General features: G+C 35.9%; 3 protein-coding genes and 3 pseudogenes across 3 annotated transcripts in view; 3 read left to right on the plus strand and 3 right to left on the minus strand.

Annotated features, from left to right (window-relative positions):
* Nucleotides 1–17,677: 17,677 nt before the first annotated feature.
* Nucleotides 17,678–51,923, minus strand: LOC144374393 (protein N-lysine methyltransferase METTL21D-like; annotated as a pseudogene).
* LOC144374394 (sulfotransferase 1C3) lies at nt 20,682–22,571 on the plus strand. Its single transcript, XM_078037237.1, has 3 exons — nt 20,682–20,805; nt 21,926–22,106; nt 22,293–22,571. Exons 1-3 carry the CDS (start codon nt 20,797–20,799, stop codon nt 22,403–22,405), a joined length of 303 nt encoding a protein of 100 aa, XP_077893363.1. The 5' UTR covers nt 20,682–20,796; the 3' UTR covers nt 22,406–22,571.
* LOC144374401 (sorting nexin-5-like) lies at nt 27,426–31,969 on the plus strand (annotated as a pseudogene).
* Nucleotides 51,924–52,469: 546 nt separating the features above from the next.
* Nucleotides 52,470–93,861, minus strand: LOC144374388 (son of sevenless homolog 2-like; annotated as a pseudogene).
* Nucleotides 93,862–120,580: 26,719 nt separating this feature from the next.
* LOC144374389 (axin interactor, dorsalization-associated protein-like) lies at nt 120,581–139,082 on the plus strand. The gene is made up of 5 exons (XM_078037234.1): nt 120,581–120,669; nt 120,928–121,034; nt 136,263–136,385; nt 138,014–138,136; nt 138,946–139,082. The coding sequence occupies exons 1-5, from the start codon at nt 120,581–120,583 to the stop codon at nt 139,065–139,067; spliced, it is 564 nt and encodes a 187-aa protein (XP_077893360.1). The 3' UTR covers nt 139,068–139,082.
* A 4,499-nt stretch (nt 139,083–143,581) lies between these two features.
* LOC144374390 (transport and Golgi organization protein 1 homolog) overlaps nt 143,582–144,179 on the minus strand; it is a gene marked incomplete at its 5' end in the record, with an annotated part of 38,684 nt that continues 38,086 nt past the window's right edge. Inside the window, one exon of the mRNA XM_078037235.1 lies at nt 143,582–144,179. This exon is cut by the window's right edge and continues 215 nt beyond it. Within this exon, the coding sequence (XP_077893361.1) occupies nt 144,117–144,179 (63 nt within the window).

Raw genomic sequence — 144,179 nt, forward strand, 5'->3', positions numbered from 1 at the left:
TTTTATTGCTGCATAGTACTCCATTGTGTATAGATGCCACATTTTTTTTATCCATTCATCTATTGAAGGGCATCTGGGTTGGTTCCACAGTCTAGCTATTGTGAATTGTGCTGCTATGAACATCGATATGGCAGCATCCCTGTAGCATGCTCTTTTAAGGTCTTCAGGGAATAGTCCGAGAAGGGCAATAGCAGGGTCAAATGGTGGTTCCATTCCCAGCCTTCCCAGGAATCTCCAAACTGCTTTCCAAATTGGCCGCACCAATTTGCAGTCCCACCAGCAATGTACAAGAGTACACTTTTCTCCACATCCTCGCCAGCACTTGTTGTTGTTTGACTTCATAGTGGCTGCCAATCTTACTGGAGTGAGATGGTATCTTAGGGTGGTTTTGATTTGCATTTCTCTGACTGCTAGAGATGGTGAGCATTTTTTCATGTACTTGTTGATTGATTGTATGTCCTCCTCTGAGAAGTGTCTGTTCAGATCCTTGGCCCATTTGTTGATTGGGTTATTTGTTATCTTATTGTCTAATTTTTTGAGTTCTTTGTATACTCTGGATATTAGGGCTCTATCTGAAGTGTGAAGAGTAAAAATTTGTTCCCAGGATGTAGGCTCCCTATTTACCTCTCTTATTGTTTCTCTTGCTGAGAAAAAACTTTTTAGTTTAAGTAAGTCCCATTTGTTGATTCTTGTTATTAACTCTTGTGCTATGGGTGTCCTATTAAGGAATTTGGAGCCCGACCCCACAATATGTACATCGGAGCCAACTTTTTCTTCTATCAGACGCAGAGTCTCTGATTTGATATCAAGCTCCTTGATCCATTTAGAGTTAACTTTTGTGCATGGCAAGAGGAAGGGATTCAGTTTCATTTTGTTGCATATGGATTTCCAGTTTTCCCAACACCATTTGTTGAAGATGCTATCCTTCCTCCATTGCATGCTTTTAGCCCCTTTATCAAATATAAGATAGTTGTAACTTTGTGGATTAGTCTCTGTGTCCTCTATTCTATACCATTGGTCCACTCGCCTGTTTTGGTACCAGTACCATGCTGTTTTTGTCACTATTGCTCTGTAATATAGTTTGAAATCTGGTATCGCTATACTGCCTGATTCACACTTCCTGCTTAAAATTGCTTTTGCTATTCTGGGTCTTTTATTTTTCCATATGAACTTCATGATTGCTTTATCTATTTCTACAAGAAATGCCATTGGGATTTTGATTGGCATTGCATTAAACCTATAGAGAACTTTTGGTAATATCGCCATTTTGATAATGTTAGTTCTGCCTATCCATGAACAGGGTATATTTTTCCATCTTCTAAGATTTCCTTCTACTTCTCTTTTTAGGGTTCTGTAGTTTTCATTGTATAAATCTTTCACCTCTTTTGTTAGGTTGATTCCCAAGTATTTTATTTTTTTGGAGGATATTGTGAATGGAGTGTTTTTCCTCATTTCCGTTTCGGAAGTTTTGTCGCTGATATACAGAAATGCCTTTGATTTATGCGTGTTGATTTTATATCCTGCCACTTTGCTGAATTCATTTATTAGTTCTAGTAGTTTCTTTGTGGACCCTTTTGGGTCTTCTAAGTATACAATCATGTCATCTGCAACTAGTGATAATTTAAGTTCTTCTTTTCCTATTTTTATGCCTTTAATTTCTTTCGTCTGTCTAATTGCTCTGGCCAGTGTTTAGAGAACTATATTGAATAGAAGTGGTGATAGAGGGCATCCCTGTCTTGTTCCAGATTTTAGAGGGAATGCCTTCAACTTTTGTTCATTCAGAATGATGCTAGCCTGAGGCTTAGCATAGATAGCTTTTACAATATCAAGGTACGTTCCTGTTATCCCTAGTTTTTCAAGTGTTTTGAACATAAAAGGATGCTGTACTTTGTCGAATGCTTTCTCTGCGTCTATTGAGATGATAATATGGTTCTTATCTTTAAGTCTGTTGATGTGGTGAATAACATTTATTGATTTCCATATATTGAACCAGCCTTGCATACCAGGGATGAATCCTACTTGATCATGGTGCACAATTTTTTTGATGTGTTTTTGTATTCGATTCGCCAGAATTTTATTGAGGATTTTTGCATCTAGGTTCATTAGAGATATTGGTCTGTAGTTTTCTTTCTTTGAGGTGTCTTTGTCTGGTTTCGGAATCAGGGTGATGTTGGCCTCATAGAATGAATTTGGAAGAGCTCCCTCTTTTTCTATTTCCTGAAATAACTTGAAAAATATTGGTATTAATTCTTCTTTAAAGGTTTTGTAAAACTCTGCTGTATACCCATCCGGTCTTGGGCTTTTCTTGGTAGGTAGTCTTTTGATGGCTTCTTCAATTTCATCCATTGATATTGGTCTGTTCAAATTGTGTGTATCCTCCTGACTCAGTCTGGGCAAATTATATGACTTAAGAAATTTATCGATGTCTTCATTATCTTCTATTTTATTGGAATATAGGTTTTCAAAATAATTTCTAATTGTCTTCTGTATTTCTGTAGCATCTGTTGTGATATTGCCTTTTTCATCCCGTATGTTAGTAATTTGAGTTCTCTCTCTTCTTCTCTTTGTTGTTAGCATGGCTAAAGGTCTGTCAATCTTATTTATTTTTTCAAAGAACCAACTTTTAGTTTTGTTAATTTTTTCAAATTTTCTTTTGTTTCAATTTCATTAATTTCCGCTCTGATTTTAATTATTTCTTTCCTTCTGCTACATTTGTTGTTGTTTTGCTCTTCCTTTTCTAGGGCTTTGAGATGAAGTGTGAGCTCATTTATTTGTTGGTTTTTTCTTTTTTTGAGGAATGACACCAGGCGATGAATTTTCCTCTTAAAACTGCTTTCATTGTGTCCCATAGATTCCGATATGTTGTGTCTGTATTTTCATTTATCTCTAAGAATTTTTTTATTTCCTCCTTTATGTATTCTGTAACCCATTGATTATTCAGTAACATATTGTTCATTTTCCATGTGATGTAGGATTTTTCCTTCCTTCTTTTATCATTGATTTCCAGTTTCATTCCATTATGATCAGATAAAATGCATGGTATTATCTCCACCCCTTTATATTTACTGAGGGTTGCCCTGTGGCATAATATATGGTCTATTTTTGAGAAGGATCCATGTGCTGCTGAGAAAAAAGTATATCCATTTGATGATGGTTGATATATTCTATATATGTCAGTTAAGTCTAAGTTATTGATTGTGGTATTGAGTTCTATAGTTTCCTTATTCAACTTTTGTTTGGAGGATCTGTCCAATGGTGAGAGAGGTGTGTTGAAGTCACCCATAATTATTGTGTTGTGGTCTATTTGATTCTTGAACTTGAGGAGAATTTGTTTTATGAATGTCACAGCACCATTATTTGGTGCATAAATATTGATAATTGTTATGTCTTGTTGGTGAATGGTTCCTTTTAACAGTATATAATGTCCTTCTTTATCCCTTTTGATTAACTTAGTCTTGAAGTCGATTTTATTCGATATGAGGATGGCCACCCCTGCTTGCTTATGAGGACCGTGTGCGTGGTATATTTTTTCCCATCCTTTCACCTTCAGCCTATGTATGTCTTTTCCAATCAGATGTGTCTCCTGGATGTAGCATATTGTTGGATTTGTTTTTTTAATCCATGATATCAGTCTATGTCGCTTTATTGGAGAGTTTAAGCCATTAACATTCAGAGTTACTATTGATATATGGTTTGTACTTCCATCCATGTTTGATTATTTATCCTTTTTTTAAAAAAAAAATTTAGTTTCTTTCTCCATGATTATTTTTCCCCTCGCCCTCTGTCTTTACCGAGGCACTTCCCTCTGATGGTTTTGGTTATTGTTTTTCATTTCTTTCTCGTGTAGTGTTTTGCTCAAAATGCTTTGCAATGCTGGTTTTCTGGATGCAAATTCTTTTAACTTTTGTTTATCATGAAAGATTTTTATTTCGTTGTTATATCTGAAGCTTAATTTTGCTGGATACAGAATTCTTGGTTGGCATCCATTGTCTTTCAGTGTTTGAAATACATTGTTCCATGACCTTCTTGCTTTCAGTGTCTGTGATGAAAAATCCGTTGTTAACCTTATTGGTTTACCCCTGAATGTAATCTGTCTCCTTTCTCTTGTAGCTTTTAATATTTTCTCTTTGTTCTGTATATTGGATATCTTCATAACAATGTGTCTTGGGGTTGGTCTACTGTGATTTTGTGTGTTCGGTGTCCTGTATGCATCTTCAATTTGTATATCTGTTTCCTTTTTTATTTCTGGAAAGTTTTCTGTAATTATTTCATTCAGCAGGTTACTCATTCCCTTGGTTTGAATCTCTGTACCTTCTTCTATCCCGATGACTCGTAAGTTTGGTTTTTTTATGTTATCCCATAACTCTTGGATGTTTTTCTCGTGATTTTTTACCAGCCTTTCTGAGTTGTCTAGACTCTTTTCAAGATGAAATATTTTATCTTCATTATCTGACGTTCTGGCTTCTACTTGCTCCACTCTGTTAGTGATACTCTCAATTGAGTTTTTAATTTGGTTTGCAGTTTCCTTCATTTCTAAGATTATGGTTTGATTCTTTTTTATAATCTCTATCTCCTGATAAAGGTGCTTAACTTCTTTTTTTTTTCCTTTAATTCCTTTTCTTTTTTTTTTATTGGTTGTTCACAACATTACAAAGCTCTTGACATATCATATTTCATACATTAGATTGAAGTGGGTTATGAACTCCCAATTTTACCCCAAATGCAGATTGCAGAATCACATCGGTTATACATCCACATTTTTACATAATGCCCAATTAGTAATTGTTGTATTCTGCTACCTTTCCTATCCCGTACTATCCCCCCTCCCCTCCCTTCCCTTCTTCTCTCTCTACCCCATCTACTGTAATTCATTACTCTCCTTGTTTATTTTCCCATTCCCCTCACAACCTCTTATATGTAATTTTGTATAGCAATGAGGGTCTCCCTTCATTTCCATGCAATTTCCCTTTTCTCTCCCTTTCCCTCCCATCTCATGACTCTGTTTAATGTTAGTCTTTTCTTCCTGCTCTTCCTCCTTGCTCTGTTCATGGTTGCTCTCATTATATCAAAGAAGACATTTGGTATTTGTTATTTAGGGATTGACTAGCTTCACTAAGCATAATCTGCTCTAGTGCCATCCATTTCCCTGCAAATTCTATGATTTTATCATTCTTTATTGCTGCATAGTACTCCATTGTGTAAAGATGCCACATTTTTTTTATCCATTCATCTATTGAAGGGCATCTGGGTTGGTTCCACAGTCTAGCTATTGTGAATTGTGCTGCTATGAACATCGATATGGCAGCATCCCTGTAGCATGCTCTTTTAAGGTCTTCAGGGAATAGTCCGAGAAGGGCAATAGCAGGGTCAAATGATGGTTCCATTCCCAGCTTTCCCAGGAATCTCCAAACTGCTTTCCAAATTGGCCGCACCAATTTGCAGTCCCACCAGCAATGTACAAGAGTACCCTTTTCTCCACATCCTCGCCAGCACTTGTTGTTGTTTGACTTCATAGTGGCTGCCAATCTTACTGGGGTGAGATGGTATCTTAGGGTGGTTTTGATTTGCATTTCTCTGACTGCTAGAGATGGTGAGCATTTTTTCATGTACTTGTTGATTGATTGTATGTCCTCCTCTGAGAAGTGTCTGTTCAGATCCTTGGCCCATTTGTTGATTGGGTTATTTGTTATCTTATTGTCTAATTTTTTGAGTTCTTTGTATACTCTGGATATTAGGGCTCTATCTGAAGTGTGAGGATTAAAAATTTGTTCCCAGGATGTAGGCTCCCTATTTACCTCTCTTATTGTTTCTCTTGCTGAGAAAAAACTTTTTAGTTTAAGTAAGTCCCATTTGTTGATTCTTGTTATTAACTCTTGTGCTATGGGTGTCCTATTAAGGAATTTGGAGCCCGACCCCACAATATGTACATCGGAGCCAACTTTTTCTTCTATCAGACACAGAGTCTCTGATTTGATATCAAGCTCCTTGATCCATTTAGAGTTAACTTTTGTGCATGGCGAGAGGAAGGGATTCAGTTTCATTTTTTTGCATATGGATTTCCAGTTTTCCCAACACCATTTGTTGAAGATGCTATCCTTCCTCCATTGCATGCTTTTAGCCCCTTTATCAAATATAAGATTGTTGTAACTTTGTGGATTAGTCTCTGTGTCCTCTATTCTATACCATTGGTCCACTCGCCTGTTTTGGTACCAGTACCATGCTGTTTTTGTCACTATTGCTCTGTAATATAGTTTGAAATCTGGTATCGCTATACTGCCTGATTCACACTTCCTGCTTAAAATTGCTTTTGCTATTCTGGGTCTTTTATTTTTCCATATGAACTTCATGATTGCTTTATCTATTTCTACAAGAAATGCCATTGGGATTTTGATTGGCATTGCATTAAACCTATAGAGAACTTTTGGTAATATCGCCATTTTGATAATGTTAGTTCTGCCTATCCATGAACAGGGTATATTTTTCCATCTTCTAAGATCTTCTTCTACTTCTCTTTTTAGGGTTCTGTAGTTTTCATTGTATAAATCTTTCACCTCTTTTGTTAGGTTGATTCCCAAGTATTTTATTTTTTTGGAGGATATTGTGAATGGGGTAGTTTTCCTCATTTCCGTTTCAGAGGTTTTGTCGCTGATATACAGAAATGCCTTTGATTTATGCGTGTTGATTTTATATCCTGCCACTTTGCTGAATTCATTTATTAGTTCTAGTAGTTTCTTTGTAGACCCTTTTGGGTCTTCTAAGTATAGAATCATGTCATCTGCAAATAGTGATAATTTAAGTTCTTCTTTTCCTATTTTTATGCCTTTAATTTCTTTCGTTTGTCTAATTGCTCTGGCCAGTGTTTCGAGAACTATATTGAATAGAAGTGGTGATAGAGGTCATCCCTGTCTTGTTCCAGATTTTAGAGGGAATGCCTTCAACTTTTGTCCATTCAGAATGATGCTAGCCTGAGGCTTAGCATAGATAGCTTTTACAATGTCAAGGTACGTTCCTGTTATCCCTAGTTTTTCAAGTGTTTTGAACATAAAGGGATGCTGTACTTTGTCGAATGCTTTCTCTGCGTCTATTGAGATGATCATATGGTTCTTATCTTTAAGTCTGTTGATGTGGTGAATAACATTTTTTGATTTCCATATATTGAACCAGCCTTCCATACCAGGGATGAATCCTACTTGATCATGGTGCACAATTTTTTTGATGTGTTTTGTATTCGATTCGCCAGAATTTTATTGAGGATTTTTGCATCTAGGTTCATTAGAGATATTGGTCTGTAGTTTTCTTTCTTTGAGGTGTCTTTGTCTGGTTTCGGAATCAGGGTGATGTTGGCCTCATAGAATGAATTTGGAAGAGCTCCCTCTTTTTCTATTTCCTGAAATAACTTGAAAAGTATTGGTATTAATTCTTCTTTAAAGGTTTTGTAAAACTCCGCTGTATACCTATCCGGTCCTGGGCTTTTCTTGGTAGGTAGTCTTTTGATGGCTTCTTCAATTTCATCCATTGATATTGGTCTGTTCAAATTGTGTGTATCCTCCTGACTCAGTCTGGGCAAATTATATGACTTAAGAAATTTATCAATGTCTTCACTATCTTCTATTTTATTGGAATATAGGTTTTCAAAATAATTTCTAATTGTCTTCTGTATTTCTGTAGCATCTGTTGTGATATTGCCTTTTTCATCCCGTATGTTAGTAATTTGAGTTCTCTCTCTTCTCTTTGTTAGCATGGCTAAAGGTCTGTCCATCTTATTTATTTTTTCAAAGAACCAACTTTAGTTTTGTTAATTTTTTCAATAGTTTCTTTTGTTTCAATTTCATTAATTTCCGCTCTGATTTTAATTATTTCTTGCCTTCTGCTACATTTGCTGTTGTTTTGCTCTTCCTTTTCTAGGGCTTTGAGATGAAGTGTGAGCTCATTTATTTGTTGGTTTTTTCTTTTTTTGAGGAATGACACCAGGCGATGAATTTTCCTCTTAAAACTGCTTTCATTGTGTCCCATAGATTCCGATATGTTGTGTCTGTATTTTCATTTATCTCTAAGAATTTTTTTATTTCCTCCTTTATGTCTTCTGTAACCCATTGATCATTCAGTAACATATTGTTCATTTTCCATGCGATGTAGGATTTTTCCTTCCTTCTTTTATCATTGATTTCCAGTTTCATTCCATTATGATCAGATAAAATGCATGGTATTATCTCCACCCCTTTATATTTACTGAGGGTTGCCCTGTGGCATAATATATGGTCTATTTTTGAGAAGGATTCATGTGCTGCTGAGAAAAAAGTATATCCATTTGATGATGGTTGATATATTCTATATATGTCAGTTAAGTCTAGGTTATTGATTGTGGTATTGAGTTCTATAGTTTCCTTGTTCAACTTTTGTTTGGAGTATCTGTCCAATGGTGAGAGAGGTGTGTTGAAGTCACCCATAATTATTGTGTTGTGGTCTATTTGATTCTTGAACTTGAGGAGAATTTGTTTTATGAATGTCACAGCGCCATTATTTGGTGCATAAATATTGATAATTGTTATGTCTTGTTGGTGAATGGTTCCTTTTAACAGTATATAATGTCCTTCTTTATCCCTTTTGATTAACTTAGTCTTGAAGTCGATTTTATTCGATATGAGGGTGGCCACCCCTGCTTGCTTACGAGGACCGTGTGCGTGGTATATTTTTTCCCATCTTTTCACCTTCAGCCTGTGTATGTCTTTTCCAATCAGATGTGTCTCCTGGAGGCAGCATATTGTTGGATTTGTTTTTTTAATCCATGATATCAGTCTATGTCGCTTTATTGGAGAGTTTAAGCCATTAACATTCAGAGTTACTATTGATATATGGTTTGTACTTCCATCCATGTTTGATTATTTATCCTTTTTTTTAAAAAAAAATTTAGTTTGTTTCTCCATGATTATTTTTCCCCTCGCCCTCTGTCTTTACCGAGGCACTTCCCTCTGATGGTTTTGGTTATTGTTTTTCATTTCTTCCTCGTGTAGTGTTTTGCTCAAAATGCTTTGCAATGCTGGTTTTCTGGCTGCAAATTCTTTTAACTTTTGTTTATCATGAAAGATTTTTATTTTGTTGTCATACCTGAAGCTTAATTTTGCTGGATACAGAATTGTTGGTTGGCATCCATTGTCTTTCAGTGTTTGAAATACATTGTTCCATGACCTTCTTGCTTTCAGTGTCTGTGATGAAAAATCCGTTGTTAACTTTATTGTTTTACCCCTGAATGTAATCTGTCTCCTTTCTCTTGTAGCTTTTAATATTTTCTCTTTGTTCTGTATATTGGATATCTTCATAACAATGTGTCTTGGCGTTGTTCTACTGTGATTTTGTGTGCTCGGTGTCCTGTATGCATCTTCAATTTGTATATCTGTTTCCTTTTTTATTTCTGGAAAGTTTTCTGTAATTATTTCATTCAGCAGGTTACTCATTCCCTTGGTTTGAATCTCTGTACCTTCTTCTATCCCGATGACTCGTAAGTTTGGCTTTTTTATGTTATCCCATAACTCTTGGATGTTTTTCTCGTGATTTTTTACCAGCCTTTCTGAGTTGTCTAGACTCTTTTCAAGATGAAATAATTTGTCTTCATTATCTGATGTTCTGGTTTCTACTTGCTCCACTCTGTTAGTGATACTCTCAATTGAGTTTTTAATTTGGTTTATAGTTTCCTTCATTTCCAAGATTATGGTTTGATTCTTTTTTATAATCTCTATCTCCTGATAAAGGTGCTTAACTTCTTCTTTTATCTGTTTGTGTAATACATTCTCAATGTGTTCTTTCGCTGCTTGAATTTGCTGTCTCGTATCCTCTTTAAGGTTCCATTCCGTCTGTCTAAGGTGTTCCTTGAGTTCTTTATATGACCATTTTTCTGATGACTCTAGGTCCTCCTGAATATTTAAGCTGTCCTGCATTGTTTGTACTCCTTTTCTTCCTTGCTTTTTGAAGCTGCTCATGTTACTTCTTGTTCTGTTTGACTGCTGAGTTACTGTTTACTCCTATAAATTTATTTGATGCTTGGGAGGAAAGGTATTAGAAGGGAATGAAAAAAATCACTGTAGCCGCAGGTTTCAATGAAGTTATCTCCTCCGCCGCAGTCTGATGACGTCAGTTGTCTGCCATGGTGGTATCTCTTGCAAATGGCGACAGTTTGTTTCCCTTTGCCGGGTGACCAATGCAACGGGTGGGTCCTTACTGTCTCTCCCAAGCCCCGTTTCAAACCTGTGGCCACTACCTATAAAGGATCGGTTGGCATTTACCTCCGTAGGATCAGAAGGGCTGACCAGTTGTTTCAGCCGGATGGATTAGTGCTGAGTCACAGCTGTTTGTCTGTGGGAAGCAGGCGAACGGGAGCTTGAATTTAGCCAATCCAGGTTCAGTGTGTGTTCTGAGAGGCCCAGACTGCTCGTTACAGATCCACATCAGCTCAGCATTGCCTAGTGATCCTGAGCAAACAGAATTAGGCTGTTTATGACTCCCTATGCCTGCACAGCTGAAGAGGTCAGAGACTTGATCTCTCCGCGCCTGCCGCCATGTTCTAGTCTTAACTTCTTCTTTTATCTGTTTGTGTAATACATTCTCAATGTGTTCTTTCGCTGCTTGAATTTGCTGTCTCGTATCCTCTTTAAGGTTCCATTCCATCTGTCTAAGGTGTTCCTTGAGTTCTTTATATGACCATTTTTCTGATGACTCTAGGTCCTCCTGAATATTTAGGCTGTCCTGCATTGTTTGTACTCCTTTTCTTCCTTGCTTTTTGAAGCTGCTCATGTTACTTCTTGTTCTGTTTGACTGCTGAGTTACTGTTTACTCCTGTAGCCGCAGGTTTCAATGAAGTTATCTCCTCCGCCACAGTCTGATGACGTCAGTTGTCTGCCATGGTGGTATCTCTTGCAAATGGCGACAGTTTGTTTCCCTTTGCCGGGTGACCAATGCAACGGGTGGGTCCTTACTGTCTCTCCCAAGCCCCGTTTCAAACCTGTGGCCACTACCTATAAAGGATCGGTTGGCATTTACCTCCGTAGGATCAGAAGGGCTGACCAGTTGTTTCAGCCGGATGGATTAGTGCTGAGTCACAGCTGTTTGTCTGCGGGAAGCAGGCGAATGGGAGCTTGAATTCCAAAGCCCTAGTTTTCTAGCTCACTGTTCACATATCCAAAACTAGGGTTCTCTGTTCACAAAGAATAATTATATAAAATAAAATAGATAGTAGAATGACCTTGTAATGTGGATAATGGGCCTCACTCAACCACACATGGAGGCTAACTGGAAGGTATATTAATGAGCACCATTAAGGCCTATTTCAAATGTAAAAGACCTTGAAGACCACTTGTGAGAACACCTTCAACAAAGTCCTTTGTCCCAGGGGTGATTCCTGATTGAATTTGAAGAAAAAAGGATGGGTCACTCAAAGAATGAAAGTGAACACATATGGTAGTCTGGATGCCTTTTCCAAAGCCTATTCTGAATGCATTTTGCTCTGTGTCCTGTCTAAACCATTAGTAAACTTCTGAGATGGCACACCAAAATGAGTTTTTTTTTCTGATATCATTCCTCATACCACATGGTGGGAGTTCTATTTTTTAGATTTTTTTTCTTTAAAATTTATGAGACAAGCACCTAGATTCAATTGGCAAACTATGAAATTTTGGCTTATATCAAAACTTCACTTTCAGTATTATCAATCACTATTTTCCCATGTTTTATTTCAAGTAGATGCATCATTTATGTTTTTCTACAAGAACTGAAGGACATTTTTAAAAGATTTTAATTTATCATTCTGAGATTTTCACATGAGAAGAAAGTAGAATAAAATTAGGTGACATTAAAAGAATGAATCTCTCCTAAATGAGGTTTATGTGTCCCAATTAAGAAATTTTAAAAACTGCAATGGGAACTTAGTTCTAAGTTTTAGAATATCTGAAACAAGGCTCCCAAAGATTCCAAATTTTTTGGAGTATTTAGAAAACACCACTATCTGAGTCTTGCCTTCTAAGGACCAGTTTGAATTTTAAGTGTGTAGCTTGTGAAGGGATGGACTAATTGGTTGCTTTGCAACTGGAAGACATTTTCTGATATACTTTCTATCTAAAAGGTACTTCATTTGTTTCATTTTATTAGATACTGTGATTATACAATAAAAATAGACATGCGGCAATATATTTAGCAAAAGGATTCCATTTTCTTTACATATATACCAAGAGTTATTATTAGTGAATTGTATAACTGTTTTTTTTACCAAGAATTATTATTTATATCTTTTCCTTTATTTAAATACTGAAGATTAACCCCCAGGGCACTTTACCAGTGTGCTACATACCCAGTCTCCAACACTTTCATTTATTTATTTATTTTTGAGAGTGGGTTTTACTGAGTTTCTTATAACCTTGCCCAGTTCTTGAGGCTTGTCTTTACCTTGAGAAAAAATCCCTAGTTTTTTATCTCTTATCCTCCTAAACTGCTGGGAGTACAGGCGGCTACAACCTTGCACTGCTACCCCAAATTAATACTAGTGGATTATGTGGCATTTTTATTTGGGGCTTTTAAAGATTCTTAACACTTTTATAAAAAATATATTTATTAAATTTATATTGTCACCAATAATTTTACATATTTGTGTGCCCTGGAATCCCTATTAATTATGAGATATTTGCTTGGTTTTGTTTAGTTTGGTGCTGAGTATTGAATCCAGGGGTTCATACCACTGAGACATATCCACATTCTTTTTTATGTTATATTTTGAGACAGGCTATCACTAAATTGATTGTAGCCTTGTTATGTTAATGAGGCTGTCTTTGAACTAGCAATTCTCTTGCATCATTTTTCATAGCTTCTAGAATTTCAGGCATATGCCACCATACATGACAATTTTAGATTTTTATAATAGTCATTCCAACAGCACTGCATAGGCTGCAGAAAATCTATTTGATTAATATATTAAATTCCTGAGGCAATTTTATATGAAGTAGCCAGTGTAAGACTGTTGTGTAAAGATTAGATTAGCAAGGATTGTGGAATGTGATAGACATTATTATCTAAAGTACATATATAAAGACAGGAATTGATGTGAACATACTTTATATACAAACGGAGGTATGAAAAATTGTTGTATATTTGTAATAAGAATTGTGATGCAATATGCTTCATGTATTTAAAAAATAAAACCAAAAAAAAAATTTTTATATGTTTTGCTGAGAATAAAACTCAGTACTTTGCACATGCTAGCAAAGTTGTTTACCACTGAGACACAACTCCAGCCCATGTACCCAGCTTTTTATGCTCTCTTTGTAGTAATCAGAAAGAACTTTAAAAATTAAAATTACATTTGTATCAGTGTTCCTAGTACAGTAATGTATTGCTTACTTAACTTATTCTTAGTATTTTTAAAAAATAATCTAATGGATGATTGTTATTTTTTTTCAGAGATTATTTTATCACTTCTTTAGGGCTTGGTGAAGGGTCTTCTTTTTTTTTCAGAATGTGGATGTCTCCTATTATCAAATATGTCCATGCTAAGTGTGTTAAAAATAATGATTCTAAAAGTTCACACAATCCACACATTTCCAAGACTATAGGAAAAAGGGAAAGGACAATATTCACAACCAAGAAACCATTTCCCATGGAAGCATAGTATCAGTGTCCAACTTGGAGTGTAATCCAGATCTTTCAGTGATAAAGTTGTTTAAAAACCACAACCATAGGTTTTTGTGATCTTCTAAAGTACCCTGAATGGCTTTAAGTCATTTACTCTTCTTCAAAATAAAATTACTGCTACCTACTTAAAATATAAAGAACTATGAATGAGAAAGGTGAATGAGACTTAAGTTCTGTGAAGGTACTGAGGTTGACCTTTAATTATAGTTTATAAATAGTCAAACAAGAAGGGCCTTAGAGTAGTCTCATTTTTTTCAACACATGATAGGGAATACTTAGATGAACTGACATGAAATAATGAAAATGCATTTCAGGGAAGTGATATCACAGAATTTGTCAGGGTAAAATCTTGGAAATGTGGGAAAAATATATTCATATTCATATGCATTTCAATAGAAAAAATAAGTGATAAATACATGAATATGAGGGTAAATTCAGTGTGCCTCATGCATTGTAGGTTGAAGGTAATGATAAAATATTAACTGAGGAGATCCAGAACTCTGTAATTTGTGGGAGACTTTAATAGCAATTTAGAAAAAGAAAATATACTTAAATCCCTTTAGATTTGCCTCTGTCCTCTGTTCTTATGAATTTGATTCTGTCAAATGAGATTATGTGGGTATGATTCTCTCTGAATTTATGTTTTCTTTTGTTTTTAAGATTTTGTCAGCTATGTCATGTAAAGCCCTATCCTAAACTCACTGTGGGGACTCTTTTACCACCTGCTCTGGACTGCAGAGCAGAGACCCACCTCACTCATTCTGTGCAATGAATTGACTTTTGTCAATCCTTGCAAACAATGGTTGGAAGAACAAGCATATTGGAAGGTCTTTCATATCCTATAATATGGTTGTCAGACCCTGTGGGGTTAAAGGTTTCTACTTGCTGTGTTAGAAACATCTTCCCTATGAGAAGGGCTTATCTATCTATCTATCTATCTATATCTATCTATCTATCTATCTATATATTTTGTTTGTTTGTTTTTTTGTTTTGGAAGCCCCATGAACACAGAAGAGAAGCATTTATGGTCACAAACAAAGGAATGCCAGAAGCCATTAGATGTGAGAAAATACAAAAAAATAAAATATTCTCTTAGAGCTTTTAGAGGTAAAAAGTTTATTTCTGTTTTCTGTAAGAAAACTAAAATTTCTCTTTGACCTGACAATATTTTGATGTTTTAAACTTGCTTGGAATTTCTACCTGTGTTTTGAATTCACCTATGCCTGGCTATCCCTTACCGGATAGCAACCCTGTCTAAAACCTTACTGGTGCCTCATAAATTCTGGCTCCCACTGACCAAATAACAATTCTCTCTAAATCTTAGTGGCAGCTCATAAATTCTAATGTCTGGATATGAATTTATTTTATACCTTGAAATGTTAGCCATGTAGATCCTTAACCTGCTATCTGCCTTTGTATTATGATTGTCAAAATCTTGTTAGCTGTAAGTGCCTTAGACACCTACTTCCTTTGTAACTTTTTGTGCTGTAAAAACTTTTTTTCTGAAGATCAGGGGGATGATTTCTAGCATGGGATCTTGTAAGAGACAGTCCTGGCCAGCTTTTGTGTACACAATACAATCTTGATTTAATTTGATTTAAAATTTGAGTTGGTGGTCTTTTCTTTGTGTTTTGGTTCAACATTAACCTTTTGTTTAACTTCACTGTAAATAAAACCAAATAACACAATAAAACTCCTGTAAATGAGCCAGGTGCATAATAATAGTGATTCTTTACTGAAAGCAGAGTATTTATTATAGAAATGATATAAGATTAAAAATTAAAAGATATCTCAAATATCAAGGGAGTTTAGGAGTTAGAAATTTTTTTCTTTCAGAATATAGGTAGTAAAATAGGATAAATGAGAAAATGTGAAGCATAAATATTTTAAGTAATATGCAAAAAAAGTCACCAAAATATTTATTACAAAAAAAATCATATCTACAGAAATGGTTCAAAAGAAACAGTTTTTGTCAGGAATAAACATTTGGACAGGAATGTAAGATTTGGTTCTCTTTTTAAGTAGTTTTACTCATAGTGAATAATCTTTAAACTATTTCTTCATTTTACTGGTTGTAATTCATTATAATTCATATATCTGCAAAAAGGGTACTGAATGCAGAAAAATATTATCACTCATGTTTAAATCACCAACATTATTTGATCTTTCCCTTTTTAAACCAAAAATCTGCATAAAACCATCTCTTAATAAATATCTCTATCTCTGTATATTAGCAGCAACTGAGTTATAAAATTTGCTATGACAACTTGTCTCTTCATGTACTTAAAGACTATGAATTTGCTGCTTAGCATTTAGGTATAACTTTCTATGGTGTTCTCTAGTTATTTATGTCTCTATTCCAAGTTTTATACCAAGCTCTCATTATGTGCCTTAATTACTCTGTGTAGCAATGTAGGATCCATGTCTTATTTGTGACACTTTGTTCCCAGAACTGTGTCTAAAGAGAAATATGTACAAGATGATTATCCAGGAAAAAAATCTATTTAATATTATATTTTATTTTATATTTATTAATATATTTATGTATACATATTTTTATTATATAGAAACACATGTTGGTCTGAACCTACAGTGATACTAGTGTGTTTTAACTTGAATTGGTTGTGAGAAACAAACTAAAAAGACTTTCCTCTTTGTTTGTTGGTGATTTTTGCAACCTCAGGTACCTAGTGAATAATAGCAGAAATAAATAAGTAACTCTCTAATTTGAGGCAGAACCATCAAACTAGATGATGTTTTGCTTCTGCTTTCTATTTTGATTTTTAAAAACATACCTTTAAATTTACATGGAACCCTTTTGGAATTCTGTTCTGTTAGTTCTTTTAAAAAAATCCATGAAAGTGAAAAAGAATGCATTAAAGATAAATAATTATTTTCAAACAATTCATTTCTTAAAATAAATAATTTTTTTCAAATTACCAAAAATTCTGAAAAGTTAGAAAAGTTAAAATCCTTAGAAATAGCTTAAGAAAATTTCTCTTTTCTCAGGACAGTAGACTATATCTCCAACTCATTCCTCTCTAGAATTGGACTGTGTGCAAATATGAAAAAAAAAGTGCTAAGATGCCCCACATGGCTTATAAGTTTTAAAATCCAGACAGGAGCTCAAATCTGCCATTTTTCTACTTTACAAAATACAAAATCTTAAATTTGTATACTTAACAAACATTTGCAGAAGTGTAATTCAAAATGACCTAAAAAAATGAAAAAATGATTGAAGGACTGACCCACTGAACATGAGGACTTATAATATTGAAGCCCTTATGTTAAATGTTTTTTTATCATTGTCAAAATTCTCCATGTTTATATTATCAATATATTAATCAAAATTTTATGCATTTAATAACAAATATCTTAGTTCCTATTTTACTCAGTCTTTTAAAAAATTAGTAGTAATTTATATTAATAACTTAATTCTCATACTTGTTAAAGTATGAAACATATACTTTAAAAGCTATGGCTATAGCAAGTGAAAAATCCAGCCTAATTTTCTTTTAAGATTGGGAGCCATCTCATAACAAAGGCATGAAAAGTTAATTTCTGCTTCATTATAAATTACTGTGATTTGTAAACTTGCTTGAAATGCCTGCCAGTGCCTTGAACTCACTCATGTCTGTTTTTCCCTGATGAGATAACAACCCTCCCTGAAATTTTAGTGATGACTCATAAATTATGGCTTTCCCTGACCAAATAACACTCACTCTGAAATTTTAGTGGTGCATCATAAATTCTGATTTTGTGATCTAAACTTACTCCCTAAATGCTGAAACATTTCGACAATTAACCTACTACCTGCCTTTGTATTATCCTTGTCAAAATCCTGTTATCCATGTAAGTTCTCAAGACACCCCCCTTTTGCAACATTTTGTGCTATAAAACTACAGTCCTAGAGAACTGGAGTGCTGTCTGCTTTTCCCATGGGTTTCAGGAGAGACTGTTATGCTCAAATGTGGGACCCCCAAAAGAGCACCAGAGACAAAGACCAATGTAAGTAGCAAAGAGTGTTTATTTCAAGCTAGTTCAGTCCTACACACACAAAGCAACTTGTTGCTTAGAGGCCCTGGTCCCAGGGTTTGCAGCAGTTTTGTACACTCTTTGGGGAAGGCAGGTACCACACATACATTATAACATCTCTTAGCAAATAATCACACACCTTGGGGAAATCATAAACAACTCTAAAACATGATTAGCACATTTACTGGTGGGAACAAGTTGGGTAAGGGTGACTGGTTTGTACAAGATGGGGATTCCTTTGAACTGATTGGCTTAGGCCATGAGGGGAGTATCTGTGAATTACATGGTTTCCCAAAATGTTATCAACCACCATAAACTACTTGGAGGGTCATCTGACATCCTAGGTATTTTCCCTGTCACATGCTAATTGGTGGCTGCTAGGGGGTTGCTATGGTCTCCACCTAGCCTGACTGAGTAAGGGACACCAGGCACAGCAAATCTCTCCTGTTATTTGTAGGGAAAAAAACTTAGCAGGGTGGGTATGTGCCTAGGAGTGCTCTGTGGGTCTTTCCAAGGACAAGGGTCATGCCCCCTTCCTTGGACAGTCTTTGCTCTGAAGTAGAGGCTGGTTTCTCACCTTCTACCCTATGTTTTTTTAATGCATTTTTAGCTGTAGCTGAATACAATACCTTTGTTTCACTTCAGGGTCTTGTACAAGCAAGATGAGCACTCTACTTCTGAGCCAAAATTCCAGCCCCTTATGTGTTGTTTTTATTTGTCATTTTTACTTTAGGGAGTTTCTTTCCAGTTCAAATTTCAATCTGTCACCTAAAAAGAACAGAGATCAAAAAATTTTAAATAAAATTTGATAGTTATTTTAATTATTTTATATTAACTCCTTAATAATATACAAACATATATAATCCATAAACTAAAAAACTTTATCCCCTCTGAGAATACACCTTCAATGACCTAAGACCTCCCTTTCACAAGGCTCAGTCTCTTGAAAGTCCATAGCACCTTCCAGTAATTCTACCCTAAGTACCCATTCTTTACATATGGACCTTTGGGGGGAAAACTGCCCATCCTCACAGTGCTCTTCCTCCCCAACCCCACTGACAGCAGCAGAGGCTGGAACAGGAGCCGAGGTGGTTAGGGCAGGAGGGGGACAGCAAGACAAGAAGCTAAGAGTTCATTTTTTCCTTGCCAGGACATACCATTGCATTTCCTTTGAGAATCAGCATCACAAACATCACTAAAGGAAGAGTTGGCACTGTCCTTAGAGGTCCTCAATCTTATCCAGGAATAAAAACATAGCAATGATAATTTATCTATAAGCCTGGGATTCATCTTGTAGGAATGGGACGATAAGTGCATTGCTTTAGCTCCTTCCACTTTATGATTTAGATTTCTTGTTTATAAAGATCCAAGGAGAACCTTTCCTTCACATGTTATGACCCTCTCAAGTTCAAATATCAAAATTGTAATCCTCAAAGTAATGGTTTTAAGAATGGGGGTGCTTTCGTAGATGATTAAGTTCTTAGGTCCTGACATTAGAACCCTTATAAAACATGATCATCTATGAGGAAGCAAGACCTGACCAGAAAATCTAAACTCTAGAATAGTGAGAAATAACTTTCTAGTTTTTATGACATTCAGTCTGTGGTATTTCATTAGAGCACCCTGAATAGATGAACATACCTTATTCTCCAAGTTAAGTTAGGATGAGTACAGTATTTATGTGCAAACCAGGATAATTCTAGGATTTAAAAAAAGAGGTACTCAATAGTAATACAAAGACTACCAGCCACAAATCAGAACAATTTCTAGGCAGACTGGAAGAGATGATCACTTTGTAGAAAACATATGTATGTTCTATTACTCCAATAGCATCATCCAAGATTCTCCAAAACAACTTTCTAAAAACAACAATCTCAGTACTAAATGGTGATAATTTTCTATCTTGCTTACTCTCTGCCTCTCTCTCCCTTTTCTGGATGATTCCAGATTATCTATGTAGCTAGAAATGACAAGGACTGTCTGGTTTCCTACTATTATTTCTCAAGAATGAATTCAATGATGCCTGACCCTGGTACATGGGAGGAATACATTGAAACATTCAAAGATGGGAAAGGTAAGTGAAAGGAAACTGTGGGTTCCTATTTTCTCACTCACTTAGCTATTGACATCAAAAAAAAGAGTTTTTGCTGAATTGTATCTGTCAAAGTCCTGCAAGGAAGTAGATGTCAAGAATGAGGTCTCCCAGGAGACGTCAACAAATAGACTATTCACAATGCTGTGGGCAGAGTTTTGGGAAATCAGCAAGAACCAGTGAAGTATTCTTGAAGGAGCAACAGTTCCCTGGAGATAGGAGAGGTCCCCTTCACAGGAGCTGAGGCCTTCGGTGGAGGTAGCAATCAACAAAGTGAGCCAACTGGGAGGCATCAGTGAAATAAATATATTGTTCTTCCTCTTTTCCTGCTTGCAAAAGCCTTCCAACACTTCTTGAGGTAAAGTCCATCTATAATTCTGAGGGAAAAGGAGCCCCTGGTGACAGATTGTGCAGGTCAACTTCCAAAGTGCTTGGCAATGTAGACAAAGATGCAAGGTAAAGGAGGGTTCACAGGGACAACAAAAGACACCCAGCAATCTTCTCTCCCTCCCATTTACCATCACTGAAAACAAAGATGCCCAAAAAGTAGGTAATTAGAGACGCTTTAAAATAAAAGTCTTTTTTTTTTTCAAAATCAGCATGCTGGAAACAATATTTATTGATCTAGGCAACTTGTGGTGATGCAAGGAAAAGATTTCTATTCCCTGGCCATAGACAATGTTTTGTGGAACACTAAGTTCAACTAAGTTTCCTGGAAAATATAAGCCAGGAAATTCAGAATATTTTTCACAATCTTCCAAAATACTTTCAAAGGACAAGTTTTCTGTCTTATGCAATAAAAATCCTTCTGCGCAATATCTTTGTATTTTGGTTGTATTTAGTAACTGTCCTCTTTTATTTGATAAGTAAGGCTCATTTGGTAAGTTTCATATTGACATTCTCTCTCCTCCTCAGTGTTGTGGGGCTCCTGGTATGACCATGTAAAGGGATGGTGGGATGTGAAGGACCAGCATCGCATCCTCTACCTCTTCTATGAGGACATGAAGGAGGTGAGGGGCAATATGATCCCCATCATGTTCTCCCAGTGCCTGGGATGTGGGGGCACTGGAATGTGGACTTACCAACAGAAGAACCTCTCGATGACACTCTTCCCAGCTCCTCAGCTCTAAACACAATTTTTGTCTTCAGAATTATCTTGACTTTTGTTCACACTTTCCATAAGATCTTTCTTCCTCTGGAAATAGCTTGTGCCTTCTAGCCAGATCACCTTGTTGAATCCTTATACCTAGGAGCCATGTTTCTTTACCTACAAAATTATATCATCTCTATCTCATGAGATCATTGTAAAGATTTTTGCAATCTTAATTATCAAGTGTGCATAGTTCTGTTCAAGAAATCAACTTCCTTCTCTCTCTTCTATGCCCTGATCACTACTTGAGGTCTAGTCCGTAGGAAATTGGCAGGATTAGTATCACACATTAGGACATTGAACTGATCATTGTGGATGAGTGGATAGCAGATTCAACCCTTGTGAGTCTGGATTAATGTCCTTGAATTACAAAACTACCACCTATGACCATGCTAAGAAGTTCTCTAAAATTTAATCTAAAGCTACAACTCCTTTTTTTGCAACTTTTTTAATCAGAAAAAAGCAAGGTATAAACATGTTCATTTCTGGGTAAATTGGATATCCCTTTTACTCATCCTTTTATTAGCCTTCTATTAAACTCATAGACCATTTGCTGCCAATTCTTATAGCCCAGAGACTGGAGTTAATTATCATACTGACCAACACTATCTGTTGCTCACTATACCTTCTCTGATCTCCTCCAGAATATGTCATTTCTCCTTCTCTTGAGGTCTCCTGGTGCTCTCTCTTGGTGCAGGAAGCACATACTTTCTCCACCAGATACCTCAATTGGTCAATTTATACCCAATTTCCTTCTTGCAGGGTAATTTCCTTGATGATAGAAATAGTCCCAATCTTCTTGTTGCTGCACATCTGTGGTAGTACAGTGCCTTTCACTAGTAACACTTGAGAATATTTGCTGAATATGTTTGAATGAATCCCTTAACTCATCTCTTTAGAAATGCATTTAATTTAAACAGAATATCATCCCTAATGGAAGAGCCCAAAATATTTGTTTTGTGTAATTGTTCTACATACAGGACCCAAAGAGGGAAATTGAGAAGATACTGAAGTTCCTAGAGAAAGACATAACAGAAGAAGTTCTGAATAAAATCATCTATCATACCTCATTTGATGTAATGAAGCAAAACCCAATGACCAACTATACTACTCTACCTAGCAGCATCATGGACCACTCCATCTCCCCTTTTATGAGGAAAGGTAGTTGAGACATATATTCCACGCTGCCAATTGAAACCCTGTAATTCTCACGTCTACTTGGATTTTTCCATTAGTGTTTTATGCTGCATTGCTTATTCTTGCCAGCAATACCACTGTACAACTTGGGTGTACACTCAATTCTCCCTAGACTCCTGCAGCAATCACTGAGATTTTGCCTTATTTCAGGGATGCCTGGTGACTCGAAGAACTATTTTACTGTGGCCCAAAATGAAGAATTTGACAAGGACTACCAGAAGAAGATGGCAGGGAGCACTCTGGCTTTTCGCACAGAGATCTGAGAGTGCTGGTCGGGGAGGTGGGGTGCTGCCCCAGACGTTATTACTAGATTGTACCCATTTAAACCCCATGATACTTAAAAGCATTCTTCCTCCCATCCTAAGTCATTCCACACTATCTGTAGATCCTGTACTACTATAATAATACTTCATTAAAACATAATCAAATCCTGGGTAGAAAGTTTTAAATTAGTTACACGGTAATTGGTGTGGACTCCTGCCTCATGAAAATATACTCTGTACTAAGGCAAAATAAATACAACTTCAGTCCATCACTTGTCTACAGCTATCTGGTTTCTGAAAGACAAAACAAAAGAGATAAACAAATAAAAACAGAATTTCAGCGCAAGAGAAATTTAAAAATAAAGCAAAGGGAATGAGAAGTACCAGGGAGAATGTGAAGAACTATTTTTTAATTCTAAACATTTGTCTTGTTCCACTTTGTGATTCCATAACTGACATGGATGATTTATAAAGAACAGAGATTTGTTTCTGAAAATTCTGAAGCATAGGAATTTCAAAGTTGAAAGGTTCACATCTGGCAAGGACTTTTTGATGCATCATTCCATGGTGGAAAGTGTGATGGTAAGAAAGGATGAGGGGTGGGGGCTTACCCTTTCATTAGGAACTCACTCCCCCCACACACAAAATTCACTCCTATGGTAATGCCCTTAATGACCTAATCACCTCTTATGAGGATCTTTCTCTCATTAGTGTTGTGATGGAGATTGAGTATCTAACACAAGGTTGGGGGACATATTAAAAACAGTGATGGTCAAGAATGAGAAAAATGATGACACAACTCTAATATTAGACTATGAGATACAGAGGATAATATGAAGAATGGAATCCAGTGAGCTGATGTTGAAATGGTCTAAAGACCAAAGAGAAAGGCCACTGCTGGGCATTGGAGCAAATGCTAAAACACAGAGGATAATCAACAACTTGAGCCAACTTCTGTGACCAACTTCTAGAAAGCAGAAAGAGATTTTATATTTCAGATAAACTTCTTAGAAAAAAAACTATAAATTCACCTAAGGAAAAAATAAAATATCCAGTCCCTTGTACATTTTAAGAAAGATTTGAATCTTATATCTCTGGGGGAAAATGTCACTTTTCATACTTTTTGAATAGAAGGCTTCTAGCAAAATTGTCCTTACGGTAAAGTTAATCATAAAATCATGTTCAGTTTTCTCCTTTTCATTAAAACCTGCCTCACAAAAATGTCTGCCATCATTTGCACAAGGTATTCAAACATCTGCATTATTTTTATAGAATGTTAGCAAAATGCATTTTGTGTGAGGGGTGATTTCCTATTCCACTCAACAAATGATAAAGAAAATCATCTTCACCCAAGAACAAATTAAGCTCTACCTGTGTTCTTTCCTCTTTCCACTTTCTAAGGGAAGCAAATCATTAATCACACGACAAACAATCCAGTGCTGTGGTCGTTATGCAGTGTGGACCAGCGTGAACGCCTTCAGTTCACATACCAGGAACTTCCTGAAACTTCCCACAGAAAGCACATAATACTTCCCCTTCTCAATGTCATGTGGGCTGGTCATATAAGAGGTATTAAAATATGAGCAATATGTCTGGAGTTTTCAACTAGGCAAAACCTACCTTACTTTTTTGAAAATCGTAAAAATTTTTTTACTTTTATTTTTGTAAAAATGAATTCCACTCTCCTAGTTCTCAAAAATTTCAATTAAAGTATTTCTGAACTTCTTTCTTTAAAGCTCTGTTATGCCCTTCTAATAATATTCTAGGTACTACAAAGAATAATTATCTGGCTTCCATGTTGCACTCCTGTAATTCCAGTGATTTGGGAGCCTGAGGCATGAGGATTGAGAGTTCAAGTTCAGCTTCAGTATCTCAATAAGATTCTCAGCAATTTAGTAAACCCTGTATAAAAATACAAAAAAAGGGACTAGGTATGTAACTAAGTGGTCAAGCGTATCTTGGTTAATCTCTAGTAGCAACAAAAAAGAATAATTAATGGTTTAATTTAATTTTTAAATATCTGTGGTCCCAACCCTATAGAATAACGATGATAGAGGCAAGGAACATCCACATAGCCTTCCTAATCTAACATGCTCAATGTTCATGGGTACTTTCAAAAAACTTTTATTCTAATGAGACACTACATACACACACACACACACACACACACACACACACACACACACACCCCTAAATGAATCAGTCATGGAAGATCAAATTGTAAATAGTTATGGAAAAATTACTTGGTAACAATTCACTTAAAATAAGTTTGATCAAAAAATTAGAAATAGAATTAGGAGAGCCAGAAATATTTCACTATTCAACAATCTCACTTTTTAGATGAGAAAACCAAGAGAGAGAGAGAGAGAGAGAGAGAGAGAGAGAGAGAGACAGACAGACAGACAGACAGACAGACAGACAGACAGACTGAGAGACTGACTATGTTGGATGCAGTGGAATAAGGATTCCCCCAGTTTCTAGCTAGTGTTCCATCCCCTCCTCACTATAAAACCATAGATTTGGGCTGGGGATGTGGCTTAAGTAGTAATGCGCTCACCTGGCATGCGCTGGGTGCTGGGTTTGATCCTTGATCCTCAGCACCACATAAAAATAAAATAAAGATGCTGTGTTCACTGAAATCTAAAAAATAAATATTAAAAAATTCCCTCTCTCTCTCTTTCTCTTTCTCTCTCTCTCTCTCTCTCTCTCTCTCTCTCTCTCTCTCTCTCTCTTTTCTCTAAAAAAAAACACCATAGATTAAAAATGCCTTAAGCTTAGAAGGCTGAAGCAGAAAGATTGCAAGTTCAAAGACAGCGTCATCAACTTAGCAAGGCCTGGAACAACTTATTAATACCCTGTCTCAAAATAAAAATAAAATAAAATAAAAATGGCTGAAGATTTTTCTCAGTGGTTAAGTACCCCTGGATTTAATCCCTAGTACCAAAAGAAAAGTACCTTCTCCTCAGACAACATTTTTTAGTTCTTTGATTCTACTTAGCACTTAGAAGAGCACTACCACAATTTAACTGCTCTTTGGATCCTTCCTTATCACGTAACATATCCTGAAACCTAGCAAGCTGGCTTTATTCCATGATTAATCTTTGAATTTCCCTGACTCCCAAACCCACCTTGGCTTCCATTTAATTAACTATAAAATCTCTTTATTAAAATCATCAACCATTTCATATTTCATCTTCATCATAACCAAAGCAAAAAGAAGGGTCCTTGTTTTTTCTGAGTATCTTGGTATCCCTCTTGGAAACCTCTTCTTCCTGGGAAATCTACCTGTGCACTGGCCTGCATCTGGCCTTGTACCGGCATTGCCTCATGTTAGCCAACATTCTTGTTTTTTTTTCTTTATTTAAACAGCCATTTTATAAATTAATATGTATATAATGTAATTTCGTATGTATACATTACAATGCATGTTTTAAGAGGTATATACTTTATTGTTTCTATTGTTGTTAGATATACCTGATAGTAGAGAATATTTTGACATATTATACGTACATGGAGTACAACTCATTCCAACTAGGATCTCATTCTTGTGGTTATACATAATGTGGCATGAAAGTGGTAGTGTATTTGTTGAACTCATGGAAGTGTGTCTATACCAACCACCCACAAACCCTAAAAAGCAGAAGGCTTGGATTGCATAAATGCCCATCTGCCTTGAGTGAACATCACTGATTTGCCTCATCTGAGCCTTACATAAAGAGACAAAATGATAAAAATATATTCAGAACATGGTTCAAGTGAAGAATGTATATCCTATATTCCTTCTCCTGTGTCCCAGACAGGCAGTCTGGCTCAAGCTGAATTTCTGGTGCCATCTAACTGGAACTTTTCTGAGAGGGTGAACAGACATTCTCCAGATCATTTTTATGAAGATAGAAGTCCTGGTTTAGGATCACCTGGAAGTCCCCAAATCTAGATGCTATAAGAACTTTCCAATCTCTTTCCCAAAGAGCACTGAGGAGACCTTCTTCAAAATAGTAGACTATCACCAGAGAGGGGATTGCATCTGTGTGAGGCTGATGAGGGGGATACACCCAAGTGTCCAGGAAAAATGAGGGTCCAGGTTACCAGATCTCTTGAGCTCCTGAGGTGGGAACTCCTCTTCCACTCACCTCCCCAGTGGACAACCCCTTGGGAAATGGTCTACATGCCATGAGTTCTAGGAGTCAGGAGGTGGATGTAGAAGGGACCAATGGTAAATGTGGGTCATGCTGGCAAGAATTCTAAAGACAAGGTGTTATTTTCAAGTCATTAACAGGAAGGTGGCCTCCATCTAGAAGAGGAAGGGAATCAAGAAGAGTTTGGAGTACTTAGCTCTCCATGCATTAGGTTATCCCCAGTGAACCACTGAATTGTGAAATGTTGTGGGGAACAAGTTTCCAAGGAGAAGTCACGGAGGGCACCCCCCAGAGTGATCAGGCCTATATCCAGAGTTTCAGAGAAAAACTGAACTGACTAACTAGCGCTTGGCCTGCCAAGGCTGAAAATTCCAGAGTCCATCATGTCTTTAACCAGGGGCCACTGTCTGCCTCACTCAACTCTGAGGTGATGAAGAACATCCCCAACCACCAGGTGTGAGCAACAGGGAATAATGAACAGTGCAGGTGAGGGAACAACAGGCCAGTTTGCCTTCCTCCAGAGGGTCTGTGAAGAGGGCTGTGACAGCTGAATGTGAGTCCCTGTGGGAAGCCACCATGAGATGCATGAGGACCTTCATAGCATAGAAGCCAGCGAGGGGGACCAACTGGGAACTTAAAGCGGCAATCCCTGCTATCAAGATCGCCTTTTGCAAGTGGACTCCCCATCCATCTTCCAAAAGGTCCCCAAGCATCACCAGAGATGGCATGACCCTTTAGGAACTGAGAAACCTGCCTGCCCTTACCTTTATGCTGTTTTGGTGAAGAATTTTCTATCAAAAATCTTTGATGTTTTCTGATAAAAATAAATCAAGCGTAGGCTCCCTTCTTTGTTAGAAGCTAAACCTGTCTGGTCAGCTTGGCCTATGGCTGCCCTCACTCTCAAACTACTTTTCTGTGTCCTGTGGTCATCTCGAAGGAGTACTACTTAGCTTTGATTTCTCAGCCAGCCCATGCTTCTGGAGGGAACCTATTCCCGCGCCCTGGCAGGATGTGGGCGAAAAGTTCAGATGCCCTTCCCAGCAACCCAAATGTTTATAAGCCCAGGACTCTCTCCGGGCCTCAGGGAGGAGGAAGGTGGAATTGTTGGAACATTAGGTCACAGTCTGCTTGTAATCCTGGAGGAAACTGCAATTGGCCACAGGCTGTTTATGAGGCTGCCTTCTCACAGCTTCAGGAAGCCATGGCAAACTCTGTTTGGAGCTGGGCTCCCAGAAGCAGACTCTGGCAGTAAGATTTGGGTGCAAGTTCTTCAAGAGAGAATCATCAGGGAGTAGGGAGACCATATGGAAGCCAAGCAAGGATGTGGGCTCCATATGTGAGATTGACCTGCCAGCCCAGAGTTGTGAATTCCTCCCTGGCCTTTTGCCATCCAAGCTGGGAGAACAAGAGGTGATTTCCACTTGTTATTCAGGAAAGAAATTTTTCCTTGAGTGTTTTTGTTGTGGAGGTCCAATATTTTAAATACTATGGTATAAAGTTTAAAATGATTAAATACTATGGTACAAAGGCAAAATGTCTCATGTTAATAAATGGGAAGGAAGAGTATGAACACAATATATAGAGAGAGGGGAGAATACACAAACATACACAATTCCAGTCCTCAATTGTGTTAACTGATCGTGTATCTCAGGGGAATTGGTTCTAGGATTCCTCCATGGATACCTGAGTCCATGGATGTTCAATTCTCTTACATCAAATGCTGCAGTATTTGCCTATAAACTATATACTCCTGTATACTTTAAGTCGACTCTAGATTATGTGTAATATCTAACACTGTGACAGTGCACTGTAAACGATTAAAAAGCTATATGGTCTATGGAATAATGACAAAAAATAATCAGTACATATTCAGTATAGAAACAATTTTCAATCTAGGTTTGTTTAATCTGAAGATGCAGAGACTGTGGACATGGAGGGCCAACTGTACCTACTTTCACTACCCATTTCATATTTTTTTTGTCTCCATCAAAAACACAGCAGATCTTTACCTGGTGTGTGGAAAGGGACCTAAACATTCATCCCAAAGTGTCTTAAGTCTGAATTGAAGTGTTATAATTCCCATTGATGTCCACAGGTCATGACAATACTACGAGAATTCCATTCTAATTCATGTTTGCAGAGTATAATAATACTAAGAGAAAATCTAGGAGATCTCCTGTATCCTAGACTTGTTCTTCCTTGCCTCCATTATAGTCTGTGGGGCCATGGGCATTTAGGGCAATACATCATATACGGTACTTGCACCATCAGGGCCTGCCCAATCCAATCTCATATATACCTCTTCCATTCAATGACAGTGCTGCACTGCATATGCAACCTAATAACTTGGTGGGACAGATTATAGAAGCTTGTGAGGGCAGCTGAGGTCACATGGTAACATGGTGGCCCATAGTTAAATGTTCAATCTCTATGAAAGTCCGGTAGCAGGCTAAGACCTATCTTTAAAATTGAGATAGTTCTCTGAGGGTGATTACAGTGATTTGCTCAAAAATCCTGAAGACCTGAGTGATGATTCATCTAGAGCCTTGTCTAAGGCTCTTCACATCATCAATATTACAAGTACCATTCAAGCACCATTGTATCTGGTGGATCATGTGGCAAGGCAGACTATACATACTGTTCTGGTCCTCACTCTAACACAGAAACTTTTGTGGTCAACAATATATGGGCTGTGCTCTGTCAAAGTGTACCTCATTGGAAGAGCATCAGTGCTGCTCTCCATGTCACAGTTCTCTGGTCAATGGTCTCTGTGTGGTGCTGAGTAAGGCCCGGGACCCCCTGTTATAGAGTTGCATTGCCAAGACCATAGTTCCTGCAACAGCAGGAGGACCGTGCAACCTGAGGTCTGTGTCTGTGCACCTGAATGTTGACCCCTCACTTCAGATTGACACACCTGATGCACTCAGTGACAGAGATAAGGTTGACTAAACAGTCACACCAAGACTCCACAGCCCACATTTCAGAGCCCAGAGTTTTCTGTCACCAGGTGACATCAAAACTTTGAGTGGCTACATGATACTCTATTAAAGCCACAGACTAGGCTTATTATTTTCCTGCTTCTACAAAACCAAATTTCAAAGGTCCTCAAAAAAAAAAAAAGATGCAGAAACCGGCAGAGGGTGAAGGGTCTATGACCAAAGAAGAATTTGCAAAGATGAAGCAATTACTGGAAGCTGAGTATCTTGCTGTCTTTAAGAAGTCTATGTCCTCTCATGAAGTATTTCTTCAGCAGCTTTCTTCTCATTCTGTTCTCAGTAAATCGCAACTTTCATGTTTTCCTAGAATATGATCAGGATCTAAGTGTTAGGTGGAAAAAAAGAGATGTTTGGTGGCTTCTTTAAAAGTGTGGTGAAAAGTGCTGATGAAGTTCTTTTTCCTTCAGTTAAGGAGGTGGATGACTTCTTTGAGCAAGAGAACTTTCTTATTTACTATTCCCACAGGATCAAGGATTCCTGTACTAAAGCAGACAGAATGACCAGATCTCATACAAATATTGCTGATGACTATATTCACACTGCAGCCAGCTTGCAAAGCCTGGCTTTAGGTAAACCCATGATCATCAAAAATACCTATTGTGACCTCAGATGCCCTCACAAACTTCTATATTCTGTCCCACCAAGTTATTAGGTTGCATGTGCAGTGCAGCACTGTCATTGAATGGAAGAGGTATATATGAGATTGGATTGGAAAGTGAACCATCAACACAAATCCACCTAAGAAAGGAGGGAAGAGAATTATAAAAGTAAGAATAATACAGAGAGACAAAACTCATAAAAGGCCATTGTAGAGACTGCCTACCTCTTCACTTTCTTTTGAGAATTATTACTACAGATCAGTCCTCAACACATCGCAACCAAGACCACATTTTGAAAATTAGACTTAAAAGTCTTTATTCACTTATTTTTCCTGCTTTCATCCCTCCTCCTGATCTACCCTTTTGGTGATCTGAAGCAATAAAAATGGAAACTAAAAAGAAATAAAGAAGAAAAACAACTCAAAATGGCAATCTTAGTAGAATAGCTAAATGTTAAAAATGTTCACATATATTATTTGAATACAAATCTCATGCATATATAGCTCTGTTCTCCTAAAAATATCTAATTATTCAATGTGGTCTTTGGAGAATCTCCCATGAAATATTAGAAATATCTGAGCAGGCTGACCAATTAGGTGTTTGATCATCTTCATAAGAAGGAGTCAAAAAGAGATCATGTCAGGGTAAAGCATCTGCTTAGTGTGCATGAGACCCTGGCTTCAATTAACACTGCTGCTGCTGCAAAAAAATAAATAAATAAAATAAAAGAGATAACATTAGCTATTGTGCTCCTACCTGGAAACTGAGTGGATCCACTTTGTGATGCAGTGAAGAGGGCATGAGCTTTGAGCTGGAATCTAACCAATATGTGACTTTAGCTATCATCTCATTTAGAAAATAGGGACCATAAATCTGCTGTAGTGAAACTTAAATGTAATGATGCATATGGAAATGCCTTATAAACCAAGAAGTGTCACTCCTGGAATGAAAGGTGGAACCAAAAACATCACTGGCTTTGTACTTTCACAACCAAGTCTGACATTTGCTCTTTCAATGTTTTAAGTAGGCAGATTCCGATGACTTCCTGGAAAAGTGAACATAGCCCACAGAAGCCATATGACACATATCTAATTTCCTTTCTTCTTTCCTTGTGCCCCCCCATCTTCCTTCCTTCATATATTTTTTTGTTGTTGTGGTGTAGGGGATTGAACCTAGGGCCTCTTTTATGTGATAGGCAGTTTGTATACATCAGCAATACCACAAACACTTGAATAATATATTATGCTACAATGTGACAACAGTTGCAACAATTTTCAGCTTTATTCTAATCTGTGTGTGTGTGTGTGTGTGCGCGTGCGCGTGCACCCATGCACACACATGTAGGCTCACACTGGGGAAGTAACTTGTTATTGCTAAGCAAGCACCTTACCATTGAGATACATCCTAGCCCCTTAATGTTCATTTTAATTTGCAAACCCAAACGGATCTACGTTGTTCCCTAGAAAATGCTCAGCTCCCGAAAAGGACAGTCATCTTTATTGTATCCTCGGTGACAAGTTTTACAGGAAATCTGTGCAAAGTTCTGATGAGAAAGACATGATTCATTTTTCACAGTTCTGATGGTATGACTCCCTCCTCTATCAGAAAGAACTGAACCTTCCTAGCAGTGCTTCTTCCCTAACTCTCTTCCACTCCCATTCTTCAATGTTTGGGAGGCATTCTGTTGGGTAAAAAAAGGCAGTGATCTATAAATTGTTAAAAGTGTTCATCCCCTCTTTCTTTTTTCTTCCAGCTTTACCAATTCTAGTCAAGCCTGCCCAGTTATATAAACCCAAATTCATATTCAAAACCGACAATATTGTTTCGAACTGACTGCTTTTCTTTGAGGTGGTCAATTATCAAGAAGGGCTGTAATCTGCTTTTGGTCCTTCTGCCTCCTCCATTCACCCCTGTGCCCTGGCTGTGAGTCTGAGGCATCCTTCAAAGACACAGGACTGATTGTGATGCAAAGGAATGATGACCTGACTCTGTCTCTTCTGTTCCCTGCACAGATAAGTGATTTTGGACCTCTTTGTGTCTCAATAGGGAGAATGTTATCTGGCTATCCTATGGCATAGGGGTGGTGGTTTTAAAGATCAAATCAGATAGGATTAATATAAATAAAAGACCTTTTAAAATCTTAGCATGCTATATAAATATGAGGTGGTTAGTTTATTAGAATTCTACCTTTGATGTGCTTCAGATATCTGGCCAGCTGAGCACTTAAAGTATTTTTATTTGCATTGGTTACTAGATGAGAATTTCTACTCATTGATCTTAGAAAACTTACCCAATAATTATAATAATATCAATACTTACACATGTGTTGCCTCACACTCTCTGTTTTGTAGTTTCAACACCTAAGAGGTTGATTTTTGCCCTAGTTCTTAATTGGTGGTGATGTGCCACAGACTAGATTCTAAGGTGTGCCTTTCCTGAACATTAAAGACGGTAATATTTCCTCTTATAGAGAACTTACTTTTTGATTTTATATCATTTCTAGATATATTATTGCTAGATTTGACGTGTTTTTAAAATCTATTTTCAAAATGAGCAGTTTTACCTCAATGACATTGAGTTTTTTAAAAAATTAGTAGTACTTAACCTAACCTTAGACAAGTACAATTAAAGAGAAGATTATAAACACATTTTTCCTGATTTGCTAAGTTGAATGCAACTTGCAATTAATATATAACTAAAACATTAAAACCATGTCAAAAGAAATGACAAAAGACAAAAATGTTCACCTACAACCTTAGTAGTCTGATATCAACAAGTGAATAGACTGAAAATGAAACAAATTGTTTGGATATCAGCATTTTCCTTCTGAAGAAGAAAGGATGAAAGAGCTGTGTTCAAAGATTCAGCTTCATCCCACAGCTCTTTTCATCTTTCCAGGGCACTTAGGGATTAGTGGGTAGGGTCAGCACCTTGCATAAGATCTTGCAACAAATTCTTGATAAAGCTGAGCAAAAAACATGGTGGTGTTGAACCCAAGTGCCTACATATTTGTCAAACATTATTTTGGATGTTTCTGGGAGGATGTAAACTCATATAGACATACAACTTTTAGACTCAGACAGGATCCTTAATTATTTTAAGTACACTGGCTGGTGAAGTGACTGTAAGGAGAAGTTTGCGGTTCTGCCCTACCAGGAGCCAAAAGGCTGGGCTGAGTTCCCTTCCTACCAAGTACAGGCTGGGAGATGTGGAATGAGCCACTGAACTTTTCTCATCTGAAAAACTGAAAGCACTTTAAAAATACTACTGTGTAATGTTTGGTATTATTTTACTTACTGTATTTCCTAAGTTAATAGTAATAGCTAAAGCGGGTGTGGTGGCATCTCCCTGTAATCCCAGGGACTTGGGAGCCTGAGGCAGGAGGATCACAAATTTAAGGCCAGCCTCAGCAATTTAGGAAGGTCCTATCTCAAAATTAAAAAATAATAAAAAATGGCTGAGGATATAGTTCAGTAATAGATTGCCCCTGGGTTCAATACCACACACATACAAAATAAGAGCTAACATCTATCCAATTACTCCCATTAGGTGAGTAGTATGTCCTTATTATACAACTGAAGGAACTGGAGCATAGAAAAGTTAACCATTGGCTTAGGTCATGCGGCTAGGATGTAGCAGAGCCAGGCTCTACAACTAAGTCTATCAGAACAAAGAAATGATTAGCTCTGTGACCATGGGGAGTTATGTAACTGCTTTAAATGGTGATATTCTTATATGTACCATGGGATACCCATCTACCTCCTAGGCCTATCGTGAGAATTCAGGAATGACATTTGGGGCAGAATCTAGCACAGTGACTGGTGTGTGCTCTGAATGTGATAAGAATTTCTATTACAGGCACCTGTATGGATTGCCTCCTCTCAAAATCTATATGTTGAAATAATACCCTCTAATGTGATGGCATTATGAGGTGAGCCTTGGGGAGGTGATTAGGTCATGAGGGTAGAGCCCTCATAAATGCCCTTGTCAAAATGCACAAGAGCTTTCTTTCTTTGCTCTCTGCCATGTGAGGACAAAACAAGAAGAGAATCATCTGCATATTGGAAGAGAGCCCTCACCAGCCACCAGATCTGCTGGCACCTTGATCTTGGATGTCCCAGCCTCCAAACTGTGAGATACAAATGTCTAGTGCATAAACTACCTAGTCTGGGTATATTTGTTACAGTAGTTCAGGCTAAGACAATAGCTCATGTCCCAAATCACCAGACCCTTTGCACAATCCAATTATATGCTAACAGGGGTAGCCACCTTATTTGCTGGAAATCAATGGCTAATCTGCCATATTTATCAAAATCTTAAGAAATTTTATACTTAGCCAGACTCGTGGCATACTTTCAGTGACTTGGGATGCTGAGGCAAGAGGATTGCAAGTTCGAGGCCAGACTCGGTAATTTAGTGAGCCCCTCAGCAATTTAGAGGGACTCTGTCTAAAAATAATAAAGAACTAAGGATACAACTCTTTGGTTCAATCCCTAGAACCAGACAAAAAACAAATAAAAAATATATAATGAAAAATCTAAGCTATTCTATAACTTGATTTTTGATAAATCAAAGATTCCTCAACATGCACCACCACAGTTTGCACAGGCGAGGGTGGGGAGATAAGGAAAATGGTGAGATTCTTAAAGGAGCATAAATTGGAGGCAATGGTGGTATACATGGGATTAGCAGGAAGTCTGTGAGAGAGCCTTCCAGGGGTCTGTCTGATACACCAATTTCCTGTAGAAGCAAAAGGACTAAAGATAGAGGATGGTGATGCCATTATTAAAATAAGGATGTGAAGCAGAAGAGTTAAATTTTGGAGAAATCATGCTCAGAAATGGACATACTACTGGTTGACCAAACTGAAGAAGGTGCCAGACAGGGAGCTGAGGAGAAGAGGCCAGAGCTTGAGAAAGGAGTCTGAGTCAGAGGTCTACACAGGGTGTGTCTATAATAAGCTTGTAGTTAAAATCAAGAAAACTGAAGATCTATGAAGGAGAGTGTGTAGAGGTGAGTGGTCATAGGACAGGGATTGTGAGATATGGCAACAGAGAAAAAAGATGAATTAAAGACAACTGAGAAAGAAAAAACAGATGGCTGGGCAGAGGGGAAAACCCAAATCTCCTTAAGTCACCAGGAGGGGCATTCCAGCCCCCAAAAGGAAATAAAGAATGAGAGTCCCCATGTTCAACACTAATATTTCCAGTGAGTGTTGGTTCTGTATTCCTCATACTCTCCACATTCCTTCTCACAAGTGAATTTAGAAACTAAGTCTAATGTATCACCATTAATGTTAAAGATTTACTGCTTTCTGAAAACCAGGGACTTCCATCCTGATCTAGGTTGTATTAATTTGAGACCAGAGCTTCTTATCATTAGTAACAACACATTTGGGAGGAGGTCTTCTCTCATTTTTATAGAATAAGGGACAGGTATTCAGTTGCACAAAGATGGCACTACTGCATATAACCCACTTCGAGACAGACATACCAAATATGAACCTGGCATATGAAAGGCAGGTTGGAAATATCAATGTATGAAATACAAATGAAGCTGTATGACCATCCACATATTTAAGAATTGTTGTTTCTAAGGCCAAAGCAGAAAACATTTCAATATTTCACCTTTATTCATTCTCTTTTTTTTCAATTATTCCTGAAATTCTGGTATTTCCCTGGGCCTTATCATGGATGTTCAATCCATCTGTACATTTGGGGTGATTTATAAGACTTAATCTTTCAATATCTACCCATTACTCCCTCAAACCTAGTTATTATATGATGATTTCACATATCTAATCAGGTTTGCAGTGTGTGGTTGCTCAGGCTGGTTACTGCAAAGAGCACCATTGAGAGGGGATGTCATTCACACAGGAGACATTGTTACTGTTTTGAAGTTAAAGCAAAAAAATTCAAGTTATAACTGTTGACTCTAAAGTTGTATGATTGTGTACATAACAATTTTCTGACAGAAGGCAATAAAATCTGTAGTTCTCATAAACTTACCTCATTACAACATGAAGTTTTAAGAAAAAGGGTCTCTTTATGATGTGTACCAAGGTGCTATGTGGACTGAAGAGCCTTGACTTCATCAGGATGCTCTATGGACACCTATCTGACTTGCAACATCTTAGTCTAGCTCTATGATAGTTCCTGAAACCATCCCTTCCCCTCAATTCCTACTGCTACTGCCTGAGTGCAGACTCCACTTTCCCTGTCTCTTTTCTGGCCATGGTTAATGCTTCCTTCCTGATCTTTTTATGACATATCTAATCCTATCTAGTCCACCCTTCCTACTGTCAGAATGATTTTTCTACAATAATTTGACCAGGTGACTTCTCTGCTTAAAGTATTTAAATACTTTCTTATTGCTTACAGAATTCAATTTACACTTCTACATATGACATATAGGTGTTCCATATTCTTCCCCTGCCCTCGAGCCTACCTATGAGTTACTTCCTCCACAATGATCTAACCACACAGAAACCAAGTTTGATATGCTTGCACTACTTGTCTATAACATTTCACAGGTTGTCCCATGAGTTTCAATTTATCCTTCAAAAATATCAGCACAAGTCTCCTCCATGAACTCTTCCCTTACCATTCAAGTAAAATTGACCATACTTCCTTTGCACTGCCACTATAACTGATTTATATCTTTATTATTACAATTATCCCAAAATCACAATGATTTTTTTCCTATGTCTCTCTTATTATGGGTGAATGGACAGTTTAAGGATATGAGATACATCTTATTGATTTATTTGTCCCTAATATCCAAGAGAGTGATGTGTATCCCTGATACTTAGCATAGAGCCTGTTGATTGAATGGAATGGAAAAAAAAAAAACATTGAGTTTCAGAGAAGCCATAGAGGGAGGCTTTGATAATGAGATAAGGGAAAAGAACCATATTGTGGATTTTATATAAGTTGTTCTAGACTCTTTATACATAGGACCTTAGCTTTGAGTTAAATCTGGAGAAAATGCAACAACAATGAACTACATTTCATTTGCTGTTTGTTCATTTATGTAAGTATTCTGAAAGGTCTCCAGAAACTTCTCTGCTAAGTTCTGCCCTCTGAAGCCTCCAAAAGTCTGCCACACTGGGCTCTACATGTTTTCACAAGTGGACTACTTCTCTTTTTTGGTACATTCTGCTGTGAACTACCAAACCAGTAATGTCCTAAACATTATTGATGTCAAACAGGATTTTTTTTTAATGAGAGTAACCTCTTGATTCTTTCCCCCTGTGACTGCTTACTCTCTTCTGTGGCAATGGTGGAGTCTAAAAGATAAAATGAAGAAATCTGGGTGAGCTGGACCTAGTGGTACATAATTGTAATCCTAGCTATTAGGGAGGCTGAGACAGGAGGATTGCAAGTTCCCGGCCAGCCTCAGCAACTTAGTGAGACTGTATCTCAAAATAAAAAATAAAAAGCCTGGGGGAAAAACTCAGTGGTAGAGCAACCCTGGGTTTAATCCCCAGTATGTCCCCGACCAACAAAATAAATAAATAAATAAATCTGAGTGAGATATAAAAGTAAACCACAGGCACACTGCTATTAACTTGGAACTCTTTCTTTTTGACAACTGAAGATTATGTTTTCCTGGATCATGTTATATGCCGCTTACTTAGGACAGTGTCTTAAGTATCCCTCCAGCTTGCAAGAGTTTACCAGTCTGAAGTCTCAGAATGAAACAGTTGGGAGATTGCCTTCTTCCCTACCTTTGTTCCCATACATTACCTAGCTTAACTATAGTCACAATGCTAGTCAGTAGGTACCATTCTCACTTTACAGAAAGGAGAGCATTCAAAGAGTTTAAATGGCCTAAGGAAATACAGCTAGATTAGATAGTAATCAAGTGAGCTGCTTTCTTTAGAGAAAAATAGACTATTCAAGCTTGGGTACATAAAGGGAAGGTGATCATATCTAGAACTTAAATGGAACTGTCTTCCAGAGTTAACTGGGAATTCTGTTCCTACCAGCTATACAACACTTCTCCATTTTGCTCCTGTTCCTTGGAATCCCAGGTTAGCAACCAGACACTTATTTTATAAGGGCAGAGAGTAAATAGACTGAATATGTGTATCTAGTACATACCTGAAAATAAAAAGCAAATTCTGAACAATTAAAAAAAATCCTGTAACAAAATTTAGAAATACAATAGCTATTTTACAAGAACATCATTATACTTACACAATAAATGTCACTGAAATCCAAAAACATTCTCTGGTTAAACATTTGTTACTTGTGAGAATGTTCAACTTGTTTGTCCTGTTTGTAAGTTTCTAGATTTCAGTCCTGTGTTCTATTGCATGAGATTATTCTTTACACTCATTCTGAATGCTAAGTGTAAAGCTTCTCATTTAAGCTTTGGATAAATCATGCTATTCTTATTTAGATCACTTTAATATGAAACTGTTCTATACATGCAGTACAAACAGATTTTCAGAACACATTATTTTGGGGGTGGGGGAGGTTAACTGGTCTTTAACCTAGGGGCACTTTACCATTGAGCTATATCCCTAGCCCTTTTTTATTTTTTGAGATGGGTTCACTAAGTTGCTGAAGCTGGCCTTGAACTTGCCATCTTCCTGCCTCAGCCTTCTGAGCCAGTGGGATTATAGTGTGCACCACTGCACCCAGTTCAGAACACATTCTTTAAAAGAACAAGATCGAGTATTGAATGGTAGGTATACAGTATTGTTGGTACTTTAACTATAACTCTGACAATGATTTATCTAAGCAATAATGAGCCAATATATGGGCCTGGAATTTAAGTAGATTAACAAATGAGTTAACCTTCGAAAAATTACTGAAGATTTCAAAGTACTTGGGCTGGGGTTGAAGCTCAGCAGTAGAGCATTCGCCTAGCATGTACGAGGCACTGGGTTTGATCCTCAGAACCACATTAAAAATAAATAAATAAAAATAAAGATTAAAAAAAAAGAAAGTACTGACCCATCAAGAGTTTAATCAACTGCCAGAGGTAGCTCAATAGAACTAATAACCTGAAAGAAATTTGTTAACTACTCATTTATGTCTTGAGCTGTATCTAGCAATGTTTTCATCCTTGTGAATATTAAAAAAAGGTGAATTGATTCTTTATCAAAAGAAGTTAATAGATGTAATAAGAATTTTTAAAATTAAGACCAGCTGTTTAGTATTCACAATGATCTTTTCTATCAGTAGATAATAAAAAGGCTTGAAAGTTTAATATGTAGTAGAGCATATGTGTTACTTAACACTGCAGAGCAATTTAAGTTTTCTCATGTTGTCTGTTGATAGGTAGCTCGAGGAATTAGTTAAGACTTTGCATCCTATCGCATACTTATTACACACATAGTAAAAGACCATTCATCCGAAAGCAACTGCTATGAAGCTCCTTTATAATTAATAGATCTAAACTCTGAAAATATTGTTATATAGACCTTAGAATTATGACCTTCTGCTGTACTTTAATTACTTGCTACCTAACTGCTCTCAGGTTTAACAGGGATAAGAACTAGAAGGCAGAATTGGCTAAGGGTTGGGGTCAATAGAATGTTAATCTTGAAGCTCCAGCCAGCACACCCCGACTCCCTATTTAAAGAAGGTAATTTCTTTCTTTCTTTTTTTTTAAAAATATTTATTCTTAAGTTTTAGGTGGACACAATATCTTTATTTTACATTATGTGGTGCTGAGGATTGAACCCAGTGCCTCGTGCATGCTAGGCAAGCACTCTACCACTGAGCCACAATCCCAGCCCCTAAAGAAGGTAATTTCTTTGATCCTTGGCTTTTGAATGCTCATGGCACTTGCTTTAAAATTGTAAAAAAAAATTAAGGGTAAACAATGATTTATTTCTACCATATTTTCCTCTTTCTAAAACTGCATACTTGTTCAAATAACTGTATGGTGGAACAGTGTTCTCAATCTTCCTTTATCCCAGTTTCCTCTCCTAACAGAAAGGAATGTTTACATGCATCCTATATTCTGAAAAAGATGCCCATATTTCACACTGCAACAAATAAAATCAATTGGCATTTTCCAAATTCTCCCTGTAATTGTACCCCTACTCTAATCACATTTATTAAACTTACTGTGTGCTAAGTATCTTCATGGACTACATGTATTAAACTAATTTAACCCCCATGGCATTGCATGATATAGATACTATTATGATCCTCAACTTACACATGAGGAAAATAAGGCACAGAGAGTTTAAGTAAGTTTCCCTAGCTAACACAGCTAGTAAATGTTAGAACTGGGATTCAAATCCAGATAATCTGGTCTTAGGGCCTACCCTCTGCCATGCAGTTTTCAGAATGAATATGAGAAAAAGATTATCATGCAGATAACTCAATATAGCATATTTTAAATCTATTATTTGCAAACTATCATATCTTGCTATTAGTAGTAAATTACTTAAGAGTATCTCACAATTGATGAATACTTCCTAGGTATTTACAGAACTCCATCAACACATGAGAAATTAAGACAGTGTCTTAACTCTAATCCCTGATAGTTAAACTTAACTATTGGAAATAGTTTGAAAATCTTACTGCTTTTCTATGTAAAATAATGAAAATTAAAAGCATTTCATTTTCCATTGCTTAGTTTTCAGTAAGCTTTGTTGGCACATTTCCCCCCCTGTATTTGTATTAGGTCTCTATGGTATAAAATCTGGATATTCTACTTTTATAATGTTTGTTATCAAACAAATCAAAAATACTTTCAAATCCCAATGTTTCTTGAGGAGAAAAATCCCAAAAGGCAAATAGCTGACCTAAGATTATAGGATTGTGAGATAACCAAAGACAGGGCTTCAGTCTTTTGATGTAAAAGTGCTACTCTAATGAGAAAGGAACACTGATTTGAAAAACTAATTAAAATTAATTAGAAGTTTCAAGTCCTCAGATGTAAAACCATGTATTATGTAAAAGGTATTTTCAAGGTGAATTTAATTTTTTCAAAGGTTCACTTGAACTAATTTAGCCTCTTAAATGCCTGTATACCTGGGAAGCTGAGGCAGGAGGATCACAAGTTCAAAGCCAGCCTCAGCAACTTAGCAAGGTCCTAAGCATCTTGGTGAGACCCTGTCTATAAATAAAATACAAAACAGGGCTGGGGATGTGGCTCAGTGGTTGGGTGCCCCTGGGTTCAATCCCCAGAACAAAAAAAAAAGCATATATCCCTCTTACAGACGATATCAGTAGCAGATAAAATGTTTAATGAATTGTAATTCATGTACCTTTATGAAAGACATTCAAACGTATCAAAATGAAACAAAAATAGAGGCTTGGGTGGTAGCTCAGTTGTAGAGCTAGCATAGCTAGCATAGCTAGCATATGTGAGGCACTGGGTTTGATTCTCAGTACCACTCTAAAAATATAAATAAAATAAAGGTATTCTGTCCATCTACAACTAAAATAAACACACACACACACACACACACACACACACACACGCCAAATATAATTTTATAAGAAAGTGATCCATGTTATCTTCTGAAAGGAGCTCATAATAGGCTTATTTAAAAAAAACAAATTTAGTTCACCTTAAAAATCTAACTGTGATTAATTCAAAATAGATTCTATTTTTACAACTTCCTTCCTATAAACTGTTAAACACAAAGAGAAGTAATGCCACCTACAGGGAACCTTCAGAACAAGTTATACTTCTATGACTCTTTAATATCCAAAATCTAAGTTAATATCATATGTAATGTCACTGAACAAGGAAATTTTCAAGAAAAGGGGTAAAAGAATTGAAAAGGTGTGTGATATAAAAAAAAATCCCACTAACATTATGGATTATCAATATTTCTTAAAAGTAACCTAACTTCAAATTCACCTAACATGATTCACAGACACTTGGTTAGAAACTGCAGCAGGTTAAGATGCAAAGCTACACAACCTCAAAGGTCTTTAAAGTTACAGCTAGTAGAAAGACTCAAGTCTTTGGAGAATAAACCTGTGACAGTTTTCTTTTTCCAACTGTTGGATCACCCTTTCCTCTTGAGTAGCATCACCTTTACCTTCTTGGCTAAATTCTCTAAATTTTTAGGCATTTTAATAGTCCATTTCACTTTCTAAAGCTCATTCCTATTTTTAAGTCTCCTATTTCATAGACAATTATAAATCAAAGTTTTTCCTCTTTATGTAGCATATGCCTACTCTAACCACAGATGATTTCATTTTTATATACTCTCTGCTGTCTTCCCTGGCTAAAAGAGGTTTCCTTATTGCAATGGTTTCATTTAGGCTAAATTTTAAAACAATCTGGAGTCCTTTAGCAACAATACCACACCTCTAACTTCCTTGGATTGGGATGGGGCTTGAGTATGGATTTTGTGGCTTTCAATTTTACAAGTGATCTCTCATGCAACCTTGTTTGAGAAATAATGCCTTACTGTGGATTGTAGCCCTTTACCTAATTGGCTCCAACAGCACTCCTAAGTGGTTTATGGGTTCCAATGTGCACAGTGGCAACCCCTATTGCCCTCCTGGCTTGTTCTTGAGCTGTTTCCCCAGTCACTAGCTGTGCCTTGAGACGGACAGTTAGCTATATGGTAGCTGACCCCCAGGTAGTGGCATCATACCTCATTCGTTTGCTGCAGCTAACCCCCAGCCCCAAATTATGCTGTTGTAGAAGCTTTATAGCTCCCAGCTCATGGATCAATTCTGGATCAATCCTCAGGCTGACAGAGTCCAACTGCTAAACAGTGCCCACATCACCCCTCCAATTCTGTCTCCATGCCCTGGAATAAAACAACTGAGTTAATCTGGATAAATCCAAACAGAGGAGAAAATGTTGGTCTTCCCTTGTTACAATCATCTTGAATCTTGAGTATTGCCTCAGGCATCCTTCCTATGGTTTCTGAGTGCAGATACATTGTTTCCTCCCCCACACAATGGAGAATCCAAAGGACTAAACCTCATTCCCAAACACTGTATTCCTCCAAGAGGGAAATTCTCCCAAGGCTTCCATGATAGTTGGTGATAGAGCAAGTTCTTTAATTGGTAGCCCTCAGTAAGCTCTCTACAGTAAGCTCTCTACAGTACTCATTGGTACTGACACTAGTGGCTATTTGATCTTGTGGAACTGGCATGTTATGATGCCAATGTTGATATTTCAGAATGGGATGGGGGAAATCCCATTTGATTTTGTTACAAATCACTTTTATTGTCAGTGCCTTAGGTAAATTCCCCAGAAATACAATGAGATAAAAGTATGCAAGTGATTTATTATGCAAGTGATAAGTAAAGGGGTGGTACTAGCAAGGCAGGGAAGGCAAGCAGGGATGATTTCAGCAAATTTGTGTGGAAGCTGACTTCAGTCTGATTCACTCAGAAAGTTTTAGACTATAAATAGCACGTTTTTGAGATAAAGGAACTGGGCTTTCATATAGTAAATCTATGGGTACACTTCATGCCAAAGACTCACAAACACTATAAATTAAAAACCACAGTGAAGAAAGGAGGGCATAAAAATTGGAAGATGAAAAGGGATGTGAGAAATCCAGCTAGACTATTACAGTCAACGTCAAGTTTATCTTCACAATTCCATAATATTTTGGAACAAGCCAGAAAGTTGTCATTTGTCCTAAGACCTCACTAATGATAGATAGTGCTATCTGTAACTACCAAAAGCATCACACATTTAGGTTACACGAACTGCCTAGGGGGAAAAAGTGCTCAATGAAATGCTAGGGCAATATGAACAAAGTATTTTGACAAAAAACAAAGCAAACTTTAAAGACTAAAGTAAGCCTGAAAGGAGAGAACTATTTCCTTTGCTTTGATCCTCAAAGTCTCTAAACAGGGCTGTTTTTGCTCTTTCTGGAAGGCAGTCACCTGCTTTAGACGTTTATTTTCTTTAAAGCTATTTCTGAAACATTCACAAAGTCACAGGGTCTCAAAATCAATGTTTATTTTAACACATAAAATGTGACATCTAGCACCAATGCCAGTAAATACCAGAATTTCATCTGGTCACCACTCTGGAACCAGTGTAATGGAAGTCCTTGACTTTCAGTCCATGTGTGCTGAAGATTATCATAACACCAAATAGAAATGACACAGCATAAAAATAATTTGATAGATATGTATACAACTACATTTTTTGTAGTTATGCAATAATCTTTTACTGTTTCATGTAAAGAAGTTAACTTAATACCAGTGTTCTTAAACCAGATTTTCCTGGAAGACAATCACAAAGAAAAATGCATGAGCTATACCAGTGAATAACCCTGGAACTGGGCTTTCCATTCTCACTCCATTCCCAAATGAAAAATTTTGTAAAGGTACCTTTTGTTTCCCTAATCTCTTATTTTTTCTTCTTTGTAACTAATTATAATATTGTTCACTATTTAGAGTACTTACATATTTATTTGAAAAGAATAAAACTTTGGTAAATGTAAGTATACAAGACAATAGTTTTGTTTTTTAAGTAAAAGGACAATTAAGCATTAAAGATACCATATGAAGCAAAAGACAAAACTATTGCCTAATTATGTAAAAGTGAAATATTTAAAATTTACTTATTCCCAAGGCAAACTAATGTTTACTGGTTTGAATTTAGAAAATTATTCGATAGTGATATACTTCTAAAAATTGCATCAGTTTACCTCTAGTTTCCTGAAAATGTGTCAAATCAACCATGTTGCTTCACTATTTACTTTTGGCAGATTTTAGCCTAATCCTAATACCAGTTTTTATTTGAGTAACTGATCTCAATATTTCTTTTAAGCAGAACTTAATGCTGAGGCTAAGTAAACCTAAGATGGATTTCAGGCCCACTGAAAGGCAGGCAGTCATTTTTCATATTGCAGGCAGACCATGGTGGTTGTCATCCATATATCAGACCTCTAAGGACATGCTGGAAAAATCTGTAAACACAATCTTCCCATGCTGTATTCACATGCTTCATTCACATCTTTAGCTTACCCAGGTTGTTAGAGGTTTGGGTAAGATGACTAAAAGTTTCATGACGGCAATTTCTATAAGAAAAAAAAAAGTTCACCAACTATTTATGGAGTACTTAATACTAAGCAATATGCCCAGCAGTGGCTAAATGAAAGTCAAATGAATAACCAAGTATAATGTTTAGAAAGTTTTAAGCTGACACATGTTAACGCTGCAAGCAACTAAGGAAAAAAAAGATATACTGGACATTATCAAAATTCAAAACCTTTTTGCTATAAAAGACATAATACCAAAACAAGAAAGACAACCTGCAGAATAGGAGAGAGTATTTTGCAAATTGAACATCTGATGTTCAGTATCCAAAATGTTCTCTTAGACTTAATGAAAAGACAAATAACTCAATTTGAAAATGGGTCAATGATATCTTGTCAAGTGAGACAAGATAGTCAACATCTTTAATCTTTAGTTATTAGGGAAATGAAAATAAAAAACATAAGATCTGCCGGGGGCAGTGGCGCATGCCTGTAATCCCAGCAGCTCAGGAGACAGATAGGAGAACTGCAAGTTCAAAGCCAGCCTCAGCAACAGCGAGGTGGTAAGCAACTCAATGAGACCCTGTCTCTAAATAAAATGCAAAATAGGGTTGTGGATGTGGCTCAGTGACTGAGTGCCCCTGAGTTCAATCCCAAGCACACCCCCCCAGAAACAAACAAACACAAGATCCTATTTCACACCTCCTAAGATGGCTGTAGTTAAAACGATGGACAATGGCTTAGGAATACAGTTTGTCAATTCCTTAAAATGTTAAACACAGAGTTCCCATATAACCACTCCAGGCATATACCTAAGAGATCTGAAAAGATGCTCACACAAAAAAAACTTCTACATAAATGTTCACAGCAACACCACTCATTACAGCTAAAGACTGAAAAAGTAAAATGCCACCAAATGATGAATGGATGGACAAGATGTACACATTCATACAAATAAATATTTTTTAGACATAAGAGTAAAAGCATGCCACAATATGGATAAACCTTGAAAACACTGTCTGTGTTGAGTAAAGAAGCTAGACGTAAGAGACCATATAATGTGAATAATTCATGACATGAGCACAATAGGCAGATAAATAGAAATAGAGGTTAGTGACTGCCAGGGGCTAGAGACTGGGGAGAAATGAGTGACTGCTAATGGTATGGAGTTTCTTTTGAGAAAGATGAAAATTTTGTTCTGTGAATATATTTATACTGAATTGTATACTTCAAAAAGGTGAATTTCATGGTATGGGAATTATTATCAATTAAAAAAAATGAAGCAAGGTGTTGTGGCACACTCCTATAATCCAAGCAGCTTAGGAGGCTGGGGCAACAGAAGGATTGTGAGTTCAATGCCAGCCTCAGCAACAGCGAGGTGCTAAGCAATTCAGTGAGACCCTGTCTCTACATAAAATACAAAATAGGGCTGGGGATGTGGCTCAGTTGTTGAGTGCCCCTGAGTTCAATCCCTGGTACCAAAAAAATATATATATATATATGTATATATATATATATATATATATTTTTAGGAACCCAAAATCTTTATGCCTCAAAAATTTCTACTTGTAAAACTGTATAATGCTTTAGTTAAAACTGAATCCCTTAGCTGGCTGTGATGATGCACGCCTGTAATTCCAGTGACTTGGAATGCTGAGGCAGGAGGATCACAAGTTTGCAGTCAGCCTGAACAACTTGATGAGACCATGTCTCAAAAAAAAAAAAAAAAAGACTAGTAGCTCAGCAACATCTGTCTGGGTTCAATCCCCAGTACCAAAATCAAAAACTGGATACTTTAAGGCATAAAACATTTTAAAATTTTTGTCACATTTATAAAAGGTGCTGGAGTTACAAAATAGATGAGATACAGTTGTACAAGTTAAAAACTGTAGGTGTCACAGATGCAACTTGCATAAAATGTGATTGTTATATCATGTAAAGGAAGCACCAAACAAGGGGAACAAAAATGAATTCTAGGGCTGGGGTTGCGGCTCAGGGGTAGAGTACTCGCCTTGGATGTGCAAGGCCCTGGGTTCGATCCTCAGCACCACATAAAAATAAATAAATAAAATAAAGGTATTATGTACAACTAAAAAAAATGAATTCTATTTAATTAGGTGCATTTTTCTTTATAAACAGATCGGTCTATTTTTTTTAAAGAGAGAGTGAGAGAGAGAGAGAATTTTTAAATATTTATTTTTTAGTTCTCGGCAGACACAACATCTTTGTTTGTATGTGGTGCTGAGGATCGAACCCGGGCTGTACATATGCCAGGCAAGCGCATTACCGCTTGAGCCACATCCTCAGCCCCAGATCTGATTACATTTTACTTTGTTAAAAATAATTTGAATGACTGAAGAAAGTTCACAAAAGTATGAACTGGCATTTTAAAATCTGAGTTAAGAGAAACTACAATATAAAGAGCTAAGTCACCTGTCTGGGTTAATGCCCAATGCTATAGTCTGAATTAGTGTCTCCAAAGGGCCCATATATTAAAGGAGGAAGTGAAATCTTTTGAGATGAAACCTTGTGGGGGAGGTCTTCTGGTCATCGGGGATGTGTTTTCCATAGGACTCTGCCCTTTCCTCTTTCTTTCCTTTTCCTTCCCAGCTATGAGGTGATTGGGCTTTCTCTGTCATGACATACTGCCTTGTCATAAGGCAATGGAGCAAAAGGATTACAGACTAGAAATGTGAGCCAAAATAAACTTTTCCTCTTTTTAAGTTGTTACCTCAGGCATTGTTACATTAACTGCTGCTTACTAACACATCCCATTACAAAGCTATATTAAAAAAAAGCCTGCTGGGCCGGAGGTTTAGTTGAGTGGTAGAGTGCTTCCTTCCACATGCAAGACCTTGACTTCAATCCCCAGCACAGCATGAAAGAAAACAAAAATCCTGCCTTACTTAGAACAAGAACCAAAGGCAAGACAGATAAGTGATCTTAATCCTGAGTCAATGCCTGAGTTCATTGAAGAGTCATAGCTGTTTTACCACATCAAAATCAAGGCCTTGACCACACACAAGCCCAGAAACAGTGACCAGATGATGAAATATCCTCAGAAGATGAAGAACTGGGAATGTACTTACTGATTTTTTCTTTCTGATGTATATAATATGAATATCTTCACTTCGATACTCTTCATCATGTTTTTCCAAGGGAATTTTTTCAAAATCAAAGTCTAGCTGAAGCAGCTATAAATTTAACAAATATACTTTAAACTCAATAATATGAACAGACCTGTGATAAAGAAGGTACAATGGTGGCTATCTTTGTAGGAATACTGATTAGGAAGGGGCACTGTGGAAACCTTCTGAGGACTTAGAAATGTATATTTTTATGCTGGGTAGTAATTATGTGGCTGAGTGCTTGATATATATGCATTTAACTATGTTTTACCTCAATAAAAATTATTTTAACTATATAAAAATTAATTAAGAGTCCCAAAAGCTCAGTAATATTCTTTATATTCAGGAAAAACATGAAGGCTGGGGCTGTAGCTCAGTGGCAGAACACTTGCCTAGCATGAGTGAGGAACTGGGTTCAATCCTTAGCACTGATGAAAAAAATAAATAAAAATACATCTACATCTATTAGTACAAAAAAAATTTAAAAAAATTTATCATATATTATCTGAGGCAGTCATATTCTTGTTTTCTCATTAACCAAAGCAGTCCATCAGCAGACAAAAGTTGCAGAGCTATACAGATGTACAAAAAGATTTACTTGTAATGGGATGAATTTTTGCCCATAAAAAGGGCCTGGGTCACCACTGGGGGAAAAAGATTAAAAGATATGTAAGGTGTTATGTATTGGGTGCAGTGGGGCATGCCTGTAATCCCAGCAGCTCAGGAGACCAAGACAGGAGGATCTCAAGTTCAAAACCAGCCTCAGCAATGGCGACAGGTTAAGCAGCTCAATGAGACCCTATCTCTAAATAAAATACATATCAGGACTGGGGATGTGGCTCAGTGGTTGAGTGCCCCTGAGTTCAATCCCCTGTACCAAAAATAGCTATGTACTACATTTGCAACTTCCTGTGAATCTTTCTGACTATTAATTAAGTCCCTAAAAACAGGTATGTAGGTCAGAGGTTTCATAAAAATGTAGAGAAAAACAGAGAAGTACAAATTTATCACCTCCTCATTTCTATCATGAATTCTCTTTTTTAAAATATTTATTTTTAAGTTTTAGGTGCACACAATATCTTTATTTTACATTTATATGGTGCTGAGGATCGAACTCAGTGCCTCATGCATGCTAGGCGAGCACTCTACCACTGAGCCACAACCCCAGCCCCTCTATCATGAATTCTCTAAAAGCACTATATGTATCACTGATATGTTCCCCACAGCCAACAATTAAGAAATATTAAGAACTTTCTCAGAAAAGACAGTGTCACCATTATTATTTTACACGGTTCTGTAGATACAATATCAACTAATTAGATAAAAAATAAAGGATGAGAATAGAAAATGGGGATGGGCTTTGTGGAATAGTGGATTTTAAAGAGTCCCCTACTGGCTGGGTTCATACAAACAGATTGTCCAAATCTCCAAAATTTCCATAAAATACTAGATTAGTCATATATAGCCTCCCTGAAGGGTACTCACTACAAAGATACATCTTATAGTCCTTACCTCAACATATTTTTTCTCAATTTCTGGATTTTCCCCCATTGTACGTTGTTCATAGCAACATATGATACAAGTTTTAGATCCACTGAGATCTTTCAGTGTTTTCAGCAATGGTTCCAAAGACTATAAAATAAAAACGTATTTCATGACTTCAAAAATTTTCTATTAAGAGAAGGTTAGGGGAGTAAAAGGATTAATTCCCCTATTATTAATTTTTGAATCAATACAACAAAGTACATGTAGTTAACATTTTCTAATAATGATTGGTAAACTCCTCTTAATAATTAATTATTGGCCTGGGTGGTGGCTCAGTGGTAGAGCACTTGCTTAGCATGAATGAGGCACTGGGTTCAATTCTCAGCACCGCATCAAAATAAATGAATAAAATAAAGTCCATCAACATGTAAAAAATTTTTTAAAAATTAATTATTATACTACAGTTTTCAGAAAAAGAATTCAAGTGACTGTGTTTTGAAGTTCCCATGGAAATAAACGAATAGTGTTGATTTCACTCTTAAAAGTAATTTCACTTACTCTAATTTAATGTAGGATTTAAACAATCAACAATTTTTCCTACAAAAGTAAATCTGAACTTAACTTGAACATGGATTGGCTCAATGCTCATTATTTTAAATATAAATGATACCCACAATGCTATCATAAACCAATATTTAAAGAAAAATATTGCAGTGGCACATGCCTGTAATCCCAGCAGTTTGAGAGATTGAGACAAAAGGATCCTGGGTTCAAAGCCAGGCTCAGCAATAGCAAGGCGCTAAGCAACTCAATGAGACCCTGTCTCTAAATAAAATACAAAATAGGGCTGGGAATATGGCTTAGTTGGTCATGTGCCCCTGAGTTCAATCCCTAGTTCCAAAAAAAGAAAAGAAAAAAGAAAAATATTTGATCTAGTAAATCTTGCCACAAAACCATGATTTTTTTTAAAAATGCAACTTAATTCTCCTGGTGAAACATTTCATTGGGAACAACTAAGGGCAGAGGTGGGAGGCTAAGGGGTGATTTTAGGGCTGGAGATGTAGCTCAGTAGTAGAGCACTCACATGTGTAAGGCCCTGGATTTGATCTACAGCCCCCCTAATGTCTGCCATCCCCTAAAAAGTTTTTTTTTTTTAAAAAGGTTATCATAGCTTTTCATAACAGATCCAAGTGGTAAAATCCTTTAAAACTTTTGAAGAAGCCTCTAATAAAATGCATATAACACTCTTCTAAACATGATTTGCAGGTATATATGAATGTATATACATAGTCTCTTGTGACTTTTGTTTTATTTTTGCTACAACCATCTATCATCCATAGACAAATATCCTGAATTCAGAGATGTTAAAATGTGAAGAAATGTAGTTTCAGAATACAAAAAAACAGTTAATTGATTAGAGAGATTTCACTCACTGAACATTTACCTCCTCGTAGTATATGCAGTCAGCCATCAGTATGTAGTCTGGTGGAGAAGGAAAGTCTTCTATTTCTTCCCCCCTTCAAAATGGCAAACAAGTATTTTAAACTGTTAATAATTTAAAATACTCTTGCTTTATAAGCAAGAGCCAATAAGCTCATTTCGTATTATCATGGCTTTAACGAGATACAATTTAAAACAAACTATGAATTGTTATTTTAAAACAAGCTGAAAGGCCATACAAACCATTTCAGTACCTTGGCTTTAACAGAACCAGTGACAAGATGTTTGTTCATATTAATATTCATCTTCAGCAAGTCTTGCAATTCCTCAAGATCGGTGACCACAACATCTGCCCTATAAAATAACGTTGATTGAGGGGTAAGCATAGGGTGGGTAACTGGCAATATGAGTTTCAAAGCAAAGCGATGTCCCCTCCCTTCAATTCTTACCTGAGGGTAGCAGCCATGAGTCCCACCGCCCAGGTGCCTGAGCCCAACTCCAGCACCGACCGCCGGCTCAACACTTGGGCCCCATCTCCGGAAAACCCCGGCGTTTCCAAGTATTTAGAGAGCACAATGGCAGCATCCCAAACAACGCAACCCACACCACCGGAGTCATACCGCTGCAGTCGTAGTCCCATCCCGCTTCTCCAGAACTCTCACAAAGCTCCGCAGGGGATCCTCCACCACCGACTCCACAGCAGCCGCCATCTCTGCCGGCTAAAGGGTGCCGCTCCCTTAGTGACGACTCATCTGTGTGCCGCTCACAGGCCAAGCCTTGAGAGGGGCCCACGCCTCCTAGTGGCGGACTTGGCACCTCGCGCGTGCACAAGTCAACAAAGCCCAGAAGGCTGCAGCACCTTGGGTGTAACCCAGCACTAACCGCCCTCTTCCATTCCTTCTCCTGTAAAATGCACCTGGCTTGAGGAACAGCTAGTTTAAGTCACTTTCCCAGATAAAACTAATATAATCCGCTCTGTGAAAAAACAAAGCAAACACTGGAGCATTTTTACGTGGTTAGAGATTGACTCATACTGTAGTTACCTTAAATCCAGGCAGCTTACCAAAGGTGTCTATTATCTTTCTCAGGAAGTTTCCAAGTGTGCTCCTACTTTTTCCATATGAATGCATAAAAAGGATTGCTGGAAACTTGCAGCTTGCATTTACCAGTTAAAATTTTTTTTAATCCCTCTAAAATTTACATCATATAAATTATTTGGGATTATGTAGTTTTAAGTTGCATGAAATAACTCAATGTGTGTATACATATATCTACAGTACTCTAATATCCCCTTGTTCTTTACAATGAAAACACATTTTTTAAAAAGTCTTTTAAAAATTAAGACTGAGGTGATTTAATTAATCTTGTTAAGAACTCTGATACAAAGCACAGTAAAAGGCCACAGACCAGTAAATAAAGAACGTGGCTTTTGGCTACTTTACAACCACTGCTACAGCCTATCACATAACATACTTTTCATCACTTTGAGTGAAGGTATCCAAATGGCAAATAAAAGTTTTACTCGCTTCTGATTAAAAAGTTTAATAAAGCATTAAGTATTTGCTGGTTTAAATATTACCAATCTAAAAAAATATTTTTAAAAAATTTCAGTTAACACAAGATTTATAGAGAAACTCACTAGGTTTTGAAGGCAAGGCAGTTGGTTCCTATGCCATAAGAACTTTTCCTCTGAACATATGAATTAGTAAAGTAGCAGATTGTATTATAGACCTCAAGTCATTTAAATTTATATAGGTTATTAACATTATCTTTAAATATACAATATAAACAAAACTGTACATACATGGCATATTAACTTTGTGTTCCAAAGCAATAGGCAACTTTTTGCAAAAACAAAAGGCACATCTGAATGAGATACATGCCCTTTGTTTCCTCTATAATTGGGTTATGTATTCTTTGTTTACATTTTGACAAAATAATATACACAGTGCATTCTATTATTTTCATTACACATTTCATTTTTGTCTTCAGCAGCAAATACTGGCATTTAAGACATGGCATTAAAGAATTTAAGAACAGTGGGTGTTATTCACAATTCTCCTAGATGTAAAAACTACAAGTAAAAATCTTCCAGAAGATGGTCAAAGAGATTTAAAAATCAGTAACACCATACACCTCTATATTTGTGTAAATTCATTACCTTAAAAAAAAAGGCCTCTATTAGTCAAATTTGAAAAATTCCACAAAAACACTATCCCCTTTCAGTGCAAACAAAGTCACTTTAAACCATATTTTAGCAGAGTCTACAGTGCAAATATAAATTCATTATACTGGCCTTTTGGCAGCACTGAGGATCCAAGACAAGGCAATGCAACTGATCACCTGAGGATATTGGTAAAGGACTTTTGTATTTTATGTTTCCAATTCTTAAAAGCTTATTTGATCAGTAGCATTTCTGAAGAGCATTATTTGTAAAAACAAAAAACAAAAACCAAAAAAACTAAAATACTATGCCTTTTTGAATAAATTTAAAAAAAAAGCTTTACAAATACTATTCCAGTGTCAATGACTACATATGGCTAAGGTTATTGAGGAGTTTCTGCATTTTCTACCATAGACAGTCTGTACAATGGGGGATGTGAAAACTCTCACTTGTAAGTCTTTGGTGGAAGTTTTGGTAGGTGAGGGCTTGAATTCTGCCTTGGTGGAACAGGGGGAGCTTGAGGATGAGCAAGACTGTTGTGATAGCATCGACATGGTACCCTTGGAGAGGGTGTGCTAGGAGGAGTGCTTGGTGAATTTGGACATGTTCTAATGTCTCTGAGCCAGTCTGGATCTCTGTGAAGATGTCCCAGTGGAGGTGGCTGAAGATTAAACAGACAGTTTATAAAGTGTTCTGGAGGTCGAAGGCGAACTGGTGGAGGGGTATCAGGAAGAGGATCTGTTGGCGGAGGTGGAGGTGGACTATGCAGAAGTCCATTAAATGCACTGGTAGGAACAGGAACTCTGGGTTTTATCTTTGGGGGAGGAGGCTGTCTTGGTGGAATAGCAGGAGGGTCGTCATCAGATTTCACAGTTCCCTTTAAAACAAAAAGTTATATAACTATACTTCTTTTCTCCTGAAAAACTTACAAGGCAATTTTAAAAGTCTGAAAAATTCTTCACACAGAAGAATTTTTTAACTCAACACACAAATTAAATCCAGAAGCTCAAAGTAAATTAATCTGGTTTAATTATCAGATTTATAAGTACATCACTTCTAGTTTAATCAAGGGCTCTGTTTAATACTTCTACATATGAGATGTTTTAATTGAAGTCTTAGAACATAAAGCTTCAATTTATCTTGCTTTGTGTTACTATTTCATAAATTTAAGAAATTCATGAATTTTAATTATAAAAATAGGTAAGCAAAAATAATATAGAGTTTTGTAGATGTGAAAGGACATGATGTTAAGGAGACTTAATGTCCAGCTTCTCCTGATTAAGCATTTACTTCTACTTTTCCCAGTGACACTCAGAACAGTGGATTTCAAAGGGTCATCCAAGGACCAGCAACATCAGTACCAGTAGGGAACTTGTTAGAAAAGCAAATTTTTTAAAAAATTATTTGTTCTTTTTAGTTATGTATGAAAGGAGATTATATTTTGAGATATCATACATACATGGAGTATAACTTCCGATTCTTCTGGTTGTACATGATGTGGAGTCATGTATTCATTTATGAGCATAGGAAAGTTATGTCTGATTCATTCTACTGTCTTTCCTATTCCCATTCCTCGTCCCTTCCCTTCATTCCCCTTTGTCTGAGCCAGTGAATTTCTATTCTCCCCTCCCCACTGCTTATTGTGAGTTAGCAACTGCACATTGGAGAGAACACTGGGCCTTTGGTTAGAAAAGCAAATTTTTGAGCCCTCACTCCAGATCTACTGAATCAAAAACTCCAGGAGTAAGGGTTAACATATCAGGTTTTAACAAGGTTTCCAAAAATTAAATTTGAAAAGCCGATGGAAAGTTGGAAGAATCCTTCACATACTAGTACCAGAAAAAAAGTGTATTTCTGAGTCTGTGAATCAGCACCACCACCCCGCTTTTTTAAAGGAAAGTTTTTTTTATAAGAATTAAACAACTACTAAAAGCATTTTTCAAATACAACAATATAAATGTGGAAAATGATAAAGAAAAGCCAAAATACAACAAATTCATAAAAATAAAGTCCTGTCTTGAAAATCCATAAATTTTTAAATAAATTAAGGCAAATCCAGGTCCTGTTGACTACCTTTGAATTTGAAGCATCTTGGTCAAACTTTCTTCGAGGAGGAAGTGGAGGAGGAATCAGTAGCTCTTCACTTGGTTTATTTAAACTACCACACGAACTGAAGACAGACTCTAGGGAGGCAAAGATTAGTTTAACCACAATTTACAGTGCAATTAATCCAACAAAACTTCATTGCAACTGTGATCACTTCTGCCATGGCATTTATCAGACTGTAATGCCTGTTATATATTATCTATCTTCTCTTCTAAAATGTAAGCTCTCTTAGGACAGCTCATTTATTTTGTATCCCTAGTACCTAACACAGTTCCTGGTACACAGTATATATGATAGCTAAGTGAAGGCACATTATTTAGTTATGATTAATAATGAGACTCCTCCTCCAAAAGTCTTTTTAAAATCTAAAACAAAACCAAACAAAAACATGAATGTATATATGTAGTTACTTTTAGAGAAAAATTATCCTAAGCAGAAAACATTTACTCTGAAGCAGCTACAATCAGGTTCATGACTACACAGGTAATAAAATCTCCATATAGGAGACCATAAAGTAGGGTTATATATCATATAACTCTCTTTGCAAATCTCTTAATAATAAGGTATATGTTATAGAGTCACACTGAAGAAAATTTACAAAATAATAAAGTATTAGAGGAAAATTACTCCTGAACAGGTCGACTAGGTACAGAATAAGAACTATTTTCATTTTGATCAATTTCTTTTGTCTTATTTATAGGGTTTTAAAGAACTCTAAAATTATGGTCCAACTCCCCATTTAATTTTTCTCCACATTCACAGTTATTATAGAGACATTCATCATGTTTTATTTGTCATTATACTTAGATTGAGTTTGCAGGAATAAGTTGGGAAAGAAGTTGATGAATTTAGTTTTAAATATGCTAAGTGACTGCTTATGGGACATCAAAGTATAGTTTTTGTTTCCTGCTACCACAAAATAATTTTACTTTTGTCATTGACAATATGCATGACACTGTAATTGTATCATTTTTGGTTTATTAAATATTAAGCACACATTAAAAATGTTTTAAGAAATGTGATACATTAAAGAAGTCAAACATATTCCTTCTCAATATATTTTTCTGTTTTGTTTCATATCCAAATAACAATCTACAAAGTCATAAATAAAACTATCAACTCTTACAATCTAGAAGTATACATAGATTTTGTAGTTTGACAAAAGTTTTCTTTTAGATTTTATAAAACAAACTTGAAATATTCACAGTGTTCATTATTAAATGACTTTATCACATGGTCTTATTGTTTCCCAACCCTTCTGCAGTAACAGACCTTCAAGTGCACTTTGTAAAGATACTAAGTTTAAGAGTCAGATGGGTGCTGGGCCCAGTGGCGCATTCCTATAATTCAAATAACTCAGGAGGCTGAGGTGGGAGGAATGCAAATTCAAGACAACCTCAGCAACTTAGCAAGACTCTAAGGACTTTGTGAGACCCTGTCTCAAAATAAAAAATACTAAAAAGACTGGGGATGTGGCTCAGTGGTTAACTTACCCTGGGTTCAATCCCTGGTACCACCCTCCTCAAAAAGCCAAAAGGGTGAAAAGCCTAGATTTTTAATAAAATAGCAAAGAAGGTTGCTATTTTAAAAATGCTACTACAGTGTAAATGCTTATATTATCATTTAAATGATATATAACAAAATTCAAAATTTAAGAAATAAAATCAAATTCATATTAGTCTTTGTAAAAAAAATTCCCGAGACTGTTAGAATAACAGAACAAATAATAGCCTAAATTTCCTAAAATTTACTTTTGGATCATTGCTTTGATGAGTTAAAACTGTAAGGATAAAAACAATGGCACACAAATAATTTTAGAAAGATATAACTCATAATTCCTACTTCTTCAGAAAATATTAAATACCTACTGAAAGACACTACCCACCTAGTAATTTGTTAAATAACCACTCAAGATTTACTAGGTATGCATTGCAATTTTATGTAATAAAAAGGAAATTTTATGTATTGTTTGTTTAATTTTATACATTTTTGCAGACCTTCACTGATAGCGCATAAAATTTAGAAAAAATATTCCAACTAGTATTAGATTTAAATGATTCAAATTGCAAATAATACTAAGTACTGCCATTATTTTAATAAATATAAGTTTATAGAAGTTTTACTAATCAATCAATACAAAAATGATCTGGTTCATACAATTCACTGCCTGCATAATGTTTAAAAATTAAATATTCTTTGCAAAAGAGCAGATTACAAGAAATATTTTCCATTCTTATATTTTAAAAGACAAGAGTTGCTGGACGTGGTAGTGGCACACCTGAAATCCCACAGCCTCTTGAGACACTGAAGCTGGGGGATCATGAGTCCAGTCAGCCTGGGCAACTTAGCAAGACCCTGTCTCAAAATAAAATAAAATAAGGCTAGGGATGTAGTTCAGTGGTTAAAGCACCCCTGGGCTAAATCCCTAGTACCAGGAAAAAAATAAAAGACAAGAGTTTGCTACATACACAATGAATCTAAATAAAAATTAAAAAGTGGTGGCTGAAAGCCTGTTAACTTTCAGCCCAATACAACACAAATCCACATTTGTAATGTATGTATAAACAATTTAATGGAAATGTCAACAAGTCATAGCTACTACTCATCACTACTCACAGATTCTACTACACTTCAACCAGGTACAATAGATGTATGCAGCGAATGACTGTTTAGAAAATTAAAGCTATCAGAGCTATAAATAAGGAATAAATAGAGAATAGCAATTCCAAAGCATTAGGGGCATTAAAAATAGTGTATAAGATGTGATATAAACACATCTGATAATTTTAAGTCACTTTCCACTGACTTATAGAGCTATGTTTTTAAAAAAAAATTTATTTTTTCTTTTTAGTTATACATGACAGAATGTATTTTGACAAATTATACATAATGGAGTATAACTTATAATTCTTGTGGTTGTATACAATGTGGAGTTACACTGGTCATGTATTCCTATATGAACAAAGGAAAGTTATGTCTAATTCATTCTACTGTCTTTCCTATAAAGCAATGGATTTGTGTTTCTTTTAAAAAGGAAAACTTTTCTATACTGATGTATATAGTAATTTTACTGTACATTTTTTACTTCCAATCCTCTTGCAGAACTTGACATATCTCACTAGTATTTCTCAAGAATGTTACATTTTTAGCAGCCATTCATGGTCTTGGTCACTGCATTTAGATTCCCTCCTACCCCTCCACAACTGCTACATTTTTCATGATGAAGAACAAGGAGCCAGGAAAAGGGATTGACTCAGAATTGGAACTTTTTCCTCAAATACAGATATTAAATTTATTATTCCATGTCAAAAGTTGCTGCCCTGATTATGTGGACTCTGCAGTTACTTTCAGGGGTTCTGCTGGTTCAGGGACCCAACAGTTGATACGAAAAGTATACTTTTGGGAGTATTGATAAGAAGTGGGCACGGGATTCACTTTCTCATTTTCTTACCACAATCAGATTTTTATCCACCTTCTCATACATGTAGCCATGTGTGCTTCAGGGAAAGCTGACCTTACCCCTTAGCAACAGGAATAAGGCCTGATTAGTTCAAGTCTGAAAATTCCCACTAAAGAAATGGAATTACTCTATTAAACTCATCACTTAGAACTCAACTGGTCACTGAAATACCAAAGGAGATTTTTCTGGAGGCTATTAAAAAGGATATCCCTTGGACTGGGGTTGTGGCTCAGTGGTAAAGTGCTTGACTAGCATGCGTGAGGCACTGGGTTCGATCCCTGGCACCATATAAAAATAAAACAAAATAAAGGTATTGTGCCCACTTAACAACTTAAAAACTTGTGCCCACTTACAACTTGTTATTTTGGAAAAGTACTTTGCATTTTGTTTTTCAACCTTTCTCTATCTGCTGAATAAAGAAACATATAACTTTTATCATTCCTGCCAGCATTTTTATGACCTTATGGAAAAACAGCTGTAGATAAAGATGTTAATCTGGACAAAACAATGAGAGTCAAAAGGAACTTCAGTCTTTAATAACATCATTGAGCCACTGAATCAACTAGTCCTAAAGCAGCTTTCCTATACAGTTCCAATTATGTCTTTCAGAATGGGTTCTTACTGTTTAAGGTAGTCTTACATGAGTCTTTTCTTCTTTATAAACACATAGACTCATGGAAACAGAAGATATCTAAATGATGGTGGTACATATTTGATAGTTTCTGAATTTGAGTCTGACTCTATAGCCACCACATAACCACTATGTTTATACAAAGTAGACACTCAATAACCCTTGTTGTGTGAACACAATTTTATTTTCAATAAAGAGCATTTTGTTACCAGATTGTTTTCATTAACATTGGGCTATTTACTATACTGCCAAATACTGTTCTACTTGATAGCAATATAATAGTGACTTGCTTATGGAGTTTATATTCTGGTTGGAGAGAAATAATAAATATGTAAAAGTAGCATAGCTATACACCATAAGAAGAAATAATTTGTAGGAAAGGGGTTCAGGAATAGGTGGATGGGAAGCAATTTTAAACAGGTGATTGGGGAAGAACTCACTAAGGAAACACTAAACAAAAACTTGAAGGAGTCAAGGGAGCAGGCCATGATGCCAAGTGGTCAAAGAGCATTAGAAACAGAAGGAATAGCAAAAGCAGAAGTCCTAATGTAGTAATGTGCCTTTGTGTTCTAGAGGCAGAATAACTAAAGCAGTGAAGAGTAAGGGAAGAAAACAGCAGATTATTAGATCTCACAGATCAAAAGAAGCTAAGCCCTGTAAGGCCTTGTGGGCCCTATGAAGGAACTTTAACTTTTAATCTGAGTGAGATGGAAAGTTTTATATACAGGAGAGTTAAGGTCTTATTTATTTCCTAAAAGGATCAGTCTGGCTGTTGTATTAAAAACATACTGGAGGAGCTGGGGTTGTGGCTCAGTGGTAGACCGCTCGTCTAGCACGTGTGAGGCCCTGGGTTTGATCCTCAGCACCACATAAAAATAAAGAAAATAAAGGCATTGTGTCCAACTGCAACTAAAAAAAAATATTTTTAAAAAATATATGTATACTGGAGCAGGTATAACCCTAACATCCAAACCAGATACCAAATGGCAATTATCAATTATCTAGGAAAGAAAACTACAGCCCAATTTCCTGATAAATATAGATGCAAAAATCCTTAATGAAATATTAGCAAATCACATTAAAACACATATAACGAAGAAAATACACCATGACCACAAGTAGGTTTCATCCTAGGGATGGAAGGTTGGTTCATCATACACAATTCAATAAATGTAATTCACCACTTAAATAGAATAAAGAACAAAAACCATATATATGATCATCTCAATAGATACTGAAAAGGCCTTTGATAAAATACAGCAACCATTCATGTTAAAATGCTGTAGAAACTAGGGATAGAAGGAACTTATCTAGCATTATAGAGGCTGTATACAACAAACCCAAAGCCAACATCATACTGAATGAAAAATAAATGAAAGCTTTTCCTCTAAAATCAGAAACAAGACTAGGATGTCCACTCTCACCACTTCTATTCAATATAGTTCTCGAAACTCTAGCCAGAGCAATCAGGCAAGAGAAGGAAATTAAGGAATACAAACAGGAAAATAAGAAGTCAAACTTATCACTGTCTGTTGATGACATGATCTTATATTTAGAAGACCAAAAAAATTCTTCCATAAAATTCCTAGAGCTAATGAATGAATTTAGCAAAGTAGCAGGATTCACTCATATATCAATAGCTTCTGTATTCCAAAAGCAATTCAGCTGAGAAAGAAATCAGGAAAATCATCCCTTTCACAATATCCTCAAAATTAAACAAACAAACAAGCAACTGGAAATTAATCTAAACAAGGTGAAAGATTTCTACATTGAAAAATGAAGAAAGAAATTGAAGATAATCTCAGAACATAAAAATACCTCCCATGTTCTTGGATAGGAAGAATTAATATTGTCAAAATGGCTATATTACCAAAAGCAATATACAGATTAAAAAACTCAATTCCCATCAAAATAACAATGACATTCTTCACAGAACTAGAAAAAACAGTCCTTAAATTCATTTGAAAGATTAAGATATCCAGAAGAGCCAAAGCAATTCTGAATAAGAAAAGTGATACAGGAGGATCTCAAATTATATTACAGAGCTACAGCAGCAAAAATAGCCTGAAGATCAATGGAATAGACAGAAACAAACTCACATTTCTACAGCCATCCAATACTTGAAAAATATGCCAAAAATACATGTTAGAGAAAAGACAGTCTTTTAACAAATAGCTGGGAAAACTGGATATCTCTATGTAGAAGAATGAAAGTAGATCCCCATCTTTCATTCTGCACAAAAGTCAAATCAAAATGGATCAAAGAGTTAGAAATTATACCAGAAATCTTAAAACTGCTCAAAGAGAATAGGGTCAACACCCCATCTATAGGTGGAGACATCAATTCCTCAGCAAGACCCCTAAAGCTCAAGAAATAAAACCAAGAATCAATAACTGGGATGTCATCAAATTAAAAGTTTCTTTCTACACAGCAAAGGAAATGATTAAGCGTGTGAAGAAAGAGTCTACAAAATGGGAAAAAATCTTTGTCAGCTGCTCCACTGACAGGGGATTAATTAATATTAATAATATATAAAGATCTCAAAAAACTCAATGCCAAAATAACCTCACAGTTATAAGGCAAAAAACAGACATACCTCAAAAGAAGAAACACAAATGGCCAACAAATATATGAAAAATGTTCAAAATCTCTAGCAATCAGGAAAATGCAAATCAAAACTACACAAAGCTTTCATCTCACTTAATCAGAATGGCAATTATCAAGAATATAGATAATATATGCTGATGAGGATATGGAGAAAAAGGTACACTCATACATTGTTAGTGGGACTGCAAATTAGTATAACCACTTTGGAAAAACCATATGACCCAGCTATATCCCACTCCTCAGTATTTGTTCAAAATAACTAAAATCAGCATACTATAGTGATACAGCCACCACAATGTTTACAGCAGCACAATTCACAATAGCCAAATTATGAAGCCAACCCAGATGCCTGTCAACAGATAAGTGGATCAAGAAAATGTGGCAAATATATATACACAATGGAGTTTTACTCAGCCATAAAGAAGAGTGAAATAATGGCTTTTGCAGGTAAACAGATGAAGATGGAGAAAAGTATGCTAAGTGAAATAAGCCTGACTCAGAAAATCAAGGATCAAATATTTTCTATTATATGTGGAAGCTAGAACAAAATAAGGGAAAGAAGGCTTTGGGGGAGGAAAATAGATATCATAAAGATACAGGGAATATCACATTGGAGTAGAAGTATGAAAATGAGAAGAAAAAAGGAAAGGAAAGTTAAAGAAACATGAAATGAATTTAACAAAATCATTTTATATACATATGTAAATGTGCCAAAGGGAATTTCTCCTTAATGTATATGTAGAAAATACCAGTTAAATATAGATAAATAAAGGAGTGAAAGGAAGATCAGTAAGGGTCAGAGAAAATTCAGAGGAGAGGAAATCAAATTCCTTGTATGTATGATCTTGTCAAAATGAACCCAAATACTATGTAGAATTATAATGCTTTAATTTTTAAAAAAGGAAAAAAATATACTAAAGCAAGAAAAATGGAAAATTAGGATGCTATCATATTGAAAAATGTTAAGAGATTGTAGTGGCTATCAGTGTAGTAGCAGTAGAAATGGTAAGAGATAGTTAGATTCTTGATATATATTGAGGGTAATCAAGATTTGTTGATTGGGTCACATTTGAGGTATGAAGAAAGAGAGAAAAGCTACTTCTCATATTTTTGGCCTAAGTAACTGAATTGAGATGAGAAGGTGGTAGGAAAAACAGCTTTGGAGGCTCAGTTTTGGAAAGGTTAAGTTTAGATTCCTATCAGATATCCAAATGAAAATGTGGAACAGGTCATTGAATATATGAGTCTAAATCTAGTTGGAGATATGAACCTGGAAATTATCCTATAAATGATATGTTAATGAATGAGGTAAGTGAGAAACAAAGAAACAAAGAGGTTTCAAGATCAAGTCTTTCCAATGTTAACAGTTTGGAAAGCTGAAGAGGAACTAACATAAGAGACCAAGGAGCTATAAATGAAGTAAAAAATCAAGAGAGGAAGATGAGAAATATAATCTGCATGCACATGATTATTTTTCCAAAAAATTTGGAGGTATTTTGTATAAACAGGCAGAAAGTCTTTCTTGTTTGCCACCAAATCCCTTGTGCTTAGCTGAGAAGCTGTACAAACTAAGTGTAGGTTGAATACTGCTTATCCAAAATGGTTGGGACAGGAAGTAATAAGGATTTTAGACTTGGAATATTTACATATATAATAAGATATTTGGGGGTTGAGGCCCAAGTTTAAATTTAAAAATTCATTTATGTTTCACATACACTTTATACACATAGCCTGAAGGTAAACACAAAATTCATTTATTTTATTTTCCTTTTCTTTGTCGTTACTAAAGATTGAACCCAAGGGTGCTTAACCACTGAGCCACATCCTCAGCCCTTTTAATTTTTTTAATTTCGAAACAGCTTCTTACTAAGTTGCTGAGGCTGGCCTTGAATTTGCAATCTCCTGCCTTAGCCTCCCAAGCTACTGAGATTACAGGCATGCACCACCATGCCTGGTTTCATTTATGTTTCATCTTTGAGAGCCTGAAGGCAAATAATTTTGTGCATGAAACAAAAATCTGTGTACAATGAAATATCAGAAAGAAAATGTATACAAGAATTGCCAGCTAATACCAGAGGCTAAGAAAGGCTGTGTGGTTACAAACAGCATTTCTTAACCTACCTTGCAGCTAGGTAAGCCCATGTGACTAAGTTTTGGAATGAGAGCAGAAGTGATGTATGCATGCTTTCATAACAAATGTTCTTGCTCTCCACCTTTCTGCTAGCTGAAAAATGGTAACTATTGGAGCAGTTGTTCAAGATAGAGATCGAAGCCACATCTTGAGAATTCTGAATCACCCTGCTAGCCTGAAAATCCTGTGGAGCAGAAATGTCTACTTGTTCTGGCTTTTTTGAGAAATAAACTTTTACTTCATTTAAATCCTTTTACAACTGTAGTTATACCTTGGCTATTTAAAAAAAAAAGGAAACAGAAACTGTGGTCACTGAAATAATAATTTTTGTCTATTTTGTTCACTGCCATATCTCTTGTACATATCAAGCATTCAGAAATATGTACTGAACTGGGCACAGTGGCACATGCCTATAATCCCAGATACTAAAGAGTCTGAGGCAGGAGAATCACAATTTTGAGGTTAGTCAAGGCAGTTATCTCAAAATTTAAAAAAACCCTATCTTAAAATAAAAAATAAAAAGGTTGTGTATGTAGTTCAGTGGCAGAGTATCCCTGAGTTCAACCTTCAGTACTACCAAAGAAAGGAAAAAATTACATTCAATATGTGAATGAATTAATATGGTATTAGCAATTATAAAAGCTAGAAGACAGTAAAGATAATTTAAATTCTATAGTCAGGCACACTATTAACAATTAAATGTATAATACACTTCCAGAAACTTAAGAACTTAAACATTTATATACTATAGTATACTTTAACAGGTTACTATGCAAGTATGTGCCCCTACCAAAATGAGGGAACACATAAAGAAAGGAATCTAAGAAACAAAAATTCAATACAGGAGGAAGGTGAAGGGAATTTCTGGATGATAAAGAAACTTCTAAGATGATGGTTGGGTCAGAGGCTAAGACAGCAACCAGTTCAAATTGGAAAATGTCAGGAAGGAGGTTTCCAAGTGGAAGAGGAGAAGGGGTGGAAAGGGGAAGATAAATGAAAACTCTGATAGGTTTTCTAATAAGCTTGATCTTATGAAAATGTGCTATAAAAGGGCATGGGAAGACCAAGCAATGTCTTAAACAAATCCATGCTTTAATGAGTAAATTCTTAACTCCAGGAAATAGAAGTGTATTAAAAAGGAAATACAATAAATACCATTTGATCTAATAGTGAATAATATCACATTGCCCTCAATGTGATAAGTATAGGTAAGGCAGAACATGAAATCCTCATCAGTAAATAGTATGTAAAATTAATGATTCAAAAGAGGAAGCAATATAAAAAATCATTTTAGAAATGAAGTTTCAATGAGGAACAAGAAAAGGGGTGAAGAAACATGGGGTAGAGAGCTTCTGTTAATTTTATTTTAAGTGTTTAACCAGTTTGCATTGGTTGCTGTCTCAGCCTCTGACTCAGAGCCATTGAAAAGACTGGAATTCCTGCTACTGTCTATAACATATACATTTTACTATGTTAGACGGGAGGTTCTCCAGATTGAGAGAATTATTCCCAAGGCTGCTGTGTTCCTTTTTGGGTTATTTTTGTCTTAAACAAATTGCCACAGAAAGTTAATAACATTTTGATAATAAATCATGAAATAATTTAGAATGATAAAATACTGCTTTTCTTAAAATACTACTTTAACTAAATAAGATATCAAGAAATAAATTATCAAACGCAATCCTGGGAACTTTAAATAAACATTTAATATAGTCATCCCTTGGTATCTGGGACTGATTATAGCATATTTCACAGATACAAACTCCACAGATGCTTAAGTCTCTTACAATGCATAATAATGTTATATAATGCAATTTACTATGATATATTTGCTTTTAACCTACATATATTCTGCAAATTTAAATCCTCTCTACATTATTAGTATTGTTTTGAGGTGGGGTACTAGGGATTGAACCCAGGGTGTCACATATGCTAGGCCAGTGCTTTAGCAGTGCAGGGTTTTTTTTTTTTTTTTAAATACAAACCCTGGAGGTATTTCTAATTGTCCAGGGTGACACTGAATTTGCAATCCTCCTGCCTCAGCCTCCTGGGTAGCTGGGATTACAGGTGTGTGCCTCCATGCCCAGTTCTAGATTATTTATAATACCTGCTATAGTAGAAATACTATATAAATAGTTACACTGTATTGTTTAGGAAACAATGACAATATAAAAAAGTCTATATGTGTTCAGTACAGATGCAAGCACTGTAGGTATAACTACATTTTCAATATGTGGCTGACTGAATCCATGGGTATGGAAACCACATATATAAAGTGCTGACTGTGTATTATTCCTACAGGAAAATGAATTGGAAGGGGTGGGGAAGAAGATAGGCAACTGATATGAAATAATTGTTCATTCTGTGCTAAGAAACAAATTAGGTATTCTAAATAGTTATTTCATTTGGTCCTTAATAAGTTTGGAGATAAAAAATAATTTGTTCAAGGTCACACAGTCCCTTGAACACAGGTCATAAAATAATTTAAAAAAACTATAGGAAAATTTAAATATTACATAACAATAAGCAAATAATTCAATTTATTTATAAAAATTTCTTTCAAGCTGGGAATATAGCTCATCAGTAGAGGGTTTGTCTAGAATGTATAGGGCCTGGGGCTCAATCTCCAGCACAACAGAAATAAAGAAGAAAAGAGGGATAGGGTGAAGGGGAGAGGGGAAGGAGGGAGGGAAAAATTTTCTTATTCTTTCCATGTTGCTAAGCCCCAAAATGTTCAAATACAAATTTGGTCAACCAGATTATTATTATTATAGTAATTTCATTAGAATCATACTTACTTGAATGTGGCAAGAGCACTGTAGCAAAGATGCTATTGCTACCTATTGGAAAGAGAAAAATTAATTTGAAAAGATAGGTAACATGTATGGTTTTATTTTTACATGTCAGCATAAAGTAACATGTAATATACATAGCACAAAATTTTATCACCATCTTTTAATGTGTCAGTTTTTTTTAGAAAGATGAAACTAAGTATTCCTTGTACCTAGAATGTTTTTCTCTTTCTTAGTGTAAATGGTTCCCCTTCTATCACAGTCCCTTTCAATTTTCCTCACTGAACTTATGTACTTATTTTTTTATTCACTGCCTGTTGCTCCCTTTCAAGTGGTGGTGAGGTCCCAAAAGTACTAAATAAATCTTTTTGAATGAATAAATCAGAAAACAACATGCATTAACAAATGCATAAGTGTGATAATCACCATTTTCACATTTAGATGCTACTTTTCATACTGATTTGATTACAAAGGATTCTGTAGTTTGTTAATTAAAATGATGAGAATTATCCGAAACAAAAATTCCTTTTTTACCAAATGGTTTTTATCAAATACTTACCACAGGAACTATTGAGATCCATATCTGAAAACACACTATGTTCTGAAGAAGCAGACACTGGTGGAGTAGATGGTGTATTTGGAGAGGTTGGTGCTGACACTGTTGATTCGAGCTCAGTTTCAGCAACCCGACTAAAGCTTATCTTATAAGGTTCTCTTTCTAATTGTGTTGGATAACCTCATAAAGTGCCTGAGGTAGAGCCATGCCGTCCTGAATTAGGCCCTATTCCAGGAGATTTTAAGGAGTAGGTTGATTTCCTAGCCTAGGAAAAGTAAACATAATTAGTATCATTTATTTTCATGAGTTACATTATTAGTTAATTAGTTCTCAAGGAACCAGTTAATTAATTCTCAAGGAATAAATTAAAAGAGTGCAACAAAATACCAATCTGCAGCGGCAGTTTGTGGTATTCTAGTAATAACTTCTGGATTTAACTGGATTAATTTAAAAATGAACTTGAATATAAGTAAATCTCTTTCAATAACTGTAGAAATAAAATGCCTAAAAAATTGTGTCAAAACAACCTTTAGCTCCTAAAACACTTATATCTAAACTTTTTTTCAAATAACTTATATCAATTTAATAAATATTTACTGGTAACATAATTTATGTTTATATTATGTTATGTGCTTCACTTTTTAAAAAGTCCCCTTTTCCCCTTTTCTTATACTAAATGTTCAATCTCTATAACAGTGCTTTCAAAACCCTTTGGTGAAGAGGGCTATCATTGTTCCCTATCCTAAACTCCATCCCAATTTTAAAACTCTGGCAGTGGTAACTTGATGAAAAAACAAAAATCTCAGATTCATAAATTTGAGTTGGAGGCAAATGCTGTGGTAAATGCCTATAATCCCAGCTACTCAGGAGGATGAGGTAGGAGGATTGTCAAGTTTGAGGCCAGCTTGGATGTTGTGGTTTGGATATGTGGTATCCCCCAAAAGTTGATGTGTGAGACAATGAGGGAATGTTGAGGGGTGAAATGATAAGATTATGAGACCTATAACATAATCAGTGGATTAATTCACTTCAATGAATTAACTGAGTCGTAACTATGGGCAGGTAGGGTATAGCTGAAGAAGTATATCACTGGGAGTTATACCGTTGGGTTTATATTTTGACCCTGGTGAGAAAGAGTGCTTCTGCTGCCTGGTTTCCACATCTTGAGCTGCTTTACCTCTTTCACGCTTTTCTGCTTCTGCCTGATGTTCTATCTCACCTCAGGCCCAAAATTAGGGGTCCACTGACCATGGACTGAATCTCTGAAACCATGAGCCAAAATAAACTTTTTCCTCTTGATGTTGTTCTTTTTGGTCATAGTGATGAAAAAGTGACTAAAACACTGGGCAATGTAAGAGACATCCTGTCTCTAAAATTAAAAAAAAATTAAAAAGACTGGGGATATAGCTTAGTGGTAGAGCCCTTGCCTTCCATGCATGAGGCCCTGGGATAGATCCCTAGCACCCACTCAAAAAAGTTTGAGTTAAAATCTCAACTGTGCCTAAAACTAGCTGTTCAGTCTTGAAAAAGTTATTTAATCTCTTTGAGCCTCAATTTTTTTACTTATAAAGTTAGGATAATCTCTATCATATACTGATGTGAGAATGAGATACCATGCAACTACCTAGTTTACTGCTTTGCCAAAGGGAGTCTGTTTATAAATGATTTTTACTTTTTTCCAAATCTTGCTTCACTTTCAGTGACTTAGAATTAGTCTTCCATTATTTCTGTTGCCACTGCAAACCTGTGGAATAACTAGAAAGTGTAGAAGCAATTCCTAGTGTGAGAGATGGATTTCACTGGCAACCACAGACCATGGAGCCCTAATGGCAAGAGCCAATGGTCAAGCAAAAAAAAAAAACCTATATACTACTGCTTACTCTTTTCCCAGTTCTTTTCACTTCCTTTGTTCCATTCAGCTACTGCTAGGCTCTCATATTCTCACACCTGTTTCTCTTATACTAGAAGGGATCAAAAATTGACAGATAAATGGTAGTAGGACAAAGGATACATCAGATTTTATCAAAAAAGCTGATATCTTCCTTTACAGTATACATAATTTTAGAAATAGTACTATAAAATATCTAAAAATAGCTATTTGATTACAATTTTAAGGAAATAGGTTGAATAATATTAAAAATAATATTTTCCAACATTGTCATGGACTTACAAATCGAGGAGGCTGTTTGTAGTTTCGGGGTTCGATTTCTAGTGACTTGTTGAACAAATAATCTGTAAACTCTTTTTCAGATGAGCTTCCCATGGGGTTAAGGTTTTCAAAGAACCTCTGGAATTAAAGAAATACTCCTAAGTATATACTTACTCAAATTTTTAGTGAAAATTATTTATTTTATCATTTTTAAAACTAAAAAATTAAGGGATCACAATGTCTGGAAAGGTTACAAAGATTGTTTATTCCAGTCGCTCTACTTTTCAATAAGATTACATAATTTCTCTGGAAGTCATATTCTAGTCAAACATTATGATTATAAGATGAACAGGTTTTAATGGCTCAGTAGTTAACACTTATCCTTTAGTAGTCCTACTAATTATAACATAATGATCATGAGTAAGCTAACAAAAGTGTTTAGAACCAAAATTATAGTTTAAAAAACCACCATAGAACTTTGATAATTGGAAAGACATATTCAAAAGTAATCAAGAGAAATTATAATAAACTTTATAACTTACCTGTGTCAAATTCTAGTACAAAAGTATTTTTATCAAAAATATTTTATCTTTATCAAAAAATATTCACCAAATATTTTGCAAGTAAAAATTTAAGCTCTGAAGTAGGAAATTTAATACTTTAGCAAAGTGCTCCCCTCAAAAAAAAAGGAATCTCACTAATTAGAAACCACCCTGTTTATATTTTACTATATTTTCTGGTGTTTTATTATGTGTGATTATATATACATAAATAAATAAATAGAAACTTTTTCTTTTTTGCAAAATTGGGGTAACACCATATTTATTTTTAATCTTTTTAAAAGTTTATAGTCAAGTTGTTCCCATGTGGTTTACTTATCTTATAAAGTACAAATTTTAAGTCTATGGAATTTTATCAGACATGTTCCAGAATTCATTTCACTAATCCTTATATAGGCAGTTATCCAGATAAAAGCCTTTTAATTCTTTGCTATAATAATAATTATTAACTCCTGGTGCAAATATTTTTCTACATAATTCTTATGGTTATCTTTGAAAATTCCTTAGACGCAAATTTCTGGATTTAGCTTTATTTCATTTTTGAGTGTTTACAAGCAAGTAAAAGATATTTATTGGGTTTGGCTTTTGTAAGAGGCAAAATGAACTTGAAAAGTATATCACTCCTCTAACACAAACAATTATTTTTTATACTCAAGTTAGCTAACTTATATTACACTAGCCAATGGTAATTTAAAAACTTTTAGAAAGCTTTATTTTTAATTTTCTCATCATTTGTTCTAACTTAAAAATATGATTTTGTTTGATTAATGTTGGTTTTGTAAAATGAATAGCTTAGTTTGTATATATTTTAAATGTACTTTGATTCAATCATAAAGAGGCATTCCCCTTCTCCAAAATGCTTTAAATGATGGTAAGAAACCTAGATCAGAACAAAAAAACCTATTGGCATATATGCTACTGAGATACAAATGCTTAAAGTATTATTTCAAGTATACCCAATAACAATGTAAAATTATTTCTGTGGAAAAAATATATTGTGAACTCTAATCTGACTTTTAAGAACACATTTTCTTATTAGCCTTCTGAAGATCCACATAGAGAGGGTGGGCTCAATGAAATAGGCAACAAAAATTACTATTTACTTTAAAACAGTTATATGTCTGCATTTTAATTAATGGTATGCTTTAGGTCATTCTTTCTAAGGACTGTAGAGTATTTGAACTGGGAACAAAGAATAGTAACTATCTCATAATTCAGGAAGGTAGAAATGATAGTGGCTATTTTCATTCAATATGCCCAATTTGTAGATTCTTTTAAGAATGTAGCATAATTTTTAACATGAAAAGTTAAATTACAATATGTTCTCAATTTCAAATACATATGATATATTAAGTTCATTTAATATAAACGTGGTATCATAATGCACTCTAATTTAGATGGCATCCCACATTTTTTCCCCTGTTAGGAAAAATGTACAATCCTAACTTTCTTAGTACAAAAATTTCAATAAAGACAGAAATAGCAACAGGTCACTAGATAGATATATTGGCAGAGTTAAAACTAAAATAATGCATTCCTATAATGCTCAACTTAAAATGAGACAAAGCCATAGAATACACTAAGCATAATGTTTCTAAGAGGGTTCATCATGTGATTTCCACTACCAAAATATTAGCAAGAATGTATGTTCCCAGTGAATTAAAGTATACCTGTAGGAAAGCCAGAAAATGCACACTTATGATATCACAGTATCAGTATTATACACCATTGTTCAAAATAGAACATCAGTTGATAGAATATTAAAGCCCTTTTGTGCTATGCATATATACCACTCTTCCAAACTCTTCTCCTACTTAAGCATAGTCATCTTCTGAGAAGATAAGTTGTTTAATGTTATACTGGCTCACATAAAATATTTAAAATGGTTATCCATCAATGATGAAATTAGTAGTGGATTTTTACTGCATGGACATCAGAAAAACTTCTTTTGTTCAACTTTGCCATTCGCTTTTTTGGAAGTGTTGCTTGAACCAACTCAACAAAGAAGTGATATTTTCAAGAGAAAGCACTTCGTATAAATAACTGCAGATAGTGTAGGTATAATATTTAACATTGTTAACTACCAATTATTAACTCATTTTATTTACAAAGCAAAATAAACAGCATGATATGTGATTATGGTATTTTGTAGAGATCATCGAGTACTTAACACATTCCCTTTTAAAGACAAGGAAAAAAAAATATTTACCCTCATTTCTGGTTCTATTTGTAAACAATAAGGCTGATTCTGATATTGCTGAATTTCTCCAGTAATTTCTGCCACTTTTCTCCTCTTACTGAAATTGTTCAAATCTTTCCCTTTCTTTTTTAAAAAATCATTATTCCCTTCTTCAGTCTTCAGAATATTTGTTAAATATATTCCTAGTGAAAAAAATATTTAAAGAAAATTTATTTTAAAATTGGTCATTTAATCAATCATTTGGGAAAACAATCTTGTAAAACTAAAAGACTTACTAGCAATTCCACTCCATAATGTTGATAAGGCAAGGCTCTGATAGACTTTATGGTTATGATTAATTCTCCATTAATTTTTTTAACAAAAAAAATTTAAAATAAAAAGAAAATAAAGGCTACTAGTCTAAGAAATAGCAAATTGAGCTTTCCTAAACCGTGTTTATAAAGTCTAAATTATAAGTTTTAAATCGAACCAAAATTTTTAATGCTTGATTTTATTTTATTTTATTTATTTATTTTCACATTACAACACTTTCAAATTTTTATTGAGTATGGTCTTATTACCTCTGTAATAATGCTTGATTTTAAATATTTATTTTCAATAATCTTTAAGTGATCATCAATATCATAAGCACTGCTGATTAATAAGAGTTCAGACTTAAATTGTTTTCTCAGAGCCCATGATTTAGATTTAAAAACCAATTATATTTTAATCTTTCACAATAGAAACTTTAATCTCCTTTTTCGAATAATTACTAATATATTTAAATTAGTAGTTATCAATTGATAATTTTGTTCCTAACAGTGTATTGGAAATGTCTGGAGACATTTCTGGTTATCATGATGTAGGTGTTACCAGCATATAGTAAACAGGAAACTTGGAGGCTACTAAACATCCTACAAGCACATGACATTTACTCATTTATTTGATTCATATGCCAATAGTGCTGAGGTTGGAAAACCTTGATTTAAATAAATTATACAATTTCAACAGTTTAGTCATACATCACATTATTATATTTATATAAAAATGATCTATAAGGCTAGAATGGAGGGGCTAGGAATATAGCCTAGTGATAAGAACAGGTGCTTAGCATGTGAGATGCCCTGGGTTAAATCCCCAGCATGAATGTGTGTGTGCCCGTGCGCGTGCGCACGCACATACACACACACACACATACACACACACACACACACACACACACACACACACAGAGACTAGAATTAAGCTGAAAAACTGCTGTAACATTATAGTACAATATGCTACTCAAGTGTTTGTGGTGATGCTGTTGTAAACAAACACACTGTTGCTGCCCACCATATTAAAGTATAGCACATAAAACACACCACATATACGAAAGTGGTCCCGTAAGATTATAATAGAACTGAAAAATTCTCATTGCCTAGAGATGTAGCTGTCATGATGCCAACATAACATATTTTTCAAGCCTCCATAAACAGACCTGTCAGAAAAGTATAGCATGTTTGTCTATGAACAGTACTTAATACTTGATAATAGTAATAAATGACTGTTACTGGTTTATGCATTTACTATACTACACTTTTTATCATTACTTTACAACAAAAATGTTTACTACAAAACAGTATTCCATATTATGCCACCAGCAGCCTCACATGTATCATCTATGTTGAATGCATCAAGAGATCACATTCAAAGCAGAGGCACACACCTAAAGTTCCAGCTACTCAGAAGGCTGAAGCAAGAGGATTGCTTGACCCAGGAATTTGAGACCTGCCTGGGATACATAGCAAGACCCCATTGCAAAGCAAAACAAAACAAACAGGCAATGTTGAGTAATTGATTTATACCATCTAGAATTGTGTGAATACACTGTTTGCAGAACAGAATTGCTGAATTGTTTTAACAAATCACTTAAAAGCCTTTAATAAAGAGAAAACGAACACTGTAGATATGACATAAATAGATAAAAACAATAGTTACCACTCTCTGAGTGCCTGTTCTGATAGAATTTGTATTAGGTTGTATAGATAAAATATTTTTTAATTCTTACAACTCCATGAGGTAAGTATTATAACTTGCATTTTACAGGAAAATAAATAATAGAGTTTTAAGTTTTATTTATCAATACAGATGAAAATAGACAAGGTAATATAAAATATGAACAACTGACCTCTAAAGACTGGCCTCTTTGGACTATAACACATTTTGCCTCAAAATACAATATCCATCTTTAGTAACTTACCAAAAAAAGGCACACAAGGTGGATTGATTGACTTCAGTTTTACTAGGTATTTTTAAAAGTGATCTTGACTTAATTCCACAGCTTCATCTAAAATTTTCCATTTTCTTTCCTGTAATGCCTTAAAAACATATAAAATGAGCATAATCTCCGTTTATAGTTCAATCAAATGTATGGATACAGAAATTTAGAAATTATAAAATTTTGCAAACATTTGATATTAAATATTTTAAAAAATTAAAATAAGAGAGGTTATCCTTTGGGCATTTGCCTAAAGTGATTTTTCCTCTTTTTATCTATAATATAAAATCTAAAACCTTAAATTTTTCTAAAACAAATTAGAAGATTAAGCAATCAAAAAATTTCATCCTCAGGACCTTGATAGTCATAATTTTGATTAGCCAGAGTTTCAAGTCTTAGATGTAGGAAGCGAGAATCATAATTGTTCAGCATTTAAGTACTTTTCCACTGAAAGGTCTTTTGGGGACAAGGGTGGAGTTTTGGTAAAGAGATGACTACAGGAGGGTAAGAAAGCATTAACAAATTTAGTTAATGTAATAAACATAGGAATTTCTTTTTAAATTTCATTGTTAGATTTTCTTACTAGATGTTAGTTTATAACTTGATAAGAGCAAACATTATACTTGAGAACCATTCAATATATTTCCTTTAAGTTATGAAGAAAGAGTGCACCATAGCTTTTATTCAAATCTATCCAAAAGTCCTAGCTAAAAGGGACAAGAAACAAAATAAATAACTAGGAATTGCAAAGAAAAGGAAAAAAAAAGAAAGAAAAAGTCACTATTTACAGAGATTATGACTATCCGAAAGGAAACTCCAAAACTCTATCTGCAAAGTGTTAATAAGAGAATTTACTAATGTTTCTGTGTCAAAAATCAACTAGATATGAAAATCTTTCATCAATAAGGAAAATAATTTGTTTAAAAAGTGTAACATAAATCTAACAAAAAAAGTATGAAGTCTCTATCAAGAAAACCATAAGACAGTATTAAATGGGTAAATAAATGGAGAGATATACCATGTTCCCAGTTGGGAAGACTCATGACTGTAAATTGGCACTAATTGATTTTACAGATCTAATGCAACTTCTATTACAGTTCCAATTTTCAACTTGGCAATGGTTGCACATGTCTGTAATCCCTACAACACAGGAGGCTGAGACAGAAAGACTGCAAATTCAGCCTCAGCAATTTATCAAGATCCTCAGCTACAAAGCAAGACCCTGTCTTAAAATAAAAAGGGCTACAAATGTGACTCAGTGGTAAAATGCCCCCTGGTTCAATCCTCAGTACCAATAATAATAATAAAATCCAATTTTTAAAAATGAAGCTTAAAATTATTCTAAAATTTATATATGAAAATAAAGGGCTAAGACCAAGTCAACCTTGAAAGATTGCTAAAAGATCTGCTATACTTTCTTTTCAAGAATTAGTATACAAGTAGGCTGGGGTTGTAGCCCAGTGGCAGAGCACTTGCCTAGCACATTTGAGGTACTGGGTTTGATCCTCAGCACCACATACATCTACAACTAAAAATAGAAAAAAATATAAAAAGACCAGAAACAGGACTACACATAAGGATACTAAATATATGACGGCTGATACTATAGGTCAATGGGGAAAAATGAATTAACAATAAATGAATTCAAACAACTGGGTAGCCTTATGGAAAAAAATGTAATAGTAGGGGTTGTGGCTCAGTGGTAGAGTACTTGCCTAGCATATGTGAGGCAGTGGGTTCAATTCTCAGCACTGCATACAAATAAATAAAATAAAGGTCCATTTACAACTAAAATTTTTATTTAAAAAAATGAAATAATATTCCAACCTCACCCATATTCAAAACTCATTTCCACCTAGAGTAAGGATTTAATGAGAAAGATAAAACATTAGGATAATGGGGGGGGGCAATTAAAGTGGAGAACAAAAGCATTAATAACAAAGAAAAAAATAAGTAAATTTGACTACATTAAGAATTCTTGTTCATCAAAACACACCACAAAAAAGATGAAAAGGGGAGCTTTTATCTGGGAAAAAAATAAATGATGATATTTTAGAATCCAGAATATAAGAGCATTTGTATATAACAATTTAAAGTTAAAAATTTTCCACAAGAAGAACGAAGAACCAAATAGAGGTTCAAACTCATTAAAAATCAGGAAAATATAAAACAAAACCACAATAATGGAAAAGATAAAGGCCTGAAAATATCAAGTATTGATGAGAATATAAAATAACTGGATTTCATACATTTCTGATGGGAGTGTGAATTGGTACAATTACTTGAGAGAACAACTTGGCATTATCTAGTAAAGTTGAAGACATCTATATCCTAAATTCTACTTTTAGAGTAATATATTTGGGTATATCAGGATATATATAAAGAATGTTAACAGCTATATTGTTCATAACAATTCCAAATGATTATTAACTAATTAAAAATGATTAAATTTTGGTAAACTGATTTCTATAATTATGATATAGTTATGAAAAAGAATGAACTATAGCTATAAACAACATGGATCAATCTTAGGAATACAGTGCTAAGAGTCATTGAAGAATTATAAAATTAAGAAACATGCAAAATAAAACAATATAGGTTAGATAAAAGCAAGAGAATTAAAAGCCTAAGATTCATTACAGTGAAAGAATGGAGGGGCTCTTAAACTGAATGCTAGGTACACAGATATTTTTATTCTTTATACCTTATATATAATTATAGAAATACTGTCAGGCTGGGAATGTGGCTCAAGCAGTAGAGTGCTCGCCTGGCATGCATGCGGCCCGGGTTCGATCCTCAGCACCACATACCAACAAAAGATGTTGTGTCCACCGAGAACTAAAAAATAAAATGAATAAATATTAAAAATTCTCTCTCTCTCTCTCTCTCTCTCTCTCTCTCTCTCTCTCTCTCTCTCTCAAAAAAAAGAAAAAAAAGAAAAAAAGAAATACTGTTGTCCAATAGTTTTTAAAATGAATGCTTAGCCTGTAAAATGAATAAAGTGCCTCAGAGTTTTTCAATATCTGAGTTGAAATAATTAATCTGAACAGATAGTTAATTTCTTTAATATATAAAATTCATAAGTAAATAAAATGCGAATACCCAAATAGAAAAATTCAAACATAAAAATATTTTTTCTTCTTCTCCCTCCAATCACAACCCACTAAAAGAATTAATGAAGAAAGACATATTTTTCCACACTATTCTTAATATTCATGCAACTCCACTTAGAGGTTTAGGGTTTGTTCTGTTTTGTTGTACTAATATGGAATCACACTATAGTCATTCAGAACTTCCTTATGATTTTTCCCCACATATATCACATATATTCTTGCAAGATAATGTACAAAAATGACATCATTTTTTTCTATAGAACAATATTCCATGTTATAGGTATAAGATAATGTATTTAATCATTCTTCTGCTGATGGAAAGAAGAATATTTCTAGTTTTCTGCTACTAAAATAATGCTAAAATAACTATATCTTCATACATATAATTTTATACTGTGGTGCTTTTATTTCTTTAAGATTTTATTTATTTAATATTCTGGGTCTGAGAGTATGTGTACTTTAAATTTTAACATACATTGCTGGGTTGCTTTCCACAAAGGTTTTACAAATTTATATTCCCAAAGGCAATATTAATATAGTTGAGTTTTTACCTTGTTAGCTTTCACTTAGAAAAAGTCTTTCATAGTAAAAACACAGGAAGACCCCATAAATTTGGATTGATTTATGAGTCTATATATCAAGGCAGTATAAAAATGTTTAAATTAAAAAGCAGGCAAAATAAAGAGACACTGAAAAGATATAGTTTGACTGTCTTCATATCTTTAATATATTAAAAAGTCCATAAGTAAAAATGCAAACATCCAAAAAAATGAAAGAAGACATGAATTAAATAAATCATAAAAAAAATAAAAGTGACCAATAAATACATTTTAAAATATCCAATATCACTATCTAGCCAATAAATGCATTTGAAAATAGCTAACATCTCACCACTTTTTAAAAACACAAGTTTAAAATGAGAATTTTTATTTTTGGCTGATAAAGTCTTTAAAGTTTTCAATACAGTAATACCCAGAATCATTTATCATATTTTTTGCTAGAAAACACTTGGCAAAAGTACCATCTTTAGAAACTTCTAAGGAAATAATCATATTCTTTTTTTGAAAGAGAGAGAGAGAGAGAGAGAGAGAGAGAGAGAGAGAGAGAGAGAGAGAGAGTGTTTTAATATTATTTTTTTTTTAGTTTTCGGTGGACACAACATCTTTTTTTTTATTTTTATGTGGTGCTGAGGATCGAATCCAATGTCCTGTGCATGCCAGGCGATTGCGCTACCACTTGAGCCATATCCCCAGCCCCAGGAAATAATCATATTCTTAAAAATACATCTACATATGGGTGGTCTATGATAAATTATTTGTCACAACAATAAAATCCAAAATAACTTAATTGTTCCACAACAGAATGATGGAATAAATTATGGTTTATGTGTGAGACAGAAAACTATGTAGGCATTAACAATCTTGTTTTTGACAACAAACTAAAAAAAAGTGTTAAAGAGAAAAATATGTAGGCTACAAAAATCTACTTACAATATAATCTCAATTTTGTTATTAAAAGACATAAAATCTTTCTATACACTAAACACATTATTTTATAATTTAAAAGATAAAATTTTAGAAAGGGTTCTTTCCATATTATTTTTTGACTATATCTAAAGGTGACACTTCTCAGAGGAAGATACACAATCTATCAACAAACATGAAAAAACGTTCAACATCTCTAATAATCAGAGAAATGCAAATTAAAACAACTCTAGGATTTCATTTCACTCTAGTCAGAAGAGTAGTTATCAAGAAAACATGCAAAAATTAGTGTTGGCAAGGATGTAGAGGAAAAGGCACATTCATACATTGCTGGTAGGACTGCAATTGGTACAGCCAATCTGGAAAACAGTATGGAGATTCCTCAGAAAACTTAGAATGGAATCACCATTTTGACACAGCTATCCCACTCCTCGGTCTATTCCCAAAGGACTTAAAAACAGCATAGTATTGGGACAAAGCCACATCAATGTTTATAGCACCACAATTCACAACAGCTAAACTGTAGAACCAAACTAGATGCCCTTCAATAGATGAATGGATCAAGAAACTGTGGTATATATACACAATGGAATATTACTCAGCAGTAAAAGAGAATAAAATTATGGCATTTGCAGGTAAATGCATGGAGTTAGAGAATACCATGCTAATCGAAGTAAGCCAATCCCCAAAACCAAAGGTCGATTGTTTACTTTGATAAGTGGACACTAATCCATAATGGGGACAGGGGGATGGGTTGAGTGGAGGAAGTTTGGATTGGCCAAAGGGGAAGGGGCATGGGAATAGAAAAGATGGTAGAATGAGATGATCATCATTACTCTAGGTACATGTATGATTGCACGAATGGTGTGATCCTACTCTGTGTACAACCAGAAATGAAAAATTGTGCTACATTTGTGTACAATGAATCAAAGAACATTCTGCTGTCATGTATAATTGATTAGAACAAATAAATTTTTTTAAAAAGTTATTTGTGTGATTATATTTAATATCATTTGTCATTTATGGGAGACTATCAAAGTGCCATTGAAGAAATTCATGTGAAACTTTATTATATTTAGGTTAAGCACATTAAAAAGAGGTACAGGTCCTATATTCTTTGACAAATCCTAAACTTACTAGTATATATTGATATATTTTTAAAAATATTTTTAAATTTCTATATTTAAGTGGAAAATATGGATTCATTCAAAGATAAATTCAAGCCAGGAATGGTTGTAATCCTAGGTACTTGGGAGGGTGAGGCAGGAGAATCAGAAGTTTGAGGCGAGCCTCAGCAACTTAATGAGGCTGTAAGCAACTTAATGAGACCCTGTCTCAAAATAAAAAATAAAAAGGGCTGGGGGTGTTGTTCATAGTTGAGTGCCCCTAAGTTCAATCCCTGGTACCAAAAAGACAGGCAGTAGGAGCAATCTCTTTGATATTCATTTTATCTTTCCCCAAAAGGATGAAATATTTAAGCCTAAAACTTACCTCAAAGGTATGGTCTAGTCTGTACACTGACACTGAATTTACTGCACTGACTATCTCCAGTACACCACTGAAATTATTCAAGTCTTGAAAAACTTGCAGAATTTCTATAATTCTACTTAGTACTGCCACCCGTTCTTCAAAATTTTCTGCTTCCACAATGCATCTAATAACAACAACAAAAAATCCATGGCTTAGAAAAGTTTCTCCACCTAACTTAAGAAATAAGAAACTTCTTTAGAGCCAGAATTCAAGCTTAAATAGGACTTATTATGATGATGATTAAGAAGCAATAATAAAGAATAAACAAAACTTACTTTTAAAACCACAGGTTGAGGTTTCTGGTATGGCGAATCATTTTTAATAAATTTGGAGAATTTATCTCTTTATCTTCTTTGGTCCACACACTCCCTACAAGTTCAGAAGGCTGGACTTTCCTAAAAATAAATTTTAAAAAATCAGTACAACCTAATCTATCTATAAAGGATTAGTATCAAGATTATTTAAAGATCTGCTAAACTTAATTTAAAAACTGATAATGACAAACATGAAAAAATATTTTCTCTCAGGAAAAAAAAAACTGCAATAAAATTCCATTTTATTATTGCCAAAGCCACAAAACCTTAATAATATCAAATTGGTAAGAAATAATAAAATAATCTCCAACTCCAATATGCAAGTAAAAATTGATACAATCACTTTGTAAAACAATTCAGCAGGATCTTCCATTACTAAAGATATACATACTAGCTGACCCAACAATTCTATTGCTAAGTACATTCCTATGTAAACTCTTACAGAAAGTTACAAGAACTCATTCACAAGACTGTTCACTGAAGCACTATTTACAGAAGGTAAAACGCCAAACAATCTACCAGTTCACCAAAAAGAGACTTAATAAACTGTGGAATACTCATAGAATGGCTAAAATAAGTGAACTAGAACTATATTCATGGACTTTAACAGATATCAAAAAGAATATAAGTAAAAACATGATGCAGAATAAGTATGTTTAAAATGTACAAGCCAATACTATATATTATTTAGGAAAATGTGTGTGTGTATAGAGAGAGAGACAAACAGAGTAAGCATCAAATTCTGGGTAGTTGTTATTTTTTTTTTATTGTTGGTTAGTAGTTGTTATTTCTTGCGGGGAAAGGAGAGCAATGAATTAGGGAGAATTATAGAATTTCAATTTCATTTGTAATGTTTTTGTTATACATGAGCACTCATTACATGGCTGCTTATCATTAGGATAACTTCTCTAGATATTTATATTTCAAATGAGGGCTCCTGGATACAGAAAAGATTTTAATGGAATGATAGTGACAGGGGCTTACTGTTGAATAGTTGTTACTATTGTAGTGCATTAGTCTTCCTACCATTCCTCTTGTGAAGGATTGCTCATCCTTAATCTAGGTCTATATAGCAACATGTTAGAAGACTTACCTACAGGACATACTGTGATTAAACTGCTATGAGCTTCCCTCCAAACCCAGGAAAATAGATGAGATATTTTTAAGCTGTCATGATATGTAGCAAAATGTTTAAAAAATAGGTAAGAGGTATGCTCAAGGTTTTTGAAAATAGACCAAGAAATAACAATTACCTACCTGTAGAGATAAGATTCCAAAAGTGTTAGCTGACGAGCAATTTCTATTGGGTGAAGTGTCATAAGATCAAATGTTTCAAACTGCCCTGGTTTACTGATATGCCATTCAATTGGTGGAGGTGGACTTTCAAAGGTAATATTATGGATTATTCCATTTGCCTGAGCTTGCTTCTTCCTCTTGATGATCTTAGCAATTGACTCTACCCATTTCTTCATAGCTTTCCCTAGAAAAAACACATAATTAGAATGTCTTTTACTTGACAGACATAACTGTAGATCTTCATATAATTTTTAATGTTCACTCAACTTCAACAATTATCAACTCATGGCAAATTTTTGCTTCATCTAACCCAAATCATGCCATTTCTTCACTCTGTTGTTTGTTTTTTTGGTACTAAGAACTGAACCCATGGATGTTTTCTCACTGCACTACATCTCCAGACCTTTTTTGTTTTTCATTTTCAGACAGGGTCTTGCTAAGTTGTTGAGGATCTCACTAAATTGTTAAGGCTAGTCTTGAACTTGTGATTCTCCTGTCTCAGTCTCCTGAGTTGCTGGTATTATAGGCATACACCATTATACCCAGCCCTAGTTATTCTTTAAACAAATTCAAAAATCATATCATTTTGTCTATATTTAAGTCTTTTTAAAATAATCATTAGGTCATTATGACATATAAAAAATGAATCATTTTTTTTTCTTTTTTAAAATTTGTTTTTAGTTATACATAACAGAATATATTTTGACATACTAGATGGAATATAACTTCCCATTCTTGTGGTTGTACATGAGGTGGAGTTACACTGGTCATGTATTCATTCATATATGAACATAAGAAAGTTATGTCTGATTCATTCAACTTTGTTTCCTATTCCCATCTCCACTCCCTCTCCTTCATTCCCCTTTATCTAATCAAATGAACTTTTATTCTCCATCCCTGTTATTGTGTGTTGGCATCCACATATAAGAGAGAACATTTGGCCTTTGATTTTTTGGCTTATTTCACTTAGCATAATGATCTCCAGTTCCATCCATTTACTGGCAAATGCCATACTTTCATTCTTCTTTATGGCTGAGTAATACTCCATTGTGTATATATACCACATTTTCTTTATCCATTCATCTTTTGAAGGGCACCTAGGTCGGTTCCATAGCTTAGCTATTTTGAATTGAGCTGCTAAATTTCTTTGTCAAAAAGTGTGATCTTAAAATCTTCAAATACTTGGTTAATACTCAAATTTCTATCTCTTAAATATTTTTCTTATAGTTAATTTTTTTAAAAGGACATAAATAACATTTACTTAATTATATTTAGTCCATATGTCCTAAGTTTCCTTAGGACTACAGGTTCTCCCTTTATGTCTCATTTTTGCTTGCAATTTATTTGTTGAAGAAATGGAACTGCTTGTATTGTGGTGATTCTCAAGTCTGTCTTGCCAACTGTACCCCTGTGGTATCATCTGCCATGTTTCTCTATCCCCCCTATTTTCTGAAAACCAGAGACATAGAGATTGATGTTTTTGTTTGTTTTAGTATTGGGGACTGAACCCAGGAGCACTTAACCACTGAACTTCATCCCTGGCTCTTCTCTTTTTATATTTTATTTTGAGACAGGGTCTTCTTAAGTTACTTGGAGACTTGCCAAGTTACTGAGGCTGATTTTTGATCCTCCTGCCTCAACCTCCCAAGGTGCTGGAATTATAGGCTTGTGCCACTGTGCCCAGCAAGATCAATGTTTTTACATGAATACTTGCCAAGAATACTTTAATAGGATTCTTAACCAATATCTTATACTGTTAGATAAAACACAAATGTTCTTAATATAACATGTTTGATGACACATATTATAGCCTGGAATTTTATCACATAGGCTATGTTTGAAACTTCAAGTTGGAAATTCCTATCTTTTAGACACAAAAATGTATTCCTCTGGGGGCTGGGGTTGTGGCTCAGAGGTAGCACGTGCAAGGGCCTTGGTTTGATCCTCAGCATCGCAGGCGCTGGATTTGATCTTAGCACCACATAAATGTAAAATAAAGATATATGTCCACCTAAAACTAAAAAAACAATATTTTTAAAAAATGTATTCCTCTGGAATATGTTTCTAAGAGAGGAAATATTATTTTAAAAAGCTGATAATCATCTAAAATTAAAGTACCAGATTAAGGAGAATAAAAAAGCATAAAATTGCTGGGTGTGGTGATGCACACCTATAATCCCAGTGGCTGGGGAGGCTGAGGCAGGAGGATCATAAGTTCAAAGTCAAGCCTCAGCAACTTAGCAAGACCCTAAGCAACTCAGCGAGACCCTGTTTCTAAATAAAATATAAACAAAGGGCTGGGAATTAGGCTCAGTAGTCAAGTGCCCTTCCCCTGAGTTTAATCCCCAGTACCAAAACAACAACAACAAAAAGCATAAAATTATATATATATATTATTTATTTAATGGAAACAAATGGCAAACTTGAGGGGACATAAAATTAAATAGCTTTAATTTATTAAAAAGGACTTTTGACATTTTTAAAAGTAATATTCTCCTTAAAAACTTAAAAGGGGGGGGGCTAGGATTGTGGCTCAGTGGTAGAGCGCTCGCCTAGCACGGGCGGGACCCAGGTTCAATCCTCAGCACCACATAGAAATAAAGGTGTTGAATTGTGTTCATTTACACCTAAAAAATAAATTAAAAAAAAACTTAAAAGGGGGTTAAGAGTATAACTCGATGGTATAGCACTTGCCTAGCACGTGCAAGGGCCTTGGTTTGATCCTCAGCATCACAGACAAATAAAAATATGAGAAGACAAGGTTCTAAGACTTTATATGGTTCTAAATATATGTGAGCTTACTGGAGTTTATAAAGATCATTCCAAATGTTATTTCAGCTTTTTAAAAATGGAAAGCAATTTACATTCTTAGTCATACAATTTTGAAAATAAGCTCAAATGCAACATAAGAGCCAATCAAAACTTTAAATAATATACCTCTTACACTTTAAATGAAGGATTCCAGTCTTTTAAGCAATTCCACATCTCTTTCAAAGTCATAAAAATGGTGTTCAACCCAATGGTGAAATACATTTAAAATCCTGGTAAAATAAAAGAATCACATTTTAGTGAAATCTTCAATTATACATTTTTTACTTCTATACTTCTTCATTATACTTCTTTCATTTTTCTAATGCCATGGCGATAGTTTTATATGCAACAATCAATATAATACTTAGAGTCTCCATTTTTAATGAATACCTTAAGTGCTTCAATAAGAAGAAGAAAATCAATCTCCAAACTGTACATTATTTTTAAATTATACTTTAGCCAGGAGTGGTGGCTAACACCTGTAATCCCAGCTACTTGGGAGACCGAGGCAGGAGGATTGCAAGTTCAAAGCCAGACTGGGCAACTTAGTGAGACCCTATCTCAAAATAAAAAATAAAGGGCTGAGGATGTAGCTCAGTGGCAAAGTGCCCCTGGGTTCAATCCCCAGTACTGCAAAAAAATAAAAATAAACATAAAAGTTATACTTTAAAATATGTATTTGTATAAAGATTATGGTTTCTGTGCTTAATCACCAATTAATGTTAAGGAAAAGTGTCTTTTATTTATTCATATGTAGAAAATACATGCTCTATAATAGAAAAGCTATTTTAAGTTTTTAAATTGAAAAAGTATTTTAAGCTGTAAATTTTTAATGTATTTTTCATATAAAATGGAAAATTAACTAAGATTTATTGTATTTCTAAATTCAAGTGCTAGCCTAGTGTCGTTGCACATGTCTATAATCCTAGTGACTTGGGAGACTACAGGAGGAAGACTGAACTTCAAGGCTAGACTAAGCAATTTAGCAAGGCCCTAAGCAACTGAGTGAGACCCTGTCTCAAAATAATTAATAAATAAATAAATAAATAAATAGGGCTGGGTATGTAGCTCATTGGTAAAGCACCCCTCTGTTCAATTCCCAGTACCCCCCCAAATAAATAAATAAATAAATAAATTCAAATGCTATCATCAAATTTCCCTGTAACCTACAAATATGCCTATAACCTTATTTCATTTTAAAAGACAAAAATATTTTTGTCAAGAGAGTGATTTTGTTTTGCATATCACAAAAATGATTACTCCTGATCTTGCAAGTATTTAATTATCTATACAAATATAAAATGCTCTCTACCAGAGACATCCTAATAATATTACTTTTCTTCATTACTTCAACAAATGGCCATTTGCAGGTTAGATTTTTATTTCCCTACCACAGACAACTATATTTCTCTCAGACTATGCAAGTACATTTAATTACCAGTCTTCATCATGCTATTTATATTAAAACAACGTTAAGTCATTATGGTCTGGTAAGTTCAGGAGCTTAGAAAATATATCAAAAGATCATAAATTGTTAGCTTCTAATTTCCACTTATATCAGTTCAAACAGTTCTGCTTATATTTTCTTTCTAGTTTCTATAGTATTGATGTAATTTTAAAATTACAATCAGATAAAAGAAAAAAGTCTAATCAGACTTCATCAAACTTAAAAACTTCATCTCATCAAAGTATCATTAAGAAAACTAACAGGCAAACCACAATCTGGGAGAAAATATTTACAAAACCTTTTTCTGACAAAGGACTATATCCAGTCCTACTCGATATACTTATACAACTTAGTAATAAAAAGATAACTCAACAAATGATAGACATGAGTCAAACCTATTCTTCAAAGATGAAGAATGACTAGCCAATAAGAGACAGTAAAATGTTCTCAACATCATTAGTCAATAGGGAAGAACAAATTAAAACCACAATGAGATACCACTATACACCCAACAGTATGGCTAAGGTATGAAGAATAACATCACTAAACAATGGTGAAGATATGCAGCAATGGAATGCTCATATATTGCTGGTGAGAATGTTCAGAAGAAGTTTTGACAGTTTCTTTTTAAAAGAAAACACACATCTACATTATGTCCTAGCTATTCTACTCTGAGTTATTTACCCAAGTGGGAAAAAAAGAAATACACACACCCACCCACACCCACATTCACACTAAGACTTCTAAGATAAAGTTCATAGCAAATTTACTCATAATCAAAGACTGGAAAAAATGCCCAGGTATCCTTCAATGGGAAAAAATACATGAACTGTGGTGTATTCATATAAGGAAATAACTATCTTAGTAATAAAATTTAAAAAAAACATTGATTCAAGCAACATGGATGAACCTTAAAAGCATGTTGAGTCAGGCATGAAAGTTATAGAATCCATACCTTTCTTTCCCATACTAGTCAGAGTCACACCCACAACAGGAATGAAGTAATTCAGACTTGGGGATGGCACCAAAAGATCTCAGAAATTATTATCTTCTAAATTAACAAGTGAATTACAACTCCTGAACAGAGAGCAAGGAATGTAGCCTTTGAACGCTTCTTTAAAACCCTTGTTCCCCCTGATCAGCAGAATCAAAGCCTCTGGGACTGGAGTCCCCTGTGTTTCCTTTTTGCTAGCAAATCAATAAAACTTCTCTCTCCTTTTCCTCAAAAAAAAAACAAAAAAGTGTAAAAATCAATTTATACAAAATTCTAAGACAAGTAAAAGAGTCAATAGCAGGATAAATCAGAATACTGCCTTTGGGCAGTAGCAACAAAAATTGACTAGAAGGAGCACAAGGGAACTTTCTGGGTTGTGGTCTATCATTCTGTATCTTGAAAGGAGTTTGAATTACAAAGACATTAAAATTTAACCAAAGTACACTTAAAATGTGTGTATTTCATGTTATGAACATTTTAGAACAAATGAATAATAAATACTGAAATGTTATTGATATATAAGTTGAAGCATTTAAGAAATAGTGTATTTTGAAACACATTCAAAAGATTAGGTGATTAATGAACTGAGTGAAAAATGAAAAGTAAATATATGTGATAAAAGTAAGTAAAATAAAATGTTAACAGTTGATCTGGTGGGTTTATCATTGTTCACTATGAAATCTCTCAATTTTTCTCTTTTTTAAAATGTCAGAATAAATTGCTAAATAAAATATATTAGCTTACATTTTACTAAAATTCCTTCAATGCTCACAGAAAAAGTTTAACAAACTGGCTTGAATTTCAAAGCCATCTTCAACTCTACCCCAATATAGTTAATCTCCTCTATTACAACTTACAATACAATGTCTTCATTCCTCTAAGTTCAATTTCCTTACCTATTTCCTCTGCACACCATTCTCAATCCTGTCTTTTAACCTTTGTTCATACTACTTCTAGGTACCCTCCATACCTTCAATCACCTTTCTGCATATCTAAATTCTACACATCCCTTCGGGACAATCTCAGATTTTACCTCTTCTAAGATGTCTTCCCTAACTACTGGAGTCTAATCTTAGCTATTCCTGAAGTTTTATAGGGGTATATTTTTGTGAGCCATTGAACTATTCAAAGTAGTATAATGTATAACTATTTCATGTATATTTTTACCCCAATAAAATCATAATATTTTGGAACCATATCATGACAGTCTATTATTTTTGTATTCACCATAAGTTGACAAGTATACAACTGAGAACATGCTTAGATATAAACATTTAAAGAATTCACATGACTGAGATCTAAGATCTTATTTCCTGTCTGCCCTATAATAGGGACCTCATAAATGTATGCCTCATTTGAGTAGATTAGTGCAAATGCATTACAGTTACTTGAGAAAAATTATTCTTCTTTCTTGCTAATGTAATGGGTAAAAAATCTCATTTTCTTATACAAAGAATGACATGTTAAAAGTTTTGGCTAAAAGACTTATAGCTAGGAACACCAATATTCCTCTAAAATTAAATTTATTTATGGTAATTATCCTGGAAAATAATAAATCCAGTTCAAAACTATAATTTATTAGTTAACAGTAATCAAGGAAACAATATTTAGAAAAAATATTTACATCATATATAGTTAATATGATAACTCAATATCCAATGATAAGGGGTAGATAATACTTTAGTTTTCATTTGGATTATAAGAAGGTTAAAGGAGCTTCCAATTTTTAATGCTTAGTGAAACAAAAACACAATGGCTCAAGAGGTCATATATGGTCCCATCCTGTCACTTCCTTTACATGACCCAAGTTCAAATTACTTAATCATACTAAGTTTTCCATTTCTTCATATACAAAGTTAGAATAATCATTGTGTTGCACCATAAAAAAATGTGTTTTGAGGATGAGATTAAAAAAAGATAAAGCACTTAGGGTAATATCTAGCACAGAAAGTACCTAACTGGCAACTCTATAATTAAATCTATTATAGAAATTACTGCAATGATTCCTTAGGTAACTTTACATAGGATAAAGAGTAGAAAAAGCAGTAGAACTTCCATAAATATTAAAAATTATAAAAAAACAAACAAGGACCAAGTACCATTACAAAGGGACATAAGGGAAATAAAGTGGAAAGCTGACAGTAAGCAAGCTTATATATGTAAGTTTTACTTATAATAACACACATTTATTTTGATCTGTAAATATATCACATGTCAGAGAGAGCTGATGTAAATAACATGGTATACTTATATAAATTTCTTCAGGATATTTATTTAAAATAGCTTCACAGTGAAAGAAATTTGGAAATTTAACAGTCATAAATTAACAATAATATTTATATTTAATTAAGAGCTAAGAATTTTGTGTTAACTATATACTGAAAATGGCACATAAGAAATGTAATATTCAGGTCAAACCTAAGTTGTACTGGTTGGACGTATTCCTTTCGGAATCTTTTAAGGTCTGCACTGATTGGCTGCTCACCTTTCTCTATTGCCAATTTGTCTGCTTCAGTAGGTTCTGGCTCTGGAATTTGAAATCTAAGAAGAAAACCAAAAGGACAGGAATTTGTTCATAAATAAATGAAAGATATTTTAAATACAACAACAAAAAAAATTGACCAAAGAATCCCCTTTCCTATCACTTTGTAGAAAGTGCAATTACTGTTAAGCTTTCCCTGCAGTACTCCATACTACACAAGTACAAAAATTGCCTTCAGCTATATGATCCTAAGATTTTATATCAAATCTTTATAAAAAGTTTTTTATGATTAGCATTAATCAACCAACAAAGGGTTCATGGAAAAGATCCAAGAAAAGATCCAAGAAAAGAATCCACAGGAATATAACTTCTTTAAAGATCATAAAGAGCTGGGAGATTTAGTGTATGCCTGTAATCTCAACTACTAGGGAGTTGAGGCAGGAGGACTGCAAGTTCAAAGTCAAACTCAACAATTCAGTGAGACTGTCTCAAATAAAATAAAAGAGACTGAGCATGTAGCTCAGTGGTAGAGCTCTAGCTAGCTTCTGCGAGTCCCTGTATTCAATCCCCAGTACCATAATGTGAAAGAAAGGACTTATCTAACCATCTATCCTTAATATTTATATCATAAAATGAAAGCGGACTAATCAATTTCCTTAAATACGTGAGTATGAAATTCAAAAAGGAAGCCCAAGATGAACTTTTAAATTAAGAACATAACCTAAGTGGGTAAGGTAAAAAATCAAAATTAAAAAACCAAAAACCTTGCCTAACCAGAGGAAATATAGCTATAATGTAAGTTAGGAAATATAGCTATAATGTAAGTCTAGCAAATATACTTTCCTTATTTTGGACACATAAATAGAACAATAGATTTTCAGAACATATTATACTAAGTCTTGTAAGTTTAATTTCATAGAACAAAATGGAAATAGGGGTCAAGACAAAATTTTAGTTAAGTTTATAAACGTAAAACAAAAATCATTTTGTAGTTCAGATTATATATGTACATATTCATATACATGTGTGTATATACATATACATATACATATTTGTGTATGTATATATGTATTTTAGTACATTTTGTTTTTTGAAATTGGATCTCATTATGTTGCACAGGCTGTCTGAAATGATCCTTCTGCCTCAGTCTCCCAAGTACCAGAATTATAGACCCATTCCATGACATCCAGCCAGGTTCTTCTTTTTAAACTACAAAGCATTTAAAGTATCACTAAGTAAAAACATTCAGTTAAAAAAAATTTTTCAATTCAAAAAATGTTTAAATATTAATAAAGGAATTGTTTTTTAGGCTTAATAATAATACATGATTTATTTAAAATAAAAATTTTTAACTTTCAGAGATACACATAGAAGTATTTACAGACGAAATATGTTTTCTGAGATCTACTTCAAAATAATCCTGGGGGTAGAATATTTAAATCTGTAGGGAAGCAGATAAAACATGTGTTGATAATTATTGAAGTTAGATAATGGATAAATGGGTTCATTATATTTTCTGTCTACTCTTGCACATGTTTGAAATTTTCCATAACAAATTTGTTTTAAAATCAAAAAGTGGAAAATTTCCTTAAATAACAGAACAAATTTTACTATAATGTTGTTTTTTTCCTCTCTAAATTGGGTCTTTAAGGGGCTGGGATTGTGGCTCAGCAGTAGAGCGCTCGCCTAGCACATGTGAGGTGCTAGGTTCCATCCTCAACACCACGTAAAAATAAATACATAAAATAAAGGTATTGTGTCCAACTACAACTAAAAAATATTTTCAAAAACTGTATTAAATTGGGTATTTAAGATTACCTCTTGGAATATTGCTAATAGCTGAAAAGAACTATGTTACAAACAGCAAACACTACTTAAAAAGTATGGTAATACATCTAATGTAATGCCAAATAAATTATGTCAACACCTACCTGAGTAGGTACCAGCTACTAGGCACTTTGCAAGGTACAGAACAGTTAATTTTTTTTATAAAATATTAATGCAAGTAAAATATACATTTTTCTCACCGTTCAATCAGTAAGCTTAGCAATTCCTGGTTTACAAAACGAACGATATGTAGTAAGAAAAGTATGAACAAAATTGGGATCTGAAAAAGTAGAGCATAAACATATTTCATGTTCAATTTTTCAGTTTAATTAATTCAAAATACCATATTTCCCTTCCTTTTTAGTTTGGTTCTTCCTGCCAACTGTGGTATTTTCTTGATAAATAAGGATTGTTTTCAAATTTTTAAAATTTGCATTAATATGCAAATTTTATGAGCACTTATTTAATAACTAATCAAGTTAACAATATTTAATTAGCTATTTATCCCTTTTGATTCTGCAGTATTTTAATATTCTGGAGGCAATTCATTTTTTTTTCCTGAGATCTTCTAAATAATTCTGGGAGTAGGTATTTAAATCTGTAATGAAACAGATGAAACATGAGTTGACAATTATTAAAGTTGGATGATGGATAAATGGGTTTATACATTATCTTTGAACACCATTTAAAAGCTTTTGGGAATTAGGCCCTAGGTAAGTACTCACAATGAGTTTCACATACCTGCATACATATGATATGTCAACCTTTCAATTAATTTCACCACAGTTCCTCATTTAATAATGGGGATTCCACTTCTACTTTGCAAGTTGTCTTCAAAAACAATGTTTTCCTCAGAGTCTTTTACCACAAAACGATACACATCTGGACTTGGTAATCTCAGTGGCTGATCATTTTCTTCTTTCAATAAAACAGAATCTAGCATTCTATCTAGAGTACTACGATAATGAAGAGAAATAATGGTTGCCATCCAATTATTTTTCTCTTCTGCAGAATTAGCAGCAAATATTATGCTGTCTTTGGATACTAATTCAAAAGCATGTCTGCACTCACAAGTATCTTCCTTATCACAGATTTGTACTTTCCTCATGATAAACTTCTCTTTTAATCTATATTCTGCACTACTATAACCTGGAAGCAGGGTCTGGCCATGATTAGGTTTACAGCTGATCATTAAGCCATCAAAGAGAAAAATATGTCGTTCATGTTTAGCACCAGTTCTTGTCAATGGTCCTTCCATTATAAATTCATTGCAGCACTGTCCAATATCTTTGCCTTCCCATCCATCTATGTTTTTCTGAATTTCTTTCGTTTTTTTGATGGCCAGGTGCTTGCTTCTTAATTGATGATTATAAAAAGGGCAAACAGGATCCCTAATAAAAAAATGAATATAAGATTATTCAATGATTACACAGTTCTAATTCCTAATTTCTTCAAGTGAGAACTATCTCAAATCAAGTGACAAAAATATTAAGTTGGAGTGAGGGTGTAATCCAGTGGTAAAGCACACGGTTATTAGAATACATTAAATTATAGGTTAAATCCCCAGACTTTCAAAAGAAAAAATTAAACATCCAAATACTAAATTTTATATACAACATTTACTTTTTTTCATTACCGTGAAAGTGAAGTACTACAGACTATATTTCAAAATTCCTAATGCCATAAGTACTAAAATTACAAAAGAATCCTAAATTCTTATACTGATTATACAATTTTTTTTAGATTCATTAAGTGTATCTTAACATATGATCTTCTTTCTTTTGTAAAAATTCAAGGTTGGGTTTGGCAGTCCCTGGCTGTTGCTTTTGCATCTCCCCTTTATTCCCTACAGCAGCCACAGGGCTGCTTCCTAAATGCCATACAAACAGCCTCACTCCTTTGCTCCAGACCCTCCAATACCTTCTATCCACCCAGAACAGAGCCCAGAGCCCTCATCATGTCCTACAGACCATGGGGTGGGAGCTGAGCAGGAAACAGGGTGCCCAGGCTCCCGGACTTGTTTTCCTGGGGCTGTCAACAGAGCGGGGATCCAGACCTCGTCCTCTGATGCTGCCCTGGTGGTGGGTGAGGTTCTGTCCTCAGGCACTGTCCCCAGAGTTTACCCTCCCATCTCAGCAGAACAGAAAGCTGGAAGCCTGGAACCTGGTCTCCTTCCTTGTTCATTCAGTGACCACCTAGCTGGAGGACTGGCCGAATGTCTTGCACAGACCAATGAGTGTTAAGTGTGCCTCCTTCCTGCACAGCAAGCCTAGGGCCTCACCAGGCGCAGAGCTACGCAGGGCCGGCTCTGCAGAGCATTTGTTTAGGAGGCAGGTGAGGCTTGGTGGGAGGGGACATTCCCTTCCGCTCTCTTTCCCAAGTTGCGTTGGCATCTGAAAGACGTGCTTCCACATTAAAAGAAGGAGAGAGAAGGCCATCGTGGTGGTTACCCCAGCATCCATGTCCATACCTGCTGTGTTCGGCTGGTGGCAGGTTCTTAAAGTGGTCCGTGGATGTGCAATCACGCAGGATCAGGAAGCCAGAGAAAACCAAGGTCGGGAGAGGAAGGACATGGCCAAGGCTGTCGGGTCAGAGGGGCTCTTGCCTAAAACTCTCTGGACCATGCGTCTACATTTTTGCCAGAGTCTACATAAGAGTAATTTTTTTTCTTTGAATTCTCAGAAAGTAAGTTTTGTCTCATTTTTTTTTTTTTGGAAGCGTCAGAGGTTTTACATGTTTTACCACAAAAGCGGGAGCAACATCATCAAGTCCATGGTTAAACTGAGCTTTTTGTAAGACAGAGAAACAGGAAATAGATCGTTCTAAACACACGGAACTCTTCTGCAGATATCTTTTCTGGCATCTTGTTAACAAGAACAATTATGGTGAGCTGGGGATGTGGCTCAAGCGGTATCACGCTGGCCTGGCATGGATGCGGCCCAAGTTCGATCCTCAACACCACATACAAACAAAGATGTTGTGTCTGTCGAAAACTAAAACATAAATATTTAAAAAATTCTCTCTCTGTCTCTCTCACTCTCTCTTAAAAAATAAAAGAACAATTATGGTCAGGGTCTTTGTAAAAGCTTAATTAAGATGCATTGGCGGAGAAGGGGGTGCCACTACAGGGCAGCAGTGAGGTCCCCCAAGAGGTGACTGGGTCCATAGGACTACAGGACATGACAGGAAGGCACATGGCTACCCATCTATGAAGAGGTGTCAGTGGTCACTCAAGGGAAGGGAGGTTGGGGTCCTTCTGCTGATGAATTGGACACAGCATGGATGTCCTGGTGATGGGTACTTCTATCTCCAGGTGATGCCCAGAGCCTGGTGTACCATGGGCCCTCCAGCTGCGTCTGATCAGGCTGCATGGGGACATGGACTCCTCCCTCGCCTGCATCACTTCATCTGTAAAATGAGGAGGTAAGGGCCAGCTCGTCATGCCCACCGAGGACCTAAGCTGCAGCTGTCCGTCACCTCTGGTTTCAACACTTGCCTGTGTGGTCAGGATGGACCGTGCTGTAACACCACCAGGCTTTGTTCCCTTTGGTTCCTGTGGTGTCACAACAGAGCACCACGTTAAGCAAGTCTGCAGTGTGCTCAGCTGGTGGCTGTGTGACAATGGATAATTCTGGGAGAAATGTCTTACCTTGGGGGATATTTATTCCATTTTCCAAATGAAGTGTGTCTCATGACCACCTTCAAGTCTTGGGATTTATTAGAAGGACTCACAAGACCAATTCACCATGATTTGCTAGAAGGACTCAAAGTCACTGTCCTGGCTAAGGTTCATGCCTGCAGGTGGACAGGAGGGACAGCAAGAGGTGTACCAAGCATGGAGGAGTGAGCTAAGACCTCCAGAGCCCTTCCTCAGGGAGTCACATGGGAAGTGGTTTTCTCATCTAGCCGTGACCTTCAACAATCCATAAGAAACATTTTCACCCAGGGAAGCCCACCAAGGTCTTTAAGCCTGAGACTTTCACCGGGGGCCATGACACAGGTTCCACATTGGCAGATGACCACAGTCCAGTTGGGCAGGTTTCCCACTTTACAACTCTGGGGGATGATCATTCATATTGATAGTCCATGCAACATTCAACATGTATCATGTGATTTTCTTGCAGATTACTGCTAAGTATCTTACCAAAGAGGCAGATTTTTCTAATTTATAATTCAGTGTACCATTTGGAATAGTAATGGAGCTGGAAATAATGAGTCAAGTGGTACATATTTAATAATAAATATTAACAAAATGCTTATGTAATTTAAAATGTATATGCTCTAAGGACCAAATGTTTTTGCCTGATCAAAAGAAAATCTGTAGAATACTTTCTAAGTGATGATATTGGTTGCCCTTGGCAGTGGACTTTAGAGAGTTGGTCCTTGAGTAATTTTTATTTCATATATTTACTATGAAACATATATTTATAATAAAAGACTTAAGACCCATAAGCTTGAACCATACTGACTTGAGTGGTTTGCATTATGAGCATGCTACCAAACTTCCAACCAGTGAGGCACCTTGGAGCTTGACCTTGCAGGACCAGGTCATGGTTCCAAGGTGATTTCCAGGAGCTTCCGCACCTTGGCAATTCTCCAGGCCTGGAGCAGGCTTGCTCTGACTTGCCTGTGTAAATCCAAGTTCAGGATTCTCAATTTCATAATTGACTTAGAGGCTTCTTGTCCCTGGACGCCAAGGAGACGCCACTTCCCCCTTTCCTGTGTCCAGCAATGATGGCTGCAAGGCTGACTCTAGGTCTTTGTGGTTTTACCCAGGTTTTACCGAAGATTAACTGAAAGGGCTCTAATGATGAATGCCAACCATGCTTCACACTCGTGACCTCCCAGGAATTGGCTTTTGTTAGCTGCAAAAAGAAAACCCCCAGTCTATCAAGCCCCTGCTCGGATCTTCCATTAGTATCTAACAAGTGAAATTCAGTTAAATTGCGTGTCACCAGGTTTCTTGCAAAGAAAACTTGAAGTTGAATTTTGCAATTGATTCCCCAGGCCCTCCCAGAACCCACTGAGAAAGAAAGATAATGGAAATGGATTGTTTCAAGCCCACTTCAGAAGTGTAATTAGGGACAGCCTTGGGCAGCTATGGCTTCTTAGGCATTCGAACAGAGTTTGGAATTTCTTGCCAAATTTGTGAAGTCATTTAAATTTTTTTTGTAAAGAGCTCTTTTGTTCAGATTCTCTGCCTTTTAAGAAGGCAGGCTTAGCTCTCATCAGCCAGGGACTTGGGCTGTCGCTTTCTGACAGTCCTCCCTTGGTCTGTTCTGTTCTTCCACTTACAGCTCCTGGTCTCAGGGGCTCCCAAATAACAGGTGCCAAGAAGGAGCCCCCTCCACCAGGCAGCCAAGGGGGGCTGGCGGCAGGTTAAATGAGGGGAGGAGCTGCTGTCTGAATCCATTTTTTTCCCCAGGGAAAAACACAGAGAAGAAAAATATCTTCATTCAACATAGTGAATGTTCCCCAAGGTACCAATTGACCATCATCTCAGGTTCCACCTGCCAGGTGTGGCCACACCTGACAAAAGGCCATCTTGTCAAAGCCACCACATGCTGCAAAGTGCAATTGACAACCTCCAGGAGAGGAGGGCACTGCACGTGCTACTCGGATGGTAAACAGGTAACACATCAATCCCTGTTTTTACAGCCTTCCAGGGAATTCTGAAGCAGGTCTTGCTTAGGAACCAGAGTGTATGGGGCTGGGGGGGGGGGCAGCCTGATACTTAGGCTTTGAAGAACAAAACGAGTTGTGTCATAGTAGATCAATGGGCCCTCCTGAGGGATTCCTGAAGGTGGGGCTGGACCTCAGGAAGGGGGAGGGGCGAGACTCGCCAGCTCTGAAGATCAGACCCCACAAGCGTGGGCACTCAAGGGCCCACCCAGGGGCAACAGCAGCACAACCACTGGAGGGATCAGCCAGTGGCAGGGATATTGGGAACATGGGACATCTGATGGTCTGTCAGGCTTGGGTCATGGGAACAAGAGACCTTCCAGAACATTCTCACAGAAGGCTCAGGCCCCACTCTCTCCATTCCGTGCTGCTCCTCTGGAGGGCTTGGGCCTTACAGGCTTTGTCTCCATTCCCAGTGCTTTCTGTTCCCCTGTAAATCTTGTGTGTCTTCAACGGCCACCAAACCTATCTTCCTCCTAAACGGCCCTGGCCTCTGCACGTGCCTCTGTGCATGGCTTCTGGCTACAGGGGAGAGGATGCCTGAGCTCCAGCCCAGCATCTACCTCCCCAGCGCCTCCTCGCCCTGCTCCCCCTTCCAGCCCCTGTGACTGGGAACCTCTGGGGAGAACCCATCCTTCTCAGACATCGGTTTTCATATTAGCAGTAACATGCCTCGTACTAAAAATCCTAAACTTGTTACCCCCGCGTCGCTCTCCTCTAAGCTGGATTATTTTTTCCAGTTACATTAACCTGCCTGTTTTGTTCTTTTATGAATCCGCATCAGAGCCAAACAGGGGTTGAAAGGACGACTATCCTAGGAAGAATCCTTGCAGGAGGACAGGAAAGCCCCATCACGAAGGGACTTCGCCACAGAGACAAGGACTTGAATTGGGTCTGCAAACCCCTGTCCCTGTGCCCTGTTGACAAGGTGACCTGACAGGACTCAGGGCTTCCCTGGGATAAAAAATGTTTGAGTGGTAAAGCCAGAAATGTCCCAGACAATCTGGGACCAGGTGACCGTCCTTCTGCATTCAAAGCTGTGGGGACAGCAGGACAGTGGGGTAGAGGAGGGTGGATTCTGCGTGAACCTAAAGGCTGTGTTTAAAGTCCAGTTTTCCTACCGCTTAGCAAGTGACTTTGCTTCTCTAAGACTAAAACTGCTGCATCTTCAACATGATATGCCTGCGCTCTTCCTGCTAGGTACCATGGTGAGGAGTAAATGGACCTTGAATAGGCCTGGCCCAGCATCAGCCCTGGGCAGCTTCTCCCTGAGCCTCATGATCAGTGCATCTCATCAGCAGCAGCTGGGGAACAGCAGATGCTGGGATTGGCAAGAAAACTTGGGCTTTCCTTGAGACACAGTAGTGAAGGGTGTCACAGACACTAGCAATCAAGCTCCAGGTCATTATAATAAATGCAGGAAAAAAATCCATGATGGACAAAATGTCAAAATGTCAAATAAGGACAAGGTGAGGTTCCCTGTGGGTCGTACTGAAGCCCGAGACCGAAGGCACTGTATATGCCTCTGCATGTGTGCTCCATGGATGTCTCAGTGACCAAAGCTTTAACAAAATAGATTTTGATGATTCAAGAGGTCAAGAAAGCAGTTATAATAACATCTGTGTGGGGTATAAGTGAAGTATTTGAATTTAAAAATATTATTATGACTTTTAAGACACCTACTTTTTAATTTTTTTGATTTTTTTTCAATTAATAGAATGTTCTGTGGAAAACTAACTGTGAAAAAAAATCATGGAAATATCTACCCTTCGGATCTGGCTTCTTAAGCTAGCTGGGTGTTCCCAGGTTTGCCCATTCCATAGCACGGGTCTGAATTTCCTTCCTTTCCAGGGATGGAGGACACCCCGGAATGTGGACGACTACACTTTCCTTAGCCATTCTTTGGCTGAGGGACCTTGGGAAGGTTTAGTCCATGGTGACCAGCACTGCCTTGTGAGCCCCTATTTCTGACTCTGCCTGTATGAAATGTCCAGCATATGTGAATCCAGAGGGGAAGAAAGCAGACCAGTGAGGGTCAGGAGCTGGGAAAGAGGGAAGGGTGCAGAGGTACTGGCTTCCTGCTGAATGATGATGGGTCCATCATTTGGACTTGAATCCTGATTTGGTTTCATTGGGCTGATTTTTCTTTTCTGAGGCCTCAGGCACCTGCAGGATGAGCTGCTCCCATTGCTGAGTCCTTTGGAAAAACACCTAAGCCGCCCTCTGAACAAGGGCAGCATGCGTGTGGCTGAGGGCAGCATCTTACGTCTCCAGATGGTGTTGGTCACTGGTCATCATGTGGCTGTGCTAGGTATGAGCACAGTATGAGCCTTTCTGACCACAGTGATGACCTAGTCATTTAGCACGAGCAGGGTCCACTCATGGGTGAGGCTCGATGTCTGTTCAACTTCAGGGCCAGTGGTACAGGAGGAGGTGGAGATTTCCTCTGCTCCCTGGAGTTGGTTGCCATGGCAACCAATGGACCATCGCTGCACAGTCCTGGAAGAACTGGGACAGGGGAATCAGTAGGTCTCAGAACACCCCAACTTTCACCGCGCTTCAAGGTCTGACAAGCCTGTTTGCCTCCCTTTGTTTTGCTGTCCTGGGAAAGGAGCCCGGGGCCCGTGCAGGCCTCCCTTCCCTCTGACAGATGAGGAAACTGGGGCTCTGGGGGGCAGGCAGCAGGCGGGGAGCCACTCAGCTGCAATCAGGCAGGTGGACATGCTGGGGACCATCAGAGCCCTCAGGGAGCTTGGGAACGCAGCCCCAGAACACTGCTTGGCTTTTGTGGAGATGGAGAAGAACAGGGAGGCAGGCCAGTCATTGCTACTCCAGTGTGCGAGTGCGCTGGAGAGCAGAGAGAATTCCTGGGGAGGTGTGGGCATGTGCTTTGCTTCTCAATTCACATCGTTTTCTTGTGAACATGAAATAAGAACTTAAGTAACAGCAGGGTGAATGTGCTTATGGCCCTCGCGGAGTTTCTACAACTGAGAACACCTTGTTGTATTCGTTTCCAAGCCTCCTTTTTAATTGCTCGCCATATTCTAATTGTAGGTTGAGGGGGAAGTATAATTAGCACATCAAATGCATCCTTTCATGGGACAAACCATGAGTAAATATTTAAGTCAAGAAAACAAGTCAACTAAATTAAATGTATGAAATTGCAGATGGCTGCGTACCAAGGAGCACAGGGCCACCTGCTGAGAGCCATAGCTGAGTTGGAATGACGCATGGCATTTTTGCCAGAATGGAGTGGTTGAGACGTGAAGCCAGGGATGGTTATGTTAAGCTGTGTATACAATTGTATATTAGACCCCTGCTGTCCGCCTCAGGCGCTGGCTACTTGGGAGTTCTCGTGGGGATTCCTGGGGAGTTCTCATTGGTTGGAGAATTGCCGGAGGAGGGATTTCCAGTTGGTATGTGGTGTGTCCCGGGAGAAGGCCATGTGCGTGGCATTCGAGGGAGAACAGAAATAAAGTTTGTTCCTTCTTGAGTGGCTCGTGATTTGTGCCCAGCCAGACTGCGGCAGCCACCAAGGCATCCTGACTGAATCTGCAGGACACCTGGGGTCACTAGGGCCATAGGCCAAAGGCTTTAGCTCTTGCTGTGGGTGTTCTCCAAAGTCTGTGGGAAACTGTGGTCCGAGGTGCCCAGCCCTACAGTGTATTTTATAAAACATGAAAATCATTCCTTCCAAAGGAACAACATACGATGTAATAGCCAGCTGTTCTGCTCCGGGGTCAGGATGTGAGGGTGGCCTGCTGTCACCACTAGGCAGCTCTGCACTGGTCCTGGTCTCTGCCTCTTCTCCCCTGCCTGTTATCTGTCATACTCACCTGAGCAAGTGAATGTCAGCAGCAGAAAATTTATGTTGCTCTACCCTAGAGGCAGGGCTCAAGCAGACTCTGTGTCCTTGCCACCTGTGTCCTTGAGTCCCCTGGGGCCAGAGATTTGGGTGCCTGTTCCCTTGCTAAGAAGGGATCTAGAGCGTGGGTGGAACAAGCCTGGTCCTTGAAGAAGCTGGCCTTGCTGCAGCTCAGGATGACCTGCAATTTGTTCCCAAGGCCCCACAGTGACACCCTGAGACAGGCATGGGCTGTCAGAGGCTCTGCAGCCTCCACCTGTGCCTACAGGGGCAAGAATCTGGGTGCTTCCAACCGCCTGAGTGACCATAGAAGCACACACAGAAAACTCAGCCCACATCAGCAAGGTCCAGAGCAAACCTGAAGGACCTTTCCAGAGTCCCCTCCCAGCAGGGTCCCACAGGATGAGCCTCGTTCCTCCAGCAAAGAGCTGTGACCACTCGTGTTCAAGTTGTGTGTCAGGCTGCGCTTCAGAGGCTCAAGGTCCAGGGCTGTCCTGGACGTGGGTCACTCGGGCACCTCTGGAAGCAGGTGCTCAGCATGAACCACATTGTCAGTGACAGCAGTAGGGTGTACTACACCATCCTGCACAGAAGGGGTGCCACACTCTAGAGAACCAAGTCCCACGTGTCATGGAAGCCTCTTTCTGAGAGTGGCAGCCCCAGGCCTGCTCCATTAACTCCTGCACAGGATCCAGCATGGGTAAGTGAGCCATCAGGTCCAGAGAAACCTCAAGGACAAGGTGTCCTGGGAGTGGAGCCACAGCAGGCCTCAAAGTCACCCTGGGGTGGGGAGCATTGTGAGGCTGGGTGGTTCATGGGGAAGACATGTGCTGTAGTGAGCCAGCGGTTCTACTGCGGGGCCAGGACAACAAGGGCAGCAACCCCAGCACCTGCTGGGCAGCCCTGCTGGGCCCCCATGGCAGTCTGCTATGGTCCTGGTGTGTGAACAGCTCAGGACCCTTTGATTCAGGGCTGACCATCGCTCCTCTCAGCTCTTCTCCCCCTCCAGCCTCCTCCAGGGAGGAAGCCACACCTCACAGCAGGCCAGGGACGCTCAGTGGGTACACCTTGCCCCTGAGGCTGAGGGCAGCAACCCCAGCCTGCCTTGCCCTGGGCAGCACTCTCCTCCTTAATTATGGGATTACTGACAGGAAGGTCTGACAACACCCACCTCCATTCTCAGATGGCACCACTGGACTGGAGACAGGGGGGTCCTGTAAGGGGGCCATTAAGAGATGACTGTAATTTAAGATCTCCTTGATCAAGTGTGTCAATCATTTGGAAGGTTCTAGGCCAGGGAATGTTTTGGATTGTAAGGGTCCGGCGGAGCGTCGGAGAAAGAGACCACAAGTGACTGGCTTCATGAAAAACACACAAGGGGATTTTTAAATTTAGGATCCAATTCAGCGCGCTGAGACTCTAGGCCCACTCAAGAAGCAAGAGCAGCCCAAAGCCCAGAGCAGGAGTTGAACAATGCTTAAGTACACTTTTTGGGGAGGACTGGGGGGGGGCTTTGCATACATCACAGTCTCCTTTAACAAATCACCTTACACCTCGGGAAAATCAAACAATAATTCTTAGACTTGATTAGTACATTTATTGGCGGAAACAGGGCTGGCTGGAGTGATAGGTCTTTCCTAAGGAGGGGGTTACATTTAAACTGATTGGTTTGGACCCTGAATATCTACGTGAGGAATTGCACAGGACTCCAGGCCATAATTCAACTAAATGGCCAGTGGAGCCTTGTCCTAACTGCCTCAGGAATTAACCCATGCTTTGCAGTTTAGAAACTTTACCCTTTCAGGATTAGCTATCAAAATCTAAAGTTGGGGGCTGGGGCTGAGGCTCAGTGGTAGAGCATTCGCCTGGCAAATGGGAGGCACTGGGTTGGATCCTCAGCACCACATAAAATTAAATAAATAAAATAAAGGTATTGTTTCTGTCTACTACTTAAAAAAAATTAAAAAATCTAAAATTCAGAAATCCTCATAGACCAAATTTTCAGATCCTCCTAATTCAGGCAGAACTGTGCCCTGTGGCCATGCCCCCCAGCTGCCATCCCCAGATAGTAGCAGAATCACCCCAGGGGCACCTGTCTGGCCTGTTCTCCACCAGCCTCTGCTTCCCCGGCTCTGAGGCCCCCTCGAGAGGGAAATGTGGGAAGTGCATTTCTGATCCCTGCTCTTTGGGCCCTCCAGTCCCAGCCTGGGCTGCTGACCCAGCCCTGTGCCACCAGGCTCTCCTTGAGTTTCACAAACCTGCCCCACACCTGCCTTGGCATAAGGGAGCCAGCAGATGATGCCTTCTGAGACCTCTCCTGTCTACTCACACCCATTTCCTTATTACAGGAGTCGGGCTAATGTGATTTCCTGAACATCTATCACATTAATCCACTGGCTGTCACCTTGTTTTTTGAGCCAAATGAAAAACATAAACTAATCTTTAATTTATAACAAACTAGTGACACCTGAATTTCATTAAACCACGTGGGACTGAGGACACCTTTGCCTTCATTCCAAATGCATGGGGGCAGGCCCACGGGGCACCATGTTTTCTCAGCAGGTGGGATGCTGGCCAAGCAGCTGTCACCAAGGGAGGAAAGTTGGTCATGCCCTCTAAAATCTCTCATATACTCCAGCTTTTATTTGAGAAAACTTTTCTCATTTTGGAAAGAAATACCCCAGTAACCTTGGCTCTGGAAATACTGTGACAGCCCTCTGGGAACACCTTCCATCACCAAGTCATCTCTGCCCCTTCTCCTTCCACAAATTATTTCATCCGACTCCGGTAGGTACTAGGAACCATAGTAACACTGCTCACCCACCTGGAGCACAGGTTGTGCATAGCCACTGCCACAGCTGGTCCACCTGCTGACAGGTTCTGCCTCCTCACACTCAATCCTTGGCAGAGACAAAACAAAACCAAAATGCACTTTTGACTTTCTTTTTTGACTTTTTTTGACTTTTTGACTTTCCCTAAACAACGATTTATGTAGCACATGCATCGTAGTGAGTATTATAACTAATCTGATGGTTTGAAGCCCACGGGAGGATTTACACAGGTCCTGTGCAAATACATGGCCACTTTACATAAGTAACTTGAGCAGCCACACATTTGGCTTTCTGAGGGATCCAGAACGTGTCTCCTACAGACACCGAGGTGGCGGGGAGGAATGAAGCCTGAGCTCATGTACCCCTGCGTCTGTCATTGTGCATCACACACACTGGCCTGCATGGCCACAGCTGGGTGGAGCGTGTCTCTGAAAAACTCTAAGCTACTAGAGCCCCATGTCCCCCCAGGTGCAGGTAGATAGAAGGCCTAGAGGGGACATCACCTTGAAAAGGGGAGAAGCTCATCAGTTCAGCTGTGACAACCACTCCAAGCCCATCTGCCAGGGGATGGGGACTAGAATGTCCCAGGCAGGCACTAAGAGCAGGTGACCAGTGGGGGCAGCCGAAGGAAGATGGGGACAAGAACACTGGGCCATTAAGCAGCTGCGGTTGCATGGCCTCCAGCTAGATCCCCAGGGGCATGGCCTGTGTTCCCGCCTGCTGCAGTCACTCAGTGGATCATAGCGTGATGCTGAAGCCAGATTTAAAGTTAGGTAGTCAGTGTAGTTAGGTAAATTGGGTCTAATATCGAGTGAAATCCAAAATGGAGGCCATGCTGGGAATGACTCAGGGAAAACACAGGACAATTCATGGAATGTTAATGAAGTCCCAAAAAGGCCCTATGCCAAAGTCCATCCCAAAGAAGTGATAATGAAGTCCTTCCTGATCAGATTACTTCTTTGGCCCACCTGTGTCCCACCCCTTGGGCCCTCCAACCTACATTCCATCACCAAAACTATAAAAAGGGGAGACAACCGCACTTCCACAGATTCCACCTCTTCGGTCCCCTTCTTCCTCTGGGAGAAGTCTTTTCTGCTGTCCTTTAATAAACTTCTAATTTCTACTCTGACCTTGCCTCGGCGTGCTTCTTTGGTGTTATTCTTCAACATCGGGGAAGCAAGGACTCGTCACCGGCCAATAGTCACCGGTCAACAACACAGGACCTGTATACATATGCACAGGACCACGTGTATACATATGCACAGGACCACCCCTCTGTGTCTGCAGGGCCCCTGAGATGTCAGTGACTGTGAGCTAATCTTATTCTGGGTTCTGAGCACCTTCTCCAGCCATCGCACCTACCATTGTAGTTTCCAATCTGGTGAAGGGAAAAGAAAGACTCCTGTGGGGGTGTGGGTAGCAGAGGGCTCTTGTCATCAAAGACCCTTTGAAACAGCCAGTTATTAAGGCTATGGCAGTCCAGAGGGGGACAGAAGTGTGACTTCAATGCCCCTGCTCAGAGGACCCCTCAAGCCCCTCCTCAGACCTGGGTTCTGTATCATTAATTAGTTGCATAGCTTTGAGACATTTCTCTATGGATTTTAAAAAAATGCATTTGTAAATTAAGGAGCTTGTCACGCTATTTATTTATTTGTTTATTTTATTTTTGGTGGTGCAGGGGATGAACCCAGGGCTTGCTTGCTGCCACTGAACTACATCCCCAGCCCCAGTATCAGACTTCAAGAAAAAGTAGAGCTCTTTTGATTGAAGTCCAGGGTAGGAGCAGGGGCAGTGTCCTTTCTCCACTTTTACATAGTAGCCCTGCCCTTCACAAGATCCTGAGGATTCCTGTAGAGCAGGGTTTGAAAACTTTCTTATTTATCTTTTTTTTTGTGGGGGAGATGGTACCAGGGATTGAACTCAGGGGCACTCAACCACTAAGCCACATCCCCATCCTTTTTTATATTTTATTTAGAGATAGGGTCTCACTGAGTTGCTTAGCACCTTGCTTTTGCTGAGGCTGATTTTGAACTCATGATCCTCCTGATTCAGCCTCCCAAGCTACTGGGATTACAGGTGTATACCACCAGGCCCAGCTTTATTGTTTATCTTAAGGTACCTATTTATCCACATTCTATCTCTGCAAATAGCCAATTTTTTTCAAGCCTGGATCCTGTCCTAACTCTGAATTTACTTCATTTGTGTTCATTTAGCTAATTCAGCATTTCATTATACATAGCCTTATTTTCTTCTCTGGTTAATTATATAAGTAAAACTTGTCTCAAGAACCTTGAGAGCAGAAACCTGCTTCTAGAGACAGAATAGGCATTTAGGGTTAGGGTTAGGTTGGGTTAGGGTTAGGGTTAGGGTTAGGGTAGTTAGGGTTAGGGTTGTTAGGGTTAGGGTTAGGGTTGTTAGGGTGAGGGTTGTTAGGGTTAGGGTTGGGTTGGGTTAGGGTTAGGGTTAGGGTTAGGGTAGTTAGGGTTAGGGTTGTTAGGGTTAGGGTTAGGGTTGTTAGGGTGAGGGTTGTTAGGGTTAGGGTTGTTAGGGTTAGGGTTAGAGTTGGGGTTGGGGTTGGGGTGGTTAGGGTTAGGGGGTTAGGGTTAGGGGGTTAAGGTTTAGGGTTGGGGTTGGGGTTAGGGTTTGGGGTTTAGGGTTAGGATTAGGGTGAGGGTAGGGTTTAGAGTTTAGGGTTAGGGGTTGGGGTTAGGGTTAGGGTTGGGTTAGGGTTAGGGTTTAGGGTTTTGGGTTAGTGTTGGAGGTTAGGGTTAGGGTTAGGGTTAGCATGTATTATGATTTTATTCCTTTTTATTGGTGAATTTACAGTATTACATTGTATGGCTGTCTCATGTTTTATGTGCCTATTCACTCATTAGTTGGTTGACATTTGAATTTTGGTTATTATCAATAAAACTGCATTGAACATTCATGTCAATATTTTATGTGGACACATTCTTCATTTCTCTTGAATAAATACCTATAAGTAGAATTGCTGAGTCATATGTTCAGTTTGTAACTTTTTACAGTAGCTGTCAAATTTTCCAAATTGGGTGTACCATTTTATATCTCTACCAGCAGTATGAAGGGGTTTTCTGTTTCTCTGTATAGCAGCATTTATTATTATTTTTTTGATTGTAGCTATTATCAGTATACTTAACTATAGGTTTAATTTACATTTTTCTAATGTCTAATAATGTTGAATGTCTTTTCATATGCTTATTTTTCCCTCTGTAAATCTTGTTTGTGAAATGTCTGTCAAATCTTTTACCTATTTTTTAAATTGAATTATCTCTTACCTATTGAGTTGTAGGTGTTCTTTACATTTATGTGGTGCTGAGGATCGAAACCAGTGCCTTGTGTATGCCAGGCGAGCACTCTACCACTGAGCCACAACCCCAGCCCTGATTATTAGTATTTAAACAGGAGTTGAAAGCTATACTTTTTTTTTCCTGACAAAAATCCTGCTTAGGGGCTGGGACTGGAGCTTGGACTTATTGGTAGAGTACTTGCCTAGCATGTGCAAGGCACTGGGTTCCATCCTCAGCACCACATAGAATAAATACATAAAATAAAAGGTATTGGCTCCAACTACAACTAAAAAAATAACAAAACAAAACTATTTAAAGAAAAAAAAGAATCCTGCTTAGGTTGATAGCCACACTAAGCAAATTATATGTAGAAATATTCAAATAAAGAAACTATTACACTATAACTTCCCTGAACTCAGGGATGTATAGTTGACATTGCTAAGGGTGTATAGACCATGAATTCCTTTAAGAGTCCACATAGGTCAGCAAGAGTTTAAAAAAAAGAAAGCAAATCCAGAAAAAGGACAATGGGCCATATTTATTTGTACCTTCTCCTGCATAAGAATTCATAAAACTGTGAGACTGTGAGTAAGTGAATGACATTTTAGGAAAATATATTGTGTGGTTTCCAGCTTTGGAAGCAAGTAAGTAAATGGATGAAAATTTGACTAAGTAACATGGTGGAGCTATCTTAGCAAATGTTAAGATTTCTTGTAAGAATTTATTGCTTAATGATAAAGGATGCAGACTTTTCATAAAGAGGATAGAGACCATTGAGAATACTACTTGATCTTTAAGGATATGATTGCATAGAGTAGAACTCTTATCTAGTACTTGTTTTTTGGAACTGTGATGAACTCTCTTTTTTAATTGCCTTTTTCTAGCTAGCACTTGCTGCCATTCCTACTCCTATACCTCAACCAAAATAGCAATCTTATTTTCAAAATCTTTTGCTAGCTTTTTTCTTGCATTTTTTAGCATATACCATAAAACTCACTATTTTAATGTGTACAGTGAAGTGGTCTTTAATGTATTCACAGTGTGTTATAACCATCACTATTGTAATTCCTAAAAATTTCTCCTACTCCCAGAAGAAACTTCATACCTGGTGTCAATCATTCTAAATTTCTCCATATCCTGGCAACCACTCATCTGCTTTCTTTCTCTATGAATTTACCTTTCCTGGACATTTCATGTAAATGGAATCATATAACATGACCATTTACATCTGACTTCTTTTATATAGCATAATCTTTTTGAAGTTCATTCATACTGTAGCTAGCATATTATCTGAGTTTCATTCCTCTTTATGACCGAATAATATTCTACTGAATATATGTACCACGTTTTGTTCATCCATTAATTGATGGACAATTTGGTTGTATGACTTTTTGATTATTACAAATAATGCTGCTATAAACATTTGTGTACATGTGCTTTGTGCGAACATTTATTTTTAGTTTTTTGGATATATCCATCTAGGAGTTGATGGAGCATACAGTTCCTCTGTATTTAACTATATTAAACTTTTCCACAACGGCTGGCACCAATTTACATTCCCATCAGCAATGCATGAGGGTTCCAGTTTTTTCCGTACTCTCCCTACACCTATTATTTTCTTCATCTCTCTCTTTTTTTTTAAATTATATCCATCTGCATGGGTGCTAAGTAATTATTTTATGATTCTGATATGCATTTCCCTGATGTCTAATGATACTGAATATCTTTTCATGTGTTTATTGGCCATTTTTATATCTTGTTTAGAAACATGTCTAATCAAATACTGTGTCTAAAATTGGTCTTTTTTTCCCCTCTTTCTTCATAAGAGTAAATTTTTGCCTTTTACTGTCTCAGAAATAGCTTTGGATCTTCACTGTTGAGCTTGGACTAGCATCATAAATTCATCCTGGAAAACTCACTCAAGGCCTACCTGCCATTTTTAGATATGATGATAACTGGGCAAGCAGTATTTTCTGTTTTTGATTGGTGGACGGCTTTTCTTTATTTTCCATTAAAAATGTTTCAAAAGCATATTTTGATGGAGTTATTGTCATGGCTGTAATTTGGATTTGGGCAAATCTTATTGGGAAATTAATTATGATAGAATGATAACGTATCTATGGTTGATACTCTTATCGGTGCTCACTGGAAGTGTTAAAGTAGAATCTAGAAAACTATTTATTGGTTGTTTATAGAAGAAATTAGTGCATAATAAAGAAAGTTGAATTATGTGCTTTTTGAGATTCTTTTCAGCTTTAAGATTCTGAAATTTGTCCCAGTGAAATGGTATGAAAAGTATCTTATTGCATCATTATTTTGTACAAACTTTTTTTTGTAAAAAGTTTGATTCTCAGGGTAATGTAGATTTGCCTTGAAAATGTGGAATTACTTCAAAAACAGAACGAAGTATTATGTACTTTATTGTTTTTAAGAGATTTAATTTGATTTACTTTGTTGCAGTTGAGATAGTTTGCTTTCAGTCCTTAAAAAAAAATGTTTTCTTACAGATTAGCAAGACATCTACAAAAAGAGGCCCAAGCTCAACACAACAATTCTGAATTCACAGAAGAGCAAAAGGTACCATCAAATAATATCTAGATATATTCAATTCCAAATGAAATTGCTCTTGAGTCCATTAAGCAGAAAAATAAACAAAAAACTGTTATATTTAAGTAAAAAAAATCAGATTGATCATGCTTTGCCTAACATTAAGTGAACATTTATACAGATATATAACTTATCACTTAATGAATTTCTTTTCTTAACTATTTAGGCCTTATTTAACTCTAACGGAAGTCATCCACACTTTAGTTGAAAAGCATGGGTAACCCATAGACTGGAGTTTGTTCCGAGTCACTTGGAAAAACAGAAGGATTGGGAATAAGTGCATTCCACCTCAATGCTTAACTCTGAATTTTCATAACTCTTTATGTATCACCTCTCAAACCAAAAAGGAAAACACACACAAAACCCCCAAAACCAAAAAACAAATGGAAAAAAATTAGGTCAAGTCAAGAACTTGGCATACAGATCTGTCAGCTAAATAAACATATAAGATTGCAAAATGTTTCACTACTGTTCTTTCTTCCTTGAATTAAAATTTTTGTATGTCAAGTTGATTCCCTGATAGAGATTATGTAAAAGGGGATACTTTAAAGTAACTTATTCTAAAAGAAGAGAAGAAATGGGAGGAAACAACACCCATTTTCTCCTGGCTCAGAGTAAGTAGTGTTAAGTCAATTTTTAATCTTGTAGATAGTGAAAAATATGTGTTAGTCTTTTCTTCATCTCTTTTTTTTGAATAAATTTTATTTTATTTTTATTTATTTATTTATTTATTATTGGTTGTTCAAAACATTACAAAGCTCTTGACATTTCATATTTCATACATTAGATTCAAGTGGGTTATGAACTCCCATTTTTACCCCAAATACAGATTGCAGAATCACATTGGTTACACAGCCACAATTTTACATAATGCCCTATTAGTAACTGTTGTATTCTGCTACCTTTCCTATCCTCTACTATCCCCCTTTTCCTCATCTCTTAAGAAAAGGCAGTGTGAAAACCCTGGTGACCTAATTCAGTCTTATTAATACTTTTCTTTTTTTGCACAAGGGGAAATGGGAGTAATTTTTTGCATAACTTTTTAATTAAACTTAAGCAAGTTTTTAATCCATAGGCCTGTGTTTATTGATTCTTAGTTCCAGGAGTTTGGGGAGAAAAAGCCCCCAGAGGGTTAGCCGTATTTCTTGCCCAAATATATTTGTATTTTTAAAATATTTAAAATCTACTTAAAAAAATTATGTTACTACAATTTGAAAGGGTGTTTTTCGTTTTTCCTTAGTAAGTGCTAATATCCACCATAGATTTAAGAGACTTAGGATGTTAGTCCTGGAAAATAATTATCACAAAGGAAATAGCTGATATGCTTAAGGAAAGGAACAAAGACTATACACTATCCCACTTCTGTAAGATTTGTGAAATCTATCTAGGAACTGATTAGGAAGTGATCAGCTGGCATCATTGAATTAAGACTTAAAATATCTAAATCTTGATGAATAGAATCTTAGATATCCAGGTACATAAATTAATAGTTAATGAAGTATGTTATGAATATGAAGACAATAAAAAATGTAAAAAAGTTTTAATGATCCCATATTTTAGTCACCTATTTGCCTTCAATTAGTTAGATTTCTCCAGCATTTGTTGCTCAGGAGTAGAACCTGTGAACCACATGGCCTGAGATTAAAGTCTTTTGACCTCCTAAAACATTTTAAAATTACAAAACAAACAGGTTAATATCAAAAAATGAACCTTGTTAAGTGATGAGGAAAAAATTAACTTTTTCTTCATTTTCTTTATTATTCTGAGACTAGAGTTGTTGTTGATAATGCTATTGATTCTTTAATTTATAGCTGTCCAGCTTGTCTTTGGTTATAAAGACCCCCAGATCTTGTACTCCAAAAGATCCAGGAGGCTGCAGGACCTAGGGGAGAGAGCTGAGACCTAGAGTCAGAAGACTTAAGTCTTGCATCCTGGCTTTGGCTCTGGGCCTGGTTTTCCTTATATAAGAAATGAGAGATTAGAGAACTCTTAAGTGACTTTAAAAGGTCTTTCCTTCCTAAAACTCCAGTGACCTCTACCTGTGAAGTGGTCTGTACCTCCTCCTTTCCTGGAAGCCTGATTTCTGAGGAACATATTATTTATAATACCTGCCCAGGAGGCATTTCTGGCTGCCAGGTGTAACTGCAGACCATATCTAATTAAATTATATATAATTAAATCATATCTAGACCTATCACCAAACCAAACTTGATTTAGAATTGGTTGTGGCATATTAGTTTAGAAGAGAATATATACTCATCTCTCTCCCACTTCTCAGCCCTTTGTCTTCTGATTCTCTTCTCTAAAATCTGCAAGGTGCTAGAAAAGGAATAATAATTTATTTAAAGAAGTATAGATCTCTTTTGTAAATTTTTTAAATTGTAGATGGACACTATATCTTTGTTTTATTTATTTTTTTTATGTGGTACTGAGGATCGAGCCCAGTGCCTCACACATGTGAGGCAAGTGTTCAACCACTGAGCTAAAACCCAGTCCCTATAGATCTCTTATAAATAAAAATTCTTGATTTTAGTAACTGACAGTTAAAATTATCTTGGGATTTATAGCATTTTTTTCCTACAGAAAACCATAGGCAAAATTGCAACATGCTTGGAATTGCAAAGTGCAGCTTTACAGATAAATGGATTTTTTAAAATGAATTATTCTAAATTGTTCTGATAAGATATTAGACATTCATGCCCAAAGCAATATTATCTCAGAAGGGTTTTATAACAATTGGAATTGATCAGTTGAACTCACACTTAAATGATTTAGTTCATACTTTGTAAACGGTAGAAATAAAAGATATGATTCTAATTTTTTCTGTTTCTATTAGCTTGAATATTCCAAAAATCAGTTTGGAACTTTTTATTTTCTACCTTTAAAACAAGAAATATATTTATTTTAAATATTTTATTCTTGCCATTTAAAAGACATGGGGTGCAGTGAAATCTTTGTAATGAAAAGATATAATATGCATATTTTAAATTTAGTCCACACAGTCCCAGGAAGAATTTAAACTGGAGGACCTGAAGAAGCTAGAACCAAGTAAGTTTTGTTTTATATTTTTTAGTTATATTTTTTTAGGAAGAGAGTTTTATCTGTTGTGAATATTAAGATTGTTTAGCACAGAAAGTGATTGGATTTATTTCTCTTATTTTTTGGTGCTTTTAAAATTCCTACAATATTTGTATTTTTAATTACCATTTGGATTTAATCTTTATTATAGAATATATATGTTGTACTTCATCTAAATATCCAAATTAACCTTTAATTTGTCTTAATGGCTTTAATAAGATTATAATTATTTTGATAAACATTTTCAGTAGAGTCCAGTAGAGAATATAAGGTTACAGTCATTAATGCCCATTCACATTACATGTTATTGAAAACTACAGTCTGAATGTTGGGAATGCATTACAAAGTGTTTTGTTGTTGTCTCCATTTTTTTCCCTTCTTCAAAATTTTAAAAAGTAAACAATTCCTTCAGTTATCTTGTTGGTTAGGATATTCCCAAATAAAGCCTTTCTGCTGTTTCAAATGATTGCTCTCTTAGAACTGTCTGCAGTATGGGCAAAGGCACAGTGTGAATAACTGAATGAATGTAAGTTAATGTAGCCTTTTTAAAAAAACTTTTTTAGTTGTAGACAGATACAATACCTTTATTTTATTTATTTGTTTTTATGTGGTGTTGAGGATCAAATCCAGTACCTCACACATGCAAGGCAAATGCTCTGCCAACTGAACTATAACTCAGCTCCTGTACTCTTTTTTTATTGAGATAAGATTGCACATCTCAGTGCATTTATGTGACTAGGGAATAGTAGATTTTATTTATCCAACTAAGTAAGATTTTTAAGTAGGGAATCATAAAATCAAAGCATTTTCAAACAGAAAGGAGTCTCAGACTTGTGATCACATTCTCTATTGAGGAAAGAAATGAAATGATTTGTTTGTCCTGTTTCACTTCAATCTCCAGTAACTGAGCAGGGCCTAAATCTCAGAACATTTGTCAGTGTATCTCAGTTCACACTAGTGCAATCCTTTTAATGTAAACATGCTTTGAGTAAGAGATAAAATATTAATTTAAGAACTAAAGAGAGCCTTGCACAGTGGCGCATGCCTGTAATCACAGCCGCTCGGGAGGCTGAGGCAGAAGGATATCAAATTCAAAGCCAACCCTAGCAAAGCAAGGCACTAAGCAACTTAGTGAGACCCTGTCTCTAAATAAAATACAAAATAGGGCTGGGGATGTGGCTCAGTGGTCAAGTGCCCCTGAGTTTAATCCCAGTACCCCCTGCCAAAAAAAGAACTAAATAGAATGTTCCTATAAATTCCACAAACTGCCAATATCTAATTCATTATAGCAATTCTAACAAAGACATATATTATTGAGATAGCTGAAATGTGATTGTATTGCAGATCCAGGATAGAAAAAGGATTCTCAGAGTATACTGAAGGGGATCTGATTTTCTGTTGTTTGGGTTGGAAAAGAGAAGTTAACAACAACAACAGACAACAACAAAGGAATGCATAGCAGATTTGTTGTGATTCTGGTGGCTTTTCCACAGTTTTAGATGATCATATTTCATTTCTTCAGAACACCATTCTTCTGAATATGGCAAGAATTCTGTCATTTTAATAGTTTTGGTTTCTTTATGTAATCCAGATCATAAAGTTTTGTTTTCTTTGTGGTTCTGGGGATCAAACCCATGACCTCACACATTTTAGGCAAGTATTTCACCACTGAGCTACATCTCCAGCCCTAGATCATAAGAGTTGGAGATGTTATAAGAGACACAACTTATATTCAGAAATAGTTCTTATGCCTATATCCAATGTATATAAGGATACTAATCAATGTAATATTTCTCAGAAATTTTGGGGTTTTTTTGTACCTAAAACTTTATTTCTCAAAAGCATTAATAAATACTTTGTATAAGATTGAGATATAATTTATATAAAGCACAATTCACCAATTTAATGTATCCTTCAATTTTTTTAGTAAATTGGAAGAGTTATGCAGACATCACCACAATCAATTTTAAGACATTTTCATCACCACAAGAAGAAACCCTATTCCCATGAGCAGTCATTCACTTCTTGCCATCCCCCTAAAATCCCTTCCAATTCCCAGCCCTATGAAACCATTAGTTTGATTTCTGTCTATAAATTGTCCTATTGTAGACATTTTATTTAAATGGACTCATATGATATATGATCTTTTATGACTGGCTACATATAAGATTATTTTGAGAAAAACACATTGATGGCTTTAAATAAAAGATTGCAACAGTTGTTTATATGGTGGTTCTACTGAAAATTATGTTTGTGTGTGAGTGTGTGTGTGTGTGTGTGTGTGTGTGTGAGAGAGAGAGAGAGAGAGAGAGAGAGAGAGAGATGATGCAGGGGATTGAACTAAGGGCTTTGGGCATGTTAGACAAGTGCTTTACCATAAACTATGTCACCAGCCCTCAGTTTTTTATGATAAAAATTATTAGGATTTTGGCTTCTTATTCAGTCACTATTTCCTATTAGTTGTTTGTTTCCAAACAAAATTTAAGAATCTTATAGATACACAAAGTGGCCGTAAAGACTGTGGATGTTTATTTCATATATTTATTATCTCTTCTCTTCCTCTGAGCATACTCAAGTACTTCTATTGCCTCACAAGATCTTTCATTAATTGCCTTTTTTTTTTAGAATAGCATCTATATGCTAAGCACTCGAATCCTCTCAGTAACATTCTGCTAAGGACAACACCGACACTAGCTTGTAAATCCCAGCAATGAGTTTTAGGGTCACCTGGATTGGTTCTTTCACTATGCTGTTAGTAATACCTGTAGTGGTGCTGTACTACATCATTCCTAAGTACAGCTCTCCAGTTCAAATTCCTAAGAAATTATTGACCCATGTATTAGTCGAAGATCAGGTTAAAATCTATTACTTTTTTGGCTTTTTAAAAAAGATTTGGAATAGAAATGGAAAGAATATTTTGGAGATTCACTTTATTATACTTTATATAATGTTTTTCATTTGTACTTTTCCCTTCTTGATAGTTATCTTTTTAGATGATTTTAATTTGCTGTTGCTTCTCAAAGAAACATAAGTGAGTATTCTGTATTTCAGTAGGGTAGACTCTGTAATTTGGAATTTATCCAAGCAGGGCACTTGTTGTGAGTTAATTATTGAGTTGGAATTAAATATTTTCTACAAATTGGTATTTAGTAATATTTCAGATTAAGTATACTTCTTCAAGCTTTCTTTTTAAAACGTTAAGCCTCTTCTAAGGAAAATAGTGAATTCTAACTTTTAATATGTTGAACTTAACTGGTTTCCTTTCTTTTAAAAAAAGTTTTTTTTTTTTAAATTTAATGCGTGTGTGTGGTGCTGGGGATCGAACCCAGGGCATTTCCCATATAAGGCAAATCCTCTACCACTGAGCTACATCACTAGCTCTTGGCTGGTTTATTAGGCTGATGTATTCTTTACTTGAACATTTTGAAATCTTTTAAATTCTGCTGAAAATACTAAAACTATGATTGTGAAAGTCTGAGCCATTTTTTCTTATGTTAATTGCAGTAATGTACTGCTGCTTACTCAAGCATATCTCCCCACCACCACCCTGCAAAATTCCCTTCTGTTAAGCCACCCTTCAAGGCTTCACAGAAATCCCACCTCTCCCTGAAAGCTTTCTCTGCTGTCTCTATAGAGGCGAAATTAAACTCTGCCTCCTCTCCTGTATAGAATCATTTTAACTATCCATTGTCAGATTCTCACATGTGTTATTTTCACTTGTATTTGTTTTAGTCCTCAAAGAGATTTGAATGAACTCTTCTCCCACCCCAGAGCCTATTGAATGCTTTAAGTGTAGTATAAACTTGGCAAGATTGTGTTGAGTTAAATAGATTTGAATGTTTTGAAGGAATCTTTTCCTATAATTTAAAAAATAACCTTTCAAAATTGAGGCAGCTGCCCATTTTCCTACCACAAAAATGAAACACGTCAGTCACCAAAAGCAAAATGCATTTTGATATTTGCCTGTGTGTCATCTTTTGAGGGTTAGCTTCAGGAGGTTGGTAGGTCTGTGCTCCAAGAGAAAGGCTGGGAGTCCTGAATTTTCCATGGTGGAGTAGCTTCAGATGTCTGCCATGTAGTGATCCAAAGTGTGTAAGTCCTACCAAATCAGCCAATGAATCTCCAACCCATGACATGCTTCATACTTATGATAATGTCTTTTGTAAAATTCAAGCTCCTCTTCAATTCCTCCTAAGACATCATTGCTAGTATTGGTAGAAAGAAAACTCTATGTAAAGTTTAAGCTATTTTAAAAGAACAATAGAATCTGTTATTCCATAGTTGTTGAAAATGTAAACCTATAATACAGTTGTAGAAAGTAAAACAGAATTTGTTTTAAAGCTATTTAAATTTGTTCTAAAGCTATTCACATAAATTAAATGTTTCATAGTACTTTAACTTGTAAAAATAATATAACAAAGCTATTATTCTAAAGCAAATACTTCCTCTTCAGAGCTTTGATACCAAAGAAATGAAAATACTATTTAATTATTCTGTTACAATACAAATGCAAGATAACCACTGAGCCACATCCCCAGCCCTATTTTGTATTTTATTTAGAGACAGGGTCTCACTGAGTTGCTTATGCCTCACTTTTGCTGAGGCTGGCTTTGAATTCTTAATCCTCCTAAGCCTCTGGGATTACAGGTGTGCACTACCACACTCAGCCAAGATATTCTTAATAACCAAGATATTTTTAAACTTTTTTGTTTGTTTTTGACGTACTGGGGATTGAACCCAGGGGTGCTCTACCACTGAGCTATATTTCCAGTCCTTTTTATTTTTATTTTTTAAAACATTTTTAGTTGTAGATGGACACAATACCTTTATTTTATTTATTCATTTCATGTAGTGCTAAGGATTGAACCCATTGCCACATGTGCAAGGCAAGCACTCTACCACTGAACTACAACCCCAGCCCTTTTATTGTTTTATTTTTATTTTGAGACAGGGTCTCCCTACATTGCTTAGGCAGATGAACTTCTAGTCCTCCTGACTCAGGCTTTTGGTACCTGGGATTACGGACACATGCCACCATAACAGGATCAGCTTTTAAAAATTATTGTTATATACATTTTTAATGGTTGATTTTTTTTGCTCATTTCATTAAACTCTTATTACAATATGATCATTTCTGTGTGTTTGTTTCTGGTATGAGTGAGACATGATCTTTTTGTTACCTGCTCCCCATTCTTGGTATCTATTCCATTGTTGTGTAAGTGATCAATATTTATTAATATTACTTATTAATTTTGAGTTGATTTAATAGTTTAGTAACAATGATCATGCAGAAGTATAGAAAAGATGTTCTTGTATTAAAAAATAAACAGTACTTCTTAGTGAGATAAGAAATATTAGGATTCTAGTCAACTAGATCAAAAAGGTCATGGAGAGAGTGAATGTCCATTTTAGATTTTCCCTTGCCATTTTGTATACATTTATTTAGGCTGTAATTCTCTCAATAGCCTGTAAAGGAAGTAGCATTCTCATTTTAGAACTGGGGAGATTAGAGTATTTATGTAAATGTTCAAGTTATTGTTGTAATTGTAGGGCTAGGTTTTGGTTTAAACCTTCTACTTTGATCTCCTGCTGCTTCCCCTTTGCTTGTCAGACTTAAGTTTCCACAGTCCTTTCTGTGCCTTGAATAAGGCAAACTGTTTCCTACTTGGAACCTTTGTTGTTGCTCCAGCCTGTTATTTAATACCTGGGAAGCCTTATGCTAGAGCCACTTATGGATGATTCCTCTCATCTCAGGTCTTGGCTCAAATGTCTTCTTACAGTTTAGTTTTGAAAGGCACCCTGTCTACCTTAGCTACTCTACCAGGTTCTCTCTGCTTTTACACAGCATCCTGCTTGTATCCTTCATACCACTAATCACATCTTACATTATCTTGTTTATTTGTTGGCATATTTATTGTCTACTTTTCCTTAGTAAGGTCTAAGGTCCAAATATGAGTTCTTGATTACTGTGTATCTTTAGCACCTAAAACAGTAATTGGAACATTGTGAGTACTCGGTATGTATTTGTTGAGAAGAAGAAAGAGATAAAGGATGAAGAAGAGCTAAAGGGAGAGAGAATAAGAGTGAGTAATGAGAATCTGGGTACAAGTTTCCAACTTCTTTCTCACTGGATGATTGACTCCTATTGGAATAAGTTATGTAATTACAACCTGTTCTTTTTGAATTTCCTTATTTAGGAACCCAATATGCCATACTCCTTTTAACTGAAATCTGTAAGACTCCAAAATTAAAGTCTGAGTAATTAGAGTAAAAACCATGGGTTGCCCAATTAATAATGCTAAATATTCACCTTGAAATAATTGCAGGTAGTCACTAGGAACCCATAAATTGGGAAATGAAACAATAAATTTCATAAAATACTTTTCCAGATACAGATAGAATTGTAGAACATCTGTCTGTAGGCTTACATGCCAGAAAGTAATCAACCAGGACACAAGAGGTGATAGCATTATGTTGTTTGATGACTTCCCTGAGGAGAAAGTCTGCTGTGTGTATGTGTGTGTATGTGTATGTGTGTGTACACAGGTGTAAATATATATATATATATATATATATATATATATATATATATATATATACACACAAACACACATATATATATATATATGCATGTATATATGTGTGCACACATATACAATAAATTTCATCATAAAAGGAATATTGGAATTATAACCTTGCTGCTACAAACCTTACCAGTGTGATAAGTATTGAGGGAAATCTATTTAGGATAAAGAATAAGATGTGATTATCTATTTCTCTTTAATTAGTCATCTTCAGTATCAATCTTTTAATTAAAATACTTCAGGAGAAGAGGTATTCTCTTTCACTGGTACCCCATATCACCTAGGACCTTGTACATTGGAGAACTATTTTATGGTTCATTTTCTATGAAGGCTCTGAGACTTTCCTTGGAGATCTTACAGTACTCTCAAAATACTGGTACCTGCAGTCCACTATGGACATTTTTATTTTGCTAAGACACTCAGTAGTCAATTGCAGAGTCTTAAAATGATAGTGAAGCTCGGAATTTAAAATACATATATTAATGTGTGCTTAATACACTATAAAATATGATTAAAAGTATCAATTTAAGATATAACATATAAGACTAACTAATATATAAGACTTACATAACATGTAAGACTAAGATATAAGACTAATGTTTGTCTATGTCTTTATTCTAGTCCTAAAAAATATTCTCACATATAATAAAGAATTTCCATTTGATGTTCAGCCTAGCCCATTAAGGTAAATAAATAAGCATCCATATTTTGTCTTCTGATTTTATTATCTATTTTATGCCTGTTTTTCAAATATTTCTGTATTTTTTTCCCTATCAAATTTGGTATTGGTGATATGACTGGTAGCAATGAGATGATTGACATTGACATTTATATCAACATCAACCTAATAATCAGCATCTTATCTGGGAAGTTAGTGGCTATGAGGGTTAGCTGGTGTATTAAGTGGAGTAGCTCACTAATTTTTCTGTCCTTTTCTATATAGGAGAATTTTAGCCCCTGGTGAGGAAGAGCATTTGGAATTTGAAGAAGATGAAGAAGAAGGTGGTGCTGGAGCAGGGTCTCCTAATTCTTTTCCTGCTAGAGTGCCTGGTGGGTACAAAAAATGTACATTATATAATTCAAGGTCAGGTGTTTGGAACTTACTTTTGTACTTGTTAGTGGCGGGTAAAACATCTCCAGGTTTGCCAATCTTAAGCAAATTATCATGGCCATTCTGTTAGCGGTAGCTATCGGTTTATTGTGAAAGTATCTTACTATTTGTGTCAGGGATCCTCAAAACATCCCATGTTTAGTGATTGGCTAGGAAGACCCACAGGACTCAGCATATAGCTGTACTCACAGTTGTATTCTGAGTCATTACAACAAGAAAACACAAGAACAAAATCAGCAAAGGGTAAAGGCACACAGGCAAATTCCAGAGGAAACCAAACTTCTAAGAGTCCTCTCCCAGCAGAGTCAAATATGTATTTGATTCTCTCAACATTCTTTCACACCTGTGAAATGAAAAAATATTGTCTATTGTGGAAGCACTGTAGAGATTCAGTGCACAAGACACTTATTGGGGTTAGCATGAACCAAAACTACAGACTCCAGGAAGAAAGCAAGTGTTCAGCACAAACCATATTGTTTGCATGGACGGTTTAGGCACAGTGATCTTCTTAACAGGGCATCATGGGAATCCTGCTGAAATCCAGGTTCCCAGATGCTAGCCATAGACCAACATTGTAAGTAGGCTTTCTAGAGTAACTGTTTGCTATGTTAATTCTTTTCTTTATATATCTAGCTGTTCTTTAAATAATCATATATGATTGTGAAACCTGGACCTGGAGGAATAGATACTAAACAGTTGCCCTTAACAGGGAAATAAAGAATACATAGCAAGTCCTTTTTATTTTTGGAAGATCTTGACAAGGTTGTAAAATACCCTAGTCAAGCACCCTGAGTAAATTATTTGCCTCTTCTACTTCTATACTTTCTTCTGTTCTTATACAGTGCACAGTTTTTACTTCTGATGAATTAGTTCATTTTTGGAAGTGTAGAAATAGCACTGTACTATTGTGATGCATTTTTTTAAAAGACTCTATGCTTTATGGTATAATTAAATATAATATACATATCATCCAGAAAACTTCATAATTAAAGTCATATTCCAGTAATTTAAATACTCTTTGGTAGAAGACGTTTGAAATATAAACAGTATAGGCTTAGACCAATAAGATACCTGCGCTTTTGAGTCTAACATCTGCCAATCAGTAGTTAAGTGACTGTACTTAATTCTTTATAAAAGGAGATGTTGACAATGTCTAATTCATAGGGTTACAATGAAAATTAGGCACCACATACAAATCATTTGGCATTATACTTTTCATTTGCTGGGGTAGTGGTGGCTACTGTATTTTCATTATCACCTATAAATGATGCTAACAGTCCTACACCATAGGATTATTAGAAAAATTACAATCACTATAAAATGTTATTGTTAGTGTTTCTTTGGTACAAGGTAATTATTTCCAATCTGCTTGTCTTTATGAATAAAGAGCTATATTTTACTTGTTATATTTGTAGGAAATTCAAGATTGCTGAGATGATGAGGTAAATAAATTTGCTAAAATTTTTCTGCATTTTTTATTTCCTTTTCAAACCACATGCTGTAATTGAAATAGATTCCAGTTCTATAAATTTCTGGGTTTGGTTATTTGTTCACTAGTTATACTTCTGTAGCAAACAAGATCCTTAAAGCAGATGATGTAAGTCATGAAATGGACAGGTCTTTATGGGGTTCAGGTTGCTGAGTTGAAAAGAAACTCTGTAAATTAAGTCTATTTGCTATGAAAGATTAAGCCCAAAGTAATTAGATTTTTTTATTCTGATATAGCATTTTGGTATTTTATTTCAGAGATACAGAAAGCTCACTAAACCTTTCTATTCCATGAATTATTTTCCTCAAAGTAAGAAAGAGTACATATAGTTCAATTGGCTATATTTGATTTTTGATCATATTTTCCAGGGCCTGTGTCATTATAAAATTGAACATGTCATTGAAGGACAATTTGACCTTTAACTTAATTGTAGAATGGGAAAAAATTGTTATACTGTGGACATCCAAGCTTTCATTCGTGATAAGGCTGTTGTGTCTACATTATCATGGCAGGGTGCTTCTAAGAATTATAACATTTTTATTACCTTTATTTTATGTAATTTATATAATTGTAAGTTTGTTGTACTTTTTTTTTTTTTGGTACTGAGGATTTAACACAGGGGTACTTTACCAGTGAGCCACATCCTCAGCCCTTTTTATTTTTTATTTTGAGACAGGATTTCACTTAGTTGCTTAGGGCCTCACTTAGTTGCTGAGATTAGTCTTAAACTTGGGATCCTCCTGCCTCAGCCTCCCAAGTCACCTGGATTCCAGGCTTGTGCTATAGCATCTAGCTTATTGTGATCTTTTTAAAAAAAGATTTATTAAGGTGTCCCTTACATATATAAAAGGCATCTTTTTTAATGTACAGCTTTATAAGTTTTGACAAACACACATGGTAAACACTACTACTGTTAAGCTAATGAGATAAAGTATAATATATGAATATGGTATGATCAAGAGTAGTTTATTCCCATTTAAAATCAAAAATGGATTTTTATCCAACCTTTCTTGAAAAGAATAAAAAATTGTTGAACCTTTCTTTGACATTATTATCATTTTCAAAGCCTTCAATTCTCATAAGACAGTAACTTTTTTGTACTGCTTTAAACACTAACTGGCTTAAGTCCATATAGTAGTTTAATTTTCTTAAGGTAATCTCAGTAGATTTCATTTAAATAGAGGATAAAAATTTATAACCTATTATTTATTACCTGAAAATTTATTTATCATGTTGAATATTAAAGCTTCTAAATGATAAACCAAAGTAATACAAATTTAAAAAAAAAATAGCTGGCCAGGATTATATGCTTATAATCCTAGCTACTTGAGAAATTGAGGCAGGAGGATTGCAAGTTTGAGGCCAGTGGGGGCAACTTAGAGAGACTTTGTCTCAAAATAGAAAGAACTAGGGATGTAGCTCAGTGGTAGGGTGCTTGCCTCACCTGTGTGAAGCCCTACATTCATTTCCTAGTACCACGTGCACAAATAGCCATGTCACAATTTTAGACAAAATTTAAAAAAAAGTTTCTGAGTGACCTAAACATAAGCCTAGCAATCTCAACATTATTCTAGATTTGTATTGGTTATTCATCTTTTATATAGTCTTAGATATGTACAAAAAATGTTTTTTTGAAACTCAAAATGAAGAGTAAATCTTACTTCTTTAATATTAAACCTGTACTTGTTTCTTTCCTGCATAAATATTCAATTCTGAGTTGAACTTGAGAGTTAAGCAAATATGTATTTCATTTTCAGCTAAAGTGCAGTTTTTTTCTTACCCATGCGTATAGGAAGTTGAAAACTGCAACAAAATATTCATTGCTGTTCCATGAATATTAGGGCATCCTTATTTCACAGAATTTCAGAATATATTTAGGGTTAAACAGTAAATACCACCAAAGTGTGCAGATAGACTCTGGCTCTCCGAGCACATCCTTTCTCTCAAAGTCTCAAATTCTCAGACTGAGCCAAACAGTCAAAGCCAGAGTCCCTCATCCAGTCATGTACTTATATTGAAAGGAAAGGAAAATACCATTCAATGTTATCTGGTAGTTCTCCTAGCTGTTTTTCAATAGTTTTAAGGCTTGTTAATATTCTATTACTCTCAAGCAGTTTTGAAAGATTTCTTTTTTATAATTTGTTTCTACATGTTTGTTTGTAGTACTGGGGATTGAAGTCAGGGATGCTCTACCACCTAGCTACATCCCCAGCTCTTTGATTTATTTTTTTATTTTGAAACAGGGTTTTGCTAAGTTGCCCACACTGGCCTCTCTTGCCTTAACTTGCCAAGTTGTTGGGATTACAGGCATGCAGCACTATGTCTGGCTCAGTTTGTTTTGTTTTGTTTGTTTTGTTTTTTAATCCATGAATCTTGTCACTTGAAGTCAAAAGGTTTTCTCCAGAGCTTTGCAGAAATTGGTTCATAGGAAATGTCTATTGAGTAGGCTCTTCATCAAGGCTCTAAGCAACATCTGGCCTGCTTTTTCTTTCTTTTTTTTTTAAAGAGAGAGTGAGAGAGGAGAGAGAGAGAATTTTAATATTTATTTTTCAGTTATTGGCGGACACAACATCTTTGTTTGTATGTGGTGCTGAGGATCGAACCCGGGCCGCAGGCATGCCAGGCGAGCGCGCTACCACTTGAGCCACATCCCCAGCCCCAGGCCTGCTTTTTCTTGAAAGTCCTCTGGCCACTCAAATTTTTAACCCAACACCTGTAGTAACTCTTCCTTGCATGCTAAATGGCATCTATGTATGAAGCATATACCCACTGATTCATCTTAGGTTTTGTGAGAGTATTTATTATTTTTTTCCAGATACGATGGTGACACTTAAGAATTCAGCCATTATCCAAATCACATATTTCTGAACACAGAAAAATACATATTTCTAGTACCAGTCAATAAAGAAAATAAAAACAAGAATATACTCATATAACCTATATACAAACAACTTTAATAAAGTATAATTTTTGACAGACCTAGAAATATTATTGTTTGAATGCTAATGACCCCTAAGATTTTTATCAAACTTTTAATATAATTTCAAAGTGAATAAACTTCTTATGATTTTACTCTTTATCTTGAAAGGTTGGAGCAGTTCCTCAACTACTAATCAGTTACCAACCAAAAGAAATTGTGCATGTGTTTTCATATTTTCACACAATTTGTATGTGTGTACAAATTGCAGATGTGCAGTACAAATTGCAAAATTTTTCTCTTGCTAGATTTTTAAGACCCATTTCATGTTTTGTGCCATTTACAAAATGTTATGACCAAATAATGATTTGACAATACCATTATTTTAAATTATGTTAAAATTATCCCAAAATAATAGAAAATATTATTTTATATATATCCTTTTTATTGGATTTTAAAATTACAAAGAAATGTGCACTTAAAAAATGTGTGTGACAGACTTTGAATTGGTAGTATCAAACATCTGAATTTAATTGCAAGTATGATAAATCTAAAACAAAGAAGACATAAATATATAATCACACACATATGATAATGCTTAGTTTACATTTTAGATATCAGGTCCATCTCTGTCCTAAAAGCATGGACAACAAATTTTGTACTCCTTATTCATGACATTTAATTCACCAAGCACCAAGGCAAAATGAAGACTGACTCACCTCTTATTGAAGTAAATGCCTGTGACAAACATTTGTACAATATCATGTAAAAAGCAAATTCAAATCAGTGTTTTAAAAAAAAATATAATCTTTGGTAATTTTCCTCTTTTAATGTTCTTACCTAGACAATAATGTACTATTTTGGAACAAAGACTGTCATGCCATTTCCAATTTTGGACTAGAAATTGTCCTTATGGTATGATATGAGATATAAACAATAGAAATTTTTAAAAAGCAAAAATAAAAAGTTGAAAGAAAAGAATGACTTCCTCTTCTGCATGTGAGGACAGGGCCTTAAGGATCCCACTGACCTTCATATCCATGTCACTCCAGACTCATCCTCGGGTTGGTGGTCCTTTTATTGTCTGATTCTCCATGATCTCTATGGCTACACAGAGACTATTGAATGTGAGGCCATCCTACTTGATACTTAGACCTTCATTTTTCTCAGCACCCTCTTGGAACAAAGAAGTTATGGGCGGGGGGGGGTGAGGGGCTTCAGATGTTCTCCCATTGTTTTTCTGTACCTGTTGCAGGTACAGTGGTGTTTCATTGCTCAGTCTGTGTCAGTGCTGTTGGGTGACCAGCAGAGGCAGAGGCCTTACTTGCACAATTCCCTTTCCTCTCCACAGTGGCAGTTGCTGTAACATTCTTGGCTAGGTCAGATGCTTTTACACAGTTTTTAAAACATTCTTAAGCAAAGAACATATGATAATGCTTAGTTTACATTTTAGATATCAGGTCCATCTCTGTCCTAAAAGCATTGACAGAGATGGACCTGTTTAACAAACAGCCATTTTGGGGATCCATAGCTACCTTCATAAATTGTTTTCCACAGATGAAGCACAATGAAATAGAGCAACTTAAGTTTTTACCCAAGTACCACCTGTTAATAAACAGTTTCCATCAACAAGATGGACTTTTTGGTATCCCCTATTACAGTAGTGTGGTAAAATGGTTCCAAACCTTCCAATTCATTGTCATTATTTTATCAGAGTTGTCTTTAGGTTTAGGCTTAGAATCTTCCTCTCACAGAAAATCACACTGAATTCAGTAATTCCTTCCAACTCTTTTTGACACCAGTGAGAGCATGCTTGCTCTGGTTGGTGCATAAGAGGTGGTTGGGGGCAGATAAGTCAGAAAAAGACATGCTTTCTGTGTTCAGTACAACTTGGGGCTCACCAGCTACCAATGGCTTCCTTTGTCTTGCAGTAAAAACTGAAAGTGGAATTAACCAAATGAACACAGTCCTGCTGCTCACTGCTATATGAGTGTTAAAGACCTATCATATTGCTATCTGGGCTACTCAGTCTCTGTCCATTCCTGTGAATGTGCACTGCTCAGTGTACAAAGTTCAAATGTTACTATTTTTTAATCAATCCCTTACTTGGGAGTTCTTAGTGACAGCTCAATAACATCCCTGGGATGTTATTGAAAACTTGGTTTGGACAGCTGTAGCCATTTAGAGTTTTCCATATTTAAAAGTATGAGGCACAAATAGTGGCCTCACAAAAATGTCTATATTCTAATCCTGGGAACCTGTGACTGTTATGTTTACATGGCAAAAGGAACTTTGCAGAAGCTTGAGATGGGGAGGTTCTCCTGCAGTTCCTTTTAAGGCTTTAGGGACAATTAAAATAAAAATGTTAAAATGAGACATGATGGTTAAAAGCATGGACTCTGTAGCCAAACTGCTGTGTGATTATGGATAATTTGTTTTTCTATGCCTCACTTTTCACCTCTGAAAAATAGAACTAAACTATTGTTGTGAGGATTAGATGAGAGGAGTAGGATAGTATGTGGCACAACACAAATACTCACAGGTGTTAGCTATTTCTTATTTACATAGCAGTTCCATGTGGAAGAACATTTCTTCTGATCTTTGCTCTAGATCTGAGAGCAGATGATCTAGCTGGAATAGCACAGTTTACACTGGATTGTGTGTAGTGTTTTCTTTCTTATCCTTGTTAGTCTTCGAATTTTATGAATGTAGTTGACTTGTTCTCATATTACACTATGTAATTGGATATGTTAATTCTTCACTTAGAAATCTTCCTTTTAATGCATTGGCTCAATTTACAACTATCATGGTTCTATCTTTGATGCAAAAACATGCACCCTTTTTCATCTACCTGGGAGCTATAGATGGTATGGTATTATTCTAGTATTTGATCTTCTTTTATGTTTATTATTTCTTCACTCATTGATATAGATTCTCTAGCCATTTGTTTACTAGAGCATGATAACCTCTAGAACTGGAAATTCATTCATTCATTCAATAAAATATTTCTTCAACAAAGATCTGTTTATTCCTTGTGCATACCACAAAAGGAACAGTTCCCACACCTTTCAGGATGCTTATTGTGTAGTCAGCAAGACAGAGCCAAAAGCACATGATTATGATTAGAGATGTGCACCAATGTCGTAGGTTGGCAAAAAAGAAGGGCTGAGGGAGTTCAATAAATCTGGCCAGATTTAGGACTCACTGAGTATGTAGGAGTTGACCATGTAGAGAGAGCACATCATAGAGCATTCTGAAACACCTTAAATAGGCACCTTTCTATGTAATCTATGATCTTAATTACAGTCAGCTTCCTTCATTATGGAACACAATGTTTGACATTCTACCTTGAATTAAACAAGAAATTCAGACTTGAAATCACTGCCTCCATATTAAATTATCTGAAGCATAATGATTACATTAAACCTTACTGTGTAGTCTCAGGCAAAAAGATTGTTGGTAAGGAATGTAGCATCAGCCCTACCATTTCAACTGAAAGATCTAGATAATGACAGCTTATAAAATTGACTCACCCCAAAGTAACAACAAGTTTAATATCAACTTGGCAAAAAATAATCTTAACATCAAAAAGACTTTTTGAAAGTTGTAAAGCAATCATCTTTTGAATGTCAAAACAGGTAGTAAAGAGGTAATACATAAAAGAGGTAACATTCTTGGGGGTTTTTGGGGGTGGGGTGGGGTGGGTTCTTTTTTGTCTTTTTTAGAACTGGGGTTCGATTCCAGGATTTTGCAAATGCAAGGCAGACACTTTGCCACTGAGCTACATCCCAACCCAACATTCTTAATGTATAAAGAAAAATTTTAATTGTAATAACCAAAGCAGAATACATGAGAGGAACAGACAATATGAGCAAGCGCGTGAGCGTTCACACACACACACACACACACACACACACACACACACATTTTAAAAATACCCGTTAAACATATAAAAAGATACTCAACTTTATTTTTAATAAAAACATAAATTAAAGCTACTGTTGGAGAGTCTTAGGGGAAATAGATACTTATTAATCACTGGTGGGAATAGAAAAATGGTACAGTTCCTTTGGAGGGGAATTGAGCATTCTCTAACAAAATATAAGTACATATTTTTTCCTTAGCAATCCCATTCCTGAGAATTTACTCTGAAGATGCACCCCCAAAATACAGGAAAAAGAGGGGAAAACATATGCATATACACAAGATTCTCTGTTTAGGTGTTTTTTATAATGATAAAAAGTTAGAAATAATGTAACTGCCAAATGAAGATTGACGGAATAAACAGAGGATGCTGTGGAAAATAATTCAGAAAATCTCCCTGAACTAATGAGTGATTTTTCAATTTATTGTTAGCAGAATTTATCAAGGTAGTTCACATTAGCAGATTAAGGGGAAAGATTTCATAAAGTTGTCAACAATGCAGAAAAAGTTTCCAGTTAAATTTGAAATACAGCCTTGATTTTAAACAATTCTTGGCAAAGAACAGAAAAACATCCTTAACTTGATAAAACATGGCTACATGACATTTACAGCCCAAAATCATTTAATGATGAATTTGAACAAAACAAGATTATCTATTACTTCTTTTCATCAGCATTGTTTTGGAAGCCCTAGCTACTGCACTAGGACAAGAAAATGAAATATAAAAGGGGGGATGTTCTTTATTTGCATATTTATGAATATATAGAGAATATATGCAAAAACCTATTCATAACTCATTAATAAGATAATGCGGTTCCTGGATATAAAATCTGTACAGACAAATCAATTCTATCTCAAACAAGTAATAGTTGCTTAGAAAATGAACTATTATAATATTTATAGTAGTATTAAATAATATCAAGGACCTTATTATAAATTCAACAAAAGAAATATAAGAATTTTATGTAGAAAATAAACCTTTGTTGAAAAAATAAAAGAATATCAAAAGAAAATGAAACTGGAGCCATCTTGAAATTAGAGAAAAAGATGGAAGAGTGACTTAACAATTGTTATGGTTTGTGAGATGTTGAATTATACATTCTCTTTTACTTTTTTCATTTCTCTCAATTGAATTGTTTATGAGAATGCATTTTATAAAAACAGTGAAGTCATTATTCTTTTTTTCATTTGTTCATAATAGTTATTCTTGACATTAGATTCATTTGGACTAATTATAAATGCATGGAATATAATTTGCTCCAGTTCAGTCCCTTCACCCTCCTCATCCTCCCTCCCACTGTTCCCTTTCATCCACTTTACTGATCTATTTATTTACATTTTTTAAAATTAGTATCTTATAGATATTCAAAATGATGAGTTTCATTATAGTGTATTCACATATGTGCATTGGAAAGTTAGTTTGGGTTCATTCCACAGTTTTTCTCTACCCACTCCCCATTCCCTTCTTTTTCTTTTATTGATTTTATTTTTTTTAATACACGACAATGGACAATTCTTATTACACATATAGAGCACAATTTTTTTTAACTTTGTATAAAGTATGTTCACTCCAATTCACGTTATTCATGTACTTGTTTTTTTTTGCATTACAATTCTTATTACACATATATACCACAATTTTTCGTATCTCTCTATATAAAGTAGGTTGACACCCAATTTGTGTCTTCAGACATGTTCTTTGGATAATGATGTCCATCACATTCATTAGGAGGCTAATCCCCTGCCTCCTTCCTTTCCCTCACTCCCCTCTTCCCTATCTAGAATCCATCTATTCATCCCATGCTCCTCCTCCCTACCCTATTATGAGTCAGCCTCCTTATATCAGAGAAAACATTTGGCATTTGTTTTTGGGGGATTGACTAACTTCACTTAGCATTATCTTCTCCAATGCCATCCATTTACCTGCAAATGCCATGATTTTATTCTCTTTTAAAAACGTTCATAGTGTATATATGCCACATTTTTTAAAATCCATTCATCCACTTAAGGGCATGTAGGTTGGCTCCACAGTTTAGCTATTGTGAATTGTGCTGCTATAAACATTGATGTGGCTGTGTCCCTGTAGTATGTTGTTTTTAAGTCCTTTGGGTATAGTCCAAGGAGAGAAATAGCTTGGTCAAATGGTGGTTCCATTCCCAGATTTTCAAAGAATCTCCATACTGCTTTCCAGATTGGCTGCACCAATTTGCAGTCCCACCAGCAATGTATGAGTGTGCCTTTTTCCCCACATCCTCTTCAATACTTATTGTTGTTTGTCTTCATAATAGCTGCCATTCTGACTGGAGTTGTATCTTAGTTTTGATTTGCATTTCTCTGATTGCTAGAGATGTTGAAAATTTTTTCATATATTTGTTGATTGATTGTATATCCTCTTCTGAGAAGTGTTTGTTCAAGTCCTTGGCCCATTTTTTGATTGGGTTACTTGTTTTTTCAGTGCTTAGCTTTTGAGTTCTTTATATACCCTAGAGATTAGTGCTCTATCTGATGTGTGAGGGGTAAAAATTTTCTCCCAGGATGTAGGCTCTCTGTTCACCTCACGGATTGTTTTCTTTTGCTGACAAAAAAAATTTTTAGTTTGAATCCATCCCATTTATTGATTCCTGGTTTTAATTCTTGTGCCATAGGGGTCTTATTAAGGAAGTTGTGGTCTAACCCACATGAAGAAGTTTAGGGCCTACTTTTTTCTTCTATTAGACGAAGAGTCTCTGGCTTAATTCCTAGGTCCTTGATCCATTTTGAGTTAAGTTTTGTGTATGGTGAGAGTTATGAGTTTAATTTCATTTTGTTGCATATGGATTTCCAGTTTTCTCCAGTGCATGTTTTTGGCACCTTTGTCTAAAATAAGATGATTGTAATTTTGTGGGTTAGTCTCTGTGTCCTCTATTCTGTACCATTGGCCTACTAGTCTGTTTTAGTGCTGAAACCATGCTGTTTTTGTTACTATTTCTGTGTAGTATAGTTTAAGGTCTCATATAGCAATACTCCCTGCTTCACTCTTCCTGCTAAGGATTTCTTTAGCTATTCTTGGTCTCTTATTTTTCCAGATGAATTTCATGATTGCTTTTTCTATTTCTATGAGGAATGCCATTGAGATTTTGATTGGAATTGCATTAAATCTATATAGCACTTTTGGTAGTATGGTCATTTTGATAATATTAATTCTGCCTATCCAAGAGCAAGGTCGATCTTTCCAGAAATAGTAAATGAATTCAGCAAAGGAGCAGGATATAAATCAATACCCATAAATCAAAGGCATTTCTGTATATCAGTGACAAAGCCTCTGAGAAGGAAATGAGGGAAAATACTCCATTCACAATAACCTCAAAAAAAATGATACTTGAGAATCAATGAAAGAAGTCAAAGATCTATACAATGAAAACTACAGAACCCTAAAGAGAGAAATCAAAGAAGATCTTAGAAGATGGAAAGATCTACACATTCCCTTCTTAAAAGGAGAAAGGGAGGAGGAGGGAGAGAGAGAGGGGGAAGGTGGGCAGGGTCAGATCAGAATATGATAGCCCAAAGGGTGAGGTTTTGGCCTGCTGAGAACTTCTAACTGAAGGAGATTGGAATCCCAAAAGCAACCTCAGCAGCAAAGCCTCTGCTCTCCTCCTGCCCTCCTGTCCATTCATTCTTCTCTCCCAAAGCCAGTCATAAAACCTAGAAAGCGCTCTCTCTCTCTTTCTCTTTCCTTCCCTCCCTGCTATTCCCTTACTGTCCCCCTACCCTCCCTTACCCCTCCCTTACAAACCCTCATTCCAGACAGGACCTGCCTTAGGTCCAGTAGGAAAGAAAGCTATACAGAGAGGCCAAGAAGAATCTGACCAGACAGGGCTTGCTGGGACCCTGGCAGCCTTTTACCATTAGCTCACACCCCCTTTTCCAGTCATTTCTACATGGCCATACATTCTTCATGGAACATAAACAAAAAAACAGGAGTTTTCCCTGGATCTGTAGGTCTTTATTTCTGAAGGCTTTTAGGTCAAATAAAATTCTATTAAATAATTGTTATGATTTTTAAAATGTAAAGATATATACTAGTTCATAAATTAGAAGAAGCAGTTTATAAAGATAGACTCTTTCTGAAACTCATCTGAATTTTTATTGCAGTTCCTGGACCTTTTATACAGCTGTAGAATTAAGATACTGTATTAGTGGTAAGAGGATAAACAGTCCGGTAAGACAGAATAGAAAACTCAGAAAGTGATTGCCACATGATTTATGATTGAGGTGGGACTGCAGATCAGTGGTGGAAAATGTCAGTCTTTTTAATGAGTAGTGCTGAGACAATTGAGTATTTATGTGAAATTGAATAAAATTAAAGCTCCTACTATACACCGTAGTCAATAATTCTATGTGACATATAGAATTAAGTGTGAATGGCAAAACTATGCTTTCAAGATAATACCTTTATGATTTTGGAGTGGGGTAAGTTTTCTTAAATATGACATAAAAAGCACTGATTGTAAAGGAAGATATTAAGAAATTTTAATATTACTAGCAGTAAGTATTTATCATAATCAGAAGACACCATGGCAGAGAAAAGTCATTCTTAACATTCAAAACTAACACTTGGTGTTAGAAGTTAGCAATGGTTGCTATCTTTTGGAAGAGTGAATTGGATAGGGTGGGGGGAAGGACACTCCCAGGAGGCTGATCATATCTTTCCTAGATCTGATACTAGTTATACAGGTGTATTCACTTTGTGGAAGTTCAGCAAACTGTACTAACAATTTGCGCATTTTAAAATGTATATGCTCTACTTCAACAAAAAGTCTTTATAAAGGAAAACTACTAAGAAGCTATTTGTAAAACATTTGTCCAGCAAAATAATAGAGACCTCCTATAGCTCAATAAGATAGACATCTCAATAGAAAATCGAGCAAAATAATTGAACACACTTCAGAAAAGAGGAAATCATACATTTGATTTATTCTAAAAGGTGCTCAACCTTATTAATCTTCAGAGGAATGCAAATTAAAATGATTGATCTCTTTATACCAAAATTGGCTAACATGAAGAATCTGAGAAAACAGTACCTAGTGAGGATGTGGAGCAATGGGAACACTACTGCACTTGGGCTAGGAATAAAAGTTGGCACAACCACCTTGGGAAATGGATTGTCATTACATAGTAGGTATGGAGGTAACATGCCAGGTGACTTAGTGATTCCCCTGTTTCAGAAATGGGTGCTTATGGGCACTAGAAGATGTTAGAAGAGTATTTATAATAGCCTGTTAACTATATCCAAACACTTGAAGTAATTCAAATGTCTATCAACACAAGAATGTGTACATAAACTGTAGCATATTTATACAGCCATGTACTACATAATAGAATGAACTTTTCTGCAGAAAAATTCATATATGATATACATACATATGAATATGTATGTATATATATAAATATAAATGTATACATATTCACATTTTTCATAAAATTTCAGAAGTGTTTCTTAATTTTCTGAAGTTCATCCCAGATGTCCAGGTACAAGCCCCTCTTCTAAAAGTACCCTCATTTGTCAATCAAAGAAGATGCATAAAATGTATTATGTATATATTTAATGATATCAGCCTGAGCCCATTTAGGTTTGTTAATGCAACAGTGGAATGCAGCCTCCAGGCCTTCCTATTATTGCATTTGTCTGTATTGTCTTCATATTTGTTTAAATTAGAAAGTAATACATTTTTAACAGCACTGTTGAGGTACAATTTGCATTTCATAACATTTCCCTTCTGTAAGTATAAAATTCATCGATTTTGACACCTCTATAGAGTTTTGCATCTGCCATCACTATACAAGTTCAGAACATTCCCATCACCTCCCAAAATTTCCTCAAGCCACATTTGCCATCAATCAAATGTGTATTTTCAAATGTAGTGTGTTGATTACTTCATGTATTTCAAATAACTCATCATTAAAAGTAGCATAACACATTGTTGAATAGAAACTTGAAAAACATCAACCAAAATCTTTTGTTAAGTGTATTTTGAGGTTCTGTATACATACTTGATTAAAATCAGCTTATTTGCATCTGTTCTCTATTGGTAGTTTCAAAAAAGGGAACATACTGAACAGTTGATTTCTTCCTTCATATGTTCTTGGTGGGTGAATGTTGTCATGTTGTTCTGGGTGGGTTTTAGTTTTAAAAATTTTAGTTGGTTTTGGAAAAAATGTTCAGTTATACAAATGGCCATTTTATATGTCAGTCTGTATAGTACTAATTTCTGAGGGAATAAATCATACAAAATAGAATGAAGAATAGAAGTTAGACTATCTAGTTAAATTAAAACATAAATATCAAATTGTAAATTATTTTCTTTATTAGGAGTAACTAAAGAGAAGAATGTATTGATCAACTGTGATATTAAATGTCTCAGACTTTAGAACAGTATAACAAGTATTTTAAAAGCTTTTCTTGTCTTTGTTCTACCACTTCATATTAAGATGCTGAATATAATATAGAAGTACATATTGAATATAAATATTATGTGAGCATATTATACTATTATGTATCATTGGGCTTCCTCAAGTGATGTTTTTAACATACTTTTATTATACATACTATATACTATTATTATAGAAATTATTATTTCTGCTTAAAGGTGATTGTATGGTTGGGAAATGCAGATATATTATGTGTAAATTTAAATATTTTTCTAAAAATGTATAACATCAGATGTTCATGAATTTTGGAAATAAAAATACATAATGCCTAGCTAGTTCCTAAGAGGTAGGCTATATCTTCTGTTTGTCAAAGTATTTACTCTGCATTATTGGTGGAGCTAACTTTTATTGAGGTTTCTCTGTTGCCAGGTACTTTATTACCAAGGTTGCCATCAGAACCGGGAATGACATTACTCACTATCAGGATTGAGAAAATTGGTCTGAAAGACGCTGGACAGTGCATCGATCCCTATATTACAGTTAGTGTAAAGGGTAAATAACTGGCAAATTGCATTATGTTTTTTCTCATATGGGACAAAGTTTTTGACAGGGGATGATCTTGTATATGTGACAACTTACTTTAATGCATTCTATAATGAGGCAAAATCCTAGAAGAGATCATAACAGAACATAGTTCGAAAGACTTACAAAAAATATTTCCTACTTATACACTCACTTTTGCTTTTGAGTTTGTATAGATTTTTGCTCTTCAGATTCCATCTAACGTGCAGACTAAACATACACATTATCCTTAAAAGCAGCTACAGCCTTCAGGATGTAGATTAACAATAGCACCCCTCACCTTCTCCTACCCAGTCTATATTCATTTCTCTCCACAAAGCCCAATGTCCTGTTTTCCCATCTCTCCTGCTTCAACCCCTTCTTCTTCCTGTGCTACTGAGGTATCTACTTAGGTGAGTCCTACAGAGGCAGATGAAAATCAGGGGACAGGGAAGTAGGGTGCGTCCATAACATCCATGCCCTGAAAGCAATCCCGTGGGATGATGATGTGATTAAGGAATAAATTATACCATTTTACAGAAATAACTATAGTTAGTACAAACGGCTTATTTTAATCTATAGTTTTGCACCAAAGGAACAGATTGGTGCTGAAATTAAATGGAGAAACTTTTATCAATTGACCACAAAGAAAAACATTTATTTAAAGAACAGAATCCACAGCACTAATACTGGTACACTTTTAAATTCCGATGTTACCAGTTATCAAATATATAGTATACTGGAAAATATTTACATTGTTTGATAGGCCATTTGTAAAACTGCATACTCATTCAGAAAGTATACTTAAAACACAAAAATATTTAATGATGTTGTAAATGTTAAATTACCTTTGAATATGTTATACTGAAATATTTTTATGTAAATATTTTTTAATTATTAAATGTACTAAATTGTTTTTGAGCTTTTTGAGACACATAAATGAATAACACATAAACACTGAGGAGTTATTAAATGAGTCCATGTTGCATTTGACTAAACTGAGATTTTAAAAACCAGAAAATTAAAACTATATATAACGTACCATCTGGTTGTTGTAAATTCAGGGTATGTTGTAAACAGTATAACCAGAATTTAGATAATATATATGAAAAATTATTCATTAACAAAAGGGTTTTTGTTGGCTGTTCTCATCCATTTTTGGTTCTTAACAGGGAAATTATGATAAGGTTAGGTTTAAAGGCTTTTCTAAATAAGTCATACTTGATCAAAGTTAGAAATTGGTGGCAGAGCTCCATTGTGGCAAATTAAATACTCCAGATTTTTTTTTTTGCATAGAAAAATATAGTGGGCTATTCCCTAAGAAAAACATGTTTGTTCTTTTTACCACTTCACTATGAAGATCAAGTTTTGTCCACTTGGCCATGTAAAGGCTTCCTTGTCCCCTTCATGAGGTCTCCTATCCAGTCTATATTCATTTCTCTCCACATACCCCATGAACTTCAACAACTGTCACATACTTGCTCACACCAAATAGGAATCTCTTAACCTGAGAATCTCCTCTCAGCTCTTTCCATGCCTCTTTAGGAACTGTAACCTTTGCAGTTTCTATATTTTCTGTCTGTATATGTGAATGCTCATAAGCAGAAACTTTTCTCCAGATCTGAATGGCATAGATTTAACTCCTGTGCAAGATACTCCTGTGGCTTCAAGAAAAGAAGATACATATGTTCATTTTAATGTGGACATTGAGCTCCAGAAGCATATTGAAAAATTAACCAAAGGTTTGTAATTATCAGTTACTGACTTCTTAAGGACACAGTACTTATCTGGGTTTGTGTTCATAGTGTACTTAACACAAGATCTTATGTCACATAGTTATGAATATTGACTTAAAGTCAAATCAATTTTTTTAAAATATGAGAATTAGCAGTTGCATTATCTAGTTGTGTAATAATGTGGTTAAATATTATTTGATAGGGAAGTTTTTCTCATAATACAGAGTTAAGGAAGCAGGTTCCCTAATAATTACCTTAAGTCCTTTTAGGAACCTAATGATTACTTTCTAACAGTTAAATTATTTTTTTTCTTTCAATAAGATGCATTGGGTAAAAAGATAGTATAACTGGCAGTTAGTTTGTAAGAATATGGAAAGGACAATCTGGGCGTGGTTGTTTCAGGAGGGAGAGAAATGATATAAGGTAGAATTTTTTTTTAAAGGAACTCTTAAATTTCTATTCTATCTAATATTGGTGCTTATTGAAACCATTTTTATAGGTACTGCTGATACTTAAGTAACTTCTGTTTTTCTTGTAGTATTTAATATTTTATATTCTTTGGTAGTTTATGATTCTACCTGTGTACATAACTTACATTCTTGCTATAAAATTTTGTTGTACTTTGTAGAATTAAATGATATGGAGAAATGTCACTCAGACATGCTAGTACCAGAGCTTGGAGTGACAGCCACAGTGAGTTATCAACAGTTGTGTCATCAGACTGTTTGACACGTTACTTTGTAAAATCATAGGCTTCTGGTGACACATAAGAAATGTGTGGTCTCTGGCTTATGTTGTTTGTTTTAATTCCTTAGGTGCAGCTATCTTCTTTGAATTCAAACACTACAAGCTTACAAAAAGGTTTACCAGCACCAAATGTTTTGCTTTCATGGAGATGGATGAGATTAAACCTGGGCCAACTGTAATAGAACTGTAAGTGATATACATATAGGATTCATACTGTTCTAATGGTTACTAGTTCATGTTTCTTCTTAGTCCCTCTTATCGAGAATGTAACATTTGAGTAGATCAATCATCAAAGTATTTTAAATCTATTGTGGTTACAGATACAAGAAACCCACTGACTTTAAAAGAAATTGCAGTTATTGACCAAGAAACCACTTTATCTTCATCTACATCAAACTTTGCACAAGGAATGATTCTGACATGAGTAATGTCTAATTTCTGTGAATTTTACCACTCAGTAGAAACCATCATAGCTCTGTATAGCATATTCATCCTTCAGGAGGCAGGAAGTGAGCCGTACCTATAGGCCAGTGAGTCCATTGCAAAGCTGTACCACAGAACTAAAGTCCAGCACCTCATTGTTATGACTCCTTTGGATACAGGTTTATTGTAGATTTTGAAACTTGTTTTTACTTTCCTATTAATTGTGCAATTAATAGTCTATTTCCTAATTTACCACTGTTCCTACCCTGCTTCCTGGAACAATACTGCTGTGGTAGGTATGCTCATCTTCAAACTTAATACAGCAATAAGAATGTGCTAGGATTTACACATTTGCTCACTTTTGCTCCAATATGGTCTTTTGATTTGAATTAACTTCAAATTTTTGAATTGAAGTGGGTAGGATAGTACCAGATTGCTTTGAAAGGAAATTGGATTAGTTATGGTCTGTCTTATAGGCTGTTCCTTAGAGCTGGCCTAAATTCACCCTCATCTGATAGTTCTACTTAGAAATAGTGTGCCTTGATCAGATCAATATCCTATATGGGAGTGTTCCCCAGATTGTAGCTGTGATTTTTTTTTCCAGATGACCAGATTGTTTTTCTGAAAGTGAGCACATTTTTAGTCATGTTGATTAGTTGTTCTACATCACATTGCTATTGTTTCTAGGGTTAACATTAATGATTCTAGGGTTAACATTAAAACCATCTCTCTCAGAATAATTACAAATTTTGGAGTGGGTTTACATCTTCTAAATCATGTCATCTAAAAAATTGAGTCAGATGCTAATGAGATACTTTAGGAACAACTGCTGTTTTTCTGACAACTGATTGTGAAACCTTAAAACCTGCATACCTTGTCTTTATAAAGTGATGAGTATGTGTTGAGAGCCACAGCCAAAGGGGCCCCAGCAAACTTCCAGCTGCCAGCAAGCTTCAGACTGCCAGCTGATGATTGGCTCACAGTGGCCCCAGCAACATCTAGCTGATTGGCTCCTCTGCGGTGATTTTCATTGGGCTGTTTCCCTGCCCTTCAGACTGCCAGCTGATGATTGGCTCACAGCGGCCCCAGCAACATCTAGCTGATTGGCTCCTCCACGGAGCTGCTCATTGGTGACTTCTTTGGCTCTGCCCACGCAACCCAGCCAATCGGCCTCAAGAGCAGGAGGATTGTGGGAGGCTGAGAGGCTGGTGTGGGGGTGAGAGGCTTGTGGAAGCCGGTGGTGGCAGTTGGGCTCTGAGGGTTTTTTCCCTGAGGAGCTGTTTTGTTTGGCGTTTGTAGTTCTAAAAATAAAGTTAGTTTCTTTTTGACAAGTGGCTCCTGATTTGTGCCAAGCCAGACTTCGGCAAGTATGAAAAATCTGGAAAGATATTTTATTTTTTTTAATATAGGTAGATATGACTGCCATTTATTTCCTATTTAGATATATTGACATTCATATAAAAATATGCAGGTCATTAGCCTATTATAATTTCACTATTTACATTACTTTTAACTTGATGAGACATAAATAAAACTTTCATAGTACACAAGGTGCATATTTGATACACAGAACATAAAGATTTGTGAGGAGCTTTTTTGTGGGTTACATGTAGAACCCACGTATTTTAATATTCACTATTTTAAATGAACAATGCATGAAGGGAATGCAATACTTGGCCTATTTTTAAAATAGTGTAAACCCTAATCATACCATCCGTTTGCTTTTTAAAACAAATAATAGTTGTTTTAGCCCTTGCACTTCAAGAGATCTAGTCTTTAATTTTTCAGTTGTCTGTTAGGTCAGTTTTGTTTACTAGACTCATAAAACTATATGAGCCTGAAAGAATTATCAACCAAATTTAATCTTTTCTTTCATCTGGATTGGGTTAATTTCACAAGTGCAAAAATAGTTCAGTCTACAGTAGTTCTAGGAAATGAAGAATTTGCCTTAATAAAATGTTCACTCAACTGAAACTCTGAGTAGTCAAAATTTCCAGACTGTAAACTTCTCAAGAGAAGGGCCTCATCTTCTCCATGTCATGTAAACTTTCCAAGGTGCTTGGCAGCAGTCTGTACCCTGTGGAGTACTCAGTACCTTTTTGTTTGATGTTACTGATGTTTGATGTTGCTCCCTTAAAATCTGCTATTAAAATGTAGCAAAACGGATACATTGTTCTTTCTGTTCTCTCATACTATAAAACATGTATATCAAAGTGATAATTTTAAAAAAAAACAAACCTTTTTTTTTTTTGGTTGTAGATGGACACAGTACCTTTATATTTATATGTGGTGCTGAGGATCAAACCCAGTGCCTCACATGCAACCCCAGCCCCTCAAAGTGATAATTTATATGAAGAAACATTTAGCATCCTTCACATAAGAATGCTTTTTTTAAACCTCTATTTATTTATGTGGTGCTGAGGATTAAACCCAGGGCCTTGTCTGTGCTAGGCAAGTACTCTACCACTGAGCCACAACCCCAGCTTCCACCAAAGAATGGGGTTATATGAAAAAAAAAAGAGGATGCTTTGTATGAATGTCTTTCATCAGCATTAAACAAACTTAAATTGAACATTGTCATCAGCTTAGCTTTAATTCAGACCTGAATGACCAAACCTCCCCCCCCCCCAAAAAAAAGGTGATTTTATCTTGAAGCAGTTAACACAAAGCAATCTGTATCTCACAAATTAGTTGTTTAAATTTACTTTCTAGTGTGGGAGGAGATGAGTTACTGGACAATAATTACAACTATAGCAATAATACTTTCAGGTTGAAACACTACTGCTTCACAAATGAAATGATTTTAGTAACTAAATTCAAACACAACTTGCTGGAGAGGACTTCTAAAACTTTTGAGATACAAAAGTATACTTGAATCAAGGGACAGTATTCTCTACACAACCTGTATATGGGCAGCTACCTTGGGCTTTGCTACAGAAGTGGTACAATCAATCAGATGGATGTAAGGAGAGGCAACTATGGGTGGGTTCAGAACTGCTCAGATAAACTACGTAGAACGCATTATAACTTACTAATAGAATAAATACAAAAAAGGCTTTAGAGGGAAAACTACTGTTGCTTTGAATAAAATAATAAATCTGCCTTTTCTTGAAAATCTATCTTCCTAGCTGACATCACCTTTATTTAAATGCTATTTTAAAATTAGAAGTTAAGTAACTTCAGCATTGCCTTGTGTCCTGTAGAGGTTGAAAGATACATTCAAAATGTGTTTGTGACTTAAATTTTATTTTACATGGTTAAAAATGGCATAAGCTATTATATGGTTTTCCTCTTACACACAGCTGCTGCTTCTAATATTAAATGGAGGTTATGTAGATAGAATTTGAGTCCTTTAGGAAGAATTCATTTTTATTCTGAGTTATCTTCAGTAGTTTAGAGATTTTGTTTCACAGAGATTTTGTTTCACACTGAAGCTTTTGCCCCTATTTTGAGAATACTTAGGGGACATAAAAAAACAATGATATGTTATGTTCTAGGTTTCAACAATCCTATTACTTTCTAGAATTTAAAAGAATGGAAGAATATGGTCTAGCAGTAAACAAAAGTATCAGGCTTTTATAATTTTATTTAAATCTTAAACCTCTTAAAATGTACTGTTAAAATTGCCGTAATTAAAATTACAGTTCTGGAGAGCTAGTTCTTAGAAACATTGTTTTAAAGACAGTAGTTACAGATCCAGGACTTGCTTTAATTGTTTTTTAAATAAAATATGTTTGAGTATCTATCAAAAAAAAAAAGAATTTAATTCAGCCCGTAGTTGCTGAGTAAAGACATTATAGGCCTTAGAGTTTCATTCATTCTTAGAGGATTATACTTTTCTAATTTTTTTTATCATATTCCTTGAAAATCAGTGGGAAGGTATGGGAAAGAGAAGAGTGTGTTGTGTACATTTTTAAAAAGAAATTTCCTTATTTTTTATAGACACAACATACCACCTTATATTTTACTGTTACAATGCAATAATGGCAAAAGCAGTAGCTCTTGCTACTAATGTAAACTCATTCTCAGAAAAGCATTCTCACATGGACAGTGGTTAGAAAAAAGTACATGAATGTGCTACAAAAATAGAGCCACAAGACTTCTCACAAGTAAAAGAAATCCTCTGTAGAAGTCCACAGTTGACCAAGGTCCAGCCTCCTTAACAGTGAGCAACAGGGAATATGCTGCCAAGTCACTATCTTCAGTTCTGAGAGTGCGTTTACATGCTTCCTCAATGGCACAAAATCTCATGACGATCCAATGAATCAACAGACACTTGGGAAATATTAATAAACAATTTTTATGAACTATTACAACAAAGAACTTCAGCAAGAAGGAAAATGATGTTTATGATCTTTGAGTAAACATTTTTAGCCCAACAGTCTCTGCGACCAGATATTGAAAGAGAAAAAATATCAAGCTTATAAAACACCATTTCTCTGTTATCAACTGGAATACACTAATAATAGGATAATGGAAATACATGTTCTTAAAGCATTTCCACAGGAAATGTCCATAATTATGACATTCTAAATCATTTAGCAATTGTATATGCTACATTAACTAAAACAAAGGTATTCCTTATTGCACATTTTTAAATTGGAAGGATACTCTAGCTTAAGTGGGGGATATTTAGGGGGAAAATATTTTGGCTCAAAATGTATACTGCACCAAGGCAGCTTCATTCTGAAAACATAAACCATTTAAAATAAACTTTTATATTTTGAAGCCAATAATCCAATAATCCTTTAACTCTGACTAAGTGTCAGAGGTTAATTTTATGGGCCCTGTTTTTAAGGCCTGTGAACAGCCCTCACTACTCTTGAGAATTAGGTGGAGTTTCATCTTTAAAGCCTGAAGGCATTAAGTCTTTTGCAGC

Source organism: Ictidomys tridecemlineatus, unplaced genomic scaffold (genome assembly GCF_052094955.1).
Source record: "Ictidomys tridecemlineatus isolate mIctTri1 unplaced genomic scaffold, mIctTri1.hap1 Scaffold_67, whole genome shotgun sequence".
In the NCBI taxonomy this organism is placed as follows: Eukaryota; Metazoa; Chordata; class Mammalia; order Rodentia; family Sciuridae; genus Ictidomys; species Ictidomys tridecemlineatus.

Excerpts from the sequence above, each read along its gene's own strand:
- LOC144374394 (XM_078037237.1), top strand. Across the intron at positions 22,107-22,292 it reads CTCCCCTTTTATGAGGAAAG|GGATGCCTGGTGACTCGAAG; the intron begins GTAGTTGAGACA and ends GCCTTATTTCAG.
- LOC144374389 (XM_078037234.1), top strand. The coding sequence starts at position 120,581 with ATGTTTGTCTATGTCTTTATTCTAGTCCTAAAAAATATTCTCACATAT. Across the intron at positions 120,670-120,927 it reads GTTCAGCCTAGCCCATTAAG|GAGAATTTTAGCCCCTGGTG; the intron begins GTAAATAAATAA and ends TTTTCTATATAG. Across the intron at positions 138,137-138,945 it reads TATTGAAAAATTAACCAAAG|GTGCAGCTATCTTCTTTGAA; the intron begins GTTTGTAATTAT and ends TTAATTCCTTAG.